At 37.2% G+C, this 144179-nt stretch overlaps 2 protein-coding genes across 11 annotated transcripts in view; both read left to right on the top strand.

Annotated features, from left to right (window-relative positions):
- Positions 1 to 33036: 33036 nt before the first annotated feature.
- On the top strand, positions 33037 to 121201 carry runx3 (RUNX family transcription factor 3). The gene is made up of 8 exons (XM_007238564.3): positions 33037 to 33263; positions 33756 to 33952; positions 69489 to 69760; positions 70401 to 70557; positions 72824 to 72928; positions 96552 to 96713; positions 110748 to 110819; positions 117485 to 121201. Exons 2-8 carry the CDS (start codon positions 33886 to 33888, stop codon positions 117997 to 117999), a joined length of 1350 nt encoding a protein of 449 aa, XP_007238626.3. The 5' UTR covers positions 33037 to 33263; positions 33756 to 33885; the 3' UTR covers positions 118000 to 121201.
- A 21716-nt stretch (positions 121202 to 142917) lies between these two features.
- nolc1 (nucleolar and coiled-body phosphoprotein 1) overlaps positions 142918 to 144179 on the top strand; it is a 12978-nt gene continuing 11716 nt past the window's right edge. For all 10 annotated transcript variants that reach the window (XM_049481113.1, XM_022685189.2, XM_022685188.2 and 7 more), the window contains exon 1: positions 142918 to 143075. In XM_049481113.1, coding sequence (XP_049337070.1) covers positions 142965 to 143075 — 111 coding nt within the window. In that variant the 5' untranslated portion in view covers positions 142918 to 142964. The remainder of the gene's footprint in view (positions 143076 to 144179) is intronic.

Genomic DNA, 144179 nt, shown 5'->3' with positions numbered 1-144179 from the left:
GATGCAGGAAGTAAAGAAGATCTGATGCAGACGGCTTTAATCTCGTCTGATTGTCAACAGGAAAATCACACAGACACTGTGGTTACGTCTGGTGGGGGAAAGGGGGGAGTGGGGGAGGTGGGTTTTTGGGGGGGGGTTAGCACTTTCATTTTTAATTTTTAGTTAGGCGAGATGCTCTGCTAATAATATTTACAGTGCATACAAAGTCACTTTATTTCAGTAATTCAGATAAAAATGTGAAACTCATATATTATTATATAGATTTATTGAACACAGAGTGATCTATTTTAAGGGTTTATTTCTTTTATTGTTGATGATTATAATGATTATGGCTTACAGACAATGAAAAATCCAAAAATCAGTGTCTCAGAAAGTTAGAATATTATATAAGACTAATTGGTACTTTTGGCAGTGTGGGCAGTGTGCCAAATCCTGCTGGAAAATGAAATCCACATCTCCATAACAGTTGTCAGTAGCAGAGGGAAGCTTGAAGTGCTGTAAGATTTTGCGGGAAAGCAAAACTGCAGTGACTTTAGACTTGATAATAAACCACAGTGGATCAACACCAGCAGATGACAGACATGTCTCTCCATGTCTCCTCTATTAACCAACCAGCTGTTGGGTTGTAGCTCTTTCCAACACCAGTGGACAGACAACAAAACTCAGGACTCATGAGGGAGTCACGGTTTGACCACATGCCTCTGGATAAACTGATTCATCTCAGTCTTTCAGTCTCTCTTTCTCTCTTAATCTCTCTCCATACATTTGTTCCCTCGTTCGTTCATTTTCTTTCTTGTTCGTTATGTAAATCGTGACTCACTCGGCTGCGCTGCTTTCAGAAAGTCAGTGTGAGTGAATTCAGCATCCTCACGCTGCACAGCGTCCGACTCTGCAGACCTGCAGTCCTCAGCTCGGTGGGAATTTCCATGAATCACTCACTCATCGTTTTTCTCGGAGAAACGTATTGAGCTAAATGTCAGCCAATAGCATTTAAAATCTCACGTAACCACAGTTCTGTAACTATTTATCACAGTAATTTTATCACAGCAAGTATTAGTCTACTTTATATGGCATTACTGCATTGACTGTTTAAAACAGTAAATTAATTATATACTGTAAAATTAATGCACTTTACTGCATTTTTTGACTCAAATCTGACTTTTTGATGAATGTGGCTCAGATCTTTTTTTTAAATCAAATTTGAGTCACTTTCATATGTGCTCATAAATCGGATACGTCTTCGATCCATGGACTTGCGACATGAATGCGAACGGTCAAATCAGAATCCATGCTCGGTCTTTTTGCTTTTTCGCATTAGCATTAGCGCTACGTGCTTCTCTCTCGTACCAACACATCTCTTGGTGCAGCTGTGCAGCTATAGCAATACAGTTTGCAAGCCACTGTACACCAAGTTTTAGCTTGATTGATGTATATAAAACCAAATCAAAATCAAATATTCATGTTTGACACATAGAATACATGCAGGATGTTATATTAAAAATGTATAATTAGTGTAGTGAATTAAATGACTAGAATAAGAATCTCATATAATGTCCTGTGAAATAAACATGTTCTCTGTGGTCTGTCTGTGTAAATACATGCAGTGCTTGTGTTTGTGTGCAAGAGCGATTTCCTCTAATTCCTCACATCTAAATACCACATGCTGGTAAACGAGAACGAAAAAGGTCACATGACCTGAAAGGTGAAAGACACTGATTTTCAGTCCTTTTCTTTACTAAAATGAATTAAAAGTTTGATTAATTCTACAATCATTCAAACTATGGACATATGGAAACATATGGAATTATTTATTTAGGAAAAAATAAATTTAAACACACCAGAAAATATTGTATATTTTAGATTCTTTAAAGTAGCACCTCTTGTTTGCTTAAGCTTTTTTTTTATTATTTATAAGACCACCATAGAAGGAAAATCAATATATTTTATTCTTAGGCTTATAAAACTGCATGTTAGCATTTTAGCCACAGCCAAAAAAGGCATGCCAAATACTAGATTAATGCATGCTGTGGCATCTTTAAGATTTCAACACTGATAAGCTTCTGAGAGCAATCGATATTAAATACAAAATAAAAATATTCATTTTAAAGACATTAAAAGGACATTTAAAAGCCATTTAAAGATGACACATAAAATAAATATTATTCTATTTTGCAGACCATATTTTATTTTAACAGTTTAGCTCAGGTTTGATAAATAGTAGACAAAATGACAAACTGCACCAAAATTTAAACCATTACATTCCACTATTCAATAACAGATTTTTTTTGGAACCACTTTAAAATAAGGCTCCCTTATAAAGAGATTTCAAAGGTTTATAAAGGAGTTTATTAATAGCTAATAACTAGGTTGTAAAACCATTAATAAGCAATTACACATCAAACACATCAATAGAAAGAGCAACAGGAAACAGTGGCCTGGATCAGCCTTAACATATCTAATAAAATAACATAGAAAGTCATTTTTTTATTTTATTAAAGTAATGCAATATGTTAGTATACACCACATTATGGTTACTGGATAAATATTTAACCCTACTGTTATTTTACCGATCAAATTGACCTGTTTTAAAGTTTAAAGATCTAGGGAAAATAGTTAAAAGTAATAGTTAATTTTTTAGTATGAAACTTATTCTGATTGCCTTAATTAATTAGTGTAATCAACATATAATATGAAAATAGTTCACAAACAAAACTAAAACAAAATCACAATGTTATGTTTTAATGTTATGTAAAACTATTGTGTTTTTTATGTTGGTCTTTCAAAAGTAATAAAAAAAATAAAGTAGTGAAACATTAAAAAAAAGTTTGAATATGATTTTTTTTAATGAAAAACGAGTGAATTATCCTGATTAAAGCATTACCTGTTAGATGTAAGGAACACGATTGCACTTATATTGATATATATATATATATATATATATATATATATATATATATATATATATATATATATATATATATATATATATATATATTGCTAGAATAATTAGTAATGGAATTAGTAATAAAATATATTTACACTGCTTGTTAAGATTATTTTTTGTGTGTTTCAGACATCTTTTGAATAATTAAACATATAAACATGCACCGGGTCAAACTGACCTGGGAACACCATTATTGTTGCTGACAAATGAACATAATAACAGGAGGGTTAATTAACAGTATAAATTAATCTGGAATCATTTTTTTTTGGCAAAACAACAGGCCACTGTTTCCCTTTCTGGTTTATTATTTGTTGTAGCTGTTTATTAATGGTTTTATAGAATTTACATTTACAGTGTAATTAATAATCATTTATAGACTAATTTATAAGACATTTATAAACCTTTTTATAAATGAGCCTTATTTTAAAGTGGTACTGATTTTTTAAAATTTATGCTCTGAAAATATGTACGTTGTTATCTATCTACAGTAGTAAATATGCTGACTTTCACTTGTTGCTGATAATATTCAGGGCTAGCTGGTAAATTGCGTTGGGTTTGATTTCCTGGGCTTTGTATTATAAAAGCTTAAATCTCCCCACAAACCTCTGCGGTGGCTCCACAGGAACGTTTGCTGCTTTTTAACCTCCTACTCCAAAACCTGACTGCCTCTCTGCCAATTCTACCACTGCCACCAGTTCTACCACCACAGACTCCTCCCGATCTGGTGAGATTAATACCACACTGGAGACAAAACCACTGGATGTGCCTTCGAACGATTTGTGCACATTTTAATACAACCAGTGGCTATACCTTTATGGCATTTATGGGATGCTATTGGACGTGCTATCAACACTCTATCCATCCCTACAGCAAAATCTGCAGGAACTGTGTGAGAATATTCACACTGCATGGGATGACCTATCACAGGACTCCTCTAATAAAATTTTAAGATACACATCGTCGCTGTCCAATGAAAAACACTTATCTTCATTTTTGTCGATTTTTAGTTTACTACATAATTCGAACCGACAAACTGTCCCTCACACTGTGCCAAGATTTCTTAATGAACGGACCAATAGAAACTCTTCAGAATTACCTGAAATAAAATCTTTTTACATTGACTTCCATTAAGAGTTTACAAGGTTCTCTCTCCTGTAAAGTTGCTGTTTTGAAGATAAGTGTTTTTCGTTGGACAGTGACGACTTTTCATTTGACACGCAACTTCTGTATGTGTAGCTCAATTAATGAAAATGTACATTTTTAATCATGTGTTGTTACCAGTAACCTTTATTATCTTCCTTGTGTGTATATATATATATATATATATATATGTATATATATATAGACACAAAGATGGAGCGAGAGAGAGAGATTCACACGCTCTCACACACACAAACACACACACACATTTTAGGTGGCGGAAACCAGACCTGAGCTTGTCACGAACATCAAGAGTGTGTGAGTCAAACGATGCAGAATCTCGCAAGCTGTGTTCTGCAGAGCTCTTCTACTCTCGACCCCCACTCTTTCTCTCTCTCTTATCCACACACACACACACAAACACACACACACTCACACACACATATTCAGTTCCCCTCACTGCACAGAAAGAGCAGAAATACCGACCACAACCACAGAGCCTCACAGAGAGACATCTGCCTCTAGAGCGAGTTAGAGAGATAAAGAGAGAAAGAAAAAGAGAGATAAAGATAAAGAGAGAGAGAGTCATACACAATTGAACCATAATTAAACAATAACAATAGTTCAATTGTATAATGATTTGTTCCATTTGAACTGTCAGGGGTTCCAGTAATTCCCAGTTGCAATTTTCAAATTCAAGAGTTCAGATCTCAAGATAGCTGCTCTGCACATCAACCGCACGCAGTATAATTAATTAATTGACATATCACTTTTGGCCTTCATTACAGGAAGAGTTGCCAGGTTCCGGGTTTTTCCACCAAATTGGCCTTCTTTGAAAATCCGCGGATAAAAATTCAGGGGTGGCAAGTTGCATTTTTTTTGGGCTATTTAAAAAAAATTACAGCGTCCGCCAAAAAACAAAAAAAAAGTAGTTGTTGCCTTGGATGTTACACCAACATGCACACTAAGAAAAATAAGTACAGATTTGTACTTAAAAGGGTACAAAGTTTGTCACTGGGGCTGTACCTTATATTGAGGTACAAAAAAGTACCTTACAGTGAAAGCCCTTTTTTGTACTCATGGTTTTTGTGCCAGTAAAGATTATAAAGATTATAAACATTATGATCAACTAAATATGGCTCAAAAACTTGATGATCCAAAACTGTCTGGCTTTCAAATAAAAAATGTACAATTAAAATATATATTGTTTATTAGTACAGTGATGCAGAATACTGAATGTACCCTTTGGCTGCAGGTTAAATGGTACAAATTTGTACTTATTGCTGTTAGAAATGACTTTGTACTTCAGAGGGAACATTCCTGACCCTGTAAAGACCAATATTGTACCTTTGAGGGTACAATTATGAAGAGTGTACCTTTGAGTACAAAAAAGTACTCATATTGTACCTCTATTTTTTAGAGTGTGGCGGGCAAACAAGTCGACACTAAAATCAGCAGCCAGAGTTCTCACTAGGAGTAAAAGAAGCGAGCACATCACCTCCATCCTTAAATCCCTACACTGGACACCAGTCTGTTACAGAATAGACTTTGAGATACTGTTACTGGTCTACAAATGTCTTATCGGTGCAGGACCAGCGTATTTATTTGACGTGCTCCAGCAATATGAGCAGAGCAGAACTCTCAGAGCATCAGGAACTGCTCAGTTAGAGCTGCCTAAAGTAAAAACTAAAAAGTAGCGGGAGCGTTTAGATACTACGCTGCTTTTAAATGGAACCAGTTGACAGAAGAGCACCAACCATAAGCACTTTTAAATCTAGACTAAAAACCTTCATATTTGATCAGGCCTTTAGCTCAGTTTAAAACACTGCAGCTCCGCCCACTTTTATTGTGTAACGGCACTTTTGTATCACGTTTTTTTTCATGCTTTATTCTTATTTTATTTTTATTTCCAATTCTTTGTTGTTCTTTTACATGTTTTCAATTATGTTTTAATCATGTTTGAATCGATCATGCTTTATTCTTATTTTAGTTTTTATTTCCATTTTTACTGTTATTCGTTTACATGTTTTTTCATTTGACTTCTCTGTTTATTTTTTAATTTTAGAGCACTTTAAACGACCGTTGTGTATAAAAGGTGCTATTTAACTAAACTTGCCTTGCCTTCCTTGAAACATCGATCACAAGAAAAAGAACCAGGAGAACATAACAACATAAAGGAAGACAATGTTACAATGTAACCAGAAATCACAAGGCGATGAAAAAAAAATTATAAAAAGGAGAGAAAAGTCAAGTAAAAGTCAGTTCTTTTTTCAAGCCCAGAGTTAATATCTGTGGGTAAATATGTTGCAGGATGTCATACGGAATACGTATGTCTCTGTACCTAAAGTTATATTCACCTAAATACCTATATACACGGAAATTCAACTTTGTAGACGACTGTTTCCATTCCGACTGTGAACTCTTCAACCATTGGTCGCTACATCACTCTACTGTACACAGTTTCTCTGGGTAACAGAGTTGGGTATTGTTGAGACTGAGAGACAGGTCGGTATTTTCACACATTGGGAAAGATAAAGAAAGGTGTTAAACCTGTTGACTAAAATGTGACTTGTTTGCAGCAGGGCCTCTATCTGAGGCTTTTTTGAGGACAGAATGAACTATAGCATTTCCGTCTCTGTTTTTCACTGTGTTTCTCATATTAGCCAAGTTTCCATTTAACTTTTGCACTGCATTTAAGCATTGTAAATGAAATAGGAAAATATAACTGGTTTCATGCTGAGTAGCTTTTCGTCTCGTTTTGTCTCTCTCTCTCTCTCTCTCTCTCTTTCTAAGTGTATTAAAGCTTTAATGTTAATAGTAATAATAATACTAATAATACTAATAATACTAATAAAAATAACAATAATAATAATAATAATAATAATAATATACAGTTTTGTGAAAAAGTATTTTTTTTACAGTTTTTGAATGATAATTTAATTCATTTATGGGGGAAAAAATATTCAGACTAACCTATCACTATGTAAAAAAGTTTTTCCAAAAACTTGAACTTTTGTTTCATCAGTCACAGATTATTTTCCCAATAACTTTGTGTTCTTTTTGGTCAGCAGTGGTTGTTGCCTTGGAACCGTCTCTTTCTAACTGAGGCAAATGAGACAGGCAAATGCAATTGTTTAGATTTTGTTCAAAGTTCTTTTTGTGACCTCCTGGATGAATTGTTAATGCCCTTTTGGAGTAATTTTGATTTATCGGTCACTCCAGGGAAGGTTCACCACTGTCCCATGTTCATTTACATAGCTTTGTCACCTCTTTCAGACTGACAGATGTCGACGACTTTGTTTTCTGAACTTTTCAAGAATTTCTTCAGTTATGTTTTATAGTAGAAACATTTAGCTTTGATGACAGATTTGCACATCTTTGGTATTTTCTAAGTCAGTACATTTAAATGCTTAAATGCAGTTCAAAAGTTGAATGAAAATTCGATTTAAGATTGATTTAAAACACAGAAAAAACAGAGAGAGAAATGTTATATTTCACCCTGTAATAGAGGCCCTGCTGAAATTAGTCAACAGGTTTAACACCTTTCCTTATCTTTCCCAATGTGTGAATATACCAACCTGTCTCTCAGTCTCGACAATACCCAACTGTGTTAACCAGAGAAACTGTGTACAGTACAGTGGTGTAGCGACCAATGGCAAAATTGTTTACAGTGCTGGTGAATAGAAACAGACATTTATAAAGTGTATATATTTAATGTATTGGTTGTAACATCTGTAACATTACAGGCTAAGCTTACTGGAACCTTTCCGAAACTTTTTTAAACGTTCTTATAATGGTTTTTATTTAAATACAATACAAAAATACGTTTTCAATGGTTCAAATGGTTCAAATGGTACAAATGCAGATAAGAGAAAAACTCTTGAAAGTGGGCGTGGTCAAATAAGGTGGATATGCAGGCTGTTATACATCCAATAGTCCATCAAGAAAGCATCTGTTGGCCATTTTATTTGGATTTAAATTTGGAGAAAAACTTTAAATCTGGCCAATTCTGACACCCTAAAACTGTTGCATAACTCTTTACACTTTTAACTTCTCTTTACACTCTAACAAGTTCTAATAACAGTTTCCTCTTCACACTCACAGATCTTAAATCTATTTAACACTGATCTGTGTAACCATTACACACACTCTAACGGACAATGGCATGGCAAAAGTCATGGGACAGCAGTTTGTGAATTCAGAATAGCTACACCTGTGTATGTTTTGAAGTGTTATCTTGTGAGTGGGGTAGAACACTGGGCTCATGGCAAGACAACATAATTTTTTATATTCCATTTCTCAAGCCACAGTGAGACCAGGGGCTTATTAGGATTTTTTTTTTTAGATATTTTATTTTATTGTAATAATATGTAGTTTCTCTCTAATTTTCTCCCGTATTTTTCTCCCCAATTTAGCTATGCCAATTCATGTATATCCCCCATCACTGCTGATGCCACAACACCAGGAGGGTGAAGGTTAGCACACGCCTCCTCCGACACAATCTCTTTTTGAGCTGCTGCTGAAGTGTTGTAGCATTGCCGAGTAGCATCACAACGCTAACGCTCGGAGGAAAGCGCAGCGACTCGGTTCTGATACATCAGCTCACAGACGCAGCCTTGTGCTGATCCACATCACCCTAGGAGTGATGAGGGGAAAGAGCGCGCCATCTACTGTACTGTACCCACCCAGAGAGAGCAAGGCCAACTGTGCTCTTTCAGGGCTCCAGCAGCTGATGGCAAGCTGCATGATTAGGATTTGAATCAGCAATCTCCCGATCATAGTGGCAGCACCTTAGTCCATAATTTGTCATTTTAAAATTATATGATTTTGAAATATATTTATTTATTACTTTTTTGGGGTAAAAAGTCAAGGTCTGACTGGGCTGAGACTAAATTATTGCAGTTGTAAATTTTAATATATTAATAAAATTCCCATGGAGTAACTGTAAAGCAGTACTGTGTACTGTATGTTGTGATATCTTCATTGTAACTCTTTTTTTTCATGCCTGCATGTTCGCAGGTTTGTGAGTGCAGCCTCTGTGTGAGTAATTGTGCATGTAGCAGCTTTCTCACCGCATTTTCAGGTCTATTTGAAGAAGAGGAGAGGAAAGCGTGGGAAACTACGTCAGAACTGTGGTCTGTGAGAGAATGAGAAAGAGCGTGATGGCTGCGTATCCCCTCTCTGAACAGATAAGAATCAGAGCCTGTTCTAAAAGGTTCTGTTTCTCACTGTAAGTGGCTAACCGGAACAAAAGGGAAGTCTACCACAGATGCCACACTAACCGGAGCTCTCAAGGCACATCGCTGAGAGTTCTTTTGGTTTTATGGTGTGGGCAAACCTGGGTTAACTACTTATGATGCCTACAAGCCTACAGTAATAGTTAAATATAGCGGGGAATCCTCAGGGCTTTCTAGGAGCTAAAGTACATCTGATAGATCTAAAAGTCATTTTATATAATCATTATTCAGAACTTCAGGAGCTTAACCGAAGCCTAGAAACCTGAGTGGGACCAATAACAATGATAGGGTGACCACTGTATCAACAGCTACACGTGCCTTATTATTCAGCAGAAATGATTGCTCCACAAGAATAGTTGCTTTACTGAAGCCCATAGGGAAAGCTTCCTAGCCCAGTGAGGGAACAAAACTGCCAATATTAATATAAAAACTGTTTTTTTTTGTGTACAAATAGAGTCCTAAACTATGTTTTTACTTCTTCTACAGCTCACTTGTACACAGATTTACTCTGCAGAGCCTGGTTTGCTATGATGCCTGATTTTATACACTCCTATTGTTATCTCTCAACTACAAATACAGGCATCCATTTCTCTAGATGTAGTATAATTTTATCAACATTTCAGTTTTAAATAAAAAACATACTAGTGATGATATATACATTGTGGTGCCATTAGTATATAAAAGTTATGCACAGGTATGGCTTGTGCGAATTCAGGCGTATGCACTTTGGCCTTAAGTCTGCTCCACTGTGTAATGTTCACTATATTTCAAAATGTTTGTGGATATTCTTTCCAACTAATGCATTTTTCTACTTTAAGTTGCAGGAGAGATGCACAGAATATGTGACAACTGAAATGATTCAGCTGGAAATAGCAAACCAATAGTGCAGTGTTTTGGCGAATAATGGAAATGTATATGAAATCTACTCAGATTTATTTGAAACAATAACATTTTTAAGGATGCAATCAATCAAATCACAACAAGCACAAAGTTAGAGAATGTAAAATGTTAGAGAGTGACAATTTCCTGAATTGTCAATCTGAAAGAGTTACAGCACTCAAAACACCAGTTAATAGAAACCTGTGAAAAACCTTGTTTTGCCCAATATGGTTGGATTTTATTGAAGTTTCAGACAAATACTATACAAGCTTCTTATTGAGTCCCTAATTCTGTCAACAGAATAGGACTATCTGGAACAGATAATTATGAAACTGTAGCTACCTAATGTTAGGTGTGTGCTATACAGAGGGGTATACAGCCCCCAGCATTGGAATCAGTGGAAGTGGTTTCTCTGAAATGATGTTGCTCCATCCAGTACTATAGATAGATAGATAGATAGATAGATAGATAGATAGATAGATAGATAGATAGATAGATAGATAGATAGATAGATAGATAGATAGATAGATAGATAGATAGATAGATACTTTATTGATCACCGAGGGGAAATTCTAGACATCCAGCATCAGGTATGTATAGTACACAAAGTTACAAAAGGATAAAATATAACGATACATATACATACAATAAAATAGAAAGTAAAGTATTAAAGTACAGTCTTTAGTGTGTGTGTGTGTAATGGGGAATGGAGGTAGTGCAGTTGAACACAATAGACAGTGAACACCAGTTGATGTGCATATAGTGAGGATAACTGATGTCAGCCATACAGAAAGTGTAAATACACAGTTATATAATTAAAATTTAGCAGTGCAAAAGATACGTAAACAGTAAATGAATGAACTAGTGAGTGAACTACTAGTGCAAAATAGGGTAGAACTTTAAAAATAGTGTTATAGACTGAGAGTGTGTCCATGGATGGGGATGAGTCTGGGGGTTGAGGATGAGTTGATGTGGTGATCATCCAACAACTTGAACATAGTCAAATCAACAAAAATCTAAAATCTACAAAATCTAGTAGAATATGGACAGAACGTTCTTGGACAGTAGATACAGTTACTCTAACAAAGCAAAATAAACTATTTTTAATAGCTTTATTTTTTACATGTGCCCCAATACTTGTGCCACCTGTTGTTTCATGTCCTCTCACTCGTCCACCTTGTTCTCTCCACCTCTCTCTCATCTCTCTTTCTCTACCTCTCTCTCTACCACTCCTCTACCTCTCTCTCTCTACCTCTCTTTCTACTTCTCTCACACAAAAATGTCAGGTTTTCCCGTTTGTAGCAGTTTTAGAGAGAGAGAGCAGCGGGTGTTTGGAGATGAGAGTGGTGGGCACATATGAAACCAGGTCACATCCACCACAAGCTTTACCATGGAACACACACTCACAATCACACACTTTTACAAACACACACACACACACATGGGCAATGTGGAACACTCATCTCTCGAGCTGTGGTCTGATCTCTACCCAGAATGCACTGCTGCTGCTGTGGCTGGGCACTGACTCATGGCTTTCTTACCAATAGCTAAAAACACAGCTTCCATAGAAGCCAGAGTGAACTGAACTGTGTGTGTGTGTGTGTGTGTGTGTGTGAGTGTGCGTGTGTGTGCATGTGTGGGTAAGTGGGTAGGTATGTGGGTCAAAGTACAGGTTTATTTAGAGGTGGTTAAAAGTATAGATGAGGATGGATAGATTGGCGGATGGGTGGTATACAGATATACAAATGACCTAACTATAATTTATATTCTGGTTATGTATTTATCTTATTAAAAATCCTTTCTCTAATAATGTGAGGTCCCATTAATGCTACCTAAACAATCCTGATCGAGGCATGACCTCTGAAGGGGTTCTCCCAGATAGCAATTTTTGGTTAGTAGAACGTTTTCTGAATGTTATTAAAATGTTTTTATTTAACTTCCTTTAAACATTCTGGCAACGTCGCTGCAACATCACTTGTGTCAATGTTTTATTTTTTCGATTTGGAAATGTTACTTTTAAACTTTCCCTAATATTAGTATTTGTTAGTATTTGTATTATTATTAGTATTAGTATTGGTGAAGCCACCATGGATTGCAATATTCAGATTTAGAGTTCAAAACCATGCAAAAAATGGAGCAACTTATTGTACCCAGCTAAAAAAACAGCCTGGCCAGCTTAAGATGGTCAATCTGGTTAAATTAGCCGACCAGTTTAGGGTATGTAATCAATCTGACCACATTAGATAGCCAGTATGACAAGCATTCGACCAGTATGATTAAGCTGGTTGACCAACATGATGAGCATGACCACACTGTACAACCAATATCATCAAGCTTGTTGAACAACATTATCAGCAAAAGTAAGCTAATAGAATAGCATGGCCCAACTGATCAACCAGTAACTGGATGATTAGGGTGATTAAAATCAAATGCAACATGCACCAGAGTTGATTAACCATCAAACCATCTAACTTTTAATCCATTTTAGATGCTTCAGAGGCGTCCCACAGTTGCATGTTGCAGCTGGCCAATATCATCTGCTCCAGAGGCTTCTGTGACAGCTAACTTCTTAGGCACTGGTTTTGGTTGGCCTAAAATTAGCTTTTAGTCCTTTCAGCTGCTCCAGAAGCTTCCATGTGCTGGATAACCACAGTTGTAATTGTTTCATTTGGCCCACCACTACCATTTATACATTTTAGGTGCTCTAGAGGCTTCCACATGCTGGATAACCACTGTTGTGCTTGTTGCCGTTGGCCAATATCATTAGTTTTTTGCCATTTCTCCTGCTTTAGAGACTTTTAGAGACATGTGCTGGGTAACCACAGCTGCACTTTTTTCAGTTGGACTAGCATTAACTTTTAGCACTTTCAGCTGCTCCAGAGCTTCCATATGCTTGATAACCACAGCTGAGTTGGTTTCTGTTGGCCTAGCATTAGCTTTTAGCCTTTTAAGTGACTCCAGAGACTTCTACATGTCTGCCTTTCTAGCAGCTCTAGAGGCTTCAGTGCATCAGGTTGCCCCAATTTTTTTTTTTCATGAATGAGACTTTTTGAGTCTTGAGTATTTTTTGAAGGTTAATGTTAATTAGAACATAACTCATTAATATAAAGAATCTATAATCTAAAATATATTCTGGTTTATTTAAAAATTATTTGTTTTAAGAACAATAACATTTTTTTTTTCATAGTTTGGATGCCGTTAGTATTAATATACAATTCAGAGCATTTTAAAATAATGAAAAAAAAAACCCAACTGTATTTAAGTTGTGTCCAAACTTTTAACTGGTACTGTACATATGGTTGCCTATTCTTCCACCTGGTTGAACATAGAAAGAGCTGTGTGTTTTTGTGTATGTGTGTGTGTGTGTCTTTCCTGCAGCTTCAGCTCTCTGATTAAAATCCATCTGATAAAGAAGAGAGAGGTTTCACACCCCTGCAGTGCCACAGCCAAGACAAAAACGAGAAAAAACACAAAACCTAAACACAAACAACAACAAAAACAACTACAAAAAAACGTCAAGGCCATAAAGCCCACATAAAAACCCATATCTACCTCATTCTCTCTCTCTCTCTCTCTCTCTCTCTCTCTCTCGCTCTCTTTCTCTCTCTCTTTCTCTATCTCTCACTATCTACCTCTCTCTCTCTCTCTGGCAGCAGTGCCACTTTCTCACAGTCGGTTGTATTATCAGTGTGTCAGAATCAGATCAGCAGAAACTCTGAATTTTTCCACCTTCCAGTGAAGCAGATCAGATAGTTTATTTTTAAACCTAAAGATGCAAAATTTTATGTAAAACATTAAAGCAGAGTCTCCTCAAAACGGCCCTGAAAGTAATCTGTACATCTGAAAGCCGTAGCAACATATCTGCAATGCGATGTTTTGAGGGACTACAATTAACAAAGAGTTTTATACATATGGGAAGATGTGAGTTGATCATTTTGGACAATTAGCACTTAATAAAACTCATCAAACCCACTCTGCTCATCTTATTGCCAGTATACTAGATTGTATTAACTCATTAACATGTCTTGCCCCTATAAAATTCTGCAGGTTTGAAAATAGACATAAAAACTAGAGATCTGTAGAAAATCAAAACAGTTCGGACAAAACAAAAATAATCAAATCGCTTGAATGATATAGCAGTTCGTGCTCACGTTTTCTTTAATTCGAGTGAACGAATTGGAGATTCCACCACCACGACACAATCTGCACAATGTACATCTAACTGTAACACTAGTGCATTATTATCAGCAGGTTATAAATGTAGAAAACTGATTATCTTCTCCGCACCCCTGAAAAAGATCAAGAGAGAAAAATGCTCCTTTCCCTCCGAGCTTCTTGTCTTATTGCACATAATAAACGTTCACTCGAATTACAGAAATCGTGAGCACGAATTGCAAATCGTTCACTCGATTTAACATTTTTTTTATCCACGGCCCCTCCCGGGCTCCGCAGGAAAATTGTCAGGGTGCGGGCAGGAAGGACGAGGAGAGCGGATGCAAATGCGAGTGAATTTATTACACAGATAACAAAAGACAAAAATAAACAAATAAACTGAAACTAAACTGAAAACAAGAATTATGGGGAACAAAGACGCAACCATAACAGGCTAACAAAGCACAAGAACCGACACGAGGGAAAGGGAGCACGGACTATAAATAGTGTAACACACACACGGGAAACAGAAAACACCTGGGGCTAAGGGGCGGAGTTACAAATGAACACAGGTGAGGGCAAGAAACACTGAGGAACACGGATCACGTGGGAGACACACTCACAGTCACAAGCAGAGACAGGCACAGAAAAGGTAAATAAACACAGAAACACGAGAACAGACAGGGACCACGTGACAAAAATGCTGATTTTAAAATGAAAAGTAATTTAAAATTTCCGATTTACTTTTTTTTTTTTACTTTTTAAAATAATTTCTATTACCATTACAAGTAGAATTTGTATGTTTACATGTTTATTACCAAACATGAAACCTTTTAATGTAATGCTTGAATAGAAATAGAACTCTTTAAGATGCATTGAATGTGGATGTGATTTCTGCCAGAGTTACTTATCTGTTTGTATGGACATTTCTAGCCAGGTGCCACCGGTCACCATCATTACCACCCACTGTGCCAAGCCAGCGGTCCACTGTATGGGGTTATGTCTTCTATGATGAAAAACGAAATCTGCATCTCCAAAGAAGTTGTCAGCAGAGTTGTCAGGAAGCGTGAAGTGCTGTAAGATTTTGTGGGAAAACAAAACTGCACTGATGGCTCTCCAGACCATCACTGATCATCAGTAAATCAGTTTTACACTTCATTTGAAAATCAAGGGACCAGAGTCTGGAGGAAGAGTGGAGAGACACACAGACCAGTAATGTTTTGGAGATGCGGATTTTATTTTCCAGCAGCCCACACTGCCAAAAGTACCAATTGGTCTTATATTGTAATATTCTGATTTTTTCTAAGAAAATAATTTTGGGGGTAGTCCTGAACAATAAAAGAAATAAACGCTTGAAATAGATCACTCTGTGTGTTTAATACATATATATAATATATGAATTTCACATTTTAAACTCAATTACTGGAAATAAAAGTGACTTTTCAATGATATGCTAATTGTTTGAGATCTACTAGTGTATAGTAACTACACAAAAATACAATATAACTACAACAATGGACAGGCCTGCCCCCTGTTATACAAAATCCGTGGGAATCATACCAAACTACACTGGTTTTTATCACCTCGCTGTGATGTCAGCACTCTCTCTGCCCATTTAGCTTTGTGTGAACCACTCTTGGTTCAGTTGGGTTATGCTAATGAAGCCTCTGCAAACGTAACAGGCTAAACAAAACACACACAACGCAGATCACTAGCTAACGATATATTTAATATTATGCAGACGTCAACAGGATTTCACACTGACACACGCTTCCTCAACGTTCACTCCTCACACACACTCGCACGCTCACACACACACACACACACTCACTCGCGCTGCGCAGGTGATGTATAAATACATGCGTGCAGACGAGCTGCGTTCCAGCAGATATACAGTGTGTGAGAGCGAGCGCTGCAACATCCTGGCCTCGCTCAAGCTCACCCGTCTGTCTGGCACATACAAACCTCTGTCTGAACCACAGGAAATCAACAGGGAACAGGGCAATCACACACACACACACATATACACACACACATACACACACTCGCCTGAATGCGTACAGGCTCTCACGCGCTGCAGCACGTTCAGCATCGTCACACCTTTACAAATATTACATTTAGATCTGCTGCTATACTATACACACACACACATACAGGCATGCATACACTATATGAGGAAAATTGCTGTGGAAGATCTGGAAAAAAAGAGACAACTTGAAAAAAAATGATGAGTTTCTTTGATTTTACCAAATTGAAAACCTCTGGAATATAATCAAGAGGAGGATGATCACAAGCCATCAAACCACCAAACTGAACTGCTTGAATTTTTGCACCAGGAGTAAAGCCATAAAGTTATCCAAAAGCAGTGTGTAAGACTGGTGGAGGAGAACATGATGCCAAGATGCATGAAAAAACTGTGATTAAAAAACAGTATTAATCCACCAAATATTGATTTCTGAACTCTTAAAACTTTTTTTTTATATAATTATGAACTTGTTTTCTTTGCATAATTTGAGGTCTGAAAGCTCTGTATATTTTTTGTTATTTCAGCCATTTCTCATTTTCTGCAAATGATGCCTTGAATGACAATATTTTTGTTTGGGAGAATGTTTACAGAATCTACAGTTTATAAAATAAAACAACAATGTTCATTTTACTCAAACATATACCTTTAAATAGCAAAATCAGAGAAACTGCTTCAGAAATTAAAATGCCCTCTTATGTATATCATATATTTTATGTAACCTCTCTGAAATATTTAATATTTAATCTTAAACATTTTAACTTATCTGTTAATCATTATATTCGTTTTTTGGGTCTCATTTTATAATAAGTGTCACTAATAACTGTGAGGTTACACATTAACTATCTGTGTAATAACAGTGTAACTAAGTTACATATGTTGCCATCTTCTCATAATGAAATCTAAATAATGATTTTTAATAATCCAAAACAATCTGAGCTCTATTTACAAACCATTTATTCCCTATTAACTTCTATAACTGTAATTAACCTGTAACAATGCATACTTCACCAGTTGTTACACCATTATTATATGGATTATTAATGTGTAACTAAACAGTTATTACAGTCACTTATTTTCAAATGGGACCATAAGAATGACAACAATGAAATAAGCAACACCACTGCAATAATAAAATATACAAAATAGTTTTGTTTACATTGGTTTCTCACAGAAATGCTCCAAAATCCTGATATATTATATAAATAACATTGATTTTGAAATAAAATGAATGAGCAGGTGTCTCAATATGTTCAAACATATGGTGTATTTCAGACGTTTTCCACAAAGCTGGTCCCTAGGCAGTTTGTTCCTGCTTGGCAGGAACATCATAAGCACATGTGCAGCTGCAGTATTTTTATCCATCTGTAAAGTAATAATTCATCACAGATTAAAGCAGCAGCTCTGGTCACTGTTCAGATTCAGTGTGGTTCTTTTTAATATGGTGTTTGATGAGTCAGCAGGCTGGATTTGAGATGACTTGACCAATACAGAAACATGAGGGGGCTTTTATCAGTGAGTTTTTGGCCATTAAAGTGTAAAAAATAGCATTTTAGGTTGGACACACTCACTATCCACAGCCAACTGTCCACAATGCTGCCAACAGGACAGAAACGTCAGGATGCTGCCTACAGGACACTGCCCACAGAATGGTAACAACAGTATGCTGCCACCAATTGGTACCAATTGGTCTTATATAATATAAAAATTTTCTGAGAAACTGATTTTTGGCTTTTCATTGGCAGTTAGCCATAATCATCAATAATAAAAGAAATAAGACGCTGCCCACTGGATGGTAACAACCGCCACAGGACCCTGCCCACAGGATACAGCCCACAGGATGGAAAGAATAGAATACTGTCAACATTATACTGTCTAAAGGATGGTAAAAACAGGATGCTGGCCACAGGATGCTGCAAACAGGACAGTAACAACAGAACGCTGCCCACAGGATGGTAACAGCAAGATGCTGCCTACAGGATGCTCCCAACAGGATGGTAACAACAGGACGCTGCCCACAGGACAAAAACAACAGGACGCTGCCCACAGGACAAAAACAACAGGACGCTGCCCACAGAATGCTGCCCACAGGATGCTGCCCCCAGAACTGTAACAACAGGACGCTACCACCAATTGATACCACTTGGTCTTATGTAGTATTCTAATTTTCTGAAACACTGACTTTTGTTTTTTTTTATTGTCTGTAAGCCATAATAATCATCAACAATAAAATAAATACATGTTTAAAATAGATCACTCTGTGTTTAATACATCTATATAATATATGAGTTTCACATTTTCAACTAAATTACTGAAATAAAGTCACTTTTCAATGATATTCAAATTTTTGGTGATGCAATAGTAAATACACTATATAAACTATAGAAATGATGTAAATCTTGTTTACATTACTAAAATTCGTAGTTTTCAGTTTTTTTTTTATCTCATTTGTTTTCATTAGAGGCCCTGAGAGTTTACTGCACAGTTTTGAACACAGTTTTTTTTTTCATCATTTCTGGTTACTGTCTGGATCTGAAGAGCTGAAGTGGTAAAACATAAAGAGAAGTACTTTTTGAAAGGTGCTGTGTAAATAAATATTTAGTAATTTTGTACTTGTGTTTTTTGTGTTAATGGTGTCACAGATAGTGGTGTGATGGTCAGTGGTGGTACAGTCAATGGTGTGACAACTGTACTGAAGTCATTCATCACACCAGACTACACCATACCCTTACATCACACAGTTGGAGCCCATCTGCAAGCACAAGGTTGGAAAGACCCACACAGACCTGCGGGGGTTAAACTGCGGCGCTGCAGATGCTGCAGATGCTGCAGATGCTGCAGACGCTGCGCCCGGCTCGTGCCGCCGCCGCCGCCACTGGCTCACGGCTCATGGAACAAAATGGCGGGTGAGATAAGACACTGCCTCTCGTTTTCGGGGGTAACCAGTGAGTGACGGCTGCATGCGCCAGCGGGCAGGGCCTGCTCTAATGTGGGGTTTAGCTGGGTTTCAGTCCCACAGCGCTCGGATACCCAGAGCCCCAGAAGCCACCGGGGCGACCTCAGCGCTCACCATCACCATTTCCCCAAAAACACAAAGAGCAGACCAGATCAGACCAGATCTGAGCCAGAGAGCAGCCGACCAAAAAACCCGATCCACCGCCACCGCCACACTGCCAGCAAGCACACATCAAACACACACACTTAAACACACATACACACGCACGTACGCATACACACACACACACACACACACATATTGGGGACAGTTTTGTTTTGTACCTCCACTAAAGCACTGTACTTTCCTGTTTCTCTATCTATCATGCTTTCCCTCCCTTTTCACACATTTTTCTGTCTGTCTTCTTTATATGTGTGTGTGTGTGTGTGTGTGTTTGTCAGGAACGTGATTAGGCTTTCTCAGTTTCTAGTGCGTCTGCTTTGCGTGAAACGAATGTAGGCTGTCAGGTTTCGTAGGAAGCTAGCATTTAAGTCATAAAATAAACAGAGTGAGAAAGTCTGTATGTGTCATTCTAGAATTTTTTTTTTGGTACGTTTTGTGTTTTCCAGATAAACCTTTTGTTATTTTTCCACTTATACTGCTGATTACATTCCTTTAAAATATTAATAATGCTTTATGTATATTTTTGGCATTCTTTATACACAAAATGATAACCAAATTTCTTCCAGCCCACACATTACTGATGGTCTTCAGCTTGAATTTTACATGAAATTGTATATGAATATAATTTTCAGTTTTTGTGTGCTAACTATACAATTACATAATGTTTAGCTATATTCAGCTATTTACAGTTTTAAAGTGAGCTACACAGATTTTTACGTATCTGTAGAAATGTCATATACAAGTCATACATATATATATATATATATATATATATATATATATTTGTATTTTCTGCATTGTAGATTAATACCAAATTTATTCAATTTATGAAGAAAAGCATATGGAATTATTTCTTAAAGAAAACAGTGTTAAACAAATCAGAATATGTTTTATATTTTACATTCCACAAAGTAGCACTTCTTGCTTAGATGATCACTTTTACACATCTCTGCTGGATTTTCTCAGTCAGTTTCATACTTTCAGTTAACAGCTGTGCTGCTGAACTCATCAAGAGTTAATTACTTGATTTTTTTTTTGTCTCTTAATAAAGTGTTTGAGAGCATCAGTTGTAAAGTTGTAAAGAGGTAGAGTTACAGGGATAAAGTGAATAGCTCTATTTGAGTAATGTTCTCATTTTTTATTATGGCAAGAGCTACTCTAACTACTAAGTAATAAAAAATATATAATTTATAAAATGAAGGTCAGTCATCCCTAAAATGTTCAGGAACTCTAAAAAGTATCTTCATGTGCAGTTGCAAAGACCATCAAAAACGTTGTCATGTCTGGTGCTGTTAGCTCCTCTGTCCCTTCCACACCAAGCTCTAACGGAGGTTCTCAGGTCAACAACTACACTACCCAGAATGCACCACCCGCTGACATCACGCACTCACCTGATCACATGACACCTCACCTGCTTCCTCCAGGAAGTCCCGAATACTGATTACTGGCACTATAAAAGTGCACGCCACACAAACACCCACGCCGCGTATTGTAGGTTCTCCTCATTACAAAGCGTTACTTATCTCTTGTCTCAGTTTATCTTGTGTATGACCTTGCCTTTGTTTTCTCGACGCCGATTATTGCCTTTGCCTCTGATACTGGATTGTTTGTTTATTACCTGGACTGTGTTTTCACTACTGCCTCTTGGATTACCTCTGACATTGGATCTCTCTTGTATGAACTCTGGACTGTTTCTCGTTTATGGTATGGTTTTGCCTTCATTGCTCTGTTTACTGGTGATTACCCATTGTTTCTGTATCGACTACGTTTACATCTGTTTGTTTTATAATAAACATATATTTTTATCAGTATCTGCACGTGTCTGCAATTCTGTGCACACCATGACAAACGTTGATGATAAAAAATGATGAAACTGGCTCTCATCAGGACTGTTTGTTACAGCTGATATAAAACTACAAAAAATTACACAGTGGGGAAACGACTGTATTCACATGACATTTCACTGCTAAAATAGCAATGAACACCTGATTCATGACGTCTGTCTATGTGATTTTCAGTCACTGGTGCACCTGTGTTTTCTGAGGCCAAGATAGCAATACACTAAAAATTTACCTGAACACAGTTAATTACCAGATGAGGGTCGGTGTAGATATATTCAGAAGCACTGTTGCTATTTAACCCTTGTGTGATGTTCGGGTCTGTGGGACCCGTTTTAATTTTTCTTCAAATGATACAAAAAAAAATATTTTTTCTAATTCAAACTCATTGGCATTGGCTCATTTTTTGTGAAAAACATATATCAAAACACATTTTCGAAAAACACACACTGTACTTCCCCCCCCCACCCCCCTACACATTTATATTACATACAGTATGTTTGGCCAAGGGTTAATAAACATTGCTTCATTTGTAAATTTGAAACTAAACAAATTTTCTACTCATATCTTGAGTTAAATTCATTTTCTTTTACATTTTATTAAAAACTAATAAAAAAAGAGTAGCACTTTTTGAAAGAAATGTAACATAAGAAAGGTAAAGGGCGAATATTAACCATGTAAGCTGTTTATATTGCTTGCAATTTAGGTGAAGCAAGCATGTGTAAAGCATTTTAATGTAAAATTGCTTAATTTTGCTGAATTAAATACAAGTAACAAAGTAAACGAGTAACAAAAATATGAACACCACACAAGGGCCACCACACAAACGACGCAGACGCAGGGCATGAAAATAGGTTTTTGATAGGATGAAATATGGCCCTAGGTCTTTTATTCGGCTGCTCTGGGGGAGCTGTCTGTGTGTCTGCGTTATAATGTACATCATTATCTAGATATCTAGATTTGCTGTTAGCAGGTCTCTGCAGGTTTTGAGCTTGATTGTGAGGCTGGTTGATGTCGGATGTCGTGCGAGGCTGGTGCTGCCACCGCTCAGCGAGTGTGAGAAAGAGGAAGGAGGATGGTTTGGGTGAAGCTCTGTGGAAAGAGGAGGGGCTTACTGTGGCTCCCTCTCACCAAGGTAGTAAACATGTCTGTCTGTCTGTCTGTCTGTCTTTCTCTCTCTCTCTCTCTCTCTGTGTTTTATCCCAGACATGCTGTAATGATGCCGCTAAACACTCTGTACTTATCTTATGAAAAAATGTGAACTCAAGCTTAAAGCATGAGCGCAAAACCGCGGTAAAACGTCTGAAAATTACTTTCATTTATTCATTCCCCACAGAATTAATCCCTTCATTTAGAAACCATATATAGAACCAGTCAAAAGATTCAAAACACCCAGTTCTCATTCAGTGTTTTTTTTTTTTTTTTTTTCTTCATTTTTGATTATTCACATTGTGGATGAAAACAGAAGACATCAAAATTATATAGAAACATATATAGAATTATATATTAAACAGATCTAATTTACAATGTTTTTTTTTACAGACAAAAATACACTTTATATTATAGCCCTATTATACTGCATTTACAAGCGAACGTTACACTCAACACTGAGAAGTGGCAGACAATTGCGCACAGCATGCCCTTAACCGGAAACAACCACATGTTTGCCCTCAACGAAGTGACAGGCCATACATCAGCATACAGGCATACACACATTCACATATATACATATTAGGGCTTTCGATCAAACAAAAAAAAAAGTATGTTGTAATTAATTGTAATTAAAACTGAAACTTATGATAATCAATATTTAAACGTAAAATAATTGAATCAATATAAGGTCATCTCACTAGGATTAAAAAGATTATGGATAAAAAAATCATATTTAATCCATTTTTAATATAACTAAAAAGTAATCTACCTTCTGAACTGTTCAGCAGTTTTGACACTGTGTTTACATCCCTAAATATTGCAAGAAAAACACAAAAAATGCTAAAAGGATCTGTACAAAGACAGAATTATGGCAGAATGTTGAGGCTAAAATTGGTCAAATGTATTTTTTGAATATATATATATGCATTCTGAACGTTATGGCATTGTTTTAGTCAGCTTCAGTCAGCTTCGTATAACATTCCTCCGCATGTAAACTAAGAGAACAATTAAATTCACATCACAGTCTGTACATCCTTTCATTCCTTACCTTCCCATACACTGATATAAAAACACATTTTACCAGTGACTACCTGAACTACACATTACGCCATTTATAAAATCATCCGTACAAAACAATTTAAGATTTAAGTTTAGTATTTAGGTTAAAGTAATAATACACTCACGCACATATATAAAATGAAAAACACAGGTCACCTTTTATCACTGAGGGGTTTTTTTTTTGTTGTATAAAAATGCCCTATAGTGCATACTATGTGTTTTAAGTGCAGAAAATTAAAGAAAATATTGAAAGATTTAAATATTTAATTAGACATATGTATTTTATTATTATGGTTATTATGGTTGTTGTTGTTGTAGTTATTTATTTCTTTCTTTATTGATTTTATTTTTTTTTTTAAGTGAGGACACACACACACACAATTAATTTAGAATAATTGAGCTCTTCCAATAAATCAACCACTCATCCTTTCTTTTTTTCATTTTGATACCCTTTTGCATGGGTTTTATTTAGACTTATATGTCTTGAAATGAAATATATACTTCATATAGACTCTTAAAATAAAATAGTTTACAAATTGCTAAACTAGTCATTTGATTAATTGACTAATTGAAAAATAATAATAATTATACATAAATAAAAAAGAATATGTATATATTTTTTATACATTTTCTGATTTATATATATATATATATATCAGAAAATGTATAAAAATATATATACATATTCTTTTATATGTATATATTTTTTTTATATATTTTCTGATATATATATATATATATATATATATATATATATATATATATATATATATATATATATATATATATATATATATATATATATTTATATATATATATACAGTTGTGGCATATTGTCTCCTATGATTTCATCTCTCAATATATATTTTTTATGAAATCTTTTTTGCATTACTATGTTAACAGTTGCAATTTCAAAGTTTCAAAGTTTTGTCACAGACCGCGCAGTTTCATCCCCTTTGTTTATAGATTCTGTTTGAAAGAAGATTAAAAGATCAAGTAATGATATTCTAAAAATAATCCTAGTTTTTGTCAGATGTCTGTATATTAGTTATAATATAAACCCTCCTCGTGGGAAAGGCTGAGTTTCGGTCAGAAAATTGTTGCGCGAACCACCGAGTACCTGAGAAAGAAAGAGGATACAGTGCTTTTTGGACGTGTGACAGACAAAGGGCTGTGTATGTTATCACTGGCTCACACACGTGGACGCCCACTTCCCTGCAGAGAGGCTGAAATAGGTGAAAAAAGACGTGTAGTGACCTAGTTCTGCTGAGGCAGTCTGAACGTCCATCCTGCATCATCACAGATCAGTGAGGCAGACTGACGCTTTTAACGTCTCTTCCTTGTGCACAGACGTGAACTGTCACTAAATACTCACTTATTACCACATGAAGGGCTGGAGATAACGAAAATGCTACACACACACACATACACACGCAAAAGTATTTCCATCAAGCCATTATAAAAGAAATTATACTTTTCTTTAATGCAGCGTGATCAAGTATCACCCATGTAAAAGAAACATGTATGAAGTATATTTTTTAAAAGTATACTTAACATGGAAAAGTACATATTTTTTAAATTAAAATATGTACTTAAATACTTACTTAATATCCTATTTAGGAACAACTTTAGCATATTTCAGTTGTAATTTAGCTATTTTTAAACAGAACATAAAAGCATTACATTTTACTTTTATATATTTAAGTATGTTTTTTAAACATAATTTTTAATACACAAAGTATATTGTTAATGTACTACTTTGCATATTGATGCACACATTGTTTATACCTTAATGACACTGGAACAAAAACTACACTAACATGCACTTCGAGCAGTATTTAATGGCACTATATATACAATACACTATATATGTATATATATTTTTTTTTCTATCAACACAAAATGTTTAATTTAAAAAAAAGTCTTTAAAATATATTTTATAGAAATACAGAGATAGTATATTTAATGATAATTTTCATAAAGTATATTAAATAGGAAATGTACTTTTAGTATTCTTTACCTAATTTGAAAATACTTTTAATGCTCTTAAATATACTTCCTTTTCACAAGGGCAGATTGATAATTGTTAATGTAATAAATACTTGTTTTATACAATTATTTAACAATAAAATACACATAAACATACATATTTATACTCCAACTCATTTGCATCTACACTCACACTATCCTTTCTAATGGTCTCAGACAGCTCAAACCAATATGTGGTTTAAATAAGACAGACTCCTCCCACATCCTCACAGATTATGTTCTAACGCACCTGCAGCTGATGTGCAGCACCTCATTGTATTATTATACACTTTAAGTCATAATAAACACAACACTATTATATATTCATATTAATTCTTATTAATTACATTTTGCTATTTATTTTAAAATACATTTATTTAATTGTATGTGTTGGTTTATTTAAATATGGAGGTGGAATAATAACCATTAGCATCAGCACATACCAAAATGAACAGTACAAAAAAAAAGCAAGCCTGTTTTTATGAGTTGCACATATTATAGTTCTACAAGAAAATACAATTTACAAATACAATATATACAGCTCTGGATAAAAATAAGAGATCTCTTCAGTTTCTCAATCAGTTTCTCTGATTTAGCTATTTATAGGTATATGTTTGAGTAAAATGAACATATTTGTTTTATTCTATAAACTACGGACAGCATTTCTCCCAAATTCCAAATAATTTATTTGCAGAAAATGAGAAATAGCTAGAATAACAAAAAGATGCAGAGCTTTCAGATCTCAAATGATGCAAAAAAAAAAGTTTATATTCATAAAGTTTTAAGAGTTCAGAAATCAATATTTGGTTGAATAACGCTGTTTTTTAATCACAGTTTTTTTCATGCATCTTGGCATCATGTTCTCCTCCACCAGTCTTACACACTGCTTTTGGAAAACTTTATGTTTTTACTCCTGGTGCAAAAATTCAAGCAGTTCAGCTTGGTTTGATGGCTTGTGATATATTCTCACCCTAAATGCACTGTTGCATTTTGGTTAATATCTGTAGAGAAGTGTTGTCAACACAGTGTCTCTCAAAAGAGATGCTACCACAGGGTACCAAGTGCCTCTGCTGACTGTTTGCTGTGTGATGTGTAATTCTAAACAGTCTATCTTTCTCATCTAAACTGTCTCAACAATTCCAGTGTCTAATACCAACAGTTAAGTCTTACACTTTGCCCAAGGCGCGTGCTGAGGCTCATTGCTATCTTGCACCCCTTCAACAGTCTATTTTCACGCCTTGTGCCAGTGCCGTTAAAATAGCAAAGATATGGCAAAGAATATATAGTAAATATATTCTCTCTACGCCGATGGGTGTGATGGTCGGGAAAGGAGGTGTGTTCAGGTAAATTTCTGGCATATTGCTATCTTGGCAGCAGAAAACACTAGTGAGCCAGTCAGATGTTCATTCGTATCTTGGTAACGCAGGTGCATGCATCATGCATGTTTAAAGTGCATTCACCCAACCCCCCATGCTAATTACACACACACACACACATGGACATACAGTAATGCACATACCCAAATTATACATCAACAAAAAAACAGAATAAACTGAATAAAATAACACTGCTGTTCCAGCAAATTAGCTGCTCACACGCCTTCACACTGTGAATGAGCAGGTCAGTTTCCTTTCCTGAGAAGCGCAGAAGCGCTGCACTGTTAAAATACCAATCCGCCAAAGTTAGAGCACACCCGGTTCTTAAAGAGAATGGCAAGTAAAACATTAATTAGTTTATTCCAGATTTTTCCCAAACACACCCATAATTAATTAAGAGAACTAGTACATGCCTTTTACACATTTCAAGCTGCACAAGGCATATTTTTTGGATCGCTAAAATAGGGCCCTTAGTTTCCCCTGTGCTGATATTGCCACATTTTTATTTCCATTCAAAATGAGTTTTAAACTTTATTATTTTATATCTTAAGAAGGTGGAGTTACACTTACAAATTAAGTGATTGACAGCCTTGGTTGGAACAGATCAGCTTGAAGTCAAACTTAAGGATCACAAGCCATTAAACCAAGCTGAACTGCTTGAATTTTATGCACCAGGAGTAAAGCAGCATAAAGTTATCCAAAAGCAGTGTGTAAGACTGGTGGAGGAGAACACTCTAAAATTGTGAACCTTTATAATATGAATATGAATTTGTTTTCTTTGCATTATTTGAGGTCTGAAAGCTCTGCATCTGCTTTTTTGATAAGTGACAATATTTTTAATTTGACAGAAATGTTGTCTGTAGTTTATAGAATTAAACAACAATGTTAATTTTACTCAAACACATATCTATAAATAGCAAAATCTGAGAAACTGATTCAGAAACTGAAGAGCTTTTTCAATAGCATATTTAGCACCCATTTGGCCAGCAGGACTGTTGGTTTCTCCAGGTCAAAATACTGTATGTCAGTAATGGTTGGAGATCTTGTTCATCTATGACAAACAAGTGATTATATGTGGAGTAGGCCTTAAATAAGGTTCTGTAGGGCAACAGACAAAGGCGCTCGCTCATTTCTTATTCTGCGTTAGCATGACTAGCGCTGATTACTGAGAGGGTCGTCTGTTTCTCCAGGCCAAAACGTGTCAAACGAGGACGGCCACCGCGTCCCCAGTGTTCCTCCTCCAGTCCTTCACTGCATTCCCTTCTTTATGAGCTGCACATGGGGAAGCCTGCAATTTTTACACCACAAAATAAGCCCCTGTGCAGCTGCGCTAGTGACCGCATGCGCTAGCCGCCGCCCGGCGCAGCCACACCCGTGGGGCGGAGGGTCATTGGCAGCCCGGGGGCCCACCGCAGGTTTTCTCAGCAAAAACACTGCAGTTATATTAAGCTTAAATACAGGGGCTTGATAAACAAGGGAGAAGAAGGGAAAAAACGTCTCTAACTCTAGCGTTGCCTTTGAGCGCTCTCGATTGCGGTTAGCGAATGCCGCTGCTAAGAAATGACCTTCCAAAACACTGAGCAGATGGTGTTTGTTCCTGTGGGAAGAGAAACGCCGGATGGCCCCCATCTTCACAAGTTCAGATACACCCAAGACCAGTTCTGCATACGTACAACCTGCTCTTATGATATGAAAAACAGGGAAATGGAAAAATCCGAAGGCTTTCCATGAGCAAGGTCACAGCTAACGCTAACCTCCACCATAAGCAGCAATTACTTCAGACTCATTTACACCACGGTTCAGTCATGAGGTCTCAGTTGATAATGGGGTTTTTAACCATCATCCAAAAATGATGAACTCAAAAATGTTATAATTTTAACCCAGACAAAATATAAAAGTTATTGTTTAACCTTTAGCCCAAATTCCATCAATTTAAAGAACCTATTTAGAATTCTATTCATTGAGCTCTTTCAGCAAATCATCGCTGTCCATTGAAAAAACAGTATCTTAATATTTGCCGATTTTTAGTTTTCTACAAAATTTGTGTCAACATTTCTTGATAAATGATCCCAAAACGACTCAAAATAGATCCTTTTAACACTGACTCCCATTGATATGAAAAACAAGGAAATGGAAAAATCCGACGGCTTCACATGAGCGAGGTCAAAGCTAACGCTAACCTCCACCATAAGCAGCAATTACTTCACATGCATTTACACCAGGGTTCAGTCATGAGGTCTCAGTTGATAATGGGGTTTTTAACCATCATCCAAAAATGATGAACTTTATTTTATAATTTTATAATTTTAACCCAGAAATGTTTGCCGATTTTTAGTTTTCTAAAAAAATTGTGTCAACATTTCTTGATAAATGGACCAACCAAAATACTCCAAAACGACCCGAAATAGATCTTTTTAACATTGACTTCCATTGATATGAAAAACAATTTACACCACGGTTCAGTCATGAGGTTTTAGTTGATAATGGGGTTTTTAACCCTCATCCAAAAATGATGAACTCGAAAATGTTAAACTTTTAACATAGATATGTTATGTTATTATTTAACCTTTACCCCAAATTTCATGAATTTGAAGAACTCTATTCATTGAGATCTTTCAGCAAATCATCACTGACCAATGAAAAAAACAATATCTTTATTTTTGCTGATTTTTAGTTTTCTACAAAATTTGTGTCAACATTTCTTGATAAATGGACAAACAGAAATACTCCAAAATGACCCAAAATGTATTATTTCAACATTGACTTCCACTGAAAGTTAAAAAGGTGGTATCTCTCTCCTGTAAAGTTGTTTTGAAGATATATGTATTTCATTGGACAGCTTTAAACATTATGACACTAAAATACAGATTAATATTGTGTGATTACACTGAAGACATTTTTACTTGGAGTGGGCAATATGGGATAAAATACAAAATATCACAATATCATGTAAAATAATGCTGTGTAATATACACAATACAACACAGCATGTATTTATTGTACACATCATATAGTTCACATCCTGCATTTTTTATTTTTTTTATTGTTACCTCCACCCATAGTAGCAGATTTCATGTAATGAACTACACTTAATATATAAAAATCATATATAATATTTACATACAACCAAAAAGGAACCTTTTATTCTTCAAAGCAGAGATTATGCAACTTCTTCTTTATCATCTTCCTTTTTTTTCTTTTATATACAGTATAATCTGCACTGCACTGTTGTTTTGTGTCAGACTGTCCTCATGTCTGACCGCTGGACACTAGACCTGACCCGCTGCTGTCTGGACGGTCAGCTGACTCACTGTGTGTGTGTGTGTGTGTGTGTGTTTGTGTGTGTGTTTGTGTATGTGTGTGTGTGTGTGTTTGTGTGTGTGTGGTTTGTGAACACTGAGCCGGTCATCTTGGAACATGTATTTTGCATGTGTTCAGCTATCATAAGCCTGCGAGAGAGAGTGTGTGAGTGTGTGTGTGTGTGTGTAGTGTTTGTTTAATGTTGGACATGCCGCTTAGCACCCTCAGTGCCCTGCTAATGAGCACTTGTGTGTTGGTCAGGAGGCAACACGGGGAAAATGACATGGTCCCAAAAATGACTTTCTGTACATGTGTGTGTGTGTGTGTGTGTGTGTGTTGGTATGGAAATGATACACTCCCAGTCTGTGTGGCTGATGGCCGAGGCCACATAGTGGCTTTTAGGCTTATCAGAAGTGTCCCGGCCTAACCTCTCACACAAACACACACAAATACACACACACACACACCTCTTCACAAATCTCCAATCTTACTTTTTCACTTCTTAGACTTTTTACCTACATGGTGAACCAAGAATCCACAGAATCCACACTGGGTCTACTCGCCAGCGATCAGCTAAGATGGTTAACATGATGTGATTTCTGCTAGATTCATTTGTCTGTTTGCAAAAATAAACTCCAGCCAGATGCCTCCGACTATCATCATTACCATCCAGAGGTATCAAGAAAACTACAGTACGTATACTTTGTTACATTACTTAACGTAGACGTCCATATTATTTCATTTCTAAACTTAAAGCAGAAGCATTTCTGAGTGGAGAAGAATATGGATAAAATATTGTCTTTAATGGTTCCAGTGTGCTGAACCCACCATCCCTGCTAAGCCTAATTCTAATACATCCATTCTAAAAACTGGGGTGTCGGGCCACTTTTCGCGGGAGTTATTTTGCCCACATCACGCGTCTTTAGGTACTTACATCACATGAACAGCCTCTAAAAGGCTTTGGAGGATTCAGCTCAGTTTTACTGAACGCGAGCGGCTGGTGGAGCAATGGAGACTTCAGAAGGGGAAGCTCATAGCTCTGTAGCTCATTCATTTACACTGATAAAACTGACAACTATATATATAAATAATTACTCTCTTACATACTCTGCAGTTTCTGACTGAGCGGGCTCTCTCTCCTTAACTAAACATAACCTGGAATCGGATTCATCCGCTCTGACCGCATCACATCCGCCCAGTTTAAAATGATTCTTCCACATGCTCGGTGCAATTACCCATTCTCACCAGAGAGGGCCCTAAAATTCCCCAAGTCCCCAAAATGTTGGTCATCTATTACTTTCTGAAGTAATTATTTTTCAGACGACTTTTTACTTTTACTCCTTACATTTTAAGAAAGGATATTTAAATATTCTTCTATTTACTTCTATTTCATTTCAGCTCGGCTTCTCATCATTAAAAAAAAAAACCTATCCAGATAAATCTCTCCATCCAGATAGAGTGAATCTGATTGTGATTGGATGTAGAGAAGTATAAACATATACCATTCCGACACCCTATTGGTTTATACTGTGATCCATTACACCTGCACAGGTCGCCCCCCCCACCCCCCACCCCCCACACACACACACACACACTCCAGCAAGAACATAGCAGACATATGTAGCCTAGTATGAAGATGATCCGTGCAGAGACTCAAGAGTCAAGACTTAACTCCAGACAAACTCCAGTCCAACTAAACTTCTTTAATATATTTACATTCTACTAAAATACATTCATTTAGAATGAGCATCTGGATCAGGATAGTGCTCTCTCTCTATATATATCACATTTAATATTATGCTGGGTATAGTACAGGTGTCTGTTGGCTGAGAGCTTGGAAAAGGTGCATGCTGGTCCTTAAACTTCTAATAATTGGCCTTCCAAACTAAAGTAAAATTTCAAATAAATTTACATTAAAAATTGTCATCATTTCCATATACTGGACTATAATTAGATCCTGTAATTATTATGACAGGCCTACAAGAACATCTTTACCACAAAACGGATGAATGAAAGAGTGAGAAAGAGTGAGGGTGTGAGAGATAGAGAAAGATAGATAGACAGAGAGATAGATAGAGAGAGAGAGAGAGAGAGAGAGAGAGAGAGGGGGAAGAGAGAATGCTGGCATGGCTGCTTCTAATGAGGCTAAGATTATGATACTATCAAGTGGTAAGTGAGGGTGGAGGGTTGGTTTAGCAGGCCCCAAACCACCATCGCATTTATAGATACATACACACACACACACACACACACAGACAAACATTCAGTTCACACACACACACACACATACACATACACACATTCGTTTCACACACACACACACACATGCTCTCACTCATCAGCCGAGAGCTCTCATTCTGCTCTTTTCTTCTCTGCGCTCTTCATTTTCTCCTCCTTCTGGGTCCTTCTTTCTGTTTTGGTGTTTACTTTCATCAGGGCTCGCCTAGGCTCACTTCTTCTAGAAGAAGCTTCTCTTTCTTGGAAGCCTGACGCCAAGAAACTTCAAGTTCAACCAAAGAAAAAAAAAAAAAGAAGAAAACTGATTCAAAAGTGCTGACCGTCCAATCAGAACGGATTGGGAAGAAAGAAAGAAAGAAAGAAAGAAAGAAAGAAAAAAACTAAACCTGGAAACATAATAACTGTCAAAAACAGAGAGAAACAAGAGAGAGAAGAAGAGAAAGTGAAGATCAAGATCAAGCAGTGGAAGGGAGTGGCTGATACTGTGACTTCACTGGTCACGTGACCCAGTCTCTGCCAATGGGAGGGCGTCACTGGAGAGTGGCAGGAGCATCGCGGGAGCTGTGACCTCAGATGGGAGACTGACAGGCCGTCGACAGTGGCGGGTGGGTGCACACCTGGACCTTCACAGGGCCTCCCTCAGACCACTCCAGAAACCAAGCCATTAGAGAAGAAACCACCGGCGGGAGAGAGAAAGAGAGAGAGAAAGAGAAAGAGAGACTCTGAGTAAGAAGGGGAAAGAGAGAGAGACAGAATTGAGGACAAGTGCTACCGAACAGGTGAGAACCCAACCACCATCCCACCCAAAACCGCTCAACGCGCCAATTTCTTCTTCGGTTTTAACCCCTTAAACACTATGTAGGCCCAACGGCAGTGCATGTTGTTTATGCCTAGAGTTCAAAGCAATTAATGCTAGGGTTGTTTAAGGGGTTAAATTACTCTCTCTTTCTCTCTCTCTCTCTTTCTCTCACTCTGCTACTGTCTCTCTCTCTCTCTCTTTCTCTTTTTCTCCCCCCATCTGGCCACTGCGCATATGCCGTTAGCAGGCTTGTGGGTAAAGATTCCTGTGGCGCTCTCGAAACCCCAAATTCTTGGTCGCAAGCAGCCAAGGAACTGCTGCAGCCACTTTTTTTTTTCTTTCTTTTCTTTCTTTCTTTCTTTCTTCCTTTCTTTCTTTCTTTCTCTCTCTCTCTCTATATCACTCTCTCTCTCTCCATTGCTCTTCATTTCTTCATCCTTCATTCTCATCTGCCACTCCATTCAACATTCAGGCTGAGGCTCCTCGAACTGTTGGGAGAGAGAGGGCAGGAGCACCACCAGCAGAAGCAGTGGCAGCAGCAGCAGCAGTAGTGGCAGCAGCGGCAGTGGCAGTGGCAGGCGTGCCGGATTTAGCCCTCCTTGATGCGACACATGGCGTCCAACAGCATCTTTGACTCTTTCACCAACTACCCCTCCTCTTTACTGCGAGGTAGGTCACCCATCGCTCTAGCGGCTCTGCTTGCAGCAAGTTGACAAGAGCTTTTTGAGAGAGTGTGGAGAGGGCAGTGAGGGCAGTGAGTGGCAGTGAGGGCAGAGAGTGGCAGGGTGGACTTTTTTGGTATCAGCGAGCTATATGCGGACATGGCCGTTGTTTTAATGTTAGAGGGTGGATCTATCTGTTTGTGTTTGTGTGTTTGTGTGCACTTTAAAGCTGTAAATTAAGCTGAATCTTAAAAAAAGAGCTTAAAAAAGTAGAGTATCTAAAAATGTGCACATGTGATCTGGTCTGGACACTTATGGTTAAGCCCACAGGCCTTATTGCTGAGTCATAACAGTGCATTTTAGACCATTTCCATTGGTTCACTCATCTAAAAATGCTAATCGAATGGTAGACCCTTGAACACTTTGATAATTTTTTTAATTGATGGTATTTGCATGGTTCTTCTTGGGTTCTTTACATGCTTTAAAGGTTCCTTAAACTTTTAAAGAGTTTAAAGGCCTGTAATGAAAAATATATATGGACATAACCTCAATTAGCATCAATGAACACATATACAACCAATACAGTGTTTGAATTGGGTCCCACTTTATAATAAGTGTCCTTAAGTACTATGTAGTTACACCGTAACAATCGTTGTAACTGTTGTAACATTGTAACTACTGATGAAGTACACATTGTTACAGATTAACTACAGAGGTACAGGTTATGTAGTTACACATGTGTATTAAGGTTGGTTTTTGACTTGTGTAAGTACACATTAAATTGTATTCATTAGCAATGTTTATTGCTCTACGAACTGTAACTGCATTGTTTTGCAGAATCATTTCAATCGTAATCATACCAACATTATTTATCACAACAATTTTGAAGATAAAATACTGTCTTAAGACTTGTGCATCTCATTAACTTTCAAAGAATCAATCATTGGATTGTTCTTTACAGAACCAATTGATTTTTTAATGGGATTTGGCGCCACTCTGAGCAGCAAAAAAACTTCTGTCGCTTCTTTTTGACAACAAAAGCTGAACTCATTCTGCTTTCATGCACATCCTTTTTTAAGTTTTTGGTTCGCAGGTGTATCGTACAGCTTCCTCCCTTTCGCTGTTTTCTCTTTATTTTATCGAGCCCCAGATGTACCTTTACATCATGCATATATAGTACATTATAGAGAGCAATCATTTAGTCAGGCAAATTTAAAACTATTGTTGTTATAACATAGAACTCTTGTCTTTGTTTGCGCACATATCTTGCAAGGGATGCTTCAATATAGAACCCTTTATTCAAAAAACCAAGACATTTTAAGTATAATATACCAATAAACATGCTTTTTTTAGGTTTTGTACAGAATGGGCTCTTTAGGTCACTTCAACATTGGCCCACCTTCCACTATAATCACTATAACTCTATAAGGATACTAATAAAACTATAATAGCGACGTTCTTTTGCCATTCATCTGTGTTTTTTTTTTTTTTTTTTTTTGGGTTGTAACGCTGATGTCTAGTAATGTCTAGTAATGGCCTCCCCCGACGCCCCGTGCATTATCGGCACAAGCGCTTTCAAACAGAACATGGGTGGCACCACCTAGACCAACCTTTACTGGAACTCAGAAACCATAAAACAAAACCAGTCCACTTCTCCTGCACTTACTCCCCACGGCGAGCGTACTCTCGCTGCCTTTTTGTGGTCAGTGGGCCTTCAGGGCGAGAGCACTAGGCTGTATATTGCCGTCTAGATGCTTCCTCAGAAAGGGCCATTTGTTACTGCAGCGATTGTGACAAATGAGCTTCTAATAGGTCGAAGAACCTGGATGTGCTAACTTAAATCAACAGAACTATTCAAAGTGCCTGATTTTGCAGGTTTTATTGATTTAATATTGATTTTCTGTTGATTTGCACAGTGTTGGTTTGCTTGCGCAGCGTTTAATGTGTAGAAATCAAATTATCTCTGTTGTTTTACTAAATATACAGGATACAAAATATACATCTCTGGAAAAAAATTAAAAGACCACTTTAAGTTTATGAATCAGTTTCTCTGATTTTGCTATTTATAGGTTTGTGTTTAAATAAAACGAACTGAAATGTGGCAGAAATAACAAAAAAAAGATGCAGAGCTTTCAGACCTCAAATAATGCAAAGAAAACAAGTTCATATTCATAAAGGTTTAAGAGTTCAGAAATCAATATTTGGTGGAATAACCCTGGTTTTAAGTCAAGTTTCCTGCATCTTGCCATGTTCTCCTCCACCAGTCTTACACACTGCTTTTGGAACATTATGCCGCTCCTGGTGCAAAACTTTAAGCAGTTCAGCTTGATTTGATAGCTTGTGATCATCTATCTTTTTTTTATTATTATATTCAAGTGGTTTTAAATTTGGTAAAATCAAAGAAACGCATAAATTTTAAGTGGTCTCTTATTTTTTTCCAGACCTGTATGTATTAATAAAAGCACTTTAATGTGACGATTCGTTTGGATAATTTTGGTAAATTTCTAAAGCTGTCTACAGTTTTCATTTGCAATCCAAAGCTATTAAAGAATAGATGACATGTCAACCAAATAAACTGAAGCAATGATAAAACTTCTTAAATTAAAGTCTTATTTTGCTTATTTTGCCACGACAACAATTAATAAGCTAATATGCTTTTAATATGGCGAACAACCTGAACCTGCTTACTTACAAGTATCTAAATGGAATTACCAACAGGTTAAATTTTAGCAGGTTTTTATTGGTTCTATATTGATTTGCTATGTTATCACTGTTGTTTTACAAGCCTACAAAAAAAAACTATAAAAGAATAGACTGAATTTTAATCTAAAATTGAAAAAATCTTAAAGGCGTTCAGGTTTTTCATTTCGCAAACTAATAATGATGTTTCAACAAATTAAAACAATAATAAAACACCTGCTATTATATGTGCAAAAATAAACACATAATCGATTCAAACATTTTAGAATCTGTCTCTTAAATCTGCAATTTTTAAATTTCTCCCCTTGTTTCTATGCCACCCTGCTTTTGCCGTAGCTAAAACTTAAACTAAGCGTTAAATACTTATGAAATATTGTGGATTGTCTTACACAAGCACCACAAAAGTGCCTTGTAAGAGGTGGTCAACAATGCCAAAGTTTTGGTGTCGAAAGATGATAACCATAGTCTACAGTCGCGGTATTGCGAGACGTCTACGATAACGACACGTCTGCGGCTATTCTGTACCTTTTTTTAAAAAAGGCTATATACATATAAGATGGCCTGTACCAAAATCTAAAACCTGACCTAGGATCTGTGTTGGTGTTCAGACGGTTGGTGGGAACGTTGATATGTTGCACCCTGAACTGTAGAGCTGAGCTGAGAGGGGAAAGACGTAGATGCAAATCATTATTCAGCTAGTGGCCAAAATAAAACTGATTTTGAAACTGTTTTCTGTTTAGATATTAGCAGACAAATCAGTTTTAGTTTGAACAGATTGAGTACAGATAATAAAGAATTAAAACCGTGCAAAATCATAAAATCATCCATACGAAATTTTTTTAACCGATAAATGCAGGATTTATGACATCATCTGTAGCTTTACGAACATTGCTCTTCAACACAAGCAATGCACTGATTGGTTCACACAGTTTTCTTTATTATATATGAAAGTCCTTCAAAATACTCTAAAAACATTGGAAATAATTACTAAGAATTCATAGTTTTCTTCATTAAATACATTAAATATCCTACAATAAGCAACTGTATCCCAATTCTGCCTGTGAAGTTGTGCAACCCTCATTCATTTAAATTCAGCTTAATCTTGTATTTAATGCAGATGCATTTACTTTTAGTGTTATTTAGCATTTTAGCTCTTCCAACGAAAAAAAAACATTAGCCACACATCAGCCGTTTTAATGGAGAAATTAAATATTTTCTTTACTATTGTTACTAAGTTTGTTCTCTAAAAAAAGTAATGAATTCATTTAAATATAAGTCCCATAAAACATGTTTTTTACATTATTATGTCATTAAAATATGCCTGTTTTTGCTTTATATTTCTTCATTCATGCAGGTGATTAGTATAAAATAACTTACGATAGAAAATAAAATAACTGATTTCCTAAAAGCGAGAGAACTTTGATATACGGTTATTCCTTGGATGGGCTCAGTTGCATGTTGTTTCTGATTAAATGGTTAAATGATTAATGCTATTAATTTCCCTTTCTGCAATCCAAGACTATAAAAGAATACACTAAATTTCGCCCAAAAATCGAAATTTCTTAAAGGCTTTCAGTTTGTTTTGTGTCGCAAGCTAAAAAAAAGGAAATAACTGAGAAATGGTTGATACAAGTTTTTTTTTTTGTTGTTTCACTGAAAGGCTCAACTAATAAATAAAGAACGTGTTAGTACATGAATTTGAACTGGATTAGTTAATTATCTGGTCAAATCATTTAGTTAACCATCCAGTGAATAACCATACATCAATCATCAATAAATCTCTTTTTTTTACATTATAAAATTAAATGATGCTTATTTTTGCTTTATATTTCTTCATTCATGCAGGTGCTTAGTATAAAATAACTTACGATAGAAAAGAAAATAACTGATTTCTCCTAAAAGCGACAGAAGTTTGATATATGGTTATAAATATGTGGTTGTAAATGATTAATGTTATTAATTTCCCTTTCTGCAATCCAAAACTATAAATGAATACACAAACTTTTGACCAAAAATCGAAAATTCTTAAAGGCTTTCAGTTTTTTGGTTTGGCAAACTTAAAAAAAAGGAAATAACTGAGAAATGGTTGATACAAGTTTCTTTTTTTTCACTGGAAAGGCCTGACTAATAAATAAAGAACGTGTTATTACATGAATTTGAGCTGGAGTATAAAATAACTGATTTCTCCTAAAAGCGAGGGAAGTCTGATCTGTGGTTATCGGTTGGAAGGGCTCATTTGCGTGTTGTTTTTGATTAAACGATTAAATGGTTAATGTCATTCATTATCCCTCCTGTTTATCTCTTGAATTGGACGTAAGAAGCCCTGAATAAGCTGAGCGTGTCGTTCTGGATCTCGCAGAGTCGACTGTGTTCAGCAGCAGGAGCCAGATGTCACTTCCCCACGTGTCAGTAGCTCAAACACAAAGGGTTTACATTAGTAATCTGTTGCTAAACTCCTGACATGGCGTTTTAATGGGGGGAATCAGAACACGACTCTCAGGGGTCATTAATCTAGCGCGGGACACGAGCGCTGTTCCTCACTTCCTGTCTGCGTTACAGCGACATCCAGATGAACAGAGAAACAGAGAAGGAGGAGAAAAAAAAAGAAAAGAATGACAGAAGAAAAGAGAGAAAAGTTGAAAAATCCCCTCGGCTCGACCGCGGCGAGGTTCGGTTAATAAGACACAGACTCGGGAGAAGTAGTACCAACCCCAAATTGTTTGCAGAGTAGTTCTTTTTTTTTCTTCTTCTTCTTCTTCTTTCTTTTTCTTTTTTCTCCGAGCTCCCAGGCTGCCCTTGCAGAGGGAAAGTCACGACTGCTCACCCACTCACACTCACACACTTACACTTAAACACACACACACACACACACAGTTCACACACTTTTATAGCTGTGCTGGTTCGTCCTCGGTCATGCAAGGATGACTGCTATTTGTGCTGCAGCAGCGTGATTTAAAAAATTCATTTTCTTCTTTAATAAAAGGCAAGAAAAGATAAAAGTGCAAAAGTGCAAAATGTAGAAAATGACTTTTAAATGTTTACTAAAACAAATTTAAAATGTATTTGGTGTGGCGCAGTGGATAACACCACCATCTGCTTGTGAGCTACTTCCTCATGTGGGAAACTGGGGTTCAATTCCCAATATGGGGGACTACTGCATACTGTTATACATCAATAACCGTCCTTGGGCAAGACTCCTAATGCTACATTGTCCAAAGTCTGTAGTAGGAATAGCCTTGTAAGTTGCTCTGGATAAGAGCGTCAGCTAAAAATGCCATAAATAAAAAAAAGTAAATAAAACTGTTTTTAAGGATTTTTATAGAACAATATTTAATATTTAAAGTTCATCATAGACAAAGCATTTAATAAAGCCAATATATTGTCATGGTGCTATGGCAACCCCTTCTTTTACAGTACTATAAGTTCTAGGTATTAACCAGGTATCTGTGAGGTACAAACTCTGAAGTACTAAGTAATTATTTTGGGTAACAAGATGGTAAGTACTATGTATGCATATGACCATTGACAATTTCTTAAAATCATGCAAAGCTAAAATGTTTAATTGTACTATGTATGATTACCTTCGCTGTTACAATGAGTGGCTCTAATAAACAACACTTATACAATTATTATTGATAAGTATTTATCAATTTTTTCTTTAATAATTGGCTAATAAAGAGAGTGCAACAGTACAAAAGATTAGCAGGGTTTGTAATCAAAATGTACCCAATGACACAGTGGCATGTAGGAGTTTTCTGACAATATATTGCCCTAAAAATATAAGCTAAGATAAAATAGATCATCTGTAATTAATCCGACAGAGTAGAAATTCACTGAAACATTACTGAAGCAAATGAATACAGTAGCAAGACACTAAAATACAGAAAGAGTTAACAAACTCAATGTCAACGATTAAAAACGTGTAAAATCTGCTTGTTTGTGTAAATGCCCTTAGCAAAAACTCAAAACTAAGGTCATGTTCATATATTTAGTGTGCACTAATATTTATCATGAAATGACTAATACAGACAAAATAAAAAAGCGAAATTAAATTATTCATAAAGTTAAAGACAACAGAAAGAAACAATTTCTGAAACTGTTCTCATTACAAAAATGTTAGTTGGTTCAATAGACGACAAAAAAATACAGAACTTCTCAATTTCCTCCCTTTCAATATGTTCTCCTTAATTAAACATTCTCCCACATGCCTCAAAACTGCTGTCAAAACTGAGTCTTGATTATTTTTCTTGTCAAAAAAAAAAAAAAAGTCGCAGAATTTTTCACAGCGAGGCTCTGGGTGAAAATATTCTTTGGTAAAATTTCTGTGGTCGACAGAAAACTGACTGGCAGACGACATCTAAGGCCCAGCGTAAATGTCTGCCATAATCACCATTGGAAATCATTAGCGAGTATGTCATGCTATATCCTTTTTCAGCTGGATTGTTCAGCCCAGAAAACTCAAACCGAGGGTAGAGAACTGCTCGAGAAGCCAAAGGCCAATAACTCCTCCACTCGCGAGCGTTTCACATGTGAACCACCTCAAGGAAGTCGAATCCCCCGGTGGTTAGCGTAGCGCTGTGTCTGAAACAGACCAATAAATGTGGTTTTATTCATTCAAATCAAAATTGATTTGAGATTAATCTGCAGAAATGAAAGTCAGTACCAGAGTTTGTGTCAGAATTTGTAAACTGCTTTAATTAGGATTGTTTTGTGTTTTTACACAAGCAACAGAGGCTGTTTGGTTTCTCTGTTGCTGAGAAGAACCTGAAATGCTTTGCTGAAATAGTTATTCAAGATATTGTAGTTCAAATTAAAGCTGTTTATAACTTCCTTTACTAAGGATTACTTGAAGAACCAAGTCTTTAAAAGTTTACCAAAATGAATGTATATAAATGTGTTTTAATGGGGTTTTATAGAGCAACATTTAATAGTTTCTACATCACAGGAAAAATATAATTTATTATTTATATATATATATACACATATAAAGGAGTTTATTAATGGTTGTTATTTAGGTTATAAGCCATTAATAAGCAGTTATAACACATAAAAGGAAGGGAAACAGTGGCCTGTTGTACACACTAATAGTGATTCCACGTTCATTTATACTGTTAAATATCAGACCTTACTAGATGCTTAACTCACTTCTGTTAGTAATTTTTTATTCATTTAACTATAATAAAATATTAAATGACTAAACTGACTTTATATATTTTTTAATTAGATATGATAAAAAGTAATTGTAGTAATTATCACTGCTGTTCTTTCTATTTGTGTGTTGTAAGTGCGTATTAATGTTTTAATGAAAGCAGTGTTTTCTCAGTTCTTCTTCGAGTACATGGCAGATAGGTTGTTTGCATTTAGTAAAACAGTGCTGCCAGTGGATGGGAGCTGTAGTGAATGAATATAAATATAAATATGAATGAAGTGTCATAGGGTTCACTTTTAGTCATTATTTGGCTTTCTGAAGAGTGACTTATGGACGTCAACAATTAGTTATTTTCCACTATAGTTTTTCTCTTTTTTTTTTCTTTATAGGACCAATAAAATCAGTAGTTTGCTGTTCTGAATGTCAGCATTTACAAGTCTATAGTTGTTAAAAAGCATTGAGCATGATTTTATCTCAGATAGATGAGGTTTCAATAAGCTTTGTAAGTATTCCTTGCCATGAAAGGCTTTTGCAGGTGTTTTGTTATGTGAGCTAATATTTAAACTAGCAAACATTTTTAACATTTAGCAAGTTAGCAACTGGTGGACGGGCTGTTTAGAATGAGCTAAAACAGTCACCCTTATTTGACAGTTGCAGGCTATTGGAGAGAGAGAGAGCGAGTGAGCATCATGCATGTGTGTGTATATATAAATATATATATATATATATATATATATATATATATATATATATATATATATATATAAGAATGTGTGTGTGTGTGTGTATGTGTGAGTGTGTGTGTGTGTTTGTTTTAGCGTGCTAATCTGATGCAGACCCTGTTTGCTTCTGCTGCTCACCAGAAACCACAATGAGGTCACACCTGCTGCTCTGGAACAACAGCTTATTAATGCTCCTCTACACACAGTTTCACACACTCGCATACTTACACACACATATTCATGACAAATAAATCAGTATTTACACATAATTCTAATGGGGCAGAGCTAAAAAATTACATTTCGGTATTTCCTAAATTCTTGACATTCAAAATTTATGTCCAAAATGAATCAAAAGCACTTCATGTGCTAATGTGACAAATTATTCCACCAAGAAAATAATTGTGTAATAAAAATAATCTCTTATTAGTAGTGTTTTAACAGTAAACTGGTCATTTTTAAACTTAAAAAAAAGTTAAAACTTAACCCCCCAGGGAGTAAGCTGTGCTTTAGCCTGGTTAGCTCTTAGCAGACTCTTTCACTTTTACAGATAAGCAAGATGGAGATGAGCTCAAAAAAAAAAAAATACAGCTCTGGCAAAAATTGAGACCATTCCAGTTTCTGAATCAGTTCCTCTGATTTTGCTATTTATAGGTTTATGTTTGAGTAAAATGAACATAGCTGTTTCATTCTACAAACTTCAGACAACATTTCTCCTAAATTCCACACCAAAAATAGCCATTTAGAGCATTTATTTGCAAAACAAAGTTTTAAGAGTTCAGAAATGAATATTTGGTTGTATAACCAAAAACCAAATGTTTTTTAATTACAGTTTTCATGCATCTTGGCATCATGTTCTCCTCCACCAGTCTTACACACTGCTTTTGGATAACTTTATGCTGCTTTACTCCTGGTTCAAAAATTCAAGCAGTTCAGCTTGGTTTGATGGCTTGTGATTATTTATCTTCTTCTTGATTATATTTCAGAGTTTTTTTATTTGGTAAAATAAAAAAAAATCATCATTTTAAAGTGGCCTCTTACTTTTTTTTCAGAGCTGTATATGTGAGTTATGCTGTTCTGTTATCATTATCATTATGTAGAAGTGCTTTACGCGCTTTAAAGGCTGTTTAAAAACAGCCGCACCACACGTCGTTTTCTGAAACGTTCATTAGGTTCATCTACTGCATGACTTCAGATGACCCTTTTTATCAGGTTTATTTTGAAGCGTTTGTTCCGCCTACACAGTGTGTGAGTAAACTGGGACATGAGGTGAGGTGCATGGTGGGTAGCCGGTTTGAAGCAGCCGCAGTGTGTGACCGAGTCTGGGAGCCTCTAGCGGTTATGTGGTATAGAGGCTGAGAGACGGCTGGAGCGCTCGAGCTTTAAGGAAATAACTGTAGTAAACATGTCGAGGTTCCTGCAGAGACTCGTTCCTCCTTTTGCAGCTTCTTATTCATCTTCATGTTGCCTTGGTGAATATAAGAATGCTATCAGACAAACAGAAGGACGTAAATAGGTAGATGGATGGATGGATGGATGGATGGATAGACAGATAAACAGATAATTAAGTATATAGATAGGCAATTAGGTAGGTCACCATAAACAGCAATAACACTTGTATAAATAACAATACTGGTATTGTTGTATAAATAAAAAATACTGTATATAAATAATGTTAACAGAATAGATTATTATAAATAAATAAATAAATATCCAAAATAAATATCTTGCAGTGAACACACTCAAGTTGTTGCTTGAGCGTTCATGTTTTAATAGTCCAATGGCTTTTTAATTTGTTATTCCATAGATAGATAGATAGATAGATAGATAGATAGATAGATAGATAGATAGATAGATAGATAGATAGATAGATAGATAGATAGATAGATAGATAGATAGATAGATAGATAGATAGATAGATAGATAGATAGATAGCATTCATTTGATAATACATACATTCATTTGTGAGTCTCTATCTTTTCATGCATCTTGGCATCATGTTCTCCTCCACCAGTCTTACACACTGCTTTTGGATAACTTTATGCGTTTACTCCTGGTGCAAAAATTCAAGCAGTTCTTGATTATATTCCAGAGTTTTTTATTTTTTTATTTAGTAAAATCAAAGAAAGATGTTATGATATACACTCACAAATGAATGTGAATGAAAGTGTTGTACACAGTATCAAAAGAGTGGTGGAAATTAAAGGACCATTAATGATTATATTTGCTGTAGTAACTCATACAATTTTCAGGATGTATCATCAGATATTATGGAAACATGCTGAGTTAAAGTGCTGTCATCTCTTGTCAGCAGAGCTGCAGCCAGTATTTTCTTATTTGAACTCTGTGGCAGTTCACGGAAATCTGTGTAGGTTGCGGTCTCCAAATCTGCCCACCTCCATCCCCCCAGCCCCATTTCCAGGCTCAGGGTTGCCAGGTAATGACAACAGCCTGCAAACAGTTGCAAGCGGCTGCCATGGAAACGATGAGCTGGATATTTTTTTCGGCTGAACAGGTAATCACTGAGCTTCAGTAAGGTTTTTAACCATATCTGGGAAATGTATCACCACCACTAGTGAGGTAGAGATGGACATATATTCACATATATATTCACTGATCAGCTACAGAGTAAGACTTCCTGTGTCAGTCTTACATTAGAGGGGGAGGAGTTGGTTGGGCACAAAACTCTTACCATTGTTTGGAAATAGGACTTCTGTATCCATTTCACACATTCACTCACATTTTTTATTACTGATTGTTCCTTTAATGCATTAAATTAACAAGTTCTTATTAAGGTCCAAACAGAGTAAAGATGAGTTTTAGATTAGTGTGATTTGGACGTCTTGACAAAAACGAAACACACAAAATGAGTCAGAATGCTCGTACAGTCCCCGTGTTGCGCTGACATTGAAACTGGTGACTAAATAAAGGAGGGCAGGGAATGAGGAACATTTTCCCATGAGCTAATGATTCTGATTATGCATATTAGTACAAAATGTAAATATTTTTACTATTACTATCGTTAGCTTATGATTTGGATTGAACTGTAGGACAACTTCAGTCAACATAAAATACCTCCAGACTTCATAGTGTGTGATAAATACAGCACATCCGTATACCAGCTGAAGTTTCTAACCCTTCATTTAATGTATTCCACATTTTTCTACTTTCATTTTTTGGATTATAGTGAGATTTATGGCGTTTAAATGACTCAGAGTAGTAGAGTTGAAGCTCTTTGGTCGCAGAGCTCAACGGCTCAGAGATTGAATTATGACTCAGCTATTGATGGGTTATCATTATAGCATCATCTCCAGTTCTAACGCATCAATTTCCATTTCCATTTTGGTGCTTCGTGAGAAATGAATAGGCAGTGTGAGCTATAGACGTCTCCATTTATAGTCACGGCTGATTGGAGTCAGCGAGAGGGGATGACTTAATTGGCTTTGGAAGGATTTGATGAGTTGGACTGCTGATACACATTTACTGAGTTTAGGAATGAATGGACTACCACAATACTTTAGGACTCGTTTTTTTTGGGGGGGGAAATTTGGTCAAACTCTAGACTCAAATTTTAGGATACGCTTATTAAACTTTATACGCAATATGTGTTACTTAACATTGAGCTGTGGAGCCATGGAACTGTGCTTTCTGGAATAATGGTGCAACATTCAATACTTTGAGAATGAGTTGGGGAGCTGGGGATGAGATGTGGCATTTGTCCATATAGTGTTTTTCAGTTGCTATCTTAGCTTTTTATAGGTAAAACTTTACAATGAAAGTAGATTAATTAACAATACTCACAGCAGAATGGCTCAAATAATGATAAAGTGGCACAAGGTAAGACATTATTAATTAAATAAAGTCTTAATTCATTATTATTTACAACATTCCTAAGCATTAAAATTCAATCATGTTGAATAATGTCTTTACTAGTGTCAATTAGTAATTAGTTGAGACATTACTTGACCATTTAACAATGTTTAGTACTTTCTAATACTGTTTTTGCAACTCTTGTAAACTATCTTTTTCTACAACTGTCCAATCAGTGTGTGCTTTATTTTTATTATACTTCTTTACTTTTATGTGAATTTTAATTGATTTATTAAGTTGTGGACGAGGCTAGCCTATGCCCAATTTAACTGGGTGAACAGTGCACCCCATAATGCCCAAAGAAATAGTTTTTGCTTGTTGTTTTCTTGTTTTTCTTAATGTCTTAATATAACCTCACTTTCTTACTATATAGTAGAATAAGATTTAAAACTAATTTCTGTGAATATAAAAAAAACATTTATAATAGCAAAGGGAAACTAACTGGTGAAATGAGGCCAAGGGAGATACTGCAACCAGCCAGTAGAGGCACTAGACCTGTGGCGGCTTCTCTTTCGAGAGTCTATTCATGCTTTAAACATTTTTTTTTTGTAATGACAATCACAGCAAGACTTTTATAAAGCTATTCTTAAACACATTCTGGTAACTGCATCCAAACATTTCCAAATATTTCCAAAATAATAAACAGTTAGATAAAGACTTTTGAGTTTAGCACAACTGGTTTGACAATCATTTACTGGTGTTGTTTTATGGTTAATCTAAACAAAATATGTCCCAATTGTCATTTATAGTGAAAACAATCTATAAAAACATATTATGCAATATTTCATGCATCCAAACCCCCATAAAACACAACTACATATATATGTTAGACCGTACTGTGGGACATTAACAGATTAACAGATAGAAGAATGCTACTGCTTTTACTACAGACAGCCATCTAGGATTCTGAACTTGGGGTTGGTTGCCCAGTTGGAAATCTGACTCATGAAGACGTTCCACGTGAAATTTCCCACTTGGAACTCGGAAATTCCGACATCTGAATTGAAATGGAAACCAGCTTTAAAGCGGGGTAAACGCTGAACGTGAGAAACTTTGATAACTTCCTCCTGAAAAAGCAGTAAATGTACTAAGCTGGCTTGATTTGACTTTCAGTACAAATAGTTGAAGCCAACCGTGTTTTCAGTTCCAGTCTTTCTCTGGGCATCTGAAAAGCCTTTCTCACGATTCGGACTGAGAGCGAGCAGAACTTCACAGAGCTCCAGAATACCAGTCCGCCGATCTGCCAGCACTGGAAGTAGTTTACCCACTGTAAAACTACACTGGCTTCAGTTTATTAATCTCATAAACACATGGTTCGTGCTGCTCTAAATTGTCGCATCACTTCGCTGGAGCCGATTCAAAGGCTTTGCGCTGTTTGCTCCTTTGCCTCCTGCCCCAGAAACATCAGGATCAACTACGAGCTCCGAAATCTGTAACCAGATATTAAGAGTTTCTCGATATTGGACAGAAGGGAAGCTAATAAGAAGCGCATGCGGCGACGGCGGAGGGTCCCGCTGCTGGGTCCCGCTGCTGGCTCTCATTTAGCCCAATATCATTTGAATTTGAAAGGCGCTGCACGGGCGGGCCTGGAGCTGATTAGCGGTGTAAACGCTGGGAGGGAGGAGGAGGGGGTCTGTTTACTGGGTTTGTTCTGTCTGCTCGTTTGCAGCCGTCTGTCCGACGCTGTCTGCACAGCGCAGATTCTTTGAAGGTGGGCAGCCGGTAACAGACCGAAAAGAGAGAGAGAGAATCATGATATTGAAGCTTTTCGCATGGGGGGCCTGAACTCAGCCCTGTACTGGGATTTACCTGCTCAAATACACCTGGATCCACTCAGCAGATTGATATAATAATGAAAATTCTTGGGATTAGTCGATGTGTTGAAGGAAAAATAACTAATCTGTGCTCAACATCAAATCGTTTTGTAGGACTGAGTTGCAGTTGCATCTTCTTTTTAATGCATATCATATGTTTTCAAAATATATTAGTATTGGCTTGAAATGTGCCAATAAAAAGTCACATACTTTATATATCTTAATCTCACTTAATTAATCATGGGTGTAATTTGGGCGTAACGCCATTCCCTCTGACTTTGGTGGATTGGTATTTTAACAGCGCAATGCTTCTGCACTTCTCGGCATAGGAAACTGACCTGCTCATTCATGCTGTGAAGTAGCTTCTTTCATACGTTCCTGGTAGATCTTAGTTGAAACACTGCTAAAGTCGTAACTTTTTTAAGCTGTTTAAAATTAAAACACTTTCTATATAGAACATAGAAGTTTCTTATAAAGATCAGCTAATGTGTGAAGGCTTACAAAGCTGTGAAATGGGTTTATTTTAAAGGTGTAATTTTAAAGCTATAAACCATTTATTTCTTGCTCTTTTATAAAGTATGAAAAATCACTCTGAGTTGAGTAGGCATGCTGCATGTTTTTTCTACCTCCCCATTGACTGTATTAGCCAATAAAGAACACTGACAGAAAAACGAATTAGGAAATTAGGAAAAGCCCCTGGACTGACATCAACCTGTAATTTCGAATTGATGGTTTCGCTCAACTTGGCTTGACTAACTAAACTAAAACAGCCAAAAGCACAAAAAACAGCACACATGGCATTCATTCATTTATACTAGAGACACCACACATTTTTTTAAAGAGAACTTTATTCACTTAACCCTTGTGTGGTGTTCGGATCTGAGGGACCCTTTTAAATTTTTCATCAAATGATCCAAAAAAATATTTTTTCTAACTCAAACTCATTGGCATTGGCTCATTTTTTTGTGAAAAACATATATCAAAACACATTTATATTACATACAGTATGTTTGGCCAGGGGTTGATAAACATTGCTTCATTTGTAAATTTGAAACTAAACAAGTTTTCTACTCATATCTTGAGTTTAATTCATTTTCTTTTACATTTTATTAAAAACTAATAAAAAGAGTAGCACTTTTTAAAAGGGCAAATATTAACCATGTAAGCTGTTTATATTGCTTGCAGTTTAGGTAAAGTGAGCATGTGTAAAGCATTTTAATGTAAAATTGCTTAATTTTGCTGAATTAAAGACAAGTAACAAAGTAAACGAGTAACAAAAATATGAACACCACACAAGGGTTAAGTCTCTGCTACATTATTTCTCCAAATAATTTAATATTCTAGAAAAAAAACATACAATACAATTATAATACCATTGTACTAAATTGATCTAGATAGTGAGCTACGAGTTTTGTGCTGGAGAGGTAATATAAGAGAGATAAAGAGTTTTTGAAAGGACTTAAAGTTAAAGTTGTCTTTTGTTTGAAGAGCTGAGCTGAATGTAAGCGACTGAGTTCATCCAGAGTTAGCTGAATGTTAGACGCTGGGGTGTGTGATTGTGTGTGACAGCTGTGAAGGAAACCCAACTCAGAGAGGGTATGCTAAGCACATTACCACAGAATTCACTAAAACACACACACACACACACACACACTGTACTGTATATAGACAGACAAATAGATAGACAGACACACATACACAGACTTTGAAAAAAGACTGTTGTGTAATTATTACGAGTGAAACGACTGGAATGACAGACTAAAATGCCCTCACACTTTGAGCGCAAATGTCAACAGGATTTATAATGTCTAGACACGCTATTTTGGAGAGATTCTCTTCAGAGTGGAGTGGCGAAGAGAAAGGCTGGAAAGTATTCACGAGGATACGCTCAACATCGTTGGCGTCATCGGTGGAAATGATTGAAAAATGTGATTTCTGCCCATTTCTGTGTCAGTTACAGTACACAGATCTCAAATCGCTCTGGTTTAGACTGTTTCGGTGAGTCACAGACTGTGATGGCTGGTTGAAATCTTGTAGTAATTGATAATCGTTCGTTTTAACTTGTCTTAACGACATTAATTAAGCCCATGCAGCTCTAATGCTTTAGTCTCCATGACCTCATCGACTTTTGTTACATATTCAGATAAACACATTACGATCAGACCTAGTGTGTGGCACAGTGAGGTATTGTTACTGTATATACAGTGCCTTGCAAAAGTATTCGGCCCCTTGAGATGTTTAAAGCTTGGGAAATCTTTTTGTATCCAAATCCAGCTTTAAAAAGTTCTTCACAACAGTATTTGGACCTGCCAGTGTGTTCCTTGGTCTTCATGATGCTCTATGCATAGCTTTAAACAGAACTCTGAGACTATCACAGAGCAGGAGCATTTATATAGAGACTTGATCACACACAGGTGGATTCTATTTATCATCATCAGTCATTTAGAGATCCTCACTGAACTTCTGGAGTGAGTTTGCTTCACCGAAAGTAAAGTAAATGGGCTGAATAATATTGCACGCCCCACTTTTTATTTTTATAAAAAAAAAATCCAACTTCATGATTTACTTTACAATTGTGTCTTCACCAAAAAGTAAAATTTAATATATTTATGTTTGAAGCCTGAAATGTGGCAAAAGTTTAAAAAGTTCAAGGGGGGCGAATATTTTTGCAAGACACGGTATATGTATATATAAGTAGGAAGCTTCATTAGTCATACTATCCTATGCCAGCAGGGACTGAGTTGCTACAAAAAAAAACAGCCCTTATGATGCATTATAGCATTTATGATGGTTCCAGTGTGTCTAATTATACTCAGTTATAATGTATTATAACAGGTCTTTGTGCTCTCCAAGTAAAGTGACAGACTTTCATTGTGGAACGAGTTTATTAATGATAGATATGTTTATAGTATTTTAACATACATATTATAAGCTTACAGCTTAGAATGTATTATGATCACAAGTCATAATGCATAATAAACCTGGCTATAAAGGGTTATGCAGTTATGTAAATATTTATAGCTATGTTTTAATGCCTTATGAATGCCATGCCTATAAAACTATAAGCAACAACTAAAATGCATTACAATCCGTTATAATATAGACATTGGTGTAAACGTTTTGAGTATGAATATTTCTAATCATGCATAACACATTTCAACTATTATAAAGGCTATAATTAGTCATATTATTATGACTAATGAAGCTGCCTAATTATACACAAAAATTCAACCTTACAATAGCTTATAGTCATTTACTATGCATTATAACATGTCTTTGTATGCTCCAAGTAAAGCGACACACTCTTATAAAACAATAAAATGAATTTATAAGCATTATACACACATTTAACACAGTAAAGCCATGTTTATTATGCATACTGAATTGCTATCACAATGCATCATAAGCTTTGTTTAATATGTCATAATATGTCATATATCAATACCTAGTTATGACTGAAAAACCTGACTTACAATAACACAATAAACCACATTATGATTTTTTTTCGTTCATAATGAATATCATAATAGAATATAAATTAAAATAGAAGCATATTACCAGTGTCAGAGCTGTTAATAAAATGTAATAGCATGTTAATAATTTTATTCTTTCTTAGTAAATCGAACTTGAACTGGAAGTACTCCTGGGTTCAGTGCTGGGGTATATTCTGCAGTGGAGGGACGCCAGTCTGAGCTCACTGGTTTTGCTGGACTGAAAGGTCAGCGGTTTGGCTGAAGGGACATATTCATGCCTTGCCCTCCTGTTATGATTGTAAGTGTGTTTTTGGTGAAAGAGGGTGTGCACATGTGAGAAACTGAAAGATCCGTTACACTCCTCTAACCACACCTCCAGCACCTGCAGACGCAGTCAGAGCTTATCGCTAACGAGTCAGCAGTGTTTACTCTTCATCAGAGTGAATATAGGAGGGAGGATTCGTGAAGTTTGAAGAGGAGTTCCAGATTAAACTTGTTTTTTTAAGATTTGCAAAGTTAAAAGCACCAACAACCACAAACCAAACTCACCCAAACTCATGACCCTCCCTCGCTCCCTCTGTCCTTCCACAGCACAACCCAGAAAACAGATTAGTATTCCTCATCAGACCCTTCTTTTTTAAAGCATATGTTAAAAGTAAGTCTGCTTGAGAACTCTGAGAACTCTTGTAAGTCAGTCTGAAACTGAAAAAAATAAGAGAGCACCAAAAAACGATGAGTTTCTTTGATTTTACTAAATTGAAAACCTCTGGAATATAATCAAGAGGAAGATGGATGATCACAAGCCATCAAACCACCAAACTGAACTGCTTGAATGTTTGCACCAGGAGTAAAGCAGCATAAAGTTATCCAAAAGCAGTGTGTAAGACTGGTGGAGGAGAACATGATGCCAAGATGCATGAAAAAAACTGTGATTAAAAACCAGGGTTATTCCACTAAATTTCCATTGATTTCTGAACTCTTAAAACTTTATGAATATGAACTTGTTTTCTTTGCATTATTTGAGGTCTGAAAGCTCTGCATCTTTTTTTGTTATTTCAACCATTTCTCATTTTCTGCAAATAAATGCTCTAAATGACAATATTTTTATTTAGAATTTGTGAGAAATGTTGTCCGTAGATTATAGAAAAAAAACAACACTCATCATTTTACTCAAACATAAACCTATAAATAGAAAAATCAGAGAAACTGATTCAGAAACTGAAGTGGCCTACTAATTTTTTCCAGAGTTGTATAGGATTTAAAGGCCTTATTGACAAGCGCTGTATACTGGAGAACTTATTCATGAGAACCGATTCCATGGTTCCACTGTAAACCATTTCGTCCAGATTTTGCAGAGCAGTTTTATTTTAATTTGTGTTTTTAAAAAAAATTCAGACTCACTCTAAACCACTCCAATTATCTGTCTCATGAAGATGGGTCTTTGCAGGGTTGGTCCATGGGAGAGATCCAAGCTGTCTCTCTGATGAGAAGCTTTAATCGCCCTCGGCCCTCCCTCTCGCCAGAACTCAATAAAACGGGTTAATTATGGTGCAGCAGCTATGAAGATAATGATAGGATACTCGAGGAGTGTGGGAGACTGGAGGCTATGAGATGTGTTTTGATTCTCTCACTGATGTATATAAAGTTAAAGAGTTTTAATTCAGCACTGAAGACAATAAAACAGATAGCAGTGCATCATTTAGCTGTATGCAAATATGAAACGGTTTAATAACACTTAATGTGATGGTAAACTGTAAACCTCTTAGATTGTCCTTACCCTTAAATGCTGCCAAGTAGTTACAAAAGCGTGTAATTAAAAAGATAAATTAATTTTAGTTGAAGTCATTTAGGTCAAACTTAAATCACCCGTTTTTTTTTTTTTTTCATTAATTGTGAAAAAAGCGTATAATAAATATAGTTCTTTAGTGCAACACATAAATAGCCATTCAATAAAATATATGTTAACAAATATATAAAAACATTATGATGCATAACACAAATGATTACGATTCACAACAAAATCTGGAACAAAAAGTAAAAAAAAAACACATCATCACCGACAACAAGCAATTTAGAATGTGATAGCAAATTCAGAAACATGCAAAACTATTTTATCTGCCAGTAAACTCAGTTTAAAAATTTAGAAACACAACAAAAAATTCTTAAAAGTGAAAGCAAATTCATAAATAAATAAGCAGATTGTAGAAACACAACAGTAAATACAAGACTAAATATCAGAAATATGGTCAATTCTGATAAACAACTGCAAAATAAAATAAAAAACAAGAAAAAAAAGAAAAACAACATTTATTCAAAAGCTAAAAAGCAGGTAAATTCCTGAATTTTACACTTTAGTTGATTGGTTGCAGCATGTGTCAATCTAAGGCAGTGTGATTTATCCAGAGCTCAGTTTCACTGGTAACAACCACAAGCAGAGCTTAAATAATTAAATGTGTTATATATATATATATATATATATATATATATATATATATGTATGAATGGTTGTCATGTAAACATACAGAGCTGCATATCTAATTTCAGCTGAATTTGGGGAAGTGCATATGATTATATCCGTAGATATGAATATTTATTTTCAGCGATTTTCACACTTCGAGCTCCGCCAGAAACTCTCCATTAAGTCTCATCAGCACTCAGTCTGGCAGACTCTGTAACCAATCAGCAATGAGCATGAATAAGTTGAATAAGCTGTGTTTCTTTTATGATTTCTTTAATGAGTTAATATTGCTGTGTTATAGGATCTGATCCCCTGTTTTAAATTAGCAATTGTGTTTTGAAATTAGTTGCTCTGTTTCTATATTTACAGTCACATTTCTGAATTCTTAATGCTAGTACTAAACAGCAACAAAACAGCAACTAAACAGTAGTGTGTTGGACCGCGATCCTGATTACACGGGTTCAATCCTGCATGAGGAGCGGTGTGTTTATTTATTTCTTTATTTATGTCTTTTTTTCCTTTCTACTTGGGTTTACCTGCTTTGAGATCAACTGTTCTGCAATTGGGTTCAACAACCCTCTGGGCTGGAGAGCTACTAGTCTGTAGCTGCGCTCCATCCCATTACACTTCATTTTCCAAAACAGAATTTTTTTTTTTGTGGCCCACCACATAATGACTTGGGCCAAACTTAATTGCAGACCCCTGATATAAAGCATAGCCACTGTTTGAATCATATATAATGGTATTGTGTCCAAATTTTGAGTTTGGGTAAATAATGATATTGAGAAATGGCCCTGATTCAGTTTACTTGGTACTTGAACTTGACATGAAGTAACCCTGTTCAGTGGAGTGTGTGTGAGTGTGTGTGTATGTGTGTGTGTTATTGTGCAGGCACAGTCCCAGCTGTCCAGTGCACTTCCCTTTTATGTGATAAAAAGGCCCAGACACTGGAAGAGACAGGGATTCCCCCTAACGCATGCACACACACACACACACACACACACACACACAAACACACACACACACACACACACACACACAGTCAGTCTTCTTTCTCTTCCCATTCCTCTGCCCTCAGCAGTCTCGTCTGAGGTCGGCTCGTCTGGTCTGTTCTCACGCCAGCCGAGCGCACACGCACACGCGCCGGCGCATGCCGGGTCAGACTGATGACTGTGTGCTGCTGACCGTGGGCCTCCTGATGATGTTACAGTGCTGAGTCAGTGCTGTCGAGCTACACGGACACTCCTGGGTGGATCAGTCAGCTGACTGCGCGTCAGATCCTCCAGGACATTCCGCTGCAGTCGGTACTGAAACAGAAAGTCTGTAATAAGAGCAGTAGCCGATATTAATTTTACTGTTTATTAACACATTTATTTACAGTCTTTAAAAATCTTGTTCTCATGACCTTCAGTGCACTGTATCTCACCAGGGTTTTCCCACACTGAACCAAAAAAGAAAGCCACCATCACACTGTTGCCTAATTCTGCCATGTTGGTTTCCATAGTTTTGCTGGGCAGCTGCCAAGCCCGTAACAACAAGGCAAGCAAACTCAGATATTGACTGGTTTTGAATTGTATGCAATGACAGACTTTAAATTCTGTGATGGTCAGTACAGGAATATACTGTACAACAGGGGTCAATAATAGGTGGATCGTGGTCCGGGTCCGGACCCAGACGTTGTCCAATGCGGACCCAAACCGATAAACTACAGAGAAGGATTTAATTCTGAAAATGTTCATTTAAAGCGGCAGAACTTTTATTTTCTTTATGGTATACATGCTTTGTGGCGCAGTAAACTCACAGACCAATCACAAACCAAAAACGCTCTCCTCTTCCAATCAGTTCTGTGCAGACCGCTGCGCCGGATCATATCACAAGTTAAGCTTGGACTGACAAAATTTTCTCCAACTGGACCGTACTAAATTCTAATTAAATACCCCTACTGTAGAACCACACTGTTACTGGAATCCCCCTCATGAAGACAACTTTACTATTTGATGACAGTATCTAGCCAGCCAGGTTCATCATTCCTGCAGCCGACAAAATATGAACCATCAGAAACAATGAAGTCATGAATCATGAGTTTTCCATCAAAAAGCCAAAAAAGTTCTACGTGTCTATGTACTTGAGAAGTACATCTCTTCCCATTCAACACATTTTGTTTGTTTGTTTGCAATGTTTTTTTTACATCATAAATTTAATATTGAAGGAGACATTAAAGCTATACAGGAACACTATGTGGAATTATTCTGTAAACAGTGAAAAGTGTTAAACAGACCAGAATATGAATATTTTCTATATTTTATATCTTCGAGAACAGATCTACACACTCTTTGTATTTTAATCTCAGTGTCTTCATGAGGGAGAGTTACCTGGAATAGTTTTCTAAGCGTCTTGAAAGAAGGAGTTTCTGGAGGTGCTGAACAATAGCTGCTGCTTTCCCTTCTTGCTCTGAAGCTCCATCTTAGTGGATCAAGTTTAGATCAGGGGATTGTAACTTTTTTTTGTCTCCTACATAATTCCATATGTGTCTTTAAATGGTTTTCATACTTGTAATATTAGTCTACAAAGTAGAAAATTAGAAATAAAGAGAAACTAGTCTACGATTAGTTTTAATCCCTTTCTTGGAAACCAACCCCATGTCCCATGATTCACTGCGCTTCCTTTCCCAGTCCTTAACTGGTAACACACTGCTACAGGCGCCCTCCGTGCTCATGAAGATCTTAAAGAGCTAGAACGTTGTGGGTACAGCCAGCATCACTCTGCTTTCTGTAGTGTAATGACTTGCTGATAGGTGCTGGCGGTGTGTTTGTAGTGATGTAATGCACTTCATTAAGCATCCAGCTAAATGCTGCTAAACGAGCTCACTGATGGCTTTTGGTTGTAATCAGCTGAACGATACACTCATGAGCTCGTGTTGATTAGCAGAAATCACATCACAGATGAGTTTACATCCAGCGTCTGCGCAGCCCAGACTGCCCAAAGAGCCCAAACAGAGGAATCAACAGGGTAGAGCGAGGATAATTACAGGGAAAAGAGAGAAAGCTTATGTACGTTAGCAAGGCTAAGCTGGGGTCAGAGGTGAATATGAAGCATAACATAAATACAAAGAATAAGGAATAAATATAGATATGAAATTAAACTACTACTAAAGTTTCCTATAAAACCCTCATTTTTCTTTCACCTTCTGGAAATTCTATTCCATCTCTTGCTCTGTTTTATTTCCTCAATAAAAGGGTTCGTTTTCAATCACCATCATATACTGTGAACTTAGCTCAACTTTCTTGATTTCCTCTTCCAAAATATATTCTGCAAATATGAGGAATATTGTAAATGTGAAGAATTATGTAATTGTAAGGAATAATGTAAATACAAATAATAGCGCAAAAACAAAGAATAATGTAAATATGAGCAACAGCGTAAATATAAAGAACAATGTAAAGGTGAGGAATAGTGAAAATACAAAAAAGAGCATAAATATCAAGAATAACGTAAATATGAAAAATTATGTTAATGTAAAAATAATATACATACAAAGAATGGTGTAAACACGAAGAATAATGTAAATATGAGGAATAATGTAAATATTTAAAAATAGTGTAAATATGAGGAATAATGTAAATATTAAAAAATACTGTAAATATGAGGAATAATGTAAATATTAAAAAATAGTGTAAATATGAGGAATAATGTAAATATTAAAAAATACTGTAAATATGAGGAATAATGTAAATATTAAAAAATAGTGTAAATATGAGGAATAATGTAAATATAAAAAATAGTGCAAATATTAAGAATAATATAAATATGAGGATTAATGTAAATATGAGGAATAATGTAAATAAGGTAAATCGGATTACAGTATAGATGTGAATTGCTTTGCACTGTGCAGCTACACACTAACTGTTGAGATGTTTTGCAGGATTTAGTGCTTTTTGCAGGTGTTTGTGTTCATGACGTGCTGCTATTCATGTGTCAGACAGCGTTACCACAGTGTGTGTGTAAATGAGTGTGAGTGAGAGAAAGAGAGAGAGAGAGAGAGAGAGAGAGAGAGAGAGAGAGAGAGAGTGTGAGAGAGATGTGCGATTATCTCCAGATGTACGTCAGCAAGAACAGGTAACCGACATGCAACTACATGACGTGCATTAGCTTATACGTGCCTAGACATGCACGCACACACACACACACACACACATACACACACACACACACGCACACACACACACACACACCTTCATAATCGAAGTATGTCCTGTTTTTTTTTTTTTTTTGTATACACAGTGAATTGCATATAATACAAGTCAGCACATTTTCTGTGTCAGTTGGCACAAATAGATTAGAATCTCACTGAGGTCCCTCAGGGTTCTATTACGGGGCCTGTGAAGCTGATGATGTTAGTAATGACAGTACTGTAGTAATGAGAGTGATAAAGTGTAGTTCTAAATAAAGTGGGTCTAAAGGGTTCAACCATATTAGGACTGACAGAGCTTTAATCTGTTCCTCTAACAAAATATTGCAAAATAAAACTGTTGAATCACTTTTCAGGCTGAAGCTGGTCATCATACCAGGAAAGACACTTCGAGGAACATAAAGCTGAGTTTCAAAACAGACTCAGAATGTTACACAACATGTGTTTTATGTTAATAAAACTTTTGAAGAGGCAGTATTACGTAAAAGGCTCATATAATAGAAACCAATTATGCTTTTGTTTGTTTGTTTTATTAATACATATTAATCAGCAAAGTGTATTGCTCAATCTCCACTGCATAGAGTCCATGCCTGAAAGGTTAACTGAAAAAAAAAACATTTTCACTATTTTTTTCATTAGGATTGGCTGTGAGGTCTGAAGAGAAGTAAAAAATAAGTTATTATATGTTAATATTGCTGGCATCACCCTGCATTAGGGATGGCTTTTCAGCATGCTGGCTAATCTTTCTAGCTACCTATTGATTTCAATAGTTTATTTTTTTTTCATGAATTCGTTCAGAGTACAGCAGTTATTTAGATTTAATCATGATTTGGATATACATATTGTCACAACATTTAGAGGTACTGTTCTGTATATAGCAGCAGCTTGATTTGATTGTTTTGGTGGATAATCTAGCTACCTATTGACTAAGCAACAAAACAGAGACATTATATTATCCACATTATCTCATGCTTCATTTTTCTTCGATTTGTCAGTGTATTCGTGTAAACAGGGCTGGCACTAAGATTGAGCTCATGTTACTCCAAATTACACCACAGTAATATTATAATATCTCTTTAATTGATACTTATATCATTAATTGGATATAAAGGTGTATTCAGAATTTAATGGTGTCAAAATCTGGTCGACGCAAAAGTGAAAAGACATTTTTTTTCCCTAGGTTTGGCTTCCCATTACTCAAAATAGCTACAGTACAATCACTTGAAACATATACCTACAATACAAAGAAAAGGGTTTTCAAAAATAAAGAGGTGTGATATGATAACTCTTTGACTTTTATATGATTTATAGGACTCTAAACTTTAAATGGTCTATAAACAACCAAACAGGCCATCATCATCATTATCAACATTTGCCATCCAATTACTTAGAAATCCTACAGTAAAATAATTTGAAACACATATGAATAATACTATGAAAAGTATTTTTTTAAGACATCAGTGGTGTAATTTTATAAAACTTAGATTTTCTGCTTTAATAAGACTTTAAATTGTAAAGCACAAGCAGCTTCTCCCCCAGCTCCGCTGTGCATGCATACTCCAACTTTCATATTGCTTATATCTATTACCATGCTTTACATATTTTTATTTTAAATTTGTCGTTGATATGATTAGCATTATTATAATGATTTTTCACACGCCTGATTTTTATGTGCATTTTAAATGCAATACGTAGGCAGAGCATTGGCACTGGGTGCAAAGATGCATCATGTTAATCAATGAGAAAATGAGGAAAATGACAAATAGCAGAAATGTGACTCTGCTTCATGTTTAGAACCATGCACATTTGTTTCTTGTCACTTTGCTGCAGCGTTATTTGCTGCTTGTCACTAAAATTGCATTTGGAAATTGCATATTCTTGTAACAAATGACTGGACAGCCTTCAGTCTGTCCCTGCTAGTGTGAAAGCAGGATTATAAGTGGACTACAGGCAAATTCAGTCTGTGAGCCCTTTTTTTTTTTATTTTGCAATAAAATCTCTCCTGCATGTTCCTGAAGACGTCTCTCGTGCGTGGTGGTCCCTCTTCACAGGACTGGACGCCCCATCTGCTTGTCTCCTATTTGTCCGTCTCCCGGTTCCGGCCGTGAGGGGGGGACCACCACACGCGAGCACAAAGGAGCATTGTGCTGCGGGGGGAAATGTGGTTAGCAGACGCTGGTAGACGGCCCCAGCGGTTGCTGGCAGGCAGAGGCACTTCCTCGCTCAGCCTTCACACCAGCCTCATTTTGGGAAAGCCCTGAGTTATGGCAGCTGCGGTGCCGGGCTTTTATGCGTGCGGGACGCCTCGCCTCTTATTTTTGGGAGCTTTCTGGGTGGGGTGCGGGGTTGTGGGCTGAGCACGAGCTCACCGCCCTCTGGATCTCTCTCTCTTTCTTTCCTTCAATTTTACTCTCACTTTCTCTGACTTCTTTACCTTTCCTTTCTATCCATCTCTCTGTCTCTTTCCCTCTGTCTCTCTATCCTTCATTTTTATCCTCACTTTCTCTCACTTCTTTCCATTTTCCTTCTATCCAAATCTCTGTTCTTCTCTTTCTCTCTATCCTTGGCTCTAACACAGTCTATCTATTTTCCTGTTTAACTTTCTTATTCTTTCATTCATTCATTCTCTTTATCTTTCACTCTGTTTCTCTGGTCCTAATTATCTTGGTGCTTGTCTCCCTCCATCCCTCTGTCCACCATTCTCTGTCCCTGTATCGCTATTCATCACTGTGTCCCTATTTCTCTATTGGTCTCAATCCTTATCAGTCCCTGTATCTCTGTGTACCTCTCTCTCTTACTTTCTCTTTATTTGTCTCCTTCTATCCATTGCATCATTGTCTCTTTCCCTCTTTCTCTCTATCCTTGGTTCTTTCCAAGACAATCTATCAGTCCCTGTTTTTCTTTTTATTTCTTTCCTACTTTTTATCACCTGATTATCTCAATGTTTGTCTCCATCCATCCCTCTTTCCATCATTCTCTCTCCTTGTATCTCTATATCCCTGTCTGTCTCTCTCTCTCTCTCTCTCTCTCTCTCTCTCTGTGTCTCCCAGTATCTCACTCTCCTTCTGTCCAACTCTCTGTGTCCTTGTCTCTCTATCGCTCTCAGTCCTTATCTCACTCTGTCACTGTATCTCCATCTGTCTCAGTGTCCCTCTCTCTCTCTCTCTCTCTCACTTTGTATTTATTTGTCTCCTTCAATCCCTCTCTCCCTCTGTCCATTTGTCTTTATCCATGACTCACTTTGTCCCTGTATCTCTATTCTTCTCTGTGTCCCTGTCATTCTCTTTTTGTCTGCCTCTCTGTCTGTCTTTTCCTGTACCTGTCTCTTTTTATTCCTCTCTCTCTCTTTATCTCTCTCTCTCTCTATCTGTCTCTAATCTGTCTACTATGCTTATAACAAATACAGAAATACAGTCCTTTTTTGTACTGTGCAAAACCTATTTTTACACCAAAATCTACTCAAAATCCATATCAGTGTGTCAGTAGTCAAGGGGCATAATCATAACCATTAATTTCTAATAATATATTAATAATAGCATGTTTCTGTAATGTACCTTTAAATGCAATGCACTATTATGGTTAACTGGGATTTTATATTAAGTTCTACACTGAAAAAATGTTCCATAGTGTTCTCTCTCCCTCTCTCTCTCTCTCTCCCTCTCTCTCTCTCTCTCTCTCTCTCTCTCTCATTCTCTCCTTGATTGTGGTTCTCCTGAGATGATCGTTTACGAGGTTGTAACCCATGGTACAGTGGCTCACGCTTATGATGCGACCAGCGACCACACATGGCTTGTTGTGTGTTCAGTGCGTGTGTTTGGTGTGTGTTCGGTGTGTGTGTGTGCGTGTTCAGTGTGTGTGTGACTGCCCGTGTGTGACAATCATATTGCCACCACTCATCCCACTGGTAACATGTTGGTATTCCACTGGTTCATATGAGGTGTGAGGTTTTCTTTACGACCCACGAGGTTCACCCACAGTCCGCCACCCTTGAAGACACAAACAGGCCACACCTCATCCCCCTAACACACATATACACAAACCCACACACACCAAAACACACACACACAATTACATGCATTCATTCTATAATATAATGGCCAAAAATATGTTGTTGTTGATTTTATTAACCTTTCAATTGAAAATCTTCATTTAAATCTGTGTAATCTAAGACTACACTTAATCCCTGACTGGGAAACTGTCCCATTCTATATTTATTGCAGTGAATATTATGTTATACGTTTCCATTTGCGTTAAACACTTTGGTCACAGATACCATATATATTCTTATATAGCTGAGAGAGTGCACTACATAGGGAGTAGGGAGCTGCAGTATTTAAGTGTTTATGTTCATCAGGGTTGTGCAGGTGTTGCTGCACAGTAGAAAAGTACACCACCACTCTAGAGAGGGGTACGAATATATGATGCACATATGAATTACATCCCATTTTAAAGTGAATTTATATCAAAACAAACAACCAAAACAGCCTTCCAAGGTTTCCCCTGTTCCTGCTGGTGTTTGAGTCACTGTTTATTTCCTATGTGGGGGTTTATAACTCGTTTATGACTCTGAGAGGGAAGTTTAAGGCAGTCAGGATGGGTGGGAAGGAGAAATAAATAAGGGAGAGAGTGAGGGCGAGCGAGAGATACTGGCTTTATGTTGTGGTGAGGAGAGGGAGAGGAGGGGTTTGGAGGGATGTTACTGTCACTTTGGCAACACTGACACACATATTGCAGCCATTACCACGGCGGAAAAATGTTTTTCTGCAACATGCAATTACTATAGATTACAGATCAGCCTTCAGAGCATCAGAGGCGCTGGCCAGAATGAAAGAGACGTAGTGTACCGCTCACAGTCAGGAGAGTAACTGCATGCATGTGTGTGCGTGTATCTCTCACTTCTGCATCATAAATAACATCAGAAATCATACTGGTCTGTTTATTACATGGTAATAACATGTCTATAAAGGTGTAATATGTGCTTAAACCGTTAATACCTTTGTGTTACATATTTTTGAAGCATGTGTGTGTGTGTATGTACCTCTCTTTTATTTCTGCATCATAAATAACATCAGAAATCACACTGGCCTGTTTATTACATGGTAATAACATGTCTATAAAGGTGTAATATGTGTGTGTGTGTGTGTGTTCTTCAGCAGGTAAAGCACCTGTAAATTTGTGAAGTGACAGTAAACTTAGTGACCGTCTGCTCAGAGTAAATGGCAAGAATGGGCAGCCCCCTCTAGAGGCCAGGCCACTTGTAACAGTAGTTGCACTCTATTAGGTTCAATAATTTACTAATTTCTAAATATATTTTAATGCTGTTTTTAGAAGATTGTTTATGGCTCTGCTTATTCAAATGATTCATTGTGTGTATAATAATAATAATACTACTACTAATAATAATAATAATAATAAGAAGAAGAAGAAGAAGAAGAAGAAGAAGAAGAAGAAGAAGACTCTTGTTTCAAAATGTTGAGATAATTACATTATTGATATTTAAACATAAAGTCATGAAGAGTGGATTGGTGTCCAATGCTCCATAACAGAGAAATTTAATTCAGAATTTTCTCAAAGGTGATCATTTTTTTACAAGTTCATTCATTTTGAATGCTATAAGAATTAAACCGTATTACTTGTGTCTTATTGTTACATTATGATGAATTTTACATTGAATGTGAAGGGTTCCTTTAGGTGTCCGTTGTGAGGTATTATCTAGTGAGTGAGTTTAAACTTAAAATTAAAGTTGGATTGAGGCCTGATTATGAGTGCAAATAGATCTGAGTTATAAAACTCAGTAAGGAAATTGCAGATGACTGCTTAAAAAACTTGACTGAGTTAAAAACTTGATTCTGCTTCAGTGCACCAACACAGCATGCTTTCATCAGAAATGTTATACTGCAGATATATAATGTATAACTGTTTATTCCAGATCTCTCACCACAGGCCCATTACCCAGCTATCTGTATTCCAGGAGACGGGTAAACAGAGCATACCAGCACCAAGACCATGCCAGCTGGTTTTTGCATGGGTGGAAAAACTCCATATATTAGCATCCTTTGGTGTTAATGGTCTTGCATAATGATAAAATCAACTCTTTTCCATTCTCTCTTTTCAGATTATTGTCTATCAAACTGGGATAACACATTTTTAATTGATTATGTTGATTAGGTTTAAATTAAATGCTCCAAATTGTCCATTTGACCAAATTCAAATGCAGATTTTTGCTAAATCTAAGCAGGGCATTGCTTCTGCTGAGGCGAAGTTGGCAAAAGTAACCAAAATGCTTCGGCCAAAAGTGTAGGAATGACTGTGGGTCAGCTCAGTGTGTTTATTCGCCCGCTGGCTGCCTGAAAACCGAGCAAACACGTTACGGAAGGAATGCTCTCTGTGGCTTTGAGACCAGCTCACTCTGTAATCTGTGAAACGTAAAGAACTTTGTGGCGGAAAAGGATTCTTAGACTTGAAACAATACTGGAACCCGTTCTAGTGCTATATACACCAGTCAACCATAACATTAAAATTAAATTCACTTGCCAAACGTTGTTAAGATGTGGTGCTCAAAAAAAGCCTGCTCTGACCTGGTGAAGCATGGGCTGGACCTCTCCTCTAAAGGTGTTCTAGCTTTAGATTCTTTATTACGTTCTGTATGTCAAAAAGAGGGATATTCTTTTGGTATGTACTGACCACTACATATCTGGAACACCTCATAAGACCCACTCAATATATGGAGAGAGCAGCTATAGTGTTATAATGAGATAAACTAATCAACTGTCTACATGTTGTCCGATCATCAAGAGCTTGCAAAATCGATTCCTGTTAGAAATGACCAACACCTGAGTACAAATTAAAACATTTACACTTTTTTATAATCATACAGGGATCATAAGGTGACATGGTGCTTGATTTTAAAAGGGCATGTCCACAAAATTTAATAACATATTAAGAATTCAAAATAATATCTATAAAATATTGAGAAAACAAAACAGTATACTTCAATATTACCTCAATATATAGTTATATTACATGAATCTGATATCTCATGGTCTACTACTCTATATATGTTTTTAACATCAAATCTTTTGGTCTCAATATATAATCTTGTGACCTCGCTATAGTCTCCCCTCTATGTTATGTTGCCTCAATATACAGTATTGTTGAGGGTAGGAGGGAATAGTAGTGCTTTGTGTGCTTTTATATGTATACATATACATTTTAAAATAATTACTAAAAGCTCATTCAAAATGACAAAAATTGTCTTGTAACCTTAATGTACTGTATATTTTACATAATAGTATATGACATATTGATGTCACATTAACATATGGTCAAAATATATTAAGTTGCCTTAACAAATTATATTGTGGCGAAGCACAATGTCACTCAGATTATATTAATACATACATTCAGTGGCACTGATTATTTTTGCATGTATAGTTTTTTTTTATTATTATTATTTAAAGATTTGGTACCCAGACTTCAGAAAGTTGGTGAACTTGGTCTGGACCTGCTGATTGGTCCTTAGACCACAAGGGGTTAACCTGCCTTTGGTGGCTTGAGGAGGCCAAAGCAGTAAATAATGTTGATGCGGCTGGATGTGCCGGAGCCGTCCGCGCTGATTAAAGCAGGGTGAGTTACAGCGGACTGGGCTCGTTTGTACCGAATCACTTCATTTTTCACAGCGTTATTATAGTGCAGCCACGTCGCGCTCTTTGGGGAGTGTGTGTGTGTGTGTGTGTGTGTGTGTGTGTGTGTGTTGTGATGGTTTGGTGGAGTTGATGGGGTGGCTCATATGCGGGGCTCACCTATGAGGGGTCAAACGCGCGAGGGGCCCCTCAGGACGGGCGGCTCGCGCTGCAGCCTCTCTGCGCGCCTGTAATTGTAGAAAGTGCGCGTGGACGATCGGAGGGGAGTATAATGCGACAGGAGGCCCCCAGCCTTATATATTAATAATGAACAGATGCGGCTGAAATAGGGCCCACAATGCTGTTCGACTGATGGGGCTTTAAAATCCTGAACCTTTTTTTATATGTATATATTATATTATTTAAGTTAAGGTATTTTTAATAGTTAGAATTAGAAGCCTAATATAAACGTAATTAAGGTCGTATTTGTTGCCCACATCTAACAAATGAAAAGATGGCAATGCCTTAAAATGTGAAATTGTTTGACATTTAACTATAAGAATGTTTTTAGCTAATATACGTTATAATATAATAAATGTTGTAATTAGTTTGTTAACAGTGTAGACGCATAGTTGTGACAGCATTTTATTGGTTCTTTCATCAATAAATTTGGAGACTATACAGACTAAAGAACATTGGTCAGATACATATTATGTTTAACAGTGGAAAACGGCAAAACGAGACAGCTGTCCGAGATTTTTGCGTTTCATTCAAACTTTTATAAAATCCTACTTGAAAATAAAAACGCATGGATCGTTTTTTTTTTACAATACTGATGTCGCTTTAATGAATTAGATTTCTCTTAAGTTAGATTTAATTGTTACCTTAAGCAAATCAGTTAATCAATCAGTCAATGCAAAGCACTTGTTCGTTTATTTTATTTAACCTTATTTTACCCTACTAGTTGTATTCCTGTCGTATTTAAATAAAAAAATGCTGCAAATAAATCGTCCGATTACATCTAATATTTTTTTCCTGAAACAGAAGAAATTGGCTTTAATTTCTAAGCTGTTACCGTTGTATTTTCATTATATATTTCATTATAAGAGCCGAGTATAAGGACTTTAAACACTTAAGTACATTTAATTTGTGTATTTTATTTTAACTATGTAGTTGATTTTCGTTAGACCTACACTATTACGATTGTAGAAGGTTGTCCTCAAAAATAAGAAAAGCGCACTGTCTCTCTCTCTCTCTCTCTCTCTCTCTCTCTCTCTCTCTCTCTCTCTCTCTCTTCCTTACCCATATTCTGTCTCTGAATGCCTAAAGCGCCTGCTAGTGGTGCTGTGGCGTGTCTGTCGTCACCGGCTCAGCTTGGGTGTGGCTCTGCTTATGAAACCCCAGTAAATTTATTAAAATACCGATACTACCTGCAGCACTTAGCCTATAAATGAACTTTTTTGTCTGTTTTTTACTACCCCTTCATATCAAGCTTATTCCGAGTTTAACATTGTTAAATAAGAACAATTTTATATGGGTGTTAAATACATTATCAAAATGATATGAATGGTAATGTTTTTTTTTTTTTTTTACAAAACCGCAAACATAATTTAATTACTTATATTGTTGCACTATTATTTTTTTATTAGTAGTAGTGATTATTAATAACAATAATTATTGATATTATAAATGGTATTCATATTGATATTATTATAATCTATTTAATTGTAATTACTAATGTTAAAATATGTTTAACGTTAAGGTATTTTTTTGTTTGATTTTATTTTGCTATTAATAACGAATGCTATTAGTAACAGTATTATTTCCACTACCAGCAATATTTGTCTACTCTGTTGGATCTCGCAATTTATATTTAAACATCCATTAAGTCTGGCCACAATTATCTATAGTCCATTACGCTGCGCTGTAACTTTACACCCCTTCTAAACTGCGTTAAATATATATTTACTGCTGTGTATTTATTTTCCCTTTTTTAGTTTTTCTCCACAGCCCCTAATTTAAATAGATTTGCAATATTTCAAACAATCAAAACATAACAAAAACGCATAATGCAGTAAAGATATGTGCATGTGCAGAGCTCTTCACATTTGTATGTATAATTAATGATACAAGCTGTTTTATCGTTTTTAAACACAATCCCTTTTGATTTGCGCTCAGTAGCAATACAGTTCTGCGACAAGACACGCCCCTATTCGCTTTCCTGCGCAGTGATTGTCTCTTGGTTAATCTATTCATAAGCGCTCAACAGTTCTAGAACGCAGTTTGCAACGGTGGAGTCAAGAGGGCGGGGCGTTTTAGGAGCGATGCTGAAAACGGGTGGGGAAAATCTGTTTAAAAGATATTATAAAGATATTATTTTCGCATGTTTAAACATTTTTAACAAATGAACGTTTTACCTTTATATATATATATATATATATATATATATATATATATATTTTTTTTTTTTTTTATTCTAACTTTATGACAGTTGTAATGTACAATAAAATACACTGTAAATGAGATTTTAATGCAATTTAGAGCTCACAGACGGTGTACGGAAAACAGGTGTGAAATAAACCGCTTTCGCTTTTCTACGGTTCGTTTTGATTGGGTTAAACGCAAAGCTTGCCCTGATTGGTGGTTGCTCTTGTTTTTGGCACTCCCACCCACACTCATACACACACACTCTCGCACGCTCAAACACACATTCAGAGCAGGGAAGTTCTGAAAACTTCAGCTGAAGGAACTCGTTCTGAGGAGGATTGGTTGCGCAAAACGAAGGACTGTTAAACATCGCTTCTTTTTTCCTTTCAACATGTTTTTAACGGACTAAATGAATTACTACCATTCAGAGATGCTTTAAGACTCTTTTCTTGATTTTTAAAACGCGCGTGCATCTTCACGGAGTCCCAACATGAACCGAAAGCTGGGACGTTGCAACTGATGGACTTCATAGAACACAAAAAGTTGATTTCTGCGCAGCAAAAGGCTGGGAAAAGCGCATTATACACCGCTCTTGTTCAAACAGTTGTTTGGAGTGTTAGAGAGGGTTTCAACAGAAAATAACACATTTATTTATTTTGTGACGGCTTTTATTTTTGAGTTAATTGTAGTGTTTGTGCGTTTACTTTGCGTTTGTTGTGGCTTTATTAGTTTGCTTTGGACTGTTTAGACTTTTTTTCAGAGAAAAGAAAGAAAGAGAGCGAGACAGACAGAAAGAGAGAGAGAGAGAGTGAGAGAGAGAGATTGGCTTGTGGTTTTTGGTGGGGTTTTTTTCTGTGCATTTTTGCTGAAGTCAGTGAGAACGGAATTCTAACGCTACCGCATCCTGAGCTTCACGCTTTGTGCACACAGAAACTCACACTGACTGAAACAAAAAAAAAAACAAGCATTTAAACAACAGATTTTTTTTCAGTTACTTTATTCCAGGCTTTTTTGGGATTGGGATTTTTCAATTTTTTTCACTGAGTTTCCCCCTTTTTTTCTCTTTCTTTCTCCGCGCGCGCTTGTGTGCACGCGTGTGTGTGGTGATGCACATCCCCGTAGATCCGGGCACCAGCAGACGCTTCACGCCGCCCTCCGCGTCGTTCTCGTGCGGCGCAGTCAAGTTGGACGGCGGTGGCGGAGGAGGCGGCGCGACCGCGGGCATGAGCGGCGCCCTGCAGGTGGGAGTACGGGCGCGGGCCGAGACGCGCTCCGTGGTGGACGTGCTGGCGGACCATGCCGGAGAGCTCGTGCGCACCGACAGCCCTAACTTCCTGTGCTCTGTGCTGCCCTCGCACTGGCGCTGCAACAAGACCCTCCCGGTGGCCTTTAAGGTAACCTTTCAGCTTTAATGCCCACCCTTAATGCTTCCCTATGATACATTTTTCTCATTACTTTAACCTTCTTTGGCCTGTTTTTACTCCGTTTTACTTTCCCCACTTTATCTATGTTTTACTCTTTTTATCCCTACTATTCCCATATTTTGCAATCTATTACCCCCATTCAAGCCCAGTTTACCACTTTTATACACCTCAGACCAGATTTACCCTCCTCTACCCGCTGCTACCCACTCTCATCTCAAACACAGGGAACTTACTTGTGCCCCCTCCCTGTTGTCTAAACGTCAGCCCGTCTTTAGGTATCTCTGTTTGCTGCCAATGTTTTCATCTGCTTTTATCTTCAGTCATATATATACTTAATGTACATATTTTGGTGAAAAAACGAGAGAGCGCTACAGCTCTTGGTTTAAACGTTTAAAAGTATTATTTATTTTGATTTTAAGTACGTGTTGTTTGATTAGCTTAAATGTAACAATTTTTATATGTGTAAAATAAATACAAATTATTATTATTATTAATATTATTATTATTGTATTACTTTTCTTCTTCTTCTTCTTCTTCTTATTATTATTATTATTATTATTATTATTATTATTACATAAAGTGTGTGTGTGTTTTTGTCACCTGTGCTCAGGTGGTGGCTCTGGGTGACGTGCCGGACGGGACGCTGGTGACAGTAATGGCCGGCAATGATGAGAATTATTCCGCGGAGCTGAGGAATGCCTCCGCCGTGATGAAGAACCAGGTCGCGCGCTTCAACGACCTTCGCTTCGTGGGCAGAAGCGGCAGAGGTGCGAACCTAAACATCTGTGTGTGTGTGTGTGTGTGTGTGTGTGTGTGTGTGTTTAGAAACCTAGAACAGGTGCTCATACAACAACAGTAAATAACCTGCGTGTTTTTTACTCATTCAGCAGCTTCCTATTACACTTAGCCCGTCAACCTCAATAACCAGTGTGTGTTACATCAGCATAACAGAACTAAATTTGATCACAATAAATTAGCATAAACGACCAGTGTACAATTGAATTATTAAAAGTGCATCTCTAAAACAAATATCGGCATTTATTTTGCTTAATCAACATAAATAACAAGTGTATGTATTACTCACAGAAAATTGCCACCATAAATAGCCAGTGTGTATTTTACACATATAAACGCATTAGCCTAAAAACACTGTTTATTTTGCACACACTAAATAATCAGCATAAAAAAACAGTTAATATTTTACACATATAAATGCATCAACATAAATAACCAGTTTATATTTCAAACGTGTAAAATCATCAGCATAAATAGCCAGTTCGTTTTTAAATCATATAAGACCATCAATACTAACCATTGTGCATTTCAATTATATATAATTAAGAGCATTTATTTGCAGCATCAACATCAGCATCAATAACAAGCATGCTTTTGAAAAATAAATAAGGGAAGAAAAAATAACAGCATTGTTTGAAATGATGCAGATGCGTATTGTATTCCAACTTATAAAATATTAAAAGCATCTTTCAAAGAAAAAAAGAAATGAATCCGTTTTATTGAAATACAAAAAAAAAAAATGCATTGTCTCGCATCCAGTAGAGACTGCGGGAATGCGCCTAATGTGTTTTGCCTGTGGAAGTGATTTGCCAGTATTTGTTTTTGTGAGATGTTTTGGGGTATTTTAAAGGTTTAGCTTGTTTACACACCTTTAAAAAAATCCCTCCGCATCGTACATAGCTGAGATTCCTCCGCCCGCTTCCCTTTTCCTCTTTAAACGAGATGCAGACGCGCGCGGGAGGAAAGTTTTGGAAAAAACAGAAAGCACCTTCATTTCTGCGGTGGATTACACGCGCGCGCACGCAGATGTGCTGTGCAAGTGCGCGCGTGGAAGACTCGTGCGGGCAGCAAGAGAGAGAGAGAGAGAGAGAGAGAGAGAGAGTGTTTAGAGAGGTAATGATCTGGAACATATTACAAAGATCGTCAAAGCGGATATTATCGCTGAATCCGTTTGGATTCCGTTCAAAAGATGAGCCTCATGCTCATCTGTATCTGATCACATTTCAGGAGGCTTAAACTTTACATTACGTTTGGATTAAATTATTTGCGTATAAGATTGGAGTCAAAATATTTTTGCGAATTTAAATTAAGTCACATTCTCAAATAATCAGATTCTTCTAATTTATTAATCCACAGTCATTACAACCAAATTCATATTGGATTAAAATTGAATAAATTATTTAAATTTGCCTAAAATTCATCCACATACTAAACCAGAGCTAAACCAGATTAAATATTTAATATGTTATTTAAATTGGATTTAGTTTAAATTTGGTTCAAATTACTCCACTTCACATTCAGTTGTAGAGTAGATCATTAAAATGTGAGTCAAATTTATTAAGATTCACATTTTATTTAATCTTTAATCTATAATTATAGATTTTATTATGATTTTAAAAGCCTGCATTTGTGTTCTAAATTCATTCACATTTTGGATTTTAAGTAATTATTACTGGTAATAAATAAACCCACATATTCTGATGCTTTTATAGACACGTTAGTAGGTGCTGTAATAAACACATTTGATCAAATAACTTTTGAAACACCAGCATTTACAAAATCTGAACTTGTAGAACACTGGAATTGCGCATTGTGTGAATGCAGTCTCAGATACAGATTTTTTTTCAGACTGATTCAAACTCTTAAAACTAGTTTTAGTGCACAGATGAATACAGGTGCTTTAGCTCAAAACAAATCTGAAGATTAGCAGGTTTAGTATGTGCAACAAATATTAAATGTTAAATATTAAAACTCTGGGCATTTTTTAACCTGGCTATGGTTGTCCATATATGTCTTCATTCTTATGAGACCAACACCAAGTCTTTCTTAACACCATCGCTCTGTACCTTTCTTTTTTCTCAAAGTCGCAGCTGCACCCACGCTACTGAAAGTTTCTCAGAGAGTCAGGCCTGCAGTGTTGGCGTCATATCTGACCAAATGTATGTGACCTTTTAAACCACAAAAAAAGTAGACGCATTGTAAGTTGTATCATTCCTCTGTGTTTTTCTTCTCCACCAGGGAAGAGTTTCACCCTAACCATCACTGTGTTTACTGGACCTCCCCAGGTGGCCACATATCACCGGGCCATCAAAGTCACTGTGGATGGACCACGAGAGCCACGACGTGAGTCTCAGCTTTCCTTTGCTTTTTATTGGGTTCCAATACTTTTTTGTGTCTTTGATATACTATAAGCTGCCGTGACAAAGATCAACACCTGTTCATGGTTTTAGAGAAAATTCAATGTAAAGTTTTTGTTTCTGTTGTGAAGCTGTTTACACATTTTTTTTACTGTTTTCGGCCAAGTGATCTATCTGCTCTACATTAGGGTAGAATTAGCTGCCTCAGTTGAGTGGATGGCCTAGTTGAATGGTGTAGGCCAAGTGCTGGACTGGCCTGATGCCTCTGCAGCAGCATGGCAGATTTAGGGATGATAAATAGACACATGATATGCACTAAATACAATCCACGTTCATCAGACTCTGAAAATAGTCAGTGTAATGCTCGGTTCTCTAGCCACGGTACAGTATATTGGTCTGGATTAGTCAGTAGCCTGGTTTGAAGCGGGGAGGTTGAATTTTGTTTGCGTACCCTTGGTTTGTTTAGAAAACAGGATTGTTTCAATTTGCTGTGTACTGCTGAATTATAATTATATAATTATAAGCCTTAGCTGTTCTTGGATGGTACAAAAGTGAAGCTTATTGATCAATTGATCCCTTCCAATCATGTCTGCCTTTGGGGGAAATCAATTGATTTCTTTTCTATTGTAAGTTATATTATTTCATGTGCTTTAAAGATCAAATAATGCTTAATTTGCTTACTTTGATCAAGCATAACATTATGTACACCTCATTGCTTCTAAACCTATAATATAGTAGTTTTATAATTACACTTAGACTGTAGTCCTGCGAGGAAGGACTAGAGGATGAGCAACATGAACTTTGCAGCAATGTGACTTTACATCTACAGGGTTACATCTAAATTGATAATGGGTGTAGAAAGAAGGATGTGGTTATAATGTTATGCTTGAATGCTTGATTGGTGTATGTCTAAATAGGGCGCATTTTAATTTTTTGGCAACTTTTAAAATAAAAAAAGAATCACTGATTTCTCACAAAAGGGGGAAGTGGTCGAAATACGGGTATTCATTGGAAGGGCTCAATTGCCAACATGGATATTACATAGCTCGTAAGTGACACGTCTGCTTGCTTGGTTTCTCTAGAAGATAACCTTGTTGAGTCCTTGTTCGTCGCTGTCCAATGAAAAACAAGTATCTCAATTTTTGTTGATTTTTAGTTTTCTACATAATTTGAACAGACAAACTCTCCTTTATACTGTGCCAAAATTTCCTGATGAACGGACCAATAGAAGTACTTCAAAATGATCTGAAATAAACTCTTTTTACATCGACTTCCATTGAAAGTTTAGAAGTTTTTTTTTCTGTCCTGTAAAGTCGCTGTTTTGGAGATAAATAAAACAATATCTGAGGGATGCGAGGGTGCCTGACTTAAACAGGAGGATGGGTAATTCTTGGATACTTCTGGTCAGATGGAAGTCAGGTGCTTGGTGGAAGCAATCATCCCACTATACCTTCTTGAGATGTCTGTGGCCGTACCCGAGGGTCTTTACTTCACTTGCATATTATGTACATGCATGTAAATAATGCCAGCCTGTGGTGTGCTAAAAAAGGCGGTTGAAATGCATCACGGCATGGGTTATATTGAGGCGATGATGATGTGCGAGGCTGAGGTCGAGAGGAGAGATTTGATGAGAGTTATTCTGAGAACGTCCCCAGATAAAAAAGACAAGTGAGTCATCTTCTAATGATGATATGCCAGGATGGTGCCGCGGTATATATGTGCTTCCAAAACTGTTGCCCCGTTTCGGTGTCGGTTTCAGAGTCAGCAGCTTTTTTCAAGCTTCTGCACTGAAATAAACTTCCCTCCAGAGAAGTGGATGCACCTACAGTACCTTTCTCCAGTGTGTTAATACGCAACACATGCCGACCCTTTGTGGTCTAGAGGGTTGCCAACCTCAGACGTCTTAATAAGCCCAGCCTTTTCCTTATTAGCCAGACCGCTTAGAGAGAAGTTGAGCCACAAAGTCGGTGAGGTCTCTGCCTCTCGGCCATGCCTTCCTCCGCTGGGGTCAAACCTGCCTGACCACACGAGAGCCTGCTGACTTAACACTCTTCAGTGGTTGGCGGTGATGGACCTAAGTCTATAGGGCTAATGCAGGGCTCGACCACAGGGCTATTACCACCCCGAGAGAGATACAGACAGAGAGACAGACAGACAGAGAGGCAGACACTTACAGACTGCTAGTCTGCATAGCAACTAGCACAGCAACTGCGTGCAGAGTTTACAATGCGGCTTTGCACAAAGTTAAGAAAGTGTTTTGCATGCATGTACGTGAACGTGCATCTTCGATTAAAAAGTGCACATGCAACACATGCTGGAGGTGCTAGTGTCTGATTCTGAGTCTGATTGTGGTCCTTCTGTCTCCTGTCAACATCCCCTCACGATGTCTTCTCAGCTAGACTCTGTCTGGGCTTTAAGCTAGCTCACAAAGATCATGTGCGCACAGTATATTTAGCTTTTTACATTATAGGTGTTCTTATAGTCACAATAATCACAATATCTCTTATTGTACTCATCGTACAGTAGAAGGACATGCTCTTAATAATATTTGATAATCATGGTATCATCTATTGTGTCTATTGGGTTTATTTGTATATTTGCTTACATATACTGTATAACAGTGAGCAATATTTTAAACAGTCGTGCAATGCAGTCAACATTGCTTCAATAACTGTAAATAAATGACTTCATACACATACAGTGTGAACTACAGTAGTACAACAACTGAAGACTCTCTTACTACTGTATATTATTACCTTTTAAAAGCGTATTAAGATTTATGAAACATATAATTTAAGAACATTCGTACAAACTTCCTATAGGCATGTTAAACTACTCTGATTTTTTATTTATTTATTTATTTATTTATTTTTGTAATCTGGCCCATGAACACTTAAAGCTTTTCTTCTTTGATGTTTTTAGACAAATACATTTTAAGCGCTAAAAAATTTAAGTTTTGTAAATCTTGCCCGTGCTCTTGTGCGACTGTAAATAACTGCCCGGCAGCATTATAAAGATGGCTGCCAAGTGAACAGACACTCCTATGAGGACTTTTGGCTACACCCCACTAATGATGAGCAGACTGTTCTAATTGAATGCATTCAGGAGGCGTGTGCAGTGGCTCGATTTCGCATATAAAACTGATTAATGTGCGTGTGTGTGTGTGTGTGTGTGTGTGTGTGTGTTTGTGTGTCTGTCACACAGCGGAAAAGATCACTCTCATTCGTTTACTCTGTTTTTTTCCGTCTACTTGAGTTTGTGTGTGTGTGTGTGTGTGTTATAAAATAATCATTCTTTAGTTGGATGAGTCCTCTTGATGGTATTTTTCAGAAGAAGCCACACCCTATTTCCTCTCAGGCAAGGGTTGTATGAGGCCGTGAGTGTGTATAAATGTGTGTGTGCGAGTGTGTGTGTGTTTTTGTGTGTGTGTCAGTGTACCCGCGGTACTTTGATAGCTCTGCCAGGAGAATGGTGCCATATTAATGTTTACAGATTGAGTTGAGAAACCTGACGGACAGGACCTGAGCTCCCCGCAGCGAAATGCAGACCACACAAACACACACACACACACACGCACACGCACACACATACTCCCGCAAGCAAAAACCACAATTAGCTTACTGCGACACCCACGCATCCAGTGCACACCCATTCGCCTTCATATGTAGAGCATATCTAGTTCACATAAACATATATTTAATCCTATAAGCAGAAAAATGTATGTTCAAATGGTTGTTGATACTCCTTCTAATTAATTTATTCATCTACTTTTAAGTCGCTCTATTTCTAACATATAGAAGAGAAATACTGCCAATAGAATAGGACTCTCTAGAATAGGAGTAGATAAGCTGGAACCTGTTGGCACTATATGCCTCATGCCATGTGGACCAGTAGAACTGTCTTCTCTGGAATGATGGTGCTTCATCCACTTGGATGAGTTGTAGAACTTCTTCTCTGCACATTAGAAACAGTTACTCCAACAAAAGCAGGATAAACTCTTTTTAAATATCCTTGAGTTAGAAAGAAATCAGCAGGAGCAATATCTTAGTTTTAGTGCACATTTAAATGTACCTATATATTATTAGATATAGGACAGAATATTTTACATGCATGCATTATATATGTTTAAGTACATCAAAATGTGTATAACCAAAATTATTTAGCTGTAAATGGCAAAAAAAAGCAAAGAAAAAACTTTTTAGGGGGCTTTGGCCAAGTCAGTAAAAAGACTGCATCATTTATTCTGATTTGATTTCATAATTGTTTCTTTATTGAAAAGCAACACAAAATATATTTTTACTCTATTCTATTTACAATATACACACATATATGCTGATAATATTCTTACTTCATATAAGGAACTTATATACTATAATAATGTAACCTATATATTATTAGATATAGAACAAAATATTTTACATGCATGTATTATATATGTGTAAGTACTTCAGTTTATACAACCAAAAAACATACAAAAAACAGTAAAAGGACTGGATAATTTATACTGAGTAATAAGTAAGTCATATTGTGCTTTATTTTCTTTCTATGTAGATGTGTAGATGTTAAAAAGCAATACAAAATATTGCTTTTAGCCTATTCAATTTACCACATACATACATATATTTTAAAAATATTCTCACTTTATATACTGTAGATAAGTACCTTTAAGCTTGAGCCAAAACCAGTGGTGGAGTAATTGCACTGTATAATTTGGAAAGATGTATATTTAGCGCAAATATTACTGAAACTGAAACTTATATTTCTAAGAGAAAAACAAGTCGTTTACTCTTATTTTCTTCTGGGGTTTTTTAAATACTCATTATAAACCTCAGCGGCCAGGAGCTTCAGATCTTTTTTCTCCTGCCAGCCTGTCAAGCTGTAGCACATTTTAATTTATTGATGTAACTGATTGTCTCTAAACACCCAGCCAAGTTCATATCAGAGTAAAATGAAACTGCCCACAACTATGCTAATGTGTGTTTGTGCAAAGACGAGTCACCGCACTGACGCCTCACACACACCGCTAAATAAAATAGATTTGGAATTTTTATATATCTTACATACACAATCCAGCATAACATTATGACATTTCTTTCAGCTGTACTGATCATATAGGATACTTTGTAGTTCTATATACTTACAGACTGTAGTCCTTTGTGTGTTGTTCTGGTAGAGTGAGTGGATCAGATACAGCGTTAACGGAATATTAATGCATAGAAAAATATAATAGTATTGAGATTGGCTAAAATGATTTAGGTAATGTATATACAGCTCTGGAAAAAAATAAGAGATCACTTCAGTTTCTGATTCATTTTCTCTGATTTTGCTATTTATAGGTTTATGTTTGAGTAAAATGAACAGTGTTGTTTTATTCTATAAACTACAGACAACGTTTCTCCCAAATGTCAAATAAAACTATTGTAATTTAGAGCATTTATTTGGAGAAAATGAGAAATGGATGAAATAGCAAAAAAGATGCAGAGCTTTCAGACCTCAAATAAACCAAAGAAAACAAATTAACTTATAATTATAAAGTTTTACGAGTTCAGAAATCAATATTTGGTGGAATAACCCTGCTTTTAGTCACAGTTTTTTCATGCATCTTGGCATCATGTTCTCCTCCTCCACCAGTCTTACACACTGCTTTTGGATAACTTTATGCTTTATTACTCCTGGTGCAAAACTTCAAGCAGTTCAGTTTGGTGGTTTGATGGCTTGTGATCATCCATCTTTCTCTTGATTATATTCCAGAGAGTTTTAATTCGGTCAAATAAAAGAAATTTATTATTTTTAAGTGTTTTGTTTTAGAGCTGTATATTGTATTTATAAATTATAAGTTTAAAAAGTACATATTGTCACAGATCAAGTACTGGTACTGAAAATGTACAAACACACACACACACACACACACACACACACACACACAGCCCTGAAGGTAGATGGAGAGAGCAGTCAGTGCAGACGGAGGTGTAAAACCTGAGGTGCTGCAGAAAAGGAGAACGAGAGCATGAGCCGTGCAGAAAGTGTGGAGACCCTCCCTGCTGAACAGACCACTTCTCAGCCTCACCCATTACAACACATACGATCTCACACACATACACACGTGTACACACACACAGACACACGTACACATACACACGCACACACGCCCTCAGAGTATAGGCTTTACTGCATGACATCACTGGATAAGTTTAGGGTGTACTAAGTTTCAGACCTATTTATATATATTTATAATGCACGCTTATACAGTTTATGTCAGGGGTGTTAATTCTGCTCTTGTTGGGCCGGTGCTGTTGAGGTTTCTGATCCTGCTGAGCAGAAGCTCATGTGGTCAGATGTTTGAAGGATGACAGACTGTTTACACAAGCCCACTCCCTCCAGTTTCCCCATGGTTGAGATAAGTGTCACTGAAGTGCCCTCTAGAGTGGCAAAAAAGACATTGGGTGTCCCTTTTCATTGGGGAACAATCGATCAAGTACCTGCTATAGGGTGGCCCTAAGTCTCTCAATAAGTGCCCATGTCTGAATGGCCTTCAGTCCTTCCAGTAGAAAAGGGTGACCATTATAAAGTTTCTTTTATGTCACACTTTCTAGACATTGTGACAAAGAGTACACCTTCCTCCAGATACATTATTGGGATGCTACTCTACAGGGTTCTCCTACAGGTGAAAAAAACTGTTAGGTACTCCACAAGTGGACTTTATTATAATACAGCAGGTGTGTTTTTATATTTGTATGAATCTGGCACTAAAATCAGGTGGGCTGGTTGTTTACAATAGAAACCTGCAGCTAGACCAGCTCAACAAGGACAAGATTGACACCCCTGGTTTAAGTGGTTGCTACTTCTAGGCACTTGGCTGTTAGTACGTGGTGAAGGTGTTCTGCAAAGTGGTACCTGTGGTATTCCAGGAAGTTCATCTGTTGTTCCTAAGCAGTTGCTGTGGTATTTTAGATGGTTAGTAATATTTCTCAGGTGGTAATTCCGGTGTTGTCTTAACAGTTTAACCACCAATTATTATTTTTAAGTAGGTGCTCTAGCTGTAACTTCAGAAAATGCTAGCGTCTGCAAAAAAAATGCTGTAGAAAATGGGAATATAGAGGTATGCATTCTTTTCTTTTTTAGTAAAGTACTACATTGTGCTACTTTTCCAATTATAGAGGATTCATCTGCGACCTCCCTCTAGTGTTTAACAGTCATTTCCTGAGATAACAGAAGAAACTGAAAGTGTTCAGACTCTCCATAAACGGCTCTAGCAATTTGACGTGATCCCATTGATTGTAGATAATAACTGCTGTTGACTCCCAGTCGCTGACTGAGTCAGATATTAAGCATGCTAGATATTTGGGGCATCTGTGGTCTAGATATTTGGGGCAAGTGATTGCAAATTTGCCACAGAGCAGAGCTTTTTGTCTGCATTCAACGAAAAACTTTCCAATAAAGTCACTGAATAAAAAATTGCGTAATGTGAACTAGGCGTAAAGATCTCCAGGTGGATGAAAGAGTGTTTAATTTTTTTTTTTTTCGTAATTTAAGAAGTCATTCTGAGTGGTTCATATGGTATTTCAGATCATTGTGAATGTACCCATTAATGTAAAAGGTGGTTGCAAACGTGTTTTTTAGATTTTGTTTGTTAAGGTTCTCTGAGTGACAGTTGTGATTAAGTTGCTATGGATGTTCCTATGGTATATCCAATGATTCCTGTGGAGTCTTAGGTGGTAGCTTGGGTGTCACCACGCTGTTGCTCTGTTACCCTATGTGGTTTATTGGCTGTGTGGCTAGAAACCTTTGCTATTTGCACTATATTATTTCCTATGGGGGAAAAATCAGTATTACCCAAAAGTGCAGTTCTTACAAAATAAGTATTCATTTTGCAGTTCCACCTAGTTTTATTAATCGTGTTCTTTAGTATTTAGCTCAGAAAATCTGAGTCAGTCAGTCTCAGATCAGTAAGACAGATCTCGAGCTGAGATCAAGGCGAGAGAAGAAAGGAAGGTAGGTGGAGGGATTCACCTCATTTGCATTTTGGCACAGAGACGGCGTGAGGTTTGCAAATGCATTGAGAGCAGCAGCGCATTATTTGTTCTGTGATATCCCAGTGTCTTGTGTGTGTGTGTGTGTGTGTGTTCATAAGTAAGACACCTGCCAGGTGTGTCCACCTGTACATAAAGTCTGCCACGCCCAGCTCTCTTAAATCACTCAAATAGGCCTCCCGCTTTGATGTCCAAAAAGGGCTTTCAAAGGCATAGAGCCATATCAATAAGAGAGAAAAGAGTCTGGAGCTAGTGTGTGTGTGTGTGTGTGTGTGTGTGTGTGTATGTGTGTGTGTGTGTGTCTTGGGGGGAAGGGTTGGTGTGTGAATATACTACAGACTATGTAGTAGTCAGACATCTGTAGTATGCAAGTTGTATGCATTTATATTTAGTATACATCAACATCAGCCATAACATACCACCAACACCAAGTACCACCTCCAACCTAATAGTATACAGTATTAGGTATAAACAACTATCATTAGCAGCAGAGTGGTGTTTTGCGAGAATTAATATTTCTTGCTCTTGTGCTCCCCCTACTTTGAAAAGCATGCCACTAAAGGTTACATTTTACACATGCATTTGCGGACAAGCTGAGAGATACAGAACTGGCAAAGACAAGTGAGAGAAGCATGTGGACTGAGGCGGTATAGTAATATTACAGGACTTTACACTTATATCACTAGAACTAACATAGTGTTAACATACTTACATAGTGTTAAGGAGTTACATAGTACAGCTAATGGCATGCCAAGCTCAAATTACCAATTATTAAGACTTTATTAAACTTTATGTTCTGTAAGTTGTGAGGTGGGTTATTAATTCCATTGGTATCGATGAGCTTTGGGTGCCATTGACCTGGTTATTGGTTGTCTTTTCTTGGAGCACCTGGTTGTCACTGAGAAATGCATTCCAGGAAGACCCCCACAAGATTTTCCTGATGTTCTGACCAAGACTTTTACAACATAACAGTTGAGATCTTGTGAAAGATATATATTTTTTCCTGTTCATATATATGTATACTCATATTTATTAAGCTGAAAACCAAAAAAAAAAAACTATGTGATGTATGTACTGTAGTCTCAGTATTAGCCAACCTCAGGGTGGGGGTGGATAGATGAACGGAAGTCTGGAGATGAACAGATGATTCATTTGTGTTAGCACTGTCTCTCTTTCTCACACACACACACACACACACACACACACACACACACACACACACACAAAACCTTGTGGATACTTGCCGGCCACTGCGGAAGGCCACTGTTGCCAGAGGGCAGCGCTGTGGCCGTCGTCTGTCTGTCTGCATATCCGCCAGCCTTCCCGTCTGTCTCCATCTCCCGGTCTTCCAGAGTGTATAGACGGTTTCTGGACAGCTTTGGTCAGCTCATTCTGAACAATAACAGCAAAACCGCACATTCAGATCTGGTCAAAAGCTTTGGACACTACTTGACCTTGAGGAGATTGCAGCCTAAAGCTATTTAGACAGAACTGAACAATACAGAGCTGAATAATACACTAAAGTTCTAGATCTATGATCTATGATCTATGACATTTAGCAGACTCTTTATTCAGAGTATCCAGAGCTTCCTACAGATCAGTCACATGATCATTGAGTGCTTTGAAGCCAGGTTTAGGAGCCTGTTAGGAATATAACAACGCCCTAGCGACCACCCTAACACACCTGAAGCCATCATATTGTGCTCCTGTATACACTCCTAGTCTCTCTCCTAGTAACTTTTGATTTTGACTGTCGCTCAGAATGCAGACACACAGACGCACGTGTGTTTACCGAAGGGGGCGGGGCCTGGTGAAGTCTTCGCTGGAGGATAATGCCCTTTAATACCGAGTGAAAGCTCGGCATATTAGGCTTAAGTACGTCTGGCTGAGAAGAGAAAAACACACCGTTGGGCTGAAGTCCTGTAGGCCTGTGTGGTTATTCTTCTTCTATTAGCCAAATCTGCCTTTTGTTTGCTCTTTAAAAACCGAGGTCAAAGTAGCATAGAAGCCAAGTCTTTAAATCTTGACCTTTAATGAGTTTTCAGTCCTGTTTTCAGTAGTTTTCACTGGGAATTAGGAGCCCAGTTTATTAAAATTGTGTTAAATCATCAATTTAAAGTGTCACAACCTCCAAAATGAGTTCAAAATGAGTTCAAAGCACACATTTATAGAACCACTTTTGGTTCCTTAAAGAAGCATGCTTAAAGATAATTAACCAGTTGTACATTATATCTGGTAAATTTCAGCCCAAATATGTGATCAAACTATAATTTAGCCAATTCTGAAAGCTGATCAGATATCTTATCATACTCAGATTCATTTTTGCGATGTTAACCCAGTGTTGTCTCAGGTCACAGGGTGATGTAGTTCCTTATTCAACCACTAGGTTGTCTGTATTGACCTTGTGCGTGGCTACAGAAACCCACTGAAGCCAGTGTTGAAATCTATGGTTACCACCATGGTTCAACAAACCATTTGAATTTTTGACCTTCATTTTAAGGTATACATTGACATTTCATAGATGTTACCAAGACTTTACAGTAGATATGCATTGTATTTGCTCAAATGTGTCCTCAAATAACCCTGTGTATTGCCTTTATTTTTAATAAAGTGTAATAGTGTAAGAGAGATCTGTCTTTTTGATGTAGTTAAACAGGTTCAATCAGAACATGCCTTTCGTCGACATCTCATTGCCTTATTGACAGCTATTTGGCTGACATTCCTTTTAGGCTTGTTTTTGTAGCAGAAAAAAGTATCGTTTCTATGTGGTGTGTTTCTCAGTCTTTGAGTTTACTCCTCTATTTTTGAATATCCTTCTGGTTGCTGTAATAGAGCTCAGTTTTGAAGGCAGTAAACAGCTAATAATGACTTAAGTACAGCTCTACACTGGGGGGTTAGCTTAACATGCTGTTATACACTGTTGAGCCAAACGTCATTGGATAGCAGTGTATAAACTGATTATGAAGATGTCTTTTATTGCACAGCTAGGAAACACTGATAGCAGTAGTTGTGAGGTGTTATCTTGTGAGTGAACTTGAACAATCTGAATCTGTGTGGGGATTTAACATTCCTCCATCAGCACTGTGTTTTCCAGGCCTAATATGGTCTGCTGTACTATGTGTTGGTATAATGTATTTTTTATTGTTAATGCTGTAGTGATGCAAGATGATAAACACATTTTAAATAGATAATGTTTAGATATCTATCATTCTGTTCTTCTGTATATGGAAACAATGACAACTCAAACAGTCATCTGAATGGCACGTTTCTGGGGAAAGAGTTCTTCAAATACAGAAAAAATGCTCTTGTTAATAGATCTATATGCACTACAAAAAGTTTAAATGGTTTTAAACAGGGCCAAAAAGCTTCCACTATTGTTGCAAGTCAAATATATATAATTTCAAGACTGTAAAGAACCATTGGTGTGCTCTAAAACTGAGCGAGTTTTTTTTATTGAGTGAATAAGTTTAAGGGTGGGGAAAGTTTTTTGAAGCTAAAGGAAGAATTGAAGCTCTGATTCACACTTCATCATCATCACCACACACACACACACACACACACACACTCACACACGCTGCTTACGCTTTGTTGTGTCGTCAGGCTGTGTGGTGTCATTGCCCTGCCATTAAAGCCTTGAATATCTCCCAAAGTCATCCTGCAAAATCCCCCAAATGTCCTCTTAGAAAAGCTTTCCAACACACAAAGAGAACATCACAGGGAAAACATGGCTGAAACACACACACACACACACTTACACACAGGGCAGGCCCACTTTGTGAACACTCCCCTGTTTAAGCTGTGCACCAGTAAAAGCTCCAACCAAGCCGCAAACCCGAGGAGAGATAGAGTGAGAGAGATACAGAGAGAGAGAGAGAGAGTCTAAAATGATTCAGCTGTTTGTTTTTCTGCCACATTTTACAGAGAGAATTCTGCAAATAATGGAAACACACACACACACACACACATGCGTACAGGTTTGCTTTTAGTATGACTCAATGGTCTTTTTTTGAATCTGACATTTTTCTCCTTTACATTGTGTCCAACAATGATGAATCAACCAATAGAAAACATACAATATGTTCACTACCAGTTTTAAAACACGCTATTTTTGTTGTCCAGTTTACATATTCTTATTTTTACTGCTGAAACTGAGACTTGAGTCCAATCATGTTAATCTGAGCTAAAGGCTAAAGCTGTTGTTTCCGTGTGGGTCAGCCAGACGTTTTCTCCAGTTTTCTCCAAGAGTCTTTCTTTTTTAAAGGTGTAGAAAAACAGTACTTACCACTTTCTGACTTCTACTTTTAATAGTTACAGAGTTCTCTGTGTTTCTGTGTCTTTTTCTAGTAATTATGATGATATTAGGTGTGAATTTGCTGTGTGATAAAAGTGTGTAAATGCTGCAGTAGAGAGTACAGTAACAAATCCTTTCTAGCACTTTGTAAATTTACATTTTGTATAAATTTCCAAAACTTTTTATTGTATTATTAGTGCTACTTATTAGCTGTAAGTCTTTAACCATCTTATTGTTTGCTAAAATCTCCCTTTTTTAAAACTAAAAATGTGATTTTTTTACCACATCTTTTACAGTATACAGTTTTTTTTTTTTACAATACTAAAATTACTTTAGCAGTTTTGAGTTCATTTGTTTTCCTTAAAGCCCCTGGCACTTTTGATTTGTGCCAATACCAACATTAAAAGCCAGCTATTAAAGTTCTGTGAGTTGTGAGATAAAAAGACTCAAACACCCATCATAGTTTGGTTCTTGTGGTCAGGTCAAACCATCGTTTGACCTGACACCCTTACAACTATATATATAAGCCCATAAGTTACTCACTTTAATAAGGGCTCTAATTGAGAAATATGACACTGATCTCACACAGCAGTGTTTTTAGTCCCTTATGTGCATCATGCTGACACATGTGTATGTGTGTGTGACTAAGAGCGAAACCTGTTGAAGCCAAACATCTACATCAGTCCATGTGTTGCATGAACACCTATTCATACCCGCCATTAGCATTCATCTTTATTCTCTAATTATGTTCCAAAGGTGAGTAGCTCCTCCATTTCAGTTTCACAGAGTGATAATAGTGTGTAATAGTCTCTATTGTAGCCACATTGAAAAAAATACCAGTTCTGGATATTTAAATATACTCACTGTATACTCAACACTTTCATCTATAGTACATAGGGTACTCAATATACTCAAAATCTACTCTCAGTCAACTAGGATGAGGCGTCCATAGTGTAAAAAAGTAGATTAAAGTATACTAAGCATTAGTATGCACATTAGCATAGTACACTAAAGTGTACTTGTAGACAAATTATTAATCAGTATATTTAAAGAGTGCTAAAATATAAAAAATAAACTTATTATTATTTAATTGTATAAAAATAGTACAAAAGTCTTACTTAAATTGTGCTAAGTGTTCTTAACTGTACTAAAATGGAACTATTTTGAATAAACTTAAGTAACATTTAAACATTTAAACTACTTCATGTATGTATGTAACCACATATTTTAAATATGCTTACAGTAAAATTATAATACATTTAATGAGTATTACAGCTGTATTACTATATATTACACACTGAGTATATTAGGAATGTACTAAGAATTGATGTTAAATATATTTAATCTATTTATATTAGAGTACAGATATGCTTCTTGTTCCTGTCTTTTGTAGGCAGCACACTTCTAGTATACTTCGTTGGGTATAAAAATATATATTTAATATACTGTACTACATTCTTACTTTAATTTTTTTACATGACATTTAAATGTGTTACATAACACTGTTATATTAATGTAATACCTAAATATATTTTGAAAAAAAATTACTAATATAGGATTTTTTTTTTTTACTTTTGTTGTACAAAAACCTACAAAAGTATATTTGGAAGTATTTTAGAAGTATATAGAATGATATAAAACTAAAAGTGTACTTTATGGTAGTCTATTTATTTATTATACACTATATTGTACTTTTTTAAAAGTATGTAAGTATGTAAGTAAGTTTACTATCATACATTTGATAAAAGCATAATATTAATTTACTTTTATTATATTTTAAGTAAGTACATAAATCTGTTATTATTTTTACAGCATACTTAGACATTTTTCTATATGTTTTAAGTACAATTAAGTATATTTTTTCAACAGGGGTTACTATTCAAAATATCACTATATCTAATATATATATATATATATATATATACAGGCATAATACAGGATCTGTGTTCTACTGGCCCACTTTGAGCTTCAGCTGGTCTAGAGATGAGGCAAGCAGCCAAAATCAGATGAAAAACAAGCTTACACACACACATAGACACACACACACACACACACACACACACACACACACACACACACACCTTGATGTACTCTGGCTCTTGGTCTTCGTTCTGCTGCACAAAGCGGTGGTGATTGCTCACGATGGCTATCCGGGCTCTTCACTTAACCTGTTTGGACTCGTCCAGAACCCGTCCATAATCGTGATATTAAAAGAGCCCTGTGGTGTGAGAGAGTTTCACTACTGTAGTGCACTTCTGTGGGCCTACGAATGGACAAAGCTCCTAATTAAAGAAGAACTTAAATATGATTTCACATATATCTTGTTTGTACCAGACACTTTTCACCAGAGACTTTTCAATTGGGTTCAAATCTAAATTTGCAGGTGTAAAAGGTGCCATGAACCAACATTTGTTCCCATCCAAAGAGGTGGTACTGGGCTGGATCTACTGAAGCGAAGCCCAGTCCGGTTCAACACTTTTTTTTATCGTGCTTCAGACGTTTTTTGACCAGTGGCAGGAAGTTTACCTAATAAACAATAGAAGAAGAAAAAGAAGCAGTGTTGTGCTGTAATCCAGTAATTCCAACTGGGGCGTCATGAGCCAAAAGTGGGTTGCGGACACATTCTACACAAAAAAATAATTCATTAATTGACCTTTTTGTCACTCTTTACATAATCTTTAATAAAACTCAAATGATTATAGGTAGCTCAATAACATTTTGGCTGCAATTGGACAAGTAGTAGTGCACCTGTGGGTACCACTTTAAAATAAGACTGCCTTTATAAAGGGTTTATTAATGGTTTACAATTAGTGTATTAATGGTTACTACTTGGGTTGTAAATGCCTTAAAAATCATTAATAATCAGTTATAACACATAACACGTAGAAAGGAAAATAATGACCTGTTGTTTGTTAAATAGTGAACCCACAGCCATCTATATTGTTGCTCTTTTTACGTATGTGTTATAACTGATTATTAATGATTTTTAAGGCATTTACAACCTAATTAGTAATATTAATAAACTTATTGTAAACCATTTATAAATCCTTTATAAAGCTAGGCTTAGTTTAAAGTGGTACCCTCCTGTGTAAGCAGAATTAGTTTGATATCATCATTTATTTTGAAGATATGATGATTTGTTGTCTTCTCTCTTCTTTATCTCATTCTAAAAAGTGGTTCTTAGGAGAACTATGCACCAAAATGTGTGCATAGTTCTTCTACAGCATCACTTTAGCAATTAACCTTTTCTGTCACATTTATTTTTAAGCACATGCTGACTAAGTGTGAATCTGACTGTTGGCCAGCATGCTTAGCTTCTCTAAAAACACCAAAGCACAAAGATCATTGTTAAATAGTTTAATAGTAAAACAGCCATTGAACACGGCACTTGTCTACCACCTCTAGGGAACTGAAAATAATCCTTTATTAAACCCCTGTCACCTAAAGTGCCAAAGCCACAGCTCTAAATTCAGAATGAGTGTGAGACATTGAACTGCATGGCCTGGGTCTCAGCATTATATCATGCTTTCTACCAAAACAAAAAACAAAAAACTGACAGCATTCCTATAAAAAAAGGGACCACTTAAAAAAGACCACTTAAAAATGATGAGTTTCTTTGATTTTACCAAATTGAAATCCTCTGGAATATAATCAAGAGGAAGATGGATGATCACAAGCCATCAAACCACCAAACTGAACTGCTTGAATTTCTGCACCAGGAGTAAAATTAGCATAAAGTTATCCAAAAGCAGTGTGTAAGACTGGTGGAGGAGAACATTATGCCAAGATGCATGAAACCTGTGATTAAAAAACAGGGTTATTACACCAAGTATTGACTTCTGAACTTTTAAAACTTTATGAATATGAACTTGTTGTTTTATTTTGCATTATTTGAGGTCTGAAAGCTCTGCATCTTTTTTTTGTTTTTATAGCCATTTCTCATTTTCTGCAAATAAATGCTCTAAATGATGATATTTTTATTTGGAATTTGGGAGAAATGTTGTCTGTAGTTTATAGAATAAAACAACAATGTTCATTTTACTCAAACATAAACCTATAAATAGCAAAATCAGAGAAACTTATTCAGAAACTGAAGTACTCTCTTATTTTTTTTCCAAAGCCATATATTGCAGAATAAAATAATTGCTATATAACGTATATGATTTAAAATGTTAGATATACTGTATATATCTAATTTTTATTTTATTTTATATAACACTTCTTATATCAAGACATTCTTTCCAGAGCCGGTTCTGACCCGCAGTCATTCAGTGACTCATTAGATGAAGTCTGAATATAGTTCAGTCAGGCTGCAGTTTGCATAAGACAGACTGCTTTCGTTCTGATTTCCGACAGGAAAAGGATCACAGGTGCAGCGCTGGCGCCAGATACACAAACGTCTTCACCCTCCATCAGAACACAAGATTTCCTCTCAAACAGACCCCCCCCCCCCCCACCGCACACACTTACACACACACACTCACACACTTGACACTTCTAGAACAGAAACATCACACTCACAATTCACAATTCAGACACAATTCATGCATCTCTGTCCTGTTAATTGACTGGATTTCCAAAAATGCTACATTCCACCTCAGTTTGGTTTGATTAGGTGTTTTAATTTGATGATATAGATGTTAAGTTTCAGACATTAACTCTTACATTCACATATAGTTGAACCAACAGCTTCAGCCTGATTGTTTTTTTTTTTTTTTGACTATTAGTGAACGAGGCTAACTTTTCACAGCACTGCTTTTGCGGTTGTGACGAACTGATCTTGACCTCTGCACAAAGAACTTAGGTTAACCTTTTTATTTTTAGCTGTAGGATCAGCAGTGTAGTCCCTAGTAAAATAAAATGCGCTTAGTTGTGTTTAAAATATACTGAGATGTATCTAATTATGTTATATAAATATAGAAATATACTGGAAATATACTAATTCACTTTCATCTAAAATATGTTACTTAATTACACATTAACATTATGAAGTCATAAAATGCTTGCGAGAACGTTTTGATCACATTTTTAAAATAAAATGCAGTGTATATTTATAATCTACGATTCTGTGAAATATATTTTTAGTTACAATCTTGTATAATCTTGTATAATCTTAATATACAGTCAAAACATTCACAATTCATACTTCAATTCATACTGGGCAGTTTTTAATTGTCACTGTTATTTCACAAGGCAAAGTGAAAATATATATAAATTAACATTAGAAAATAGCTTCAAGATGATTTTATCCCATTTCTACTACATAGAAAACAGCTTCAGCTCTGTTATGTTGGTGGGTTTTCTCATTAATTCTAATTTTATACTGTGTAAAATAAAAAAATTAAGTTTAAATTTGATTCTATGCACAAAAACCTTGTGAATTAATGTAAGTCAAGTAGTTTTATTGTCAGTACTGCATATATACAGAACATACACAGCATTAAAATGACCACATTTACGACAACTATAGCAAAACAAACACTAAATGTACAATACAACAAGATCACAGATATAGACATAGCGGTTAGATATGATGGGGGGATTAAAGAGGGAGGGAATGGAGGTAAAGGCAGTACCAGTATAAAAAGAACCCATATAAACATTAGTGCAAATATAGAGGATCTAATATGTCACTATGTTGGCCCGTCAAGTTGCATTTCGCCACCACGAGTCGGCGAGTCGTGACCCAGGAGAGCAAATCATATGTTTTTTTTTTTTGTTTACATTGTTTCAGAATTTCCTAATAAAGGAACCTGTAGAGATGCTTTAAAATAAACTGGAATATTTTTTGTTTGTTTTAGACAGACTTTCTATGAAAGTTAGATTTGTTTTTCTTACATATACAAGGTTTTTGCATGATAACAGACAGATGCATCAAATATCATCTCAGCTGCTTTAATTCCCAGAGGTTAAACAGAGTTTGACCGAGACTCCGCCTCTAATGTGTCACTATGTTGGCCTTCATTCCTCATATTTTCTCTGAATTTCGCGATAAAGGGATCTGTAGAGATGCTTTAAAATAAACTGAAATAAAATCTTTTTAGACAGACTTCCTATTAAACTTAGATTTTTTCTACATATACAAGGTTTTTGCATGATAACAGACAGATGCATCAAATATCATCTCAGCTGCTTTAAACCCCAGAGGTTAAACAGTGTTTGACTGAGACTCCGCCTCTAATGTGTCACTATGTTGGCCTTCATTCCTCATATTTTCCCCGTATCAGCGAGTCGTGACCCAGGAGAGCAAATCATATGTTTTTTTTTTTGTTTACATTGTTTCAGAATTTCATAATAAAGGAACCTGTAGAGATGCTTTAAAATAAACTGAATTTTTTTTTTGTTTGTTTTAGACAGACTTTCTATGAAAGTTCGATTAGTTTTTCTTACATATACAAGGTTTTTGCATGATAACAGACAGATACATCGAATACCATCTCAGCTGCTTTAAATCCTAGAGGTTAAACAGAGACTCCGCCTCTAATGTGTCACTATGTTGGCCTTCATTCCTCATATTTTCCTCGTATCAGCGAGTCGTGACCCAGGAGAGCAAATATGAATCTCCGCTGCAGAAACACGCAGCCGGCCTAAACAATCGCTTATCTCAGGCTTATTTAAACGTCCAGTGAAGCGGGTTAAACTGCTCACGCTCCAGCTCACCATCGATTCCTGCCTGCTATCGAACCCCTATCAGCCCTGTTATAGACTTAAATACAAATATTTACTGAGAGGCTGGAGTCTGGAGGGGAGCAGCGTCTGGGATGCCAGGTATCAGGTGTCAGCCCTGCCCTGTGCATACACACACACACACACACATGCACAGAAAACACACACACACACACACACACTGTATATGCCAGTTAAACGTTTGACTATATATCTTAGGCACATTTAATGCCACTGATACAATGATTATTATACAAACATAATAATATGAAAACACCCTTTTAAAAATCAATAAAGTTTTAATTAATATGACATTTAGACTTCCTGCAGTAAAGAGCTTATGTTTAACTTTTCTAGAGTGAAGTAAAGAGCAAAAATAATAGAGTGCAGAAGAGAGAGAGAGAGAGAGAGAGAGTAAAGGAAGGAACCATGGCATATCAGCTGTTTAATCAGTTTTGAGAGAGAGAGAGGGTGTAATAATAACAAGTCTGCAGAATGCATATAATGGAGAGGAAGGGTCATTCAGAAAAACAGCACACTCTATTTGGATGTTTTAGAGTCTCGTTCTGTTTGATTGCTTTTGGCTTTACATGGTAGACGTGAAGAAAAAAAAGTATTTTCTACTATTTATTTATCAAAAGTGCTTACAGGCCTCAAAGAAACAGAAGGGCTCTATCGTACACCGCAGCAATAGTTTATATTACGACTTTTGCTCACAGCATTAAAATAGTCTCGGAAATGTAGAATTATATATCTACACTGATGGGCATGGTTGTCTGAAAATGAAGTTTGCCCAGGCAAATTTCTGGTGTCTTGCTATATATTTTGGTGGTGGAAAACACAGGTGCTCCACTGACTAATTAAAACCCTGACAACAGTCAACAGTCAATCGTCAGAGTCCATTCCTGTAGGTGCACTGAGCGCTCAAACCCGATGTTTAACTCAACATTAAACATAATAAAGAATAAAATAACATTGCTGTTCCCTTAAATGAGCTGCTGGTGTATCTTCACAGTGTGAACGCGCAAGTCAGTTTCTGTCTCAGCTGAGACGCAAAAAAGCACAACGCTGTTAAGACACGAACGTGCCAAAGTCAGAGCTCACCTGGCTCTTAAAGGGAATGATAACTGGCACACTCATTGGTTTATTTCACGTTACGCCCAAAATTAACCACACCCATGATTAATTAAGAGAATTATTTCATGCTTTTTGCACTTTTCGAGCTGCACAAGACATATTTTTGGCACCCTTACTGTTCCAAAGACACACAGACATGCCCTAAATTCAATTGACAAATGGTCAACGCTAGACAGACATAGACTTCCCATTCGTAGCTGAACTGAGTGACATATTTGGAATATATCATATCATATATGTCTGTCACTCATCTGGCGCCCTCATCTTCCCTTCTGCACTGACTGACAGCAGTTTATATTAGCAGCATGCCGCAGCATGATGGCACTAGTCTGGATCACTTTACTTTACTCAATTCTTGATTCCTTGATAACCCAGTTGCGTATGAGTATGAATGGAGTGAAATTATGTTGAAAAGTTTAAACTGGCCAATTCTTACTTGTGGTTGTGATACTTACTTGCAAATAATATTCATAACACTTTACATTACATTAGTTATCATGTACATATTTCCATCCTGGATGTAAATTTAAGACCAATTTAATATTTATAATTAGTTAGTTTTTGTCTTGCTTTTTTGTATATTTTTTATTTTTATCTTTAATACTTGGCATACTTGGCGAGGAGCAAGACACTTGGATGCTGCCGTAATACCTGATGACACTTCCTTATCATTTTATTTTTCAAATTAATATAGAAAATGTTTTTGAAATGTTTTATGCTTCGAGGGGTCGGAGATGATGTTTGGGGATACAGGGACCTACTCAATACAGCATTAGATATATGGTTTTAATGTTACGGCTGATGTAATTAGGCGTGTTGTATTGTTGTGTTATAGGGAAGATTAGGTGATTAGGGTGTAAAGGGTTAAAAATCACTTCTTGCATGCGTGTGTGTGTGTGTGTGTGTGTGTGTGTATCTGGGTGTGTATTGAGCGCTGGTCCTGAGCGGCCCTGCCGGTCTCCCTGGTGAACCCCTCCATTTGCCGTCTGTCTGTCCTGTGGTTATGATATCATGATGAGAAAAACGCTGCATTCCTCTCTAAGTGCCCCTCGCCCCTATCAAATATTCATACGCCCGGTCTGGGGGGGGGCCAGGGGGGTCCGGGCCCAGCCAAGTTAAACTGACCACCTGACCGCCTGCCGCACTCTCGCACTGCTCAGAGGCTTCCCCGTACCTGCACACCCGCACACCTGTGATTAACCCCGTAACCTCCACCATACATACCTGTCTGTATCTCTCTCTCTTTTCCTTTTTGTCTCATTCGCTTTATTTCTCTCCACCTGCCTTTCTTCTTCGATCTATAATGATTCAGCTGTTTCCAATTCTTGCTAATCCTATCTCTCTTTTTCTCTTCTATCTCTTTTTCATCTTTCTTTAATTTTCTCAGCCTCCCTCTCTCTCATCTCTCATCTACCTTTCTTGTTCCCTTAATCTCATTTACTCTCTCCCTCCTTATCTCTCTCTCCTTCTTCTACCTTGCCTTATTCCATCTTATTTTGTGTTTCTCTATCTTCATCGCGTTCTTTTTGTCTCTTTTTCTCCTCCTCTTTACCTTTTTTCCACTTCTCTTCCTCTTTTTTTCCCCACTTTTTGTTTCATGTCTTGCTCTCTCCCACTATTTCTCTCTTTCTTCTTTTTCTTTGCCTCATTATAACTTATTATATCTATTATATCTCATTATATCTTTCTCTCTTGATCTAACTTTATTTAATCTATTTCTCTGTCTCTCTCTTTACTTTTCTTAGTTTTTCTGTCTTTCAATCTATCATTTTTCCCCTGAATTTAATTCACTCATTTTGTGTTCCTCTATATGTGTTTCTCTTTTTATCATTTTTCTCTTCCTCTTTATCTATCGTTTTATTCTCTGTCTCTTTCATTTTCTCACTCTCTCTCTTTCAATCTATTGTTTTTCCCTTTATTTCATTTACTTGTTTACTTTATCTTGCTCTCTTCCTTTTACATTTATTTTACTTTTACATTTATTTTACCTTTTTCCATCTTTTTTGTGTTTCTCTATTTCTCTTTTTCTTTCTCTTTCTACTCCCCCTCTCTCTGCCTTTTCATTTAATTTCGTCTGATTGTCTCTTCCTCTATGTGTCTCTTTCTCATTCTCCCTTTTTTGTTGTCTCTCTGCTGATTTTCATACCTTTTACCTCTCTTTTCTTTCTTATTTCTTAACTTACCCTCTTGATCTGTCTTTCTTTTTCTATTATCTCTCTCTCTCTCTCTCTCTCTCTCTCTGGGCATTCATTGCTGACCTCACCTTGATCCTGAATCGAGGCAGAGTGGCACTGAAATGGAGGGAGCGGTAAAAAGAACAGATACATCACCCTGGGGGAAAAGAAACAACCAGGGATGATATATTGCCCATGGGCGAGCAGGAGAGAGAGAGAGAGAGAGAGAGAGAGAGAGAGAGGATGCACAAAATCCATATCAGAGCGTCCGTTGTGCCCCCGGTATCAGTATAAAATATTCAAATCTGCCCATTACTCTGCATTAAAAACCACAGAATGTTCACATGTTCCTCACACGTTGCCCTGATAGTCACATTAAATGCCCCCCATTAGAGTACTGCACGTATGATGGAGTGTGTGTACATATGGGGGTGGTGTGTGTGTGTGTGTGTGTGTGAGTGCATGTGGTGAGGCCTTTGGTAGTGAAGATTACATTTGGATCATGTTGTGCCAGTTGTGCAGTTGATATTACCGTATGTTGTCTGCAGTATAATGGAACTTCACAATGTCCTCTATTTATTGAGGAATTACAGTATTTGATCAGTCTGTTATCACTGATTATCTTAATTTTTAGTTAATTCACACCTTCATTTTTAAGTGACTCTGTGAAGTCTGTTTTTCTTACTAAATCCAAGAGATAATTTTTTTTATATTACGCTCATAAACTGATGCATATGCCTGTAAGAGCAATGCTTCACATGAAGTTTCAGTTTCATCTTCACCAACACCACAACTTGTTACAGACATTGCTTTTTCAACTTGCTGTATAAAGGGCACATTACTGGGCTTTAAGCGTATTTAAGCGCCTTTTTTTACCTTTAACGCTGCAGCAGCGGCACTCTTTGATTTAGTTTGAACTGAGACTTAAATCCAAATATTACTAATAGTATAAACTATTCGCTATGACCTAAAAGTCAAACAAATTCTATTCTGGCTTTTCATATTGTGTTGCAATGTTTTTTTTTTTGTATTCTCCTTTGAGTCTGCCAATGTTCCTAGATATGATGCTATAAAGATGGTACATGAGTATAAGAAAATAATATAACTAAAAATATTAAATTTTCAATATATTGCTTTGAGTTGAGTTGCTTGCTCAGCTTTAGCATATAGATTTGAGATCATAAGACATATTATTTAAGAGATCATTGGATTAATTCTTTAACCCACCTTATATTTGCATTAAGTTTGTTCTTTTATATTGAGCTTAACTGTATCTGTATCTGTAACATCTCTTTTCTGTCTGTTCTTCAGGTCATAGGATAAAGATGGAGGACACACAGAAGATGCAGTTTTCTGAGCGGCTGTCTGAGATGGGTTTTGCACGTGGCAGTTTGAGGATGGGCACTGGCAATGGAGCCACCCGCCCCACACACCAGTCCCATTACCCCGCCACCAGTGCCTCCCAGATAACAGGTACTATTTATTATTTAACGTAAGAATGAGTTGACCCTGACCTGATACCTGATGGTTGGTCAGATCCCATCTGGATTAGGTTGGTTAGTAGTTTTCTAGTTGAAGTTGTGGATGTAACAGTAACATTGGCAAACCCAGCCTAAAATTCAATATTTTGTCTTTTATTTGCCATAAGGGATGCTACAATTACTGATCACTGACAAACCTCACCCAAAATATGATGATTTCTCACGCCCTATTGAGTTCAGCTTGGGTAGGGCACCATAACTTTGAATTAAGGATTTGACAATGTCTGCCTTTAAAATTCAATGTTTTCAGGCCATGGCAAACCCAATGATTTGTCAGTATCTATTGTTCTTATTGGGTAATTAAGCATTCCCTGGCCTAAAACTGTGTTTTTTCAGGCCCCATTAAGCTTTGGTTGTCTTGTTGGAAACCTCTAGTTGGAATTATGGATGTAATGATTCTGTTTTTTAGTGAACCTGGCCTGAACCATAATGTTGAGTTAGTCCCTTAATTCTGACCCACTGCAGTACATGGCTTCTGTTGATTTCATGCACAGTTTAAAACACAATTTGAGTTGTGGTTCACAAAAAAACAAACAAAAACAAACCTTGTCATTGGTGGACCTGTCTGAAACCTGATGTTCTCTCAGGCCCAGTTTGAGTACAAGACCTCTACATTAATTTAAGATTATAACAATCACTGGTGATTGGCTGGGTCAGCATTGGGGAATGTCTTGTCTGATTGGATGAGGAAGAACTCAAAGCCTGATGATGTTTTAGGACCTGTCAGGATCAAGTTTTTGAGGAGAATTAGGACTGTAAGAATCACTTGAATCACTAGCGATTGGTAAACCTGGCCCCAAAATGTAATATTCTACGAAGTCTCTCATACTAATATGCTGTAATACAAGTGTATTTGAAAGCATAGAAGGCAACATGGCTTCTATTTATTTAGTGCAAAGCTTATAACACAAAATAGCTATATAACAACCAGTCAATTAACCAAATACTGTACGTCTGAATGGACGTATTGATAATCAATTGATTATAGAACCATTTCTGGACGTTGGGTTTTTGTGATGCGGTTCTTAATTTGCTTTACATTTTTTTGGGGTTCAGTGTGTGAAGACAAGGGTTTGTCCCTGGATGCCCTGTGGGATTTTTTTTGTGTGTGTGTGTATGTGTGTGCAGTGTGTATGTGTGTGTGTGTGTGTGAACAAGTGAGTCCGGTAAATTTTGAGATCCACACACAACCTCAGACCACATTCCCTGGAATCTAGCAACCACTCACTATATCTACACCCACGTCAGTCAGTCTTTCTCTCCGTGTGTGTGTGTGTGTGTGTGTGTGTGTGACAGAGTGTGTGTGTGTGTAAGAGAGAGAGGCAGAGAGTGTGAGGGGTGATAGTGGGTGGTGATTGGACGGATGATGTGTGTACATTCTCAGACATGTGTAAAGACCTCTGAACGTGATGGCACGTCTGCGAGCGAACAGGAAAACAAACACACACTCGCTATCTCTCGCTCTGTTTTCTCTCGCTTTTCTCTTTCCATTCCTCTCTCTCTCTCTCTTTCTCTCTTTTTCTTTCTCACACACACACAAACACACACACACACATAAACACATTCGCTCTTTTCACACCCTGCACCTCCACCCACTTGCAGGTTCTCATGCTGGGGTGAGTGTGTGTGTGTGTGTGTTTATGTGTGTGTGTGTGTGTGCGTGGGTGTGTTTGGGGATGTTCAAGTCTCTGTCATTTGGCTTTGTTTACTTCTCTATAGCTTTAGCGTGGTCTTACATATTTATTAGTTTATTTATTCATTTTCAGCTCTTTGCTCCCAAAATCTGATTCAGTCCGAGTCTCTAAATGTTGATGCCTGGGTCGGATCGGTGCATTCCTAGTATCTACTTCTTGTAATAGTTAGTACTGAAATATTTAGCAGTAATCAAATTTAATAGCAACTTTCTGTAATTAACCTGCATTTAGTTTCCGTTCTTAGTCTCTGTTCTTTCAAATCATGTAGCTTGTCATGTGAATTTTTGCATGATTGAGCAGCTGATTTGTGTGAAGGAAGGAAATTAACAGGATGCATGCACCTACAGATCCTGCACTCTCTAGCTGCCTAAAAATAAGCCTGATCTATGATGTTTTTTTTTTAAAGGAAGACAAAAATACATTTTTGGTTTATTTTCAAAAATAATTGCATCTCTCTCTCTCTTTAGGATCTAACAAGCAAAAAACAATGTCCAAACACAAACTTTTATCTTTCGACATCTTTGCAGAGCAAAAAAACATAAGGAGAATAGTTTTAAACATAAAATTGGATGACAGTTTTGTATCTGGCCCATGTTTCTCTCTGAACTGGCTGTAGAAACCTTTGACTGGGATTCCCACCCTCTTGATTTCAATCAACTGAGTGGAATTTGGTGGAATAACCCTGGTTTGGTTTTTAATCACAGTTTTTATGCATCTTGGCATCATGTTCTCCTCCTCCACCAGTCTTACACACTGATGCTTTTGGATAACTTTATGCTGCTTTACTCCAGTTGCAAAAAATCAAGCAGTTCAGTTTGGTGGTTTGATGGCTTGTGATCATCCATCTTCCTCTTGATTATATTCCAGAGGTTTTCAATTTGGTAAAATCAAAGAAACTAGAAAAATAAATTATTTTTTAAACATGCATATGAGACATACTCACATTTGGTATTTACATTCACCTAATACATTTATACCTAATACATAACATCACTACATGTAGATGCTTTCTTATTTTTTTCTATGTACGTACACATGGGACGTATTCCTTGATGTCCTCATAAAGAGTTTGTGGGTGCGAGCAGGTTGGTGGTATGTGAGGTTTTATAAGAAAGGGTGGTAAACCAAAACCACACCTTACACACACCTCCTGGCAGCAGTGTTGCAACTGTGAGCCCGAGGGCTGAGAGTAGAATAATTAATTAAACTCTGAGGAGCTGCAGAGAATGCTACTTAAAGCCCGACTCACTGTGGAGGATCTAACACAGAGAAACACACAGCTCTCTGATCTATATCACACACACACACACACACACACCTCCAAAGTCTTTTAAACACACACATCTTCGTCTGGCACAATACGATACGGTTAATCTCAGAGTTTGCTTCCTTGTGACACGATGATTTATCAGCTATCATCAGCCAGATGTAATTAGATGGCCTCTTGTCTAGTCTGACTGTTGCAATACGTTTTCCCCCTGTGTGTGTGTGTGTGTGTGTGTGTGTGTGTGTTTGAGAACTGCGATTTATGTCAACAACAGAATGCCTGTGGAGTGCTTAATGCCAGTTACTTCATCGCGCTGGCTAAGAAGTCGGCTTTGTTGACGTCTGGATTTCAGTGTCACAATCCATAAGCATAAATATATATCCATAGAGCGGCTTACAGCGTCTAGTCAAAGCATGAGACACTGTCTCTCCCACACACACACACACAAACACACACACACACACACACACACACACATTCAAATCAATGGATGCAGGACTACAACACAACAACACTATAGCACACAGGATTTGATAGTGTAGATACTGCAAAAAGCTGCATTGTATAATATAACATATATACAATTAATGTTAAAGTCATTTGTCTGGTTAAATTGATTTGTTTCTACACTCACCAAAAACCCTCCTTTTAAATATTGGTTCTTGGTAACACTTGGTAACTATTTGGATAGTCCATTATTTGTATAGTCCATTATAGTTGCCTTATAGATGCTCAACTAACATTCAATTGAATGTCTATTCAAAGCAAAACCCCAAACTAAACCCTAAGATTAACATAAATGGTTCTCTACAGGACTTAACCCTACACCTAACCCTAACATTAACCATTCATTAAACTCTAAAACCCAACCCTAATCCAAACCTTAATCAAAACTTTAAATCTAACCCAAAAAATGTTAGGATTAGAGTTTGGGTTAGAGTTGGATGTTGGGTTACATTCAAAAGAGGATCATTTACTGTCATCTTAGAGTTCAGTTGCATTTAATGAACATTCAGTTTAATGTTAAGTTCAATTTTAGTTGAGAATTTCCATTATTTCCATTATATAGTCTTGATATTTGACTATTTGAATTCAAAGAACCATTTACCTGATCAAAATATTTTTTCTACAATCTAAAAAAAAGTTATTCAATACTTTTCCCCTTTTAGAATAGTTTAGAAGAGTACAGAATAGGGGTGGGCGATATGGCTCTAAAATAACATCACGATATTTCAGGGTATTTTTGCGATAACGATATACTTGGTGATATAGGAAAAAATAATATAAAATAATTCATTCATTTCAGGAATATAGTATAAGAGTATAACAGAATAATCATAATGTGGCAAAATAAATAATAGAGCATAAAATAATATAATCCAGCAAATAATATTGCAGAATATTTAGTGCATGCATATAAACTGCAAACTAAAACAGTTATATAATAAATAAACCTAAAGCTTCACAGTAAATAATAGACTACTTTTAAGACAGAACAGCCCTATTATCACGATATGGATTTTTAATATCATGATATTTCTGTGTCACGATATATTGTATACGATATAATATTGCCCACCCCTAGTACAGAATGTATTCAAAGAGCCATTTGCCTGATAAAATTCGTCTTTTCCTATCTGCGGTCTTAAAAAAGGCTCTTCAGGAGTTTTTTATGCTTAAAAAATTTAAATAAAAGTAGTATAAAAATAATTCAATATTACTATGATAATTCAATTGATTTTTACCTGTACCCTGAACTGTTCCTCAAAAGCTCTTTAGGTCAGATAGTTCTTCTCAGCATTATCTAAACAATGAACAAACACTATTATCTAAGATGAGCATTTGCACTACTACTGTATGTCAGTGATAGGTGCACCTTGATGCAGAAGCTAAATGCATTCATTAGAATGGCATCCACAAACATTTAAACATAACAGTGAATAGAATTGTAGAGGAATGTGTTTGTGATTCATATGATAAGTCTTTAGTTTCTAAACCCATATTCAATCAAATGTGTCCAAACGTCTGACAGGTACAGTATCTGTGCTAACTCTCTTGTTTGTGCGCACAAACACACACTCAACCACCCACAAACACACACACACATACACACACACTGTCGTGCCAGGGAGCTGGCAGACAGACAGGCTAATTAAGTGTTCATTAGCAGACATGCAGCAGCATGACTCACCCACACACTGAGGGAGAGAGAGAGAGAGAGAGAGAGAGAGAGAGAGAGAAGAAAGAGGAAGAAAGAGAGAGATAGATAGAGAGCGAGAACTAGACAGAGAGAGAGAGAACAAGAGAAAGAGAAACAAAGAGAAAGAAAGAGAAAGAGTAAAAGAGTTAGGTAGAAAGGCAGTGAGATAGAGAAAGGGAGAGAGAGAGAACGAGAGAAGGAGAGAGAAAGAGAGAAAGAGAGAGCGACAGTTGGAGAAAAGGATAGAGAGAGGTGTGTACAGGAAAGGAAAGAGAGCAGATTGTTATCTGTGTGGTTTTTACCCATGCAGTCAAGCACAACCCACACACACACACACACACACACACCGCCAAATCAGCTACAGAACTGTTACTTTGGCAGCCCAGGTTGTGTGTGTGTAAGCAGTGTGTGTGTGTGTGTGTGTGTGTGTGTGTGTGTTTAGCGGATGCCGGTGCCTGAAGTTTGGCAGAATTATTCAATGTTTTACAGCAGTAATGCCCTCTTATCTTCTAACACACACACACACACACAAACACACACACACACAGATGTAGTCTTCTTCTTAGGGGGTGGCCTAATGGATACTGATGTGTGTGTATGATAACGTATATGCATTAGACCCCCTTAAACTCCCATACGGATCAAATTATACAATTATATACACTCTCACAAATGCACACACACACACACACACACACACAGTCCTACATTAACAACCCATCACAAACCACTACTCTTATGACTCTAAGTAGGACTTCAATTCAGGCCCTATATGTCAAAACACACTTCAATAGTGCTAATTTCTGCTAGCACCCCAATAGGAATTCCAATAGTGTGTTAGCACTAAGCTAACACAGGTGCTGTTACATTATAAAATTATAGACAATTAAAGACTGTAAAACATATCTTGTACATTTTATATTAAATGTTCCTATAAATAGCTCTGGCACAGAGCCACCTCCAGACGCCAGCCTATCTAAACCACCACAATTGTATAAGATTTGAGGTGTTATCTTGTGATTGAAGAGAAACTCACTCACCATCTTTATGGCAAGCTAACATTAATTATAGGAGTTGGAGTAAGATTCGAGATACATAGAATCTCTAATCTCTAACAATCGAAGAAGCTCTGCGCCATTAAAATAGCAATCCGCTATCCAAAGTTAGAGCGCACCTGGCTCTCAAAGGGAATGGCAAACGGCACCCATGATTAATTAAGAGAATTAATATATACCTTTTTCGTGTTTTAAGTTCAACAAGGCATACTTTTCTCGACGTTACGATAGCAAAGACACACCGACATGCCCTAAATCAGGTTGTGCTGTGCACATTTAAAGGCACATAGAAAGCTACAATAGGGCCCAAGGTTTTTTAACCATGTTGACCAGCTTACAACTTTTGAAGCCAGTTGATTGGCACAAAACAAATCTGGATCTTTTTCTGCATTTTGTATCAGAATTTCGCGATGAACGGACCAATAGAAATCCACCCACTCTTCTTCTAGCTCTCTAGTTCTCTGTTCTCTGTTGCATTGCATGTAAAGCATGCTTAAGATCAGCCCACAGTCAGATCTGAGATTCTCAAGTCTCTCCCAGTCCCTTGACTTCCAGTGTGTCGAATATGTATAACTTAACCCTACAGTTATTTTTGTAGTGTTGTTTTTTTAAAAAAGGGGTTTTAACACTTTGAAAATGTGCCACGGGGCCCAAACTTTTGCTCACAGCGGCAGAAAGGCTGAAAAAGACTGTGAATGAAATGTGTGTCAGCGATTTAAAAAATCCACAGAGTCTAGACTTGTGTCTCTGGGTCTGTCAGGCTGGATGGTGAGATTTAATGTCTTGGGAAAAGCTGCTGTAATTCTCAGGCATCTGAGCTGGTAATTAGCCGCCACACAGCTCGAGCAGGAGAGAGAGAAATTATGCTAGGGGCTAAACTCTGTGTCTGTGTGGTTACGCCGCAGATCAGATCGGAGGAAGCCGCACTCAGTGAGGCTCTTGTTTGAGTCCTGCAGCGTGGAAAAGGCCTTTTTCTGAGAAGCGGAGAAGAAGACAGTCTGATCTTGTGGTCATCCTTGTGGTCCTTTTGTAGGGATGGCGCTGACCGAATTTCACACTTTTCAGGCCTTGTTCCAAGAAGATCCGGGGCTATAACTGCGGCGACTGGAAAAGAGCCGCGTTTCCCAGGATTTAAGTGCTTTATTTCTGCTCTTAAAGCGATAGTTTTGTGCTTAGAGACCCCTCCACCAAATTGTTCCATCTATTGACTATTTGCCAAGATGCCAAAATCCCAAGAAGTCATGCCATAGAGTACATTTTTGTTTTTTGTTTTAAGTTTAGCTGGTCTCTTAGCATGGTGCAATGCATCAAAGAGTGTTAAATGGTATCCAGGCCTTGCTCTAATTCTCATAATTCACATTCACATTCAAATTCACTTACAAGATAACACCTCAAGACTTATACACAGTAAACACACAATTAGTTTGAACTCCAACAAACTCAAGCTAATTAAGTCTGTTTTATGTAAAGTTGTGTATTTCCAAATTTTACTCAACTATTGTTAATTAGGAACATTTATGGGCGCATTTAAATAGAGATATTTAAGTTGAATTGAGTCTGTTACCATTAGCAGCTTATTTTTCATTGGCTTCTGGCAAAATCTTTTTGCATGCTGAAACTCACCATCAGTGTGTAGTGATTCTCGCCCAAAACTACCTTATATGAACCTGTAGATCATATATTATGATTAATTGCCTGGTCTTTATGTTGTAGGCTGTATGAACAAGCATCATCATTTTCTGAGCTGCTGTAGTAACTCTGTTTAGGCTGTGTGCTCTATACTGTTCACTCTTTAGCACTTTCTTCAAATCTGAATTTTACTTAAGTGAAATCTAAGGGGAGACTAATATAAAAATCTATTTTATTCACCCGACTGTAACATTCAAAGTTGAGGTATTATGCAAAGCAATTGATATAGCAAAAAAGAAGAATCAATGAAATTAACTCATACAATTAAGTCTTAATAACTAAAAGTTTTTAGTCGACTTAACTCATATATATAAATCATTTTAGTAAATTCATCTAATCCAGGCTTACAGTGTACAGGTGTGGACGTTTCCAAGTTTTCCCAACGGATTTCAGTATTTCAGTAATATTTTTCTTCTGGTACACAATCAAACATCGAACAGATATCAGTACTGAGTTATGTTTCCACTGAAGCACTGAAGCTGCTATTGTGAGACATATAGTGCGCAAGTTTGGGCTGAACTGTAGTCTACATTTTTAGACAGTAGTATGTCATAGAGTGTTAGAAACCACACAAGAGTCCATGTGAGACAACTAAACAGGAACTCAACAGTTTTTGTAACGTAACTGTGATGATTTAGTCAGTGTTAATTTGTGGGTGTACGCTTCCGTTATTTATTTGTTACATTTCCTTTATCTTTTTTAGCGTAAAGCTAGAAAAAAAAAACAAAGCATAATACCTAAAACACATCCAACGCGTCCAGAAAGTTCTTCTGGTAAAGGCGCACAAACACACACACACTCACACACACTCACACACACAAACACATGCATATTTTCACATACTTTCACCCACTTGTGCTCAGGGCACACACACACACACACACACACCACATGGCACACTTAATGGCACTTTAACACACCAGTAAGTAAGTACACAGCGAATGCATGCGGCAGCACGTGCAGCGGCAGCCTTTAATAACTGCACTAATCTGCTCGGCTGCTATTGACGTTGTCCGTCAGCCAATCAAAATATTTGAAGGAAATGTTTATTTTCTTACAGCAATGGCAGCAGCTGCGGCCCGCGCTCTGAATAAGGCCTTTATACGCAAGAATTTACCATTGTGGAGAGAAAACCGGGAAAAGAGAGAGAGAGAGAAATATCACTGCACTGGACTGAGTGTGTTCATCAGATTGTTTACCTACTGTCCAATTTCTGTCTTTATATATCAAAACCATGTAATTTACAACTGTATTATACAGAAAAAACACAATATTTATTTTTAAAACAAATTAGTCCTTTTTATGTATCAATCTAGAAATAAAATACCCTAGTGCAAGGGTAGGGCTGTCCTGATTAATCATTTAGATTTGATTAACCGTTTAAAAAATGTTTGAGTCTGTTGACTTACATTATCAGACATTTTTTTTATCTATATTTCTGTTTCTGTTTATAAGCATAACACCATATTGTAAATAGGGCTATCCCAAGGTAGCAAATGTAACCAATCAATTAAAAACAGTTTATAGAGTTTATGGAGACTGATCCATTACATAATTAGATGGTTTTTTGGCACATCTCTATTTGGTTTATAGTTTAATACATTTTAACCATGTAATCTAAAGCTGTATACAAGGACAAAAACACTGCATTGTGAATAGGGCTCTCTCAATTAAATCAATTAAAGTTGATTGTCATTTTTTATGTATTATAAGGCCCACTATCAATAAACAATTATTATTTCTGGTATATTTTATACATAAGGCGCACTGGATTATGTATTTTTTATGTGACAATAGTAAGGAACAAGGGTGTCGCCATGTTGTTAATCTACACAGATTTCTCTCCTGAAAACTGTTTATTTGGGTGAGTAAAGCACTCCTGTTTTTTACAGTAAGCTTAGATTTCCAATATAATTTTACATTAGTAGCTTAGCAGCACTTAGCGCTAGTAAAATGCCACCTAATAGCGCTGAGGAACCCTGAGTGTTCCGGTAAGCCAGGGTGCTTACAATTCTCTACAGACTACAGTCGGATATACTCACGTCTGAATGGCGAAAGAGCTAGCGCTGCAGTTAGTAGCTAATGCTAATACTGCTCCAGCCTTGGTGCTGGAGAAACTTGACTGAAAACTCCTGTATAATGCTGTACTTCAGCAGAATGGCTTTACTGCTTCTTAATACCTGACTGGTAGAATTCATACAAATTAAAATATAATGTGGATTTATGTGCGCCTTACAGTGCGAAAAGTGTGTGTGTGTGTTTGTGTGTGTGTGTGTGAGTGTGATGGTTTCCCGCAGTGTCAGTGGTACGTGATGGTTGGCTTGTAACTACTAACCCATCTCAGACCAAGAGCAAACAGGCTTTATTTGCATGTCAAATTGGCAGTTCAGTGTGGCGTGACCAGTGAGTGTGAACTATACGCACACACTCTCTCACACACACACTTACACACACTTACATACGCACACACTTGCGTGGATACCCAGTGTTTTATTTAGCTACTCAGCAGCAACATGATGGACAAGGTGTGCACACACATACACGAATATACACACACACACACACACACACACACACACACAGTTCTCAAACATTGTCTAAACATTGTCAGTGAGGGCTGCTGATTCTCCCACAGCATTGTATGTGTATGTGTGTGTGTGTGTGTGAGAGAGAGAGAAAGAGAGAGAGAGAGAGAGAGAGAGAAAAAAAACCTGCTATAATGCTGACTCAAGATACTATTCAAGATGTAAAGATATAGCAAGAACACCTGACCTTAAACCAGTTTACAACTGATGATAATGTCTCCATGTGGATCCTCTATGTCTCTCAGAGAGTACTATTGGTTAGTGAGTGTACCTCTTGGTGAGAGATCAGTGCTACACATGTCTCTACGAAGCATCCACAAACACACAAAGACAAAAAAGACATTGGCAGTTGATGTGATGACTGAAAAACCCAGGCTGCTATGGACTGGAATTGTATCTTCCTGTATCTTCTTCTATTTGGGATCCGATGACTGCCAGGTTTTAATATGGATATCTCATGGTGAGAGCTTCAATCCTGCCTTAGCTGTGGAGTGACACACTTCCCCGACTGCTGGTGTGATGATCTGGGGAGCCATTACATTCGAAAGTCGGTTAGCCCTAGTAGTCATACGAGGGACACTAACAGCTCAGTGATATGTGAAGGATATTGTGTAGCCATGTGTCTCCTGCCATTTTCAGCAGGATAATTCTCAACCACACACACAATGAAGCTTTTTCTTTCTTTGGCCAGCTTGGTCACCAGATTTATCACCAATCCAGCATTTATTGGACCAGCTGAGACGCCTACTTTGGCAACCTAAGAGTGTGCAGGGTCTACAGGACCAGCTGTAACATCTATGGGTAAACATGCTGCAGGATGTCTTATGGAACCTGTATGGCTGAAATTTCTTATTGTGTCTCATGTTGGACCCAGAAGAAGTCTAACAGGGTACTAGATATAGTGTTTAATTGTGCAGTTTTCTGTAATACTTACTTATTTAATTGTATTATCATTACATTCACACATAAAATAATTTATTAATTCAAACAACCCATTTTTTATTTAAAATTTCTTTTTTCAAATTTTTATCTCATTTTCTTCTTAATTCACACTCTCCCTATCACTAGTGATGCCCCAACAGCAGGAGCGTAAAGACTAGCACATGCCTCCTCCGATACATGTGAAGTCAGACTGCGCCTCTTTTTGAGCTGCTGCTGATGCAGCATTGCGGAGTTGCATCACAGCGCTAACGCTCGGAGGAAAGCGCAGCGACTCGGTTCTGATACATCAGCTCACAGACGCTGCCTTGTGCTGATCGACATCACCCTTTGGAGTGATGAGGGGAAAGAGTGCCATCTACTATACCCACCCAGAGAGAGATCAAGACCAATTGTGTTCTTCTCTGGTTTCCAGTAGTTGATGGCAAGCTACATGGACAGGATTCGAACCAGCGATCTCCTGATCATAGTGGCAGCACTTACAAACACCTCGTTTTAATGTTTTCCCATGACTTTTCTATTTTGTTAAAGTGTTGAATTGGTCGCTCTTCATTTATTTTTATCCCATTCCATTTATATAAACTCATGGAAATATTTTACGATATTAAAATATATGTGATTTTATTTATTTTATTTTTTGTTTCTGGACCAGGTCTATAGAGGCCCAAGGCAGATTAAGGGACCCCCTTAGGCCCCCTAAAAGTCCAGATCCGGCCCTGCCCCTCACAAACCTATTAGCACACTCATTTCAAAGGCACGCATTCACACACACAGACACACTCACACACACACACACACACACACACACACGCACATATCTAAATAAGCACGAACCTCCAATTTGATTCCACAGCAGACAGATATTTTACTACTTACTCATCAGAGTGTGAATATTTCAGAGATATTACAGCCAACAGCCTGATGCTAAACCACGTATATGTACTACAGACCTGTTCGACATTCCTTTTCACACGTTACCAGACTGCGTGTGTGTGTGTGGGTGTGTGTGTGTGCCTGTGTGTGTGTGTGTGTGTGTGTTATGCGATACCGCTAAGGGACAGACTGTGGAATGTTTGCGTTTCTCCACCTTTGGCTGATTAAAACAATAACACAGTCTCATGATGAGTTTGGCGCTGCCAACAAAGCAAGTGCAAACAAATTCACACTGTCGCAGTCATGCCTTAGAACACACACACACTCATACACACACGCACACCTACACTTACTCACATACCTGGAAGTGCTGAGTGAGCAGAAAGGCATTAAAATCACTGGGTCATTAAAATCCATTATATCCAAGTTACTCTACCGCTGTTCTGCCCACTGGAGATCTGTGCCACTTAATAGAGATGCCAACTGATAGAGCCGGCAGCTGGTGCACATGCCTCCATTAGGGGCATAATACGCATTATAATACGAGTATTTACTGACTGACGTGAAGAAGAAACTGGTTATTATCATTTTATGGCACTTAATGCTTTTGCTTCTACGCAGTCTTTCACTACGCTTTACAATAAGGAATTGTTTAAGTATTGCAGGCACATCCAGCAGCAGTCATAAGGCTGCATAACACATTCATAAGCATGTTATTACACAAATTACACAACCCTGTTTCATTCACTGTTGCTTTTATGAAACTTTCTGAGGTGAATTTACATCAATATATTATGAAAGCAACATTTCGGACAACTGATGCTTTGTAAATATATATATGTGTGTGTGTATGTTAATGTAGGATGATTTAACTGTATGAGCACTTGCTCCTCTGTAAGATATCCCCTGTTTTGGGTCGCAACAGATCGACCAATAAGCATAAAGTATCTCAGATTACTGGTCTACAGTTAACTTGTTTTACTGGTTTAATCTGCTTCTAGATCAGATAACCTATTTAAAGAGATATAAATATGATATAGATGGATGATGGAATGAAAGAATGGCTGGTTGATTGAATGGTTGACTGGTTGGATGATATATGAAAGAATGAATGGATGATGAACTATGTAATGGATGGATAAATTAGACTATGTATGGACATATGGATGGATGAATGTAGGATTGATTGATTGATTGTATGGATGGATGATGGGATGGATGAATGGAGGATTGTTTGATTGTATGGATGGATGATGGAGTGAATGAATGGAGAATTGATAGATTGATTGAATGTACAGATGGATGATGGGATGGATGAATAGAGGATTGTTTACTTGTATGGAAGGATGATGGAATGCATGAATGGAGGATTGTTTGATTGTATGGATGGATGGATGATGGGATGGATAAATGGAGGCTTGATTGATTGATTGATTGATTGATTGATTGATTGATTGATTGTATGCATGGATGATAGGATGGATGAATGGAATATTGATTGTATGGATTGATTGTACTTTTTTGCCTATATTTAAAAAAAATACCCAGACTCTTCTAATAATGAATGAATGAACAAATGAATGATGGGATGGATAGATGGATAGATAGATGGACTGATATTTTTAAACCTTTACCAACACAAAATTGCCCTTTGTGTTTTATAGGGCTGTGGCCAGACCAGCTCGAACCAACTCCACTGAAAACCTGCAAAGTGGAAGACGACATCCGCTGGCCGAGTAAGACACTTTATTACACACACACTTAAACACTTATACACACTCACACACACTATTTCTCTTACATACAAACACACACACAAATCATTAGATCATGTAAGTTCATAATGAATGGACCAGTAGAAATGTTCCAAAATGACTCAATGATCCAGTGATGATTTAGAAGGTCTTTCCATCCCCTGTAAAATGACTTTTTATGAGATACGGGTTTTACAGTACAGGATATTTTCATATATGTTGTTGCTATATATAGCCTATTTACGATTCCACATCCCGTGCACTGAGAGTGTGTGTTAAAGCTCTGGTGAGATGAGTTCTGCAATGTGGGAACACTCACCACATGCGCTTTGGGAAAAACAGCAGAGTAAACCACAACCATGCTGCTGTCCTCAGATGGCCCACAGCTTTAGAGTGTGTGTTGTGTGTGTTGTGTGTGTATGCTTGTGTGTGTGTGTTCGATGTGTGTGTGCTTCATTATGAGGGTGAATCATAACATTAAGGGTCCAATCACAGTGTAACGCTTTAGGGAAGGTACAAATAGGCTGCTTTAATTACTGCCTGGAACACGTGTACACTGTGTGTGTGTGCGTGTGTGTGTGTGTGTGTGAGAGAGAGAGAGAGAGAGAGAGAGAGGAAGAGAGAGAAAGAGAGAGACTGGCATAGCAGTTGGTCAGACAGTGTATACCCACTGATCAGCCATAACATTAAAACATCTAACAGACTACATAGAGTAAAGAACATTCATTATCTGGTTCTACTGGCGTCTCTCAGGGGGCGTGGGATCTACACTTTAGGCAGCGAGTGAACAGTCACTTCTAGAAGTTGACGTACTGAAGCCGGAAAAAATGAGCAAGCAGAGGAATCTGAACCACATTGACAAGTATGAGGATGTCATCGCTAGATGACTGGATCTGAAACTCTCCAAAATATCAGGCATGTCTTGTGGGTTGTTCGTAGTTTGCAGTGGTCAATACTTACCAAAATTTCTTCAAAAAAGGAGCAACTGGTGAACCAATAGCAGGGTTTAGGGTGGCACATGGATGCCCAAGGATTTCCCACCTCATAATGTATAGAGCTGTAGGATCTACTGTAGCATCAGTTGGATGTCTGATAGAGAACAAGCTTAGACACAATATTAGACAGTAGGTTTAGGAGGTAGATAGATAGATTAATAGATAGATATGACAGTATGTCAGAAACGTCTGCACAAAAAGTCCCTCAACTCAATTTTCCTCCTGGTAACTGAGTTCCAGTGTACCAGCATGATGCAATATCAATCAAATTCCATACTTTTCCCAATCTATTTCCTAGAATATCTGTGTAAACTCTCCTTTTTTAGCACAAGAAAGTAATTAGCTATCCACCTCTCTCCACCTCACACCTCCTCCGCCAGTCTGACAGTGATTAGCCAGGCTTTACGGGGGTCGGTTCAGTCACTCCTGCTTCCAAAATGACCTCATTTGCATCCGACATGATGTGTTGTCGCGTACGCTGAGGTGCCAGAGTAAACAGCCGAGGTGTACGTTCAGTCATTTGCCTCGCTCCATCTGTAGCTCGTGTAATTGAGACTTCAACAGCTGAGAATACTCCCAACATACACATAGATGACAGTACATATGCATTATGCAGTACATGTACACATATATTTTGTATATATTTAGTTTTGCACGTATATGTGTGTTTGTATGTCTGTATAGTACAATATATGACAACCCTTAGACAATAAGCGATCACCTAAAAAAATGCTTTTGCATCAATCCTAGCCACACCATGAAACACACACCATAGCAGCCACCCGTAGTCATAGCAGCTAGCTATAAACCATAGCAATTGCATAGCAACACCCTAGCAACCACCTGTTAAACCCAAGTAAACTCAACAACATTTTTTCTTCCAAAATGTATTGCATTCAGTGACAAGAGCATTCATGGGGCCAGGATATTGAATGATCACCACCTTACCAAATCATCCCAAAAATACAGTATTTTCCAGACTATAAGGCCACTGGAATATAAGGTGCATATATGGGGAAGCTGGGAAAAGCGCCTAAGTAAACTAAACTAAACTGTAACTAAAAAAACATTTTCTTTCAAAGTGAAATAAGTGCTGCTTTTTAATCTACACAGATTTATCTCCTAATTTATCTCCTGAAAATGCTTCAGTTTATTTACAGTAAGCTTAGATTTCCTATATTTTGTCTAAGCAACATAAATGCCAAACGATAGCGCTAGCGATTTCGTTCTATGTAGCTTGTTTTAACATGAAAAAACATGCCGACTACAATCCAATATACTCTAATATACCTCTGAATGGCGAAAGAGCTAGTGCTGAGGTTAGCGGCTAATGCTAATGCTGCTGCACCCAGCCTTAGTGCTGGAGGAGAAACTTCACAGAAAAATTATACTTATAACACTATATCTCATTTGAGTGGCTTTAGTGCCTCTTAATACCTGACTGGAAGAGTTCATACATAAGGAGCACTGGATTATAAGGTGCACTGTTGATTTTTGGGAAAATTAAGGAATTTTAGATGCACCTTATAGTCCAAAAAATACGGTACTGGACTGAGCTTCCAGAGAACATTTCAGAGAACAGTTCCATGGCTCTACAGCTCAAGGCTTCTATAGGCCCGTACTTTTCTACAGTGGCTGCATTTGTGAATTGTGCAGTTTTAAGTAGCTGGTAAGAGTGGTCTTATAGTGGGTAAAATAAGGAACTGATTATATTAGGTTTCCTCTCTCTCTCTCTCGGGCGTGTGCCCGCACCCACGATGCCGCTCCTCTCTACCAGTCTGTATTGTGTTTTTTTTTATATCTTTAGTGGGCCCACAGGTGCAATCCATCATGGTTTGCATTCCCATCTTGCAAACAAACATTTTCACAGGTGAGCGCCAGGATTTGCATCCTCACCAGCAAATGGGCACCAACACATACGCGCACGGCGGGCACGCTGCAGGCAAATGAGCCAAACCTCTGAGCCGAGCTGGGTTACACGCTTCACTGTGGCCTAGTGGAACTCAGGGAATAAAACAGCTCCCTGTGGTGGGGCGCGCACGATACACACCCTCTCTCACACACACACATACACACACAGACACACACAGACACACACTCTCACACACACACAAACTCTTACTCGCTCACACCACAGAATTGTGTAACAGAGAGTAACAACATTACTCTATAAAAACCTGAAGAGAGGTATTTCAACAAGCATGAGGAAGATCGAGAGAGAGAGGGATAAAGAGAGAGAGAGAGAGAGAGAGAGAGAGAGAGAGAGAGAAAGAGTGTGTGTCTATGCCAGACAGACTCTGGACTTTATCCTGCTTTCCGTTTTTCCGTCTATCTGTTTTTTTCTGCTCTTTTTTCTTCCCTTTTTCTCTTTTTCTGAGTCGACACATTTTAGTAAAGAGTAATGGAGATCATGTGTGGGGTGGGACCCTGCTACCGAGCTGCTCTGCCTCTCTCTCTCACACACACACACACACGCACACACACACACACTTTTATACACAATATCAAGCATGAGTATATCATCGCTGTCCAATAAAAACACATTCTTCCAAAACAGCAACTTTACAGTGTGGAGATAAAACTTTTTTTTTTTTACTTTTAATAGAACTTTATTTCAGATTTTTTTATTGATCCACTCATCAAGAAATTTGGACACAGTTTGTGTGTTCAAATTTTGTAGTAAACTAAAATCTAACAAAAATTGAGATACTTGTTTTTTTTATTGGATAGCGACAATTTACAGTATATATTTATACAGTATATATAATTTAACTAATACAATATACAGTATATATTTACACAGTATATATAATTTAACTAATGCAATATACAACTGAAGAAATGCCCTTAAAAATCATTATCCCACATTCAGTACTATTTTGAATGTGCTACTTTGCAGTTGTGGTCACAGATAAAGACTCCAGATAGAACTGGGTGAATCTCTCTGACAAGTGTTGCTCTAGATGCCTCCTTCAAACTGCAGGACCCCATCAGGCCTCTAGAGGAGGCTAGTGTGTGTGTGTGTGTGTGTGTGTGTGTGTGTTTGAACAGACTGTTTTCTGTGTGTTCTGGCAGTTTGCCAGGCTGTGTTATGACACCTCCTTGGCTGAGGTGTTGTGGTGGAGTCCAGTTGTTGTAGTAGTCGGCGAATTTCAGCTTTCTTTCATTAATCTACAGCAGTGAGAAAAGAGGCCCTTCTACTGCCTAGCACTGGAGAGAGAGAGAGAGAGACAGAGAGACAGACAGAGAGAAAGAGAGATATATATAACCAGTGTCTTCATTCATTGCAGTACAGTTACATTAGTAGTATTGTTTTTGGTATCTTAATGGTCTGGAACTCATGGCAGATGACAGACCTTCAGTAATCATCCAATGTCAGTGTGTGGTACAGTGCATCCCATAATAGGATCTGTTAGGATAGGATCTGTTGAGTTGAGGGATGTTTTATTATGTTAATAATGATTGTGTAGCTTGATAAATTCAAACAGGTTGTTTTTGCAGCATTGTGATTGTGTGAATTTGATACTGATTGTTTTTGGTACATCGTGATTGTGAAATCGCGAATGAACTGAATTCAAAATGTGTTGTGTTGCTTTTGCAAAATCACAAAATAATTGTGATATTATAGTGTTGATGATACTGGTTGACACTGGTTTGGATTTTACAGCTTCCTGGTGGTGAAACAACTGAATTTAAAATGAGTTGGTGTTGGTATTTGATGATTGGGACCTTATAAATAAGGAATTAAATGAAAATTAACTGAATTCAAAATTTGTTGCTTTTACAGCATTATAATTGTGATATCATAGTGTTGATGACACTTGTTGCTTTACAGCTTCTAGATGGCAATGAAACTGAAATTAAAATGAGTTGATTTTGGTATTTGATGACTGGGACCTCATAAGGAATAAATTGAATGAATTTGATATCAGTTGTTTTTGCACCCTTAATGATTGTGACATCACAAATATGATAACTTCAATGTATGTATAACATATTATTAATAGCCAAACATCACTGGTTTACCTGTTGAAATGTAGGTTTTGTGTTGAATTATTAGTCCTGTGTGTGTATGTGATGGTATGAGCACTGAGGCTAAAGGTGGTTAGCGCTTGATTGAGACACAGGTAGAGCGAGGCGAGATAAAAAACAAGAACGGGAAGGGAGTAGAAGGTCGGTCAGGGTCCACTAGGAATTAACCGCAGCCGAGTGCCGCCTGGAACCAGATACGGGCCCCTTTCCGCACAGCGCTGTCTGAGGAGAGACAGAGGGGCCTTCAGCCTCGCTCGCCCAGCCCTCCTCGTCTGCTGCAGCTAAACATGTTTGGAGGGGGAAAAGGGAAAAGTGTTTAAATTGTAAAGAACCGTCTCGATTTTCTCTCTGCGTTTCTCCTCGCCTACGAACCGACCCGGCGCCCCAGATGTAAGGGGGAGGGGGTGCAGGAGGAGGGGGGGCATTTCAATGAGGCGGTGGCACGCAAAGCCCGCCATCCTTCCCCCCTCAGGGTGCTGGCATGCCAAAGCCTGCTCTCTAGTAAGAAGTTGCTGTGCTATCCCAGCATCCACTGCTGCAGTACGGGCACTCGCTGCAAACAAGTACTGTAAATAAACGGGGGCAGACAGGCTAGAGCATATGTGTGTGTGTGTGTGTGTGTGTGTGTGTGTGTTGAGTATATACAGGTGCACTGGATTTTAACATCATGCCTGATCTTAGCTTTCCTGCTCAGCTCTACCTGCAGCAGACACGGAATCAGGACATAAAATCCAAAGCAGACTTCCCACATGTAGTGAATTCAGTATGTGCTGGGATCTCTTAGATTCACAATTGTTACATCACAATTGTGGTGAATTACATACATGTAGCTTCATGACTTTGACATCACAAATGTGTTAAATTCCATACGAATTGTCTTTAATGCAATTCAAGCTCTTTTTGTAAATTCAGGTTTTGTTATTATATAAGTGATTGCGGTGATTATTGTGATGTCAACAGTGTGATTTCCAACACTAATATGGTGATTGTCATTGTCTTGTCTTGTTCTAAAGATGATGAATGAATTCAATATGGCTTTTATGGTTTTTATTCCCCATGACTCTGACATCACAAATGTGGTGAATTCCAAAAAAGTGTGTGTTTTCAGTTGAACAGTTGTGACATCACCATTAACAAATGTGATGGGGAAATCAGTATGAGCTGTTATTTTAGTTAAATGATTGCAGCATAATAAAAATGGTGGTAAAATCAATATGGTTTTAAATACAGGCTGGGTACGTTTCTGTTTGTTTGTTTTTTTTTTTTGTTTGATTATTATGATATGAAAGTTGTGATGAATTAAATACAGGCTGTGTTTACAGCTTTATGGCTATGACATCACAAAGCTGGTGAAATCTGTATTATCTATTACAAAGATAATGGATTCAGTGGATGTGTTGTTTTTGCAACTTTTTTTTATATTTTGGTATTTTAGATTTAAATCCTTGGTAATCTCAATCCTGTCAGCACCCCCTCTATCCACACTCCTTTTTAACTTTATCTATTTATTATTTTATCTATTCATTAGTAATTACACAGTAATATGTGTATAGAATTCATGTGTTTTTAATTAGGATCATCTGATTAACCACAAATCATGTTTTTCCTGTTTTTCTGCAGGTACTGACCTGTTCCAGCAGAGACCCACCTTTCCGTCGCTTTCGCCGCTGACCGCTCCACGCTTCTCTGACCCCCACATGCACTACCCGGGGCCCTTCACGTACTCGGCCAACCCGTCCGGCACGGGCATCGGCGGTTTGAGTGTTACCGGCATGTCGGCCTCCACCCGCTACCACACCTACCTGCCTCCACCGTATCCCGGCAACCAGAACCAAAGCTCCCACTTCCAGACCAACTCCTCCCCCTACCACCTGTACTATGGCACCGGCTCAGGCTCCTACCAGTTCTCCATGGTGTCGGCCAGCAGCAGCTCGGGAGGTGAGCGCTCGCCCACTCGCATGCTCACTTCCTGCACGGCGGCGGGAGGGGCAGCCGGCTCAGGGGCCGGCAGCCTGATGAACGCCAGCCTGGGCAGCCAGAGCGACGGGGTGGAGGCAGACGGCAGCCACAGCAACTCTCCCACTGCCATGACCACATCGGGCCGCATGGACGAGTCCGTGTGGAGGCCTTACTGAGTGAGCGTGGACGGGTGGTGTTGGAGGGGCGGGGTAAAAGAAGGAAAGGCTAACATGCTAAAGTGCTTGGCCTCCTCGAGGAGAAAATCTTCATATAAAACCATTTAAAAAGTGACTCAGAATGATAAAACAATATAAAACATCAAAGAAAGATACAGAAGAGACGTAGAGACACTGAGATAAGGAAATGCGATGAACAGAACAAAGCAAAAACAAAAATCTATTAAATTATATATATATAAAAAAAAGAAAATGTTGCATGGTTGGTTTTGGCGCCCAATTCGGCGCCCCCTTCCAAGTTCCTTTTCCTAGATCTTTTTTTAAACCAAAGAGAAAGACATTACCTTAAAACTGTATTTCCTAACGCTCTGTGCCAAGCCTTGCCCTCTAAGACTGAGCCGTCATGAGCAAAGGGCAGATGAAGAATGGCAACCCACTTCCACTTCCTCATCCTCTTCCTCTTGCTTGAACAAGCGCACCTAAATCGCAGACTGCTACTTTTTGCTTCGTATAACCAGAGTGCCTGGACATCGACCTGCCAACCGAATACGGCACCTGCCTCACTGCCTAGACATCAGGACGTCCAGTCACAGAAAGACTCCTTTGACCATTCCTGGCCACTGACCTTTGGTACAGAACTTTGCCAGACCTGCCTGGACTGGCATGTAAAAAGTAAAGTAAACCATTTTAACTATCAGTGGTCAACATGGTCAATTTACGATTAAAAGGCTTTTATTTATGTCTTTGTTTGTTGATTTGAGCTACGTTCATCTTTAGCCTCCAAGCTTTAAGTTTAAGTCTAATTTAAACGGTACAGCATTGATTACGACGCCACAGCTAGTGACTATCAAATACCAAAGATGCTCAATCAATGCTTCATTTTTGTTTCGTTTTCGTTTGATTTCGTCTGCTCTGCAACAATTACGAACAATTACAAATCCTCAGCCAAAGTGAACATGCTGAGATGTTCTTTTGGGTTATATTGTTTGTTTGATTGGGATTTTTGTTTCATTTGTTTGCTGGTTTAATTTTTTTTTTAAATACTGTGGTTCCTTTAAGCCATTGTTTGTTTGAATTTTTGAATTTTAAATAACAAGGTTTGGGTTTCCTTTAATTTATTTGAGCCAATTCTACTTAAATATTCTTTTATTGTTTCCAGGTCGAAAACATTTATCGTTTATCTATTTGTCCTTGTTTTTTTTTGTTGCTGTTTTTTGCCTTCCATTTCTTTGTTAATCTTAATTGATTTAATATAAAGTTACAAGCCATGCTACTGTAATATATGATGCCTAAATTATGAAAATGGTAGAAAGATTTTTATGTAATGTCTGTTGTTTCCAATGTAGCGCCAATGCACTAAAAGGTTTTTTTTTTATTTAATGATTTAAAGTCATGATGGGTCATGATAGGTATCCACCATATTCACCAGATGCATTCCACATTCCAAGCAATTAATTCACATTATTCCCATTTGAACTGCAATAGGATGCAGCACTAATGGCACCAAATGTTAAAAATCTGCACAGTTTTTTTTTTCATTAACGCTCCAGGTCACAAACTACCACTTTCCCTTTATTGGCCAAAGTGTGAAAGCCTTCCGGTGTCATTCTAATCCCTTCTTCCACAATAAAGAGCGTAGATAGCTTTAAGCGTGTACATTATCCGCCTCATTCCTCAGTGAATAGACTGAAACTGTAGCCGATATAACTGGGCATGCCTGGCAGCGCATTGTCTCCCATTATTTGAATAACAAAACTGAGCACATGCTCCAACATTGGAGGTAAAGTGGCCAGAACTCTCCCTCTCTGTCAGATCCCTCCAGGCTCAGGTCTGGTACAGGTGTGTGGGTATACTCTATGTAATATCTCACCACCTACAGGTCTTTCCCAGGCCCACCACACCCCCTCACACCTGATCCCTGCACCTGAAGGCCACAGGAAGGGAAACGTAGATGGAGCCTAAGATGGATAGTGAGATGGGGATCCTCTTTCAGTGTCCAGCAGTTAGCCTACAGGGCGCTAGTTATGCTAACGTCGCGCAGGTTCGCTTTGTTCGCTCTACTTTGAAGCCTTTGTGGAGGAGCTTTGTCTCTTTCTCTTTTGTCATTTGTACGTAATTAACGTTTGAAAGCTGGAGGCCATTGAGATGTATGAGATGTATGAGCTGTAGGCCTCTAAGTGTGTGAGAAGCTTCAATGCTAAATTGGCAATGAAGAATCCTCTGCCTAAAGACCCTCTTATCTGGAACAAGAAGAACATTTTAAAAAACACAAGAGGAAGCCATGCTAACTAGCTTTATGCTGCATGTGCATTGGTTAAGTCAGATGATGGATGTTGGATCATCACCTCACTCAACTCATACCCAACTCTCCAAATGACAGTTTTACAGCATCACAGCTTAATATAAGAGCCTTATACTTCTCTAGACATGGTGCCAATACATTTATTTTCAATGATTTGCTTCAGATAGTTCTAATCTATTGGCAATACTTCTCTGCAGGGACTAGATGAGACAGGCTGTATTTGTGTCAGAAACCCCAATAACACCCAACCAACTGTTAAGCATGGTGGCGATAGCATATTGGTCCTTGGTTGTTAAGACCTCTTACAGTGCACATAATGGGTGAAATAATGGGGGAAAAGAGAACATGCCCATTCAATATTATAGAAATCAAAAGTTTAATCAAGATCTAAATCAAAGTGAATAAAGATGTTTGTTTATAAAGCTTCACATCAATGTCAGTTTCTATTGTAAATATGGTGGAAAGATATAAAAATAAAGAGGAAAGCACAACCCAACTGAACAAAACCACAGTAAAAAGAGCCATGATCAATGTTACAGGACAAAATCAGCCAGTGCCCTTCTGATATATGACCAAACCTGAACGTTTATCACATTAAGAATTAAGTTTTACTTCCGCGATTTTCCTGGCCGATCTACGCTGCCTGATGATGACTAGCACACACACACACACACACACACTCAAATCTAACGTGCTTTACCCTCACTGTCACATTGAGATGTGTATTCAGTAGAAAGCTCAGTGGTTCCTTTTCCAGAACAAAGTAATGTTTTTCAGTCACTGTATAATATTGTAATTTTCACTCTGTAACATGCTCTGCTATCCTCTTCCTTCATTGTGTGCAAACAATGTAATTTTTGATGCATTTTAATTAAAAAAAAGACATGTTTCTCGCTTGTACTTGCGATTGCAGTTTTTTGTTTTTGTGTTATATTTAATGTAATAAAATCATGTGAGAGAAAATTAGAGGCTGGATATTTTATGGGATATGATCTACATGAAGACCAAAAGATTATTATACTATTATAGGATATTTTATAGTTATATCTCATTGTATACATAAAGTATGATTTATAGAGTTGTAGCATATCTTAATAATGTAGGATGATAAATTATATAGTTCTATCTTAATATAGTACACACACACACACACATATATATATATATATATATATATATATATATATATATATATATATATATATATGTGTGTGTGTGTGTGTTATATATAGTGCTTAGTTTAGATTTATACCTTATATAAAATATAAAAAAGTAAAAAAAATATCAGCAAATAAATGATTTATTATTTCCTGAATGAAGGACCAAATCAAAACCTCAAAATTAAGCCACAATTAAATAAATAAATATATGTATTAATCAGTAATAAAACAACTTTTACGTGTACCCTGGAAAAATAATGTTGAAATAGTTTGAATTAATCTTTTTGTCAAGTTAATTGAACAAAAACATAAAAGTCATAAAAGTAACAATACATTTTAACTTAGCAAGAAAGAAAAAGTGAAATGTGGAAATTGGCACATATTTTTTTTATTTATAGTTACTGATGTAAATATTTATGCATATAATCATTTATTTATTTATTTTAGTATTTATTTATTTAGGTATGCATTTATTTGTATATTTATCCATAGATACATGTCTACATCCCACATATCCCACAGCTCAGTGTAGGTGACCATGGGACATGGCAAAAGTCATGGGACACAATACTCGTGCCATGATCTCTTTGCATTTAAACCTACAGTATGGAGCTGGTACTTTTTGTCATAACCTTAAAATGAAAAAAATAAAAGTTTATATGTTTAACAATTAGAAACATGCTCTGCAATTTTTAATCTGTCCAAAAACGCAGAAAAAATGCTATCGTTTTGCAACAGAAAATGACCATTTATAGATTGTTCTAACAGTGTACACAATGCAATCATGATTCAAAAAGCAGCACTAATGCAACAGTCTACTTACATAAACAGCAACAGTGTGTGTTGTGGGTGTGTACATAAGTACACAGGCCGTAAACTAAAGAGTGTTCAGGATCAATAACAATAAACCAGCTTTTATTATGAATAAAAGATTAATTCATTTATTTATCAAAGTCGAGCTGAAGCAGTCAGATAATGGCTGAGACTGGAACGAGTTTCTTTAACAGGCGCTTTAAACGACTGCGCAATCTTTATATTTGTGTAATATACCAATAAAAATATAAACTCGGGCCAACTCTGGAAAAAAAGGAAACAAAAGCAAACATGGAAAAAAAGCTCAGATTGTCGTTAAATTGGTTCTGGTTTCTCATGGAATACGCTAACCGCTTCCTGTGTCGCGGGGGACGGGCTGGTACCTGCGTCCACACTAAACCCATTAGGGCTCTGCTGACCCCTCTGTTCTTCCCAGAACTCGTGAGAAGGAGGCAAGCTGGAACTGGTTTGGTTCGGGAGCCGCTGTTGTTGCTGCTGCTGCTGCTGCTGCTGTTTCTGCTGCTGTTTTTTTGGTGGCCAGTTGTGGGAACGGAGGCCAGCGTCCAACATCACGGTTCCCACACAGCGGCCGGGCCGCCAAGCCCCGAGAGCGGTGATGCAACCCTTCTCACATCCCGGCCTGCGGAGGGGAGGGGGTGGGGAGACGGGGAGGGATGGGGAGAAAAATAAATCGTAAATGAAGAAGGAAGAAGGAGGAGAGAAAGAAAGAAAGAAAGGGGTGAAGGAGGTGAAGATGGTTGTGATACACACTCATGCACTGTAAACCCATACGTTGATTAAAGTAAAATTATTTAAATCTGTTTTACATAAAATTTGATGTTTCTAAACTATACTCAACTGTTTTGAGTTAGTTGAACATTTGGGTACATATATACATTTAAACTGAGATCTTTAATTTAAACCAACTTATAATAACTGAGTTGAATCTGTTGCCGTTGACAGCTTCTTTTCCATTGGCTTCTGTCACAATCTATTTGCATACTGGGTGTGTCCAACAGTTTCTGACTGACACTCACCATCAGTGTGTAGAGATTCCCCCCCTGGGCTACCTTACAAATAAATCAAGTTTCCCTTTAGTTGTAATAACTTGATGTTTGGATTTATGCTAACTCAAGTTTTTATTCCCCTTTACTTAAAAAAAAATTGAACACTAAAAAGTTAAGTAAACTCAACTTATCCGGTCTTACAGTATAACAAAAATAAAAAAGTTAAATCAACTTCCCCTTTAGTTGAAATAACTTGATGTTCTAAATTATGCTAAAACTAAACTTATCCATTACTTAAGTTTTTTTAAGGCAACCGGTTTCCTTAAATTTTTAAGTAAATTTAACTTATCCGGGCTTAGAGTGTGGCTTGAATCTAAGGTTTTGAGAAAATGAAGAGTGAAGCTGATCAGCTTGGCAGAAAGTGTTTACTAGGCATTTACAGTCATGCAGTACATTTGATGTTGGATGTTTTTTGTGTGTTTATTGTGTCCCATGACTTTTGCCATATCCAATTAAAACTGCAATGATCTGTGACAACTCAACATGATCATTATCACCCACTGCCCTGTGCTGTCCACAGTGGTAGTAATGCCTTCTATGATGTGTTTCTGCAACACTGTCGATCAGTGAAAATTGTTAAATGACATCTGGTAGCACTATCAAGCATCGCTCCAATATCAATTATCTACTCTGGACAGTGTTCAACCCCACTCACAAGATGACACCTCACAACCTAATCAGGTATTGTTGTTCCAAAGTCATATAAGGCAAATTTACACTTATGCGATGAATGTACGGCACAGCCTACTTAGCTTATGTAGCCGCATACTACGCCGTAGCTCAACGCACACCTCCTTGGAAATTTAGCTATGCAGCCCATGATGCGGACAGCCGCAGCTGTGATTGGTCCGCTAGGCCTTGTGTTCCCGCCCACACATTCACGTCTTCACGATTTAAATTGCAGAGAAATGCAGAGCCACTGATATGCGCACACAGAAGTATAAACACTGCATAGCGCACTTTCCCTGGATATGCGTAGGCTATGGCGTAGGTTCAACGCAGAAGTATACATTAGTATTCAATGCTCAGTTTCTATTTTGCTGTCCCAAGACTTTTGCTTTTAAGTACTGTTTGTGTCACAAAACAAAATTAAGGCTAATTCGTTACTGATTATATAAAGAATATATCTGCGTCTTTCTCCATCTCTCTCACTTTCTCTTCTTCGTTCCCACAGCGCTTTGGACCTCAGAGGACTCTGGAGCCTCATTCTCGCTCTGTTATCTCCACCAGCATCTCAGCATCCCAGAAGTTCTGCTGACAGCCAGAGTGAACCCTAAAGAATCAGCAAGACTTTCATAAACAATACAGATCTATAGTTCAGACACTTTATTAAAACAGTGGTCTACAGTGTCTTCAGGCTGCTATAGTTCTGGTCACTGTTAGTGCTGACCATGCAGTGAACTGTTCAGTGACCAGTATAGAGAATAAATATGCCTTAAAAAGTCAGACCACAGCAGTTCCCATGTAGCTTCCCTGAGAATCAATAGACAAAGCCAATTTCTCACATGAAGGACAAAAAAGATTAAGCCCAGCGAGAATAGATATTGTTTCCTGGCGATTTTTTTTTCTCTCTCACACAGAGAAAGAGAGAGAGAGAACGAGAGAGAGAGAGATCTTGAGATAATTTTAGGGGGACATGGATCATTAATTGATTTTGAGGGGAAATGGGGGCAGATCCCTCTCACACCCACTCAGTCTTCTATACTCCAGACTTCAGTACGTCTATACTCCAGACTTCAGTACGTCTATACTCCAGACTTCAGTACTTCTACACTCCAGACTTCAGTACGTCTATACTCCAGACTTCAGTACGTCTATACTCCAGACTTCAGTACTTCTATACTCCAGACTTCAGTACTTCTATACTCCAGACTTCAGTACGTCTATACTCCAGACTTATATAGGTAATATTGTATGCAGAAATAGTAAAGTAAAGTTTACTAAAAGAAAGGGTTGACTGATTGACAACTTGAAACCGAGTTGAAGTTACTTAAATTTACATGAAATTAAATTAACTTTAAAAAAAAATGCAGAAAGTTGAATTTTACGCATAATTATGTGCACTCAAATTTCAAAATCTTAAACTCTAAAAAACAGAGGTACGATATGAGTACGTTTTTGTACTCTTCATAATTGTACCCTCAAAGGTACAATATTGGCCTTTACAGGGTCAGATTTGTTCCCTCTGAAGTACAAAGTCATTTCTAACAGCAATAAGTACAAATTTGTACCATTTAACCAGCAGCCAAAGGGTACATTTAGTATTCTGTATCACTGTACTAATAAACAATATATATTTTAATTGCACATTTTTTTTTATTTGAAAGCCAGACAATTTTGGATCATCAAGTTTTTGAGCCATATTTAGTTGATGATAATGTTTATAATCTTTATAATCTTTACTGGCACAAAAACCATGGGTACAAAAAAGGACTTTCACTGAAAGGTACCTTTTTGTACCTCAATATAAGGTACAGCCCCAGTGACAAGCTTTGTACTCTTTTAAGTACAAATCTGTACTTACTTTTCCTAGTGTGTAGTCAGATTACTGAAGTTATCTGATTATTTAAGTAGGCATGTAAGAAGGACACTCAGATATTTTAATATAAGGTCTAAATTTTGATTAAGAAAAAGATTTAAGCTCAGTAATTACATTCCTCAGAGCATGTAAACTCTTACAGGAGTATTCTCAGATTTCACAGTCTGCGCCTGAAGACTGTGGTAGTGGAAACACAGCACCTGAAGAATGTATATAATCTTGATCTTCTAATTGATGTATGTTCACATTGGCTGGTTGTTGAGTATTCTCTATTATCTTAATATCTGAGTTCATGTAAACGGATTAATCAGATTATGGACAAACTTTGATGTAATTGTATTATGCAGTAACTGGATGATGAAGTGCAGGTAAACGCACTCACTGATTCAATCCAGATAGCTCAGATTCAGATTTTGAAGATTTCTGACACCCCCCTCTCTCTATCTCTCTCTCTATCACTCTTTTCCTCTCTCTCTCTCTCTTGGTTCTGATCCCCCCAGCTCGGCTTTGAAGAGGTGTTGAGTTTCATAGCTCTGATCAGTCGGGTCTGTGTGGGCGCTTGTGAGCTTCAGAACAATCGAGCGAGAGTTCCCCACTTCAAGCATGTGTGGCCAGGGGCTTGTATGTATGTTTGTACATGTGTGTGTTTGTGTGTGTGCGTACTGATTACTGTTAGAGCAAGTAAATGAAGGTGTGAAAGCCCTGTTTTCTTTGTTTCATATAACAAGTTCAATGTAAAGGCTGGTGAGAGAGTGCAGGTGTGAGGATTTAGTTGAGCTGTTTGTTTGCATGCAGTGCTGGTGGTGAAGTGTTTGATGGAGATGAAACAGGGCGTATCAGTCGTCGGCCCTAACAGCTACCTTTTTTTATAGTGTGTGTGTGTGTGTGTGTGTGGAGGATTGGAACCATCTAGCACTGTTTCTGAAATCAGATTCTTTGATATTTTTTCCATTTTCCTCTTTTCCATAAACTACAATAATTTGAGAATCTGAACAGAGAGGAGACATTCCTCTTCAATAACCCTGTCTGGAGGAAAAAGCGAGCGCAGTGCGTTAGACTCCCATTTAGCCATAATTGCCCTTAAGAACAAAGGTAATACTGCAGGAATGGGACGGGGAACAAAGCGGCTCTTTTTTTGAGTTGAAGAGACGGAAAACACACAGCGTTACAGTGACTTAATGAGGGGGTTTCCTAAGAAAAGAGTCAGAAAGAAATGTGCCAGTTCCTCTGAAAAACATGTCAGTTACCACAATTGAGGTGATAATTACATGTGTGTGTGTGTGAGTGTGTGTGTGTGTATGTATGTGTGTGTGGTTTTTTTTTTAGTTTTGCATACACTTTTAGGACAAAAATGTCCCTGTAAAAAAATATCATCCTGCAGAAAAAGGTACTTGTTACAGACACATACAGTACATATGGGGTATACTATTACTCCATATACACTCACTGACTAAACAAAAATAATGCATTCCTAATAATAATGCAGATATGTAAATGATTAGAGGTGTGAAATTAGACACTAGGCCAGGGCTCACCAACCTTTTTGAAACTGAGAGCTTTGGGAAGTCTTTGGGTACCAATTAATGCAAAGGGCTACCAGTTTGACACTCAGTTGTGAAATCACAAATTTGCTAAATTTACCTTTAATCATATGTTGTTATTATTAATGAATAATGAAATTCATCTATGTCAATATGCAACACTTTTTATAATATATTATAATATTACATATTATATTACAGCATATTATATAGTTAGCATTGTAACTTATGTGACACGTCCTGAAATGTCTCTAGGGCACTATTAGCTAGTGGTTTGTCCCATGTTTCTTATTTTAACATGGTAAACACACAGGCTACAGTCCGATATACTCGCCTCTGGACAGCGAAAGAGCTAGTGCTACGGTTATCGGCTAATGCTAATGCTAATGCTGCTTCGCCTAGCCTTAGTGCTGGAGAAACTTCACTGAAACTCCTGTATAACTCTGTACTTCAGCAGAGTGGCTTTACTGCTCCTTAATACCTGCTTGTTAAAATTCATTCATAAGGAGCACCAGATTATAAGGTGCACTGTCAATGTTTGGGAAAATTAAAGGATTTCAAATGCACCTTATAGTGTGAAAAGTATGGTATATACAGTAAAACACACATGGAAAACTGTATTATATCATATGTACTTAACGCTTACAAATTGGACTTACTATTATTTTAAATTTTCTATTGTTTTAAGTACTTTGACATTTACAAATATACAGTATTTATAATGCATATAAGGGACATGAAGTATATATGGGTCACCAGATGTGTAATATGTGTGTTTGTGTGTGTGTCCAGCAATGCAAATTGTCCTTTCAACAGCAAAACAATTTGTCAACACTCTATTAAACAGATGTAAAGAAGCACTGTACTCACTGTGTGAGTCAAAACCTGAATGTTTTGGCTGATAAACTGTACAAACTCTACATTTACTGTAATTTACCCCAACTGTCTGAATCTGCAGGAGTGCCCGCTGCTCTGTACAGTAGTAAGAAGCCGTGTGTTGTGTATTGAATGTGTGTGTGTGTGTGTTCGTATGTGCATATGTTAAGGACGTCTGTAACCCCTGCTCGTACTAATGACCCATAACTCTTCAGGCTGTTGTTTCATATCAGGCCTCATTATCTAAACTGCTTTTGAATAGAGCTCAGTGAGATTTTGGACATGAATGAAACGTGCTGCAACCGGAGGCTTAACTTCAAAAAGCTGAATCACTGCAGCTTTACTCTAATGGCCATAAATAGAACAAGGCCTGGCCTTCTCTCTCAGTGGAGGACCAGTCTTCCAGTTCTCTCAGACTCATTTCATCTGAGAGTGCTATTGTTATAACACTGTTATAATGTTTAGTGAGAGCAGCCCAGGGTCCAGTCTGGACGTTTTATTTTTTTATAATATTCTGATGGGGACTTTTTGAAATGTCTATCTCACTATTTCCCTATATCTATGTCCTCTTTTTCTAAATGTACATCATTATTTGTAGGTCGCTTTGGATCAAAGCGTCCACTAAATGTAATGTAATGGAATAATACACAGCTTCATTTGATTGTGGTGCTAACCTTTTCTTTCACTTTCACACAATAAGCATTACAATATGTGTGTTTTGTGTCTTTACACTTTTTTATTGTATATTTTCACTCATTGATGATCAGCCCAAGGCGTTTGCTGTGTTTCATGTTTACCTGTGAACTGGAACTAGCAGGCTAATGTAGCTAACTTGTAGTAGAAGCTTCTGCACAGCCAGTTAGCATCATGTGTGTTATATAATGTTCTTAAAGGTTTTCTGAGACCTTTAAGATTTAAAATTGCTAAGGCCTAAAACAGAGGAGCGAACTAGTCACTAAGTTGCAAATAACAAGTAAGTCTTGACACTCAAGTCCCAATTTGCTGTGAATACTTATTAGTAAGTAATATTTATTAATATAGGCAGATTTTTTTATTTACTTTCAAATATATATATAGATAGAAAATTATAATTTAGTCAATTCTTTGAGGGTACAAACCTTTGTTTGTTAACTTGCTTGTTTAGTTCTTTTCTTTCTTTTTGTTGTTTTTTAATGCTGTTGTTTTTGCTTTTTTTTTTGTTTGTTCCCCTCTCTCCTCCGTTTTTACTAGGATTCTGTATCTCAAGTCTTTTTGAGTTATAAAGGTTAAGTCTGTGTCACACTTTAGCCTTTTGTTTGTCTCCTGTTTATTCTTTTTCTTTGTTGTTCCTGTCCTGCTTTTTAGTCTGTTTTGTTTTTCCTAAGGAGCACATGGCTTGTTTTGTTTCTGTCATGTCTCCTCCCTCCTCCTTGTCTTCGCCCTAGCTACACCCAGTCATTATCCAGTGTTCTCACCTGTCTCGTGTGCTACCCTGCCCCCTTGTTACCTTCCTCAGGTGTTTCTTGTTACCACATGTGTTCCTTTGTTGTCTGTTGTGCTTTTTGTTTGACCCTGTCATGTTATTCTGCTTTAACTTTTGATTGATGTTAGTTTGTGCATCAGTTCTGCCGTGTTTGTGTAAGTTTCTGGGGTGTTTTTGTTCTGTTATTTGTTTGTACTGTCCGGGTGGACCCTAAGTTTTTTCTCTTAATGTAGGGGAGTTTTTCTTTGCCATTGTTTTCACTACAGTAATTGGCATCTCTGTGGTGCTGCTCATAAGAGGCATGGACCTGTTTTTCTCTGTAAAGCTGCCTATAGGCTCCGTTATATAAATTAATTTGAATCTTATTGAATTGTTTTCTTTATTTAGTTTGTTTCTTTGTTAGACCTTGTTAGTATTTGGTTTGTTTTATAGTCCTTTGTCTTTTTTGGTCTTCATCTTGTTTTTTGTTTATTATCTCAGTTTTTGTTCATTGTTTTTTTAAGGAAAATAAAACCAACTAGCTTTTAAATCCTGCCTCTGAATCGTTAAAGTCTAATTCCAATTCAAAGTCTTTTTTTATTATTATTTTGTCAATTCAAGTCACATTAAACAACATATCAGGACTCATTTATTAACAATTGACAAATACAGTACACTCATATTTCTAAAAGTGAAATAGAGTCAAGAGAACCAAATCTGATTAACCTGATTAAATCCAACTCAAGACCAGCTGTTAATCCAGAAAAAAAAACACAGCTTATGCTGGTCAGGAGCTTGTTATTGGTTTTTCTAGATGACCAGCTGGTCTTAAGAAGATTTTTTTAGCAGGGAAATGAGGCTTGAAATGTAATTGTAGCCACGTCTGTTCCTTTATGCACATATACACTTATACACACACACACACACACACCAACACACATGCAGAGCTCGTGACATCGCTGGTAAATGAGACCTAGCAGCTTTACAGTCATCTGTGTCCGCACCTTAACGCCTCTATAACACCTCTCTAACCCCGCAGAGCTCTTCACACCTCCAGCATGTTCTACCACCGAGTTTCTAAACTACTGCAGCTCTTTTCCCACAGCATACAAAAGAATTAATGCACATCACAGATTACAGTGAAGAAAGTCTGTCTTTTCAGACCACAGTAATCTTTATTATAAGAAGATATTGTTAAAAAAAAACCTAAATTAAGACATTAATCAATTTTTAAATAAAAAACAGATATAATTATTTCTAGAAAGACTTTTCTAAAAAGAAAAAATATAGGTTAGTAAACAGACAAACAAAATAGATTGTTGTATTACTTGTCAGATACACAAACAGCTGGACACATCCTAAATGCAGAACATTACCGGAACACCTCCTTATTCACTGTATATTAAAAAGTAATTATTCTGCTTTTGTTGGAGTAACTGTCTCTACTCTCCAGAGAAGACTTTCTACTAGATTGTGTCAGATAAGATTTGACACCTCTGGTTTATTGATTTAATAAACAATCCGCTTGTTGTTTGTCGCCCTACAGTATCTATTTGAGCTGCACAATACATTTCACCATCGTTACTGCAATATACACATGCACTATATACATACAAATAATTTTTCTTTTTTTTTTGCTGCTTAATACAAAAACAAACATTCACAGGGTTCTAATTTTTCATTTTACATTGACCAGATGCAGACAACACAACAACACTGCAAACACAGAGCACATTATTAATATATTAATTATGATATTTTGAATCATTGATGTCTCTATATGTTTTAATAATGCAAAATGTAAAAATAGTACACTGCTTTTTTAATTATATCTTTTCATGGGAAACATTAACACTATAGAAATTAAACTTCTATCTATCTATCTATCTATCTATCTATCTATCTATCTATCTATCTATCTATCTATCTATCTATCTATCTATCTATCTATCTATCTATCTATCTATCTATCTACAGCTCTGGAAAAAATAAGAGCATAACAATTGTTAAAAATGCAAGTTTCTTTGAATTTACCAAAGATGGATGGATAGATGGATGATCACAAGCCATCAAACCAAGCTGAGCTGCTTGAATTGTTGCACTCGGAGTTGCATAAGGTTATCCAAAAGCAGTGTGTAAGACTGGAGGAGGAGAACATGCCAAGATGCATGAAAACTGTGAGTAAAAAACAGGGTTATTCCAGCACATATTAAAATATTAAAAAAAAAAAAAAAAAAAAAAAAAAAAATATATATATATATATATATATATATATATATATATATATATATATATATATATATATATATATATATATATATATATATATATATTATTTGAGGTCTGAAAGCTCTGAAAGATGTTTTTGTTATTTTACAAACATTTTTGTAATGACAATATTTTTATTTGAAATTTGGGAGAAATGTTGTTTGTAGTTTACAGAACAAAACAACAATGTTCATTTTACTCAAAGATATATCTATAAATAGCAAAATCAGAATGTTTTGGGACACACCTTCTAATGAATAAATCGAGCTGTTACACCCATTGCTTATACAGGTGTCCTAAAGCATACACAGCTTGTCTAGTCCCTGTAGTGAATCCTATAAGTACAGAATCTTATATATAGGTATTTCAGTGTCAGACAGGCATCTGTAAAACGCTTTTCTCCATCTCCAGAGCTCCTGTGCCTACCAGCACGCCACACACACACACACCACACACACCAGAGGCATGGAGAAATCCTTAATGCTACTGGGAGCTATAACAGAGACCTGAAGTGACTTCTCCACACACACACACACACACACACAGCTGGTGGCGTGTAACTGGATCCATGTGCTGAAACGTCTGGGCCGAGAAGAGACACTGGGCTGATGTTTAACGGTAACCCACGGCGACCCTCGCGCCAGACTGGGCCTGTAAGCAGAGCTGCCTGACAAGGCCTGCGGTTCCTGAGGAACTTTCTCCTTTCCTTTACTGTCTGCGGAAAACACAGACACACTTTTCCAGCAAACACTCCAGAACGTCCAGTCAGACACTAAAAGCCCCCCCCAGGCTGAACGTCCCAGACTCATGATTCAGTGTTTCATCTAAAGACTCATCATTCAGTAACTACTGTAAATTATGCTCTGACTTCTTTTAAAAAATAAAGTATATTGAAAGCATTGATGTATATTAAATATACCTAGATTGTATGCACTAAAATAAAATTCACTTGCTGTCAGTATATATTAAGTATACTGGTCATTTTTACAACTCTTCTAATAACAGAATTTAAGTTCATTTCTGTCCCTGTGTGTTGAGGAGTCTGACTGCCTGGTGGATGAAGCTGTTGCAGTCTGGTAGTGGAGGCTCTGTGTGTTGAGGAGTCTGACTGTCTGGTGGAAGAAGCTGGTGCAGAGTCTGCTGAAGAGTCCATGAGAGATGGCTGGGGTCATTCACAATGCTGGTGGCTTCGGAGATGCAGTGTGTGGTGTAGATGTCGATGATGAAGGGGAGAGAGACTTAGAGAAAACATACTTCTAGAATTTCCCCTCTACTTTATTTAATTCTGCAAATAGTATCATTATTATATTACAATATAAAAAAAGTTCCACAAGAGACGTCTATCAAGCTAATAGATATGACATATTAATTACTGTAAGACCCCACATAAACTCCCAGGATTAAACTTCTGTACCAAAACTCTCTGTTACACACACACACACATTTAGATCTGATTTCTGCAGACACTGCAGGTTTTTAAAAATCCTCAGATTGTGCTCTGAAAATTATGGGCTGTAGTTCACAGAATGGAAAGACAAAGAAACTCCAACCACAGAGCTCAGCAGCAGCCGGACAGAACACACACCCTCTCTCACCTACATCAGCCTGGCCCCCCACACACACATGCACACACACACGACCACAGAGAACAACTACAAGAGAAAAGGAAATGGAAATTCACCAGTTTCTCCTTTTTTAAAGGGAAATTGTTTAAAAATGGATTAAATAAATGTAAAAGACCACAAGCTAAATGCTAACATGCCTCACTGTCTCAAACACTCTAAATATTCCTTATAAAATACATACATCACTCGATTACTTGATAGATTGTTTTATTAGGTAAACATGAGTAAAGTTCTATATCATAAACATGATATTTATCATGTTCCAGGGTGTGTGGACACATTATCACCCACTTATTAGCGATCTGTTAAATAAAGGGGCTACTGACACTAATGCTATATAATGAATAAACGACGGCATAGGCATCTTCCCTTTAATACTGTAATTTATTGCTGCCTCTTCCCAAAATAGACACTGATTAATTCAGCATGTCCACTTTCCACTCTTCTCCAGCACAGAAACTACACACGTCCTGCCCGGTGGGTCTGCCTGTCCCTGCCTTTTAACCAGCGCCAGACCTCCAGTCCAGTCCTGGTCCCCTGCTGCTGCCTGCTGAGGTTCAGACCCTGTCTCCAGCAGTGCTGGGAGGAGCTGACTCACAGGTACTGTATGTTCATCACTAATTGTGCAACTTTTCCCACTGTATACAGATACTACTAACTTTTTCCATTAAGCCTGAGTGTAGCCTGTGGTATAGTCCAGTTTAAATCAGCTGATTTGTGGACTTTTACACTCTTAAAGCCTGGACAGAACCATTTATAATAGATACAGAATCGTTTATAAGAGTTACTCAGTCATTTATAGCAGTTACTGAATCGTTACAGTAGACAGTGAATCATTTATAAAAGTCACTGAATCATTTATAGCAGATACAGAATCCTTAATATCCATTTCTGAATCCTTTATAACAGTCATTGCAGTCAGTGAATTAGTTACTGAATCATTTATAGATAAAAAAAAATATTTTATATTAGTTACTGAATCATTTTTAGATGAGGAATGTTTAATATCAGTTACTGAATCATTAATCGCTGATACTGTATATTTTATATTAGTTGCTAAATCATTTATAACTACAGAATCATTAATAGTAGATATTGTATATTTTATATTATTTACTAAATAATTTGTAGATACAGAATGTTTAACATTACTCAATCATTAGAAGTAGTTACTGTATATTTTAGATTAGTTACTAAATCATTTTTAGATAAGGAATATAAGGAATAATATAATAATAAGGAATAAGGAATAATATGCGTTAATCAATCATTAATAGCAGATACTGTATATTTTAGATTAGTTAGTGAATCATATATAACTATGGAATGTTTAATATCAGAAACTTAATCATTAATATAGAGGTTCCTGTGTAAATTATTACGTTAAGTTACTGGATCATTTGTAGATACAAAATGCTTAATATTTACAATTAATGAATATGGAGTAGTTTTTTTTTTTTCTAAATATTAAATGATTTATAGTAGTTATTGAACAATAGGACTTAAAATTAAATCTAAAAAACAAGACTATGGTTCTAAGATCTTATAAGTTTTTAAGATCTTAAGCTAATCCTAAATTAATAGGACAAAAGACACTGCTTAAAACTACTTAACTGGTCAGACCTATACAAGAGGTATCTGGGTGTGTCCATTGTATTCTAATCAGTATGAACAATGGCTGACTCTTGGCTGTTAATGCCAAGGTTGGGGGGATTATCAGACACGCTGACAAGACAAGATAATCATAGCACAGATTTAATTTAGCCTCATCTTTTAACCTGTCCATGCAGAGAACCCACACACACACCCACACACACACTAGAATACAGAGCCCAGGTATGAAACCCACAACCCCAGTGCTGTAACAGCTGAGCCAGCACTGCCCACATGTGACTCTGAGTGATGAAGTATGTATATGGTTTTAATGGTTAAAGCAGCAGTCAGTGTGTTGTGTGTACAGAGCTGCTTAATGCCGGAGTCCTGCGCTAAAGAAGAGCTGAGAGCTCTATTAAAGCCCTGCGCTCGTATCCTGCAGATCCTGCGATCAATAGCAGCACCAGATTCCCTTTTCTGACCCGGTGTGATGTGAGTTAATGTACAGAGTCACGGCCTCCATTAGCTGAGACAGTGAGTAAAGCAGGACACAATGAGTGAGGGAGAAAAGAGATGGTGGAAGTGTGTTTAACCCTTTATTTTCACTGTAAAAAAAATGCACATTTCTACCATTTAATTGATTCAGCTCCATTAACAGTGTGCTTTTACGTGGTACATTTATGATCTGTCACATTAAGACACGAAAAATCCCATTTTAAGACGTTAAAATTAGTAACACCATCACTAACGTTGGGTATACACAATATGACTGTAAGTTTTGGAACCCTTCTTTAATTTTACAACATACACCATTACATAAAACAGAATAAAGATACCATGGATGATCCTATAAAAAAGCTGATTTTTTTTTTTGGAAAATCAGGTAATCATTAAAAAAAATAAAATAATGCTGCAAGGGAACTTGGTCTTTGGTCCACCCATTCCTGAGACATGTGAGCGCCTGATTTAAACACACAAACACCAACATACATCAGGTAAATATAAATATAAAAAAACACCCATAAAATATGTTAGTCTCCATCACTAACGTCAAATGAAAACCACTCGAACGCATGCCTCTTGAATTAACCATAACATTAATGACACCAACGATCATCCCCCTGAAGATACCTAAACGAAGTCCCATGCAACTCAACCCAACAGCAGCAACACAATGAAAATCACTTAAAAAATAATTATGTGGGTTAAAATCACAAAGTGTTAGCTTTCTAGGGTTAAGTCATTTCAGCCATTTCAGCCTGGTAATGTGAGCACAGCTAAATAAACAGACTACTGTATATGCATGATCAAATTTACTAACTGACATTTAAGGGTGAAACGATTACTCGAGTAAAATTCAAGTTACTCGATAAAAAAATTGATCAATTAATTTTCTGTGCCTTGAGGAATTGTTTAATTAATTTTAAAATGCAGAGCACGGAATTTAGCACGGACTTTTAATGTGAAATAGCGTGCTTAGTGTTACGTCACCTACGCGCAGGAAGCAGGTGCAGGAGGCGGAGGTTTTTAGGTGAAGGAAATTATAAATTATTTAATTTATTACTTGTGGTATTTGTCTATTTTGCGTTGTATTTATATCTATTTGTGTTTGCAATTTGGAAATGTTTGTTGTGAATTGGTCTTTTATTATTAAGTGAAATTTCTTTTTTTTTTCTTGTGTATTTTTGATTGCTTTTTGGGCAAGCAAATATGTTTTATCTGATGACTCGATTAATCAAATTGATTTTTTTTTTAGTAGAGTACTCGATTACTAAAATAATCGATAGCTGCAGCCCCACTGACATTCAAATAAATAGCAAATACAAACTGATCTGATTTAAAGTGATTGTGAATACAGTAGCGTCCCTGACTGTTGGGAAGAAACAGCATCACTGCTACCTCCTAAAGGATCCACACATCTGACCACACATCTCCACACAGCAACAGAATCTGTGTATTATCCTGAGGGAAAAGGAGAGGTTTGGAAATGGTCATGTAAAAATGAATTATGAGAGTTTTTGGAACTTAAAACCCCACAAAGTTAGAAGTAGACTTCAGGGGGGGAATCAAAACGCAGGAGAAATATGCTGAGTAGGGACCTTTAAACTGAAATACTAGGCCACAAATTTACAGTCTGAACTCGGAGACTGTGTGTATATATGTGTGTGTGTGTTGTACAGTCAGTCACTATAGAGTTACCTCGATGACAGACTGAGGTGATGCCATCATGCATCCATGTGTAGATTAGTGCGGTTGCGGTAACATGATGACACGGAGCGTGGGCTGGAGTTTTTAATGAGCTCGGCCTCAGCGCCGCCTGGAAACGAATAAAAGAAAGAGGGAGAGGGAGATGGATGGAGGGAGCAGCCACAACTTCAAAGAGCTCTATGGATCTGACTGAGCTTACGGCCTCAGAGGGGTCCTGCTATTTCACTTACAGTCAGACACACACAGAGTTATGCGCTCGGACATTGGAACATGTAATTTTGTAAAGCTTTCGACATCAGAACAGTAGAAAAATGGATCAAATGCAATTAAAAGAAAATTAAATGATAAATAACTACTAACCACATTTTTTCTTCTAGATCAGGGGTATTCATTCCAGCTAATGGAGATCGTATGGCAGCATCGGTCATATGACCATAGAGTCTCGGTAACGGTCATGTGAAATTGGACCAAATGTGGGTAACACTTTATTTTAAGGAACACAAATTAGGCGCTTATTAATGTCTTATTATTTGCTTAATAAAGCCTTAATTAGACATTTGTAAATGATTTATTCACTACTTTTTTAGGCTTTATTCTGTGTATTCAGTGTAATTGGTGCTTAATTAGGGGTATATTATGTGGAAATGATTAATAATGACTGTATTAGTTCTTATAGAGCACAATAAACAGTTATGTTAGCGCCCTGTTTTATTAAGATTATTAAGCGTTGACTATTAGCTAATTATACATGTTATTAGTGTTCTTATAATTGGCAGCAGTTTGATCTACAGTATGTGAGTTTGGTAAGGTTATGGCTGTGCTGGAGTTTATTAAGAGTTAATAAGGGGTTAATAAGTCATTAATAGACCAAGATGTGCACCATATCCTAAAGTGAGGTTCTGTTCATCACTAATTAGACACTAAAAATTACTGAATAAATATCAATCAATTAATCAATCAATCAAATATCCTAATTAAGCACCAATAACACTTACACAGAATAAAGCCTAATAAGTAGTGAATAAATAATTTACAAATGTCTAATTAAGGCATTATTAAGCAAATAATAAGACATTAATAAGCGCCTAATTTGTGTTCCTTATCATAAAGTGCTACCCAAATGTGGTTTATACTTATACTTATAGCATACAGAGGTTTCTCGTATCATATTCAGCAACCATGGTGTTGGTGCATGCAGCTTTACCCAATTGCTATATTATACTCTGTAACCAGGGTGTTGGCACATGCAGCACTTAGGCCTAGATTCAAACCGGTGCTGGGCAACTCAGGCTAGGTGTGTAATATTTGGCCAAGAAATAGACAATATGATTTTTCATATCTGTGTGGAGATTTTATATTTAAGGCAAACTGTATTTCTTTCTTTAATCAGATCTGTTGAGATAACTGGCTGCACCGTTTTTGTTGCAAGTGATCAGATTGGATTTTTTTTGTGTCTGGACATCACAAACATATCTGCATTGGTTGCTGTGGTATCAAGGTCGGTGCGGGTCGCTGACCTTTGGTGCTCAACTTTGGTGCTATGACCTCATCAAATCAGGGTGATGGAAATGAGTGCCAACTCAAGCACGATTGTAATGAGATTTTTGAGTTTTGATAGTCTGTACAGCCAGAAAGCACATATAACACAAATTGGATACAAACCAAATTAAGCGCTTTTCCACCAAAAGAACTTTGGTTCTTGTTTTTTTTAGCGAACCAGTCTGCATTTACAACAGTTTTAGTGGAACCATCAAAATGTCACATCATACGTCATCAACAGAGGGACTTGCACAGCGACAGTGAACAGAACAGGTCATGTTTCTGAAGGCCTTGAATTACCTGGAGCAGGTGAGTGAGATGGTAGATCTCCAGGACCAGTGATGAGCAGGCCTCTCTAGTTCTCTGAAGTGTCTGATAGCCATTGTGATCCCCAGGCTGTGAAAGTGGCTCCCTCTAGTGTCTATAGTTCATTCATTAGATTTAAAAAAAATATATAAACAATAGCACAGCAAAGTAGGGCCTCAACATTCACGTTTATATTTGTGCACTAAATAAATACACTGTAACAATGTAAAAGTTAAGAAAACACAAAACTTTAAGGCAACTTAGTCCACAATTGAGTTTTAAGATCAACTTAAACTTAAACATTTAAGTTTTCAAGATAACCACAGACACTTGTGCCAACAAGAAATCTTGAAGCTAAAGTCAGCGTGTGTATAAATTAATGGATTAATAATTGAAGGATATTTTCTTCTCTTGTAAAGTTACCATTTTTGCATGGATATATATATATATATATATATATATATATATATATATATATATATATATATATATATATATATATATCCATATATATATATATATAAACTAATACTGAATATGAATAAGTGATGCTGAATACTTGTATACTTTGTATAAAGGAGAGTATAAAAATGAATTTAAACCTGTTTAAGTTTGTCAGATCTGTCCACAAACAAGGCATTAACTGTCCTGTGATATAGAATTAAAAGCTGCATGGTTTGGATGCTTCTAAACGACTGACTAACTGCTGCGATCATGCATCGTTGGCGTTTGCACTTGTTGACACCAGAGCATTTGTTCTGGACGCGTGTGAGTTAACAGCATCAGCTGGCTTCCCAGGGGTTGGATTGATTCTGTTGCCAGTCTTTCCCTGCCAACATTTGTCCTGAATAGCGTTATTCTGGGTAAAGCTATCCTAGAGATCCAGTGCAGATAAAGTAGCTGGATGGCTCTTGGGGACCCACAGACTCACAGTGTTATAGTCATGGAGAAATTATACCTGCCCCACTCTTTCCAAGAGCAACAGCACGCTGCCTGCTCGGGGTGCCAGACGCAGGCTTTTTCACTTCCCAGGTGGGTCGGTGCGTGTGAGCATCAGATTGGTCCTCTAAACACCAGCATGTGGGACTGGCCGAGCAGGAGAACAGTCTACTTTGTACTGTAAGTCATGGAGCCATTCAACCTTGAACACTTTTGGCATCAGGAGCTTCCAGAAAGGCAGTGTGGATATTTTCATAACAGCAATTTTTTTTTGTTTTTATACAAAACGAGATTAATGGGCTCTTTAAAAAGCAATGTACACTATGTGGTCCGGTAAATGAACTTAAAACTATTTGAGAAATAGTTCTTCATTGAAAAAAAAGGCTTTTTAAACTTTTTTGTTGAAGATTTTTTTTATATGTTAAGCACCAAAAACATTTCACTAATATTCCCATGGTTTATTTGAGTTGTCCTGCACCTACATTGTCTATATATATATATATATATATATATATATATATATATATATATATATATATATATATATATATATATAATCATATGTAATTAACTTACTAATTGCATGTATTATTTGCCAGGCTACAGGGAATCTACACAAATAGCTAATGTGTGCAAATATACATCATTTGAGTTCACAAAAGACAGTAAAGCCACAAACTGCCACTACAGACAAGTACAGTTAGCACTGTAATTACCTTATCTCATCAAGTGCAACAATCACTGTAATTACCTCAATCACATTGTCCTGTCACATGTTCTTAACTTTTAAGGGCGTGAATCGTGTTGTTAAGTATGTAGACACTGCAAAATCATGTACAAAATCTGTTCTCTCTCCCAAAAAAAAAAAAATCCAAAATTTATAGATTTCTGTGTATAAACAGAATGAAATAAAGAAATAATCTTCCTTTTTGTCTGAATTTCAAGAATATTTTAATAACATCCCAGTCTTACTTTTATATGTCCAATATTCCAGTAGAAAAATTAAAAGATCCCACACTTTCAGTATTCCACAGTTCATATACTTTAACCCTTGATCTCAGTCTGTCTATGTAAAATCTATTTTTATCTCTGTTTATTAATAATAGTTTTCTATATTCAGCTTGCCTACATTCACTATGCTGCCAGGCAGTGTGAGTGTGGTCATCAGATTAATGGTCTCCACCTCAGCTGTAGATCAGCGCATGTTCGGTGGTGATGGTGCCACACGGGGACTGGACACGTTCCAGGTGTTCCCCCCCAGGTGAGCTCCACCGCACTGCGTGCCTCCATGCTGGGTACTTAACCAGCATCAATATTTACCCAGCTGCAGGAAGGTGCATTAGTGTGCAGGCCGTACACACAAACCCCCAGCTGAAGCCAAGCACAGGAATAACAGCGTATTAGATTTTATATCAGCGCGAGAGGGCATTAGTGCATTTCCCTTCATTTACCCCTCCAATTTCTCTCTCTCCTCTTGATCTTGTTACTCTTAAAAACATTTGTTTTCCATTCTTTGTAAAGCATAATCTGTTATACAGTCCAATATTCCTGAGGTAATTACAGTCATGTTATATTGCTAACAAACACAGCAGCTTGGCTCAGCAAGGTTGGAGCAGGTTAGTCATGATGCTAACAGCTGGCCCTGGCCGAGTTAGACCAGGTTAACCACAATGCCAAAAGCTGGGTTTGACAGTGGTGGACCAGGTTAGCCGTGATGCTATAAACCAGGCGAGATTGAAGCAATTTCCTGTAATGTTAACATTAAATCTCTAGCCAGGTGGGAGCCCCAATGCTAACAGACTGAACAGCCACGTACAGATAATTTAGTGCAGATGAGCCACAGCCTACAGGGTTAGAGTCGTAATGCTAACAGACACAGCAGCTGGTCTAGGCAGGGCTGGAGCAGGTTCTCTGTGATGATAAAAGCTTGGCTCGTTAGCCTAGTGCACTTGTGTTACTTTGAATACTTTGGACACCTTTCGTTTAGGGCACCAGGTGTGTAGTGTGCCGTGTGTAGTGTGCAGCATGTAGGGCACTAGATGTGTAGTGTGCAGCGTGTCGGGCACCAGAGGTGTAGTGCTCATTGTGTAGGGCACTAGGTGTGTAGTGTGCACTGTGTAGGGCACTAGGTGTGTAGTATGCAGCGTGTCGGGCACCAGAGATGTAGTGCTCATTGTGTAGGGCACTAGGTGTGTAGTGTGCACTGTGTAGGGCACTAGGTGTGTAGTGTGTGGGGCACTAGGTGTGTATTGTGCAGTGAGTAGAGCACTAGTCATAGACATGTATACTGAAAATAGACATGCATACATAAACGCCGCATAGCCGGCCTCCTGGCGTATCAGCCGGCCGCCATATTGGAGGAGTCAACCACTCGCCCCTAGTTCATTTATTAGTACGGAGGAAGGTATTTAAAACACCTATAATAATCACAACTCTATCAAAGTGTACCCGATTTTTACAGGGTTTGGTTTGTTTTAAACAGCAGAGCAGAGATGTAGCTATGCTATAGGAAGCTGTTACACATTAAGAATACGTTATATACGTTTATGCTGAAATAACCTGTATTATGTTTATATGGTATACATGCTCTAGGGCGCATGGGAGACTCCTCCAATATGGCGGCCGGCTGACATGCCAGCTTCAAAAGGCGGCGTCTGTTTCGGACGTGCCTTCGTTTAGGCGTAAAACGTGTGGATGCCGTGTTTCTTCGTCATTTCCTGTGCGCGCAGTCGGTGTGGTATAGAGAAGATGGCGGAGGTCGGCGTGGTTCCGAGTGATCTATTCCCGTATGTTTACTCTTTTCTGCTCCAGAACAAGTTCAGCAAGGCGGCCCAGGAGTTTATGAAGAAGACTAAAGTGGTGAGTGCCCGGTAACCGGTCCCGTTGTGGCGCGCGGTACGTTTCTGCGAGACGGGGAGTCCGGCTGCGCGCGCGCTGTAAACACGTGTTCAGTACGGCGCGCGAGGGGCAGCGCGAGCCGATTATTGCACGGGTTACAAGCCAAAGTTACTTACTGCGCAGGTTACTGTCCGCGGTACTGCCCTGGTTACTGCCTACGGTAACTACTGCCCGGGTTACTGCTCGCGGTGCTCCGAACACAGAACCAAAGGGTGACCGATTATAACCGGTATAAGTAACGTTATATCTGTGCTAATCCTGATCAGGACTCACAGCGGTAACGTTACTGAAGAACCGGGCAGAGCAGCGTTACTGTAATAATAATACTCAACTTATTTATTACCACTTATTTTATATCCCGTCATATTATAACTAGATATTAAAATACATACTACTGAAAGTACGGTGTAATAACCTAACCAAAAACTAGTGTTCTTTGCTGAGGGAATCACTGTGCCATACAGGGTTAAAACTATGTATCTAAATACTTATTTTTAAACTTTATTTTGTTTAAACATGAAAAAGCAGGCTGTACTATTTAGAGTAAATTCAGACTGAATTTAGTGCAATTAAAGTAAGAATTACAGTTTTATGTAGAGAAGATAAACTAGCTAGAGATCTGTGAGCACGTGGTAAAGTCCACGTTTCTCCTCCAGTCATCAAACACACCAGTTCACCCACTGTTTTCTCCTCCAGTCATCACACACACCAGTTCACCCACTGTTTTTTTTAGCCACTGTTTCCATGATCTTAACTAGTAGATTGAGAACTTGTTTGTTCAGACTGATCCTGCTGGAACCGGTTCATTTAAAAGTCATTTTAATAGCTGAGAGGAAAGCAGGTTCTGGATCATAACTACATTTAATACAGGAAGAGGAGGATAATTACAACAAATTAAATACATGTTTTTTTTTCTGTAAGCACATACACACTTACTGTCGGGATTGTTAGCTTAGTTTTCTGACATTCTATCTGTACCTTCATACCATTAGTCCGTTACATCCACTGATTACTTACTGTAATAATAACCACTTGATAAATGATGTACAACAGCACCAGTGGATA

The sequence above is a fragment of the Astyanax mexicanus genome, chromosome 7 (assembly GCF_023375975.1).
Source record: "Astyanax mexicanus isolate ESR-SI-001 chromosome 7, AstMex3_surface, whole genome shotgun sequence".
Taxonomy (NCBI): domain Eukaryota; kingdom Metazoa; phylum Chordata; class Actinopteri; order Characiformes; family Acestrorhamphidae; genus Astyanax; species Astyanax mexicanus.
Note: the sequence above shows the minus strand (reverse complement) of the source record. Positions and strands in the feature narration are given on the sequence as shown.

What these genes read in the sequence shown, in the direction of transcription:
- runx3 (XM_007238564.3), top strand. Translation starts at nt 33,886, where the DNA reads ATGCGACACATGGCGTCCAACAGCATCTTTGACTCTTTCACCAACTAC. An exon ending in CAGTGCCTCCCAGATAACAG is followed by an intron (nt 96,714 to 110,747) that starts GTACTATTTATT and finishes TGTGTTTTATAG; the next exon opens with GGCTGTGGCCAGACCAGCTC. An exon ending in AGACGACATCCGCTGGCCGA is followed by an intron (nt 110,820 to 117,484) that starts GTAAGACACTTT and finishes GTTTTTCTGCAG; the next exon opens with GTACTGACCTGTTCCAGCAG.